The sequence below is a fragment of the Salmo salar genome, chromosome 29, assembly GCF_965601325.2.
Source record: "Salmo salar chromosome 29, fSalSal1, whole genome shotgun sequence".
Classification (NCBI taxonomy): Eukaryota; Metazoa; Chordata; class Actinopteri; order Salmoniformes; family Salmonidae; genus Salmo; species Salmo salar.
Window position 1 is genome coordinate 26,034,762 of NC_138319.1, and position 128,819 is coordinate 26,163,580.

The following is a 128,819-nucleotide window of genomic DNA, read 5'->3' on the forward strand; positions in this document are numbered from 1 at the left end:
GGGGGGGTGAGGCGGGTGGTGGAAGGGGGGGGTGAGGTGGGTGGTGGAAAGGGGGGGGGGGGGGGGGGGGTGAGGGGGGGGGTGGAAAGGGGGGGGGGGTGATGTGGGTGGTGGAAGTAGCCAAATCTGAGTAGTGTTCTACCTAGAGCACCAGGTGAGTTCTGCATATAAAATAACCCAGCAGAACCACAGGCTTTAAGAACACAGTGACAGTCGTTATGGAAGACGTCTAAATTAGCAGCAACAAAATGAGTTGCCACTAGGGAAGAGGGGAAAGTGGACACAAGCTAGACACACTGGTGGTAGTACAGACAACATGGGACCTCCAAGAGAGGTTGCTAGGAACGCTAGAGGGTGACGGTGAGAGATGGGGGAGATACACATATCAAGCCCTTTTGTTCAGGAAAAGCTCAATTTCCGCAAAAACCTTATATCCCCCCACCGACTCCTGAACGAATAACACACACAATACTCCAAATGCAACATGGTCATCGCACATGGAATTAAATGAGAATGATTCTGAAAAAAACACACGGTTCAGGCAAATATTGCCCATATTATCTCTGAAAAGATAAAGAGAGCCTATGGGAAGAGGGCATGTTAAAAACCAAAGACAAAAGCAGAGTTCTCAGATGTGGCAGGCTATCCATTGTCAAGTCTGTTTTCTTTGAGTCACCTGTCCCCTCACACCAAATCACGTCACAGTTCATTCATGTATTCTGCAAACAAAAAGCGAGACTGTAGACGTTGGTAATCAGGGATAAGGGACCGAGTGAGAAAGGGAGAGGGAGTAAATCAAGACGAAGGAGAGAGAACAACGCCAGTCTTTTTTCAGGACACCTTTATGACAGCCTGACAGCTGTCTGCTCTAGCGGTGTTTCCAGTTACATGAGTGACTATCTCCACTGACTCAGTCTCTGCATTGTTTTTAAGGTACGACTGTGGTTTAAATACACATTAACGGTTATTATTCGTCTGTCACACACTTGATCATGTCATAAATCGGTCATGGTAAATGAGATTTCATTTATTGCTTATTCAAAGGTCATCTCTATATAGACTCCAAAAACAATTATGTAATCATCATAAAAAGCTATACAAATTAGATCCTCCGTAGATAAAGATATAGCAAAAAAAATAAAAAATAGAAGTAGTAAGGCACTTAGAAACAAGGTGTTTCTTCTTGATTTCATCGACTTGCATTATTGGGGGGGGGGGGGTACTTCTATCTTATGGCACTGTGGCACATACAGCGGTCCACTGCGTAAAGAGAACCAGAGACTGGGGCTCCCTCACTCCACGCCCACCAAGGGAGCCTCGCCGGCAGGTAGGATGAACTCCCGGGAAGGCTTGGTGTGGATCTCCAGTAGGCCTTGGATGAAGCCTTCCGATGGGCCCTCTGGGTCTTTCTCTGGGGTTACAGCAGAGGGCTGTGGGGTGGGGGACTCTGTGGAGGATTCTTTGGGGGTTTCTGTTGCTGGTTCAGTGGCTGTATTACTAGCTGTTATTGAGGCTGATTCTACAGCAGCTAGTTCTACAGCTATTTCAGAGACGCTGTCCGAGGCTTGTTCTACAGATGGGCCCAGAACAGGTTCCGAGACTGGTTCCGAGGCTGGCTTAATGAGCAGCTCAGCCACGGCCTCCGTAGCTGACTCGGACTGGGCTGGTTCAGTGGTGGACAGGGACTGGTCCGGGGATGTGGAGCCTGGTAGAGGGGCCTCTTTCTCAGCTCCCTCCTCCCCGGCCACTCCGGTGCCCTCACTCTCGTTCTCTGAAGGAGGACAGGTGCTGGTTGGGGTGCACTCTCCCTCCTCACTAGCCGAGTCTCCGGCCGGGGCCTCTGCCCCGTTGGCATCAGCTACATCGCTGCCCCGCGGCTTCAGGTGGATCCGCTGGTGCCTCACCAGGCTGTGCTTCAGGGTGAAGGTGCGCTCACATGTCTGGCACTTGTAGGGCCTCTCGCCTTAATAAAAAATTAACAGGTAGATCAATATTCACACATACACCAGAGCAGGGCCAGGTATAAATATCTTTAAAGAAAGTAAAGCTACAACAATAGAATCAACTAGTACCTGTGTGCGAGCGCATGTGTCTCGTCAGATCCTGCAGTGACCAGAAGCGTTTGCTGCACACGTTACAGATCTTCTTCCTCTTGTCTGCTTTGCTTCCCGACCCTCTTCCCACCTCTCCTTCTCCGTTCTTTAGTTCTGCCAAGCCCCCCTCCTCATCGCTCCTCTCCTCCTTCTCTTTCTCCTCCTCCGAGCCGCTGTCCATCACACTTCCCGCTCCCTCGCTTTCCGGAGCTTCCTTCTCTCCCTCCTCCTCTTCCTCCTGATCCTCCTCCTCGGTGATGGCTGTAGTAGCATTGGGGAGCTCCTCTGTGCCTGGCCCGGTCCCCTCCGTTCCACAAGCCTCCTCAGGGGGTGCACTCTCACACAGGTGTGCCTTCTCATGGCGAGCCAGGGTGGCGGCGTAGCGGAAGTTCTTCTTGCAGTTCTTGCAGGTGTACTTGGAGGACTCTTGGTCCTGCTGCTGGACGTCCATCACCCTCTCCGGCTCGGCCACCACCACCCTTTCTCCGCCCAGGGAGGTCTGAGGCTGCTCGCCATCCGACGAGAACTTGAAGTCGATGAGCTTGCTGGCGAAGTTGAGGTCCAAGCTCTTGTTGCTCTGTGAATCATTGTCTTCATAGTCTTCATTTTCATAATTGTTGTTGGTTTTGTTGTTGCTAGGTTGCGGTTCCATCTCCCCTAGCAGCTGCTCAGCAATGTCTGGTGTTTGGTCTGCGTTTGGCGACTCGTATGCGTCGCCTTTCTGATCTGGGTCCATGCTGCTCAGATCCAAAACCTCTCCTGCAGCCTGCTCATTCTCGGAACTCTCTAGAAAACACACACAAAATGAACCATCAAATTACAAATTGATTATTACAGAATAGCAGTATAGTACAGTCCTACAGTATAGTGCAGTACAATACCGCATAGTACAATACCGTATACTACCCGTACAATACAATACCGTATACTACAATACAGTACAATACCATATATTATAATACCGTATACGACAATACAGTACAATACCGCATATTACAATACCGTATACTACAATACAGTACAATACCATATATTATAATACCATATACTACAATACAGTACAATACCGTATATTACAATACCGTATACTACAATACAGTACAATACCGTATATTACAATACCGTATACTACAATACAGTACAATACCGCATATTACAATACCGTATACTACAATACAGTACAATACCATATATTATAATACCGTATACTACAATACAGTACAATACCGTATATTACAATACCGTATACTACAATACAGTACAATACCGTATATTACAATACCGTATACTACAATACAGTACAATACAATACAGTACCGTATACTACAATACAGTTTCTTACCTGTGCTGTCGTGTGAACCCTCATCGCCATTCTTGGATACTTGGCCGTTGCGGCGCAGAGAGCGGTTGGTCACGCCGTGCTTGCGCAGCAGATGGCGCTCACAGTTGGACTTGGTGGAGAAGAAGGCGTCACATTTGGGACAGGGGAAGGGCTTCTGACCTGTAGCCGACAGCACATTAGAGAAGACTGAACGTCACATAAGAAGTATTAGGGACATGTTGTGAACCCACAGGAAGTTTTAAATATGCAAAATGCACACAGTTAGACCCTTTAGAAAACCTGTCAAATGAATAACTCATTAATGTCTTGGAATTGTACTATCTTGTATAACGTTTTTCTACATTACTGAACAGAATCTTCCAGGTATCATTGCGTTGTTGTGACTTGTCTATTTATGCAGTATTTCAACAACATTACTTATTATGACAGCTGTGTGTTGGGTATTTGGGGAGTTATCCAATCTGTCTCAACCAGCTGTGTGTGTGTGTGTGTGTGCGCGCTTGTGTGTTTCCCTATGGCTCACCAGTGTGTGTGAGCATGTGTCTCTGCAGGGAGCTGGCCCAGGGGAAGACCCGAGGACAGAAGGGACAGGTCATCTTCTGCACTGAGTTGGAGTAGGCATTCTTCTTCCCTCCTTTGGACTGGGGCGGCACAGACTGAGGTGGTGACTCTTTCTCTTCCTTCTCCTCTCCCGGGCTCTGTCTCCCCTCGTCCCGCCTTCCCAGCTCCGCCGCCCCCGTCTGCAGGTAGGTGCTAAACTTGTTAGCGTCGGTGGTGGCAAGCATCTTCTCCACGCTGGCGAACTCGCCGCTGGATTCCAGGTCCAAGCCGCTTCCTGTGTTCTGCTCGAGCATGGACACACAGGCAGGTGCCATAGTCTTGGCCTGGCTCACTGGCTTCTTTCTAGTGCGCTTTCTGGACGAGCCCTCTAGGGGGAGCTCTTCCATCGATGTTTCTGAGCTGTTGTCGCCCCCAGCTGGACGCTCCGGTTCTGTCTGGAGGCCATTGAGGGCGGCAGGAGCCTTATTATCTGGCTCCCTCTTGAGTAGGTCTGGAGCTCCCGAGACGGAGGAGATGATCTGGGCGATGGAAGCCAAAGGGGGAAGCTCTTTCAGAGAGCAGGATGAGGAGGTAGAGGCTGGTTTGGGCAGCAGGGGCTTGAGACGGAGCGCCCGGCCTGTGGTGGTGCCAATGGGGAGCGGGGAGGGGGTCACTGGGGGGAGCTGGTAAGAGCCAGACTGGGGGGTCGTCAGCTTCTCCTCAGTGCTCTTGTCCAGCTGAAGGGCTGAGGAGAGGTGGTCCAGTACGCTGGGGAAGGGCAGCTCCTTTTTGATCTCTCCGCGCTCCACGCTCACCGTGGAAACAGCGGTGGTGTCCATCTTCAGCCTCTTGTTGGGGTTCTTGGGGATGGACAGGTCAATAGGTTCCATGGAGCAGTCATAAGCTGCTGGGCTGACCGTCTCCAGTTTGATCCCAGGAGACCCGGTCAGACTCCCCGCAGTGCTGCTTGTCCTGCTTGCCCCCCGGCTCTTGTTGGAGAAGTCCAAGGGCTGATCCAGGTCACCAGAGGAGGAGTAGATGCTGAGATCCTCCACCTTGACCGGCTGCAGGTTGGCACTGTTGGTGGGCGTGACGCCGTTGAGAGCCAGAGGGCTGCTGGGACTGGCCCTGGAGGTGGTGGCTGTGATGGCGGGGAGAAGGGTGGCGATGTGCTCCTCGATCTCCCGCTCCTGCACCTCGGGGTGCTGCTTGAGCATGTGGTGGATGCAGTTCCTCTTGGCCAGGAAAGCCGCCCCGCACCGCCGGCACTCAAAGGGCTTGCGCTGGCAGCCGTTGTGGGTGCGCAGGTGGATCTGGAGAGCCCGGTAGCTCTTTAGATCCTCACCGCAGAAGCGGCAGGCGGTGTCGCCGGCAGCAACCAGCTCCAAAGGGTCCTGGGTGGTGGTAGACGAGACGTACTTGATGTTCTTCTCAATCTCTTTCCGTGTGTTTTTCATGTGCTTCTTGCGCAGGTGGCGCTCGCAGTTGGCCTTGACGGTGAAAGGGTAGTGGCAGACGCGGCACACATAGGGGCGCTCGCCGCTGTGCGTGCGCAGGTGGCGGATGAGCGTGGCCTTGTCGGGTGCCACGTAGTCACAGATGTTGCACTGGTGCGGTAGTATGCCCAGGTGGAAGCGCATGTGCGCCTGCAGCACCCCGGAAAAGGCAAACACCTGGTCACAGAAACGGCAGGGGTAGGATGCCTTAGCACCCCCGCGGTTGGCCCCTCCTGACCCCTTCTTTCCCCCGCCCGCCTGGCCCTCCTCTTGTTTGATCTGCAGCTCCGTCAAGTCGTTGGGCATGTGGGCGTCGCCCATGCAGTCCGCCTCCATCTGCATCTTCTCCAGGGAGGCCTGGCTGCCTGAGGAAGAGGAGGATGATGATGACGATGAAGACTCTTGGGGCATATTGAGCAGCTGGCTGGGTGGCGGGGGCAGACTCGGGCTGATGCAGCCCAGGGAAGCCTGCTGGGTGCTCTGGAGCGGCGGCGGCGTGGAGGCAGCCAGGCTGGAGCGCGGTGCCACCATAGGCTTTGGCTTCAGCGGGGGCATGGGCTTGCAGCTGGCCGCCTGGCCGGACACTCCCTGGTGTGGGGCCTTGGCCAGTGTCGGCAGGAGGCCCATCTGACCGGGGGCGGCCAAGGCCACCTTCAGTATTTTCTGGATGTCAGCCAGCTCAATCAGGCCAGCCTCGCCACAGACAGGCTTGACAGCAGTGCCACCGTCCGGCTGGAAGAGGAAGCCCGTGGGGAAGGGCTGCAGGGAGAGCAGGCTGAGGGCCTCCCTCTGGGACAGGCCCTGCAGGGACGAAGCAGCCACCAAGCCCAGGCCGCCCAGAAATCCAGAAGCTGTGGAAGCTGCCTCTTGGGGCAGGGTGGAGTCCGGAGGCTCCACCTGGATGACCCGGATACTGTCCAGCTGGGCTTGACGGACCTCATCCTCAGAAGGCTGAGGCTTGACCTGGGAAATGTGCTGCAGACCCAGGGATTCCAGGAAGCTGGCCTGCTGAGGGGGCGGGGTTGTCGGCTTCTCCTGGACCGCAGGGGTCTCTTGGCCGCCCCCTACGGGCGACGGCTGCTGCTGCTGATGAATGGTGGTCTTGTGCAGGTCTAGGGCCGAGTGTAGGGGGAAGGCCTTGTCACAGGCATCGCACACAAAGCGGTGGAACTTGCTGGTGGACCGGCGGAGATTGGTCTCACACCAGACCTGTTGGAGAGACAGACAGACAGATGAGGTTAGAGTGTGGAAGAGCAGACTGAGGCCTTGTGTGCAGTGGTGGAAAAAGTCCCTAATTGTCATACTTGAGTAAAAGTAAAGATACCTTAAAAGAAAATGACTCAAATAAAAATGAAAGTCACCCAGTAAAATACTACTTGAGTAAGAGTCTAAAAGTATTTGGTTTTAAATGTACTTAAGTATAAAAAGTAAAAGTATAAATAATTTCAAATTCCTTTTATTAAGCAAACCAGACGGCACGATTTTCTTTTTTTACGGATAGCTAGGGGCACACTTCAACATTCAGACATAATTTACAAACAAAGCATGTGTGTTTAGTGAGTCTGCCAGATCAGAGGCAGTAGGGATGACCAGGGATGTTCTCTTGATAAGTGTGTAAATTAGACAATTTTCCTGTCCTGCTAAGCATTCAAAATGTAACGAGTACTTTTGGGTGTCAGGAAAAATGCATGGAGTAAAAAGTACATTATTATGCATGGAGTAAAAGTTGTCAAATATGAATAGTAAACTAGTACTTTAAAGTATTTTTACTTAAGTACTTTACACCACTGCTTGTGTGAGAGATGACCAACATACTAGTAGTATCAGTTTCATAATCATATGAATTAGTAGTATCAGTTTCATAATCATATTAATTAGTCATATCAGTAGCATTGTGAGCATCAGCAACATTATTCTGTCCATAACTTCTCCTCTGACCTGGGCGATGTGGGAAAACTTGCGGCAGGAGAAGTCGATAAAGGCCAGGTCGTTGAAGCCAGAGGGGATGGAGGGGTTGTTCTGGATGAAGGGCCGTCCGCCGGGGTCCGTGGGCATCTTCTTGTGGATGCCGGCGTTGTGCCGCAGCAGGCCGCGGTGGGTCCGAAAGGAGAGGCAGCACAGGTCACACCTAGAGACAAGACACAGAAATATGATGATATATAATACAGGGATTTTTTTTACTATGTTGTAGTGCTGTGTTGTAGTTGGGTGTAAGAAAACACTTAAATCAAATCATGTGTAAATTAAATCATGTGTGTGGATAACTCCCAGCACGTCCTGTGGCAGTGATGGAGCGGACCTCGTTAGGCGCTGAGAGGGACAGCTGCTCAGTGTCTCCTAGGGCCGGCCCTCTTATCGGCCATCCTGTGACGAGGTGCCCGAGGAGATTACACACAGCTTTATCAAGACGTGCGCATGGAGACACACACACATCTAAGGCTGGACCCACTCATCCAGCCCCAGTGGTCTAGTGCTATTGTTTTAGGTGAGGGAGTGCAAAAAATATGTAAATGTGGTCATAATTTCCTCAATCTAAGTTTGTACCGACAGATGTAGCCTATTGGATAGCCATACAGGACTCCACATCCTGTGGCAGGAGAGCTGCCGTCCTATAGGGTTTCACTCCAACCCTAGTTGTAACTAACCTGATTCAGCTTACCAACCAGCTAATTATTACAATGAAAACCTAATAGTAGCTCTCCAGGAACAGGGTTGGGAGATAGGGGTGTCCTGACATGGCCATAATAATATTTGTAATCGTATCTGTAAATTCACAGTTGATACTCGTGATCCGTAAAAAAATGAAATGATTCATTAATATGCCTAAGTAGATGTTGACAAAATGCCTCCCTGCACATTCTCATTGCAAAAAAAGCTGCAGATTAGGAGCAGCGCACGGAGGGGTCTGTCTGTCTGTCTGTCTGCCTGCCTGTCTGTCTGCCTGCCTGCAGCGGGCAGCCAAGTTTGCGGTCACTCAGTCAGATAACGCATCAGCATTTCATCTATTTTCCCTACCCTTGCCACACTTGTTCGAAATATTATGCACATTGATAGCTTAATATTAAACGTCCTAGCCATATGATTTATCATAGTAACAGGCAGCAGCAATCTAAATGATCAGACCAAAAACATGTGAGGAAAACTGATCATGTGAAATGATGAAGCAAGTGGATGGAGTAATACAGCTTCACTCTACCCAATTAGAACAGCAGGCTCAACGGACAGCCTGCCCTTCTCTTTACAGACAGACAAACTAGCCAGTTGAGTCATTTAGACCACGTAGAACCTCACACGACTGACTGATATGAGAAAGACGCGTGTTGGCACCTGAAATTATTTTTTTTCTTCTTCCAATCACAGATAATTACAAAAAATACTCAGATCATAACCGTATCCAGAAAATTGCCCTTTTCCGTTGCGATATTCGTTTTGTCCGACTACTCGGCACAACCCTGTTATAGAATTGAAAAGCCCTGTTATAAAATTGCCAATCACAACATCTGCCTATGCCCACACATTGTCTGAAGGAATGTTTATATTTTTAATACCCTCAAACACCAAGTTAGGCATACCTAAGTTCAAAATAGGCCATCATCACTGTCAATCATGAATGATAATTCAGCTTTTACTGGTGAATGTAAGTCGCTCTGGACAAGCTTGTCTGCTAAATTACTAAAATTTGAAAATAAATTGTGAAATGTGAAACTGCATGCCAATCATTTGATTGATCTCAATCAGTTTCATGGGAATAGCCTACGCATTTCCATCTTCTTGAGTTAGAGCAGATGGTGTTAAACCTATTAACCTTTCTTGTATATTTCTTCAATCAAAGCATATATCCTGCCTAGTGGCTCTGTTGAGTTTTGGCGCATGCACATTTTTTGGGGGCTATTCAGCTTCAGCCAACCATCTTAAAATCTCATCAGAAATGAGGTGTTTTGGTCTAACAGTAACGTCATAGGCATAGTATGCTATTATATTCGGTTCTGTTATGTAAAATACGAATGAATTGTTATGTGATCTTGGAAAACATTGATTCGGCTTTGATCTAACTTTACTAAACAAGCACCATTGTGAGATGTGATATCATCATCATCATCATCACAAATAAAAGATTAACAACAATAAGTGATGAGTAGGATATTAGGCGTAGGCAACAGATCTTAATAAGTATTATAAATGATTGGAGCGCTAAATAAACTTTGATTTGATTAGCTTGAACAAATGGTTACAATATACAGTGCATTCGGAAAGTATTCAGACATCTTACCCTTTTCCAAATTTTGTTACGTCACAGCCTTATTCCAAAATGGATTAAATAAATGTTTTTCCGCATGAATCTACATACAATACCCAATAATAACAAAGCAACATTTTGTGCAAATTTATAAAAGAAGTTTGGAACCACCAAGACTCTTCCTAGAGCTGGCTGCCCGGTCAAACTGAGCAATTGGGGGAGAAGGGCCTTGGTCAGGGAGGTGACCAAGAAACCCGATGGTCACTCTGACAGAGCTCCAGAGTTCCTCTGTGGAGTTGGGAGAACCTTCCAGAAGGACAACCATCTCTGCAGCACTCCACCAATCAGGCCTTTATGGTAGAGTGGCGAGATGGAAGCCACTCAATAAAAATGCACATGACAGCCCGCTTGGAGTTTGCCAAAAGTCACCTAAAATACTCTCAGACCATGAGAAACAAGATTCTCTGGTTGAACTCTTTGGCCTGAATGCCAAGTGTCACGTCTGGAGGAAATCTTGCACCATCCCTACGGTGAAGCATGGTGGTGGCAGCATCATGCAGTGGGGATGTTTTTCAGCGGCAGGGACTGGGAGATCAGTCAGGATTGAGGGAAAGATGAACAGAGCAAAGTACAGAGAGATCCTTGATGAAAACCTGCTCCAGAGCGCTCAGGACCTCAGACTGGGGCAAAGGTTTACCTTCCAACAGGACAACGACCCTAAGCACACAGCCAAGACAACGCAGGAATGGCTTCGGGACAAGTCTCTGAATATCCTTGAGTGGCCCAGCCTGAGTCCGGACTTGAACCTGATCGAACATCTCTGGAGAGACCTGAAAATAGCTGTGCAGCGACGCTCTCCATCCAAATTGGCAGAGCTTGAGAGGATCTACAGAGAAGAATAGGAGAAACTCTCCAAATACATGTTTGACAAGCTTGTAACATCATACCCAAGAAGACTCGAGGCTGTAATCGCTGCCAAAGGTGATTCAACAAAGTACTGAGTAAAGGGTCTGAGAACTTATTTAAATGTGACATTTTATTGTATTTATCAAATTCTAAAAACCTGTTTTTGCTTTGTCATTATGGGATTATTATGTGTAGATTGACGAGGGGGAAAAAACGATTTAATCAATTTTAGAATAAGGCTGTAACGTAACCAAATGTGGAAAAAGTCAAGGGGTCTGAAAACGTTCCGAATGCGCTGTACTCTATTACAGAATAAAAAAAAACAGAGAGGTTAACTATCAATTCATTGAATTTAGTTGCATAGATTAAATGATCAAATCAATTGACTAAGTAGTGAACATAAATAATTACGACGTAGAATTGCAGGAAAGCTTTTGGTGTGATGCATTCATGTATCTAAAACTATAACCTAAAAATGCATTATTACCTCCAACTTGGCCCAATTCACATTTCCAATTTCTCACCCTGACATACCAAGCTAGAAAGGGCCCTGCGTCTCAACCAATAGCCAATATACTCTAAATATCCCAAGCAGGGCTACAGCAATCAGAGAGGGTCAGGCTTTGCGGCGGCCACTCTGGTTTGGATGTCCTTGGCAGAACGGTGTCGCAATAACCAAGTGTTCACATATCGTTCGGGGTTCCACTGCGCAAGAGAGGGTTGGTGAATTTAGATTTTATTTTCAACATTCTGATTGGCCAAAGTTGTCAAGCCTCCAGCGGGCTTTCGTAGTGCACACATGTAGCCTACAGTTCTTCATTATTCTTGCCACTACCAGAGAGAAGACCTATCTCTAGGCTGCTGTAACCTACAGTTCTTCATCATTCTTCCCACTACCAGAGAGAAGACCTACCTCTAGGCTGCTGTAACCTACAGTTCTTCATCATTCTTCCCACTACCAGAGAGAAGACCTACCTCTAGGCTGCTGTAACCTACAGTTCTTCATCATTCTTCCCACTACCAGAGAGAAGACCTACCTCTAGGCTGCTGTAACCTACAGTTCTTCATCATTCTTCCCACTACCAGAGAGAAGACCTACCTCTAGGCTGCTGTAACCTACAGTTCTTCATCATTCTTCCCACTACCAGAGAGAAGACCTACCTCTAGGCTGCTGTAACCTACAGTTCTTCATCATTCTTCCCACTACCAGAGAGAAGACCTACCTCTAGGCTGCTGTAACCTACAGTTCTTCATCATTCTTCCCACTACCAGAGAGAAGACCTACCTCTAGGCTGCTGTAGCCTACAGTTCTTCATCATTCTTCCCACTACCAGAGAGAAGACCTACCTCTAGGCTGCTGTAACCTACAGTTCTTCATCATTCTTCCCACTACCAGAGAGAAGACCTACCTCTAGGCTGCTGTAACCTACAGTTCTTCATCATTCTTCCCACTACCAGAGAGAAGACCTACCTCTAGGCTGCTGTAACCTACAGTTCTTCATCATTCTTGCCACTACCAGAGAGAAGACCTACCTCTAGGCTGCTGTAGCCTACAGTTCTTCATCATTCTTCCCACTACCAGAGAGAAGACCTACCTCTAGGCTGCTGTAACCTACAGTTCTTCATCATTCTTCCCACTACCAGAGAGAAGACCTACCTCTAGGCTGCTGTAACCTACAGTTCTTCATCATTCTTCCCACTACCAGAGTGAAGACCTACCTCTAGGCTGCTGTAACCTACAGTTCTTCATCATTCTTCCCACTACCAGAGAGAAGACCTACCTCTAGGCTGCTGTAACCTACAGTTCTTCATCATTCTTCCCACTACCAGAGAGAAGACCTACCTCTAGGCTGCTGTAACCTACAGTTCTTCATCATTCTTCCCACTACCAGAGAGAAGACCTACCTCTAGGCTGCTGTAACCTACAGTTCTTCATCATTCTTCCCACTACCAGAGAGAAGACCTACCTCTAGGCTGCTGTAACCTACAGTTCTTCATCATTCTTCCCACTACCAGAGAGAAGACCTACCTCTAGGCTGCTGTAGCCTACAGTTCTTCATCATTCTTGCCACTACCAGAGAGAAGACCTACCTCTAGGCTGCTGTAACCTACAGTTCTTCATCATTCTTCCCACTACCAGAGAGAAGACCTACCTCTAGGCTGCTGTAGCCTACAGTTCTTCATCATTCTTCCCACTACCAGAGAGAAGACCTACCTCTAGGCTGCTGTAACCTACAGTTCTTCATCATTCTTCCCACTACCAGAGAGAAGACCTACCTCTAGGCTGCTGTAGCCTACAGTTCTTCATCATTCTTCCCACTACCAGAGAGAAGACCTACCTCTAGGCTGCTGTAACCTACAGTTCTTCATCATTCTTCCCACTACCAGAGAGAAGACCTACCTCTAGGCTGCTGTAGCCTACAGTTCTTCATCATTCTTGCCACTACCAGAGAGAAGACCTACCTCTAGGCTGCTGTAACCTACAGTTCTTCATCATTCTTCCCACTACCAGAGAGAAGACCTACCTCTAGGCTGCTGTAACCTACAGTTCTTCATCATTCTTCCCACTACCAGAGAGAAGACCTACCTCTAGGCTGCTGTAACCTACGTATTTATTTGGTTTGTCATTCTATTGTTTCTCATGGAATTTTTGTGGTAATTAAATATTATTTATTTAGAACGGATCATAATTTATTTTCTGTATATTCTCAAATTGAAAATGGTCCCCCAGCACTACACACCTGCCCAGCCACCCCTCATCCCACACACCCAGCCCCCTCCTCCCTTCCCTGTGGTTTCACACCTCTGTGGGTATGTGGTGGGCACTCTGTGTACACATTCATTGCGTATGCCTGTGCGTGCTTGTGTATGCCTGTGAGAAAGACTGTGTTTTTGGTCTCTCACACAGGTCTGCGAGAGCCGTCTAATCTCACAGAGGTTGGCTCAAGCCCAGAGAATTCTGCTGCAACTACAGGGTGTGCGTTTGTGTTTCAAGTTCAAGTTTTATTAGTCGTATGTACGGGATACACACACTATATACCGTCCAACGAAATGCTTAGTTGCAGGTTCCCCCTCGACAACAATAAGAAATAAAATATTAGAATACAAAGATAAAGTAAATGGCTCAATAGAATAGAATAAAAATGTTAGCATTAGTATAATACAATATAATAGTGTGTTACTGCACGCCGAATGCGTCGTTTCTCAGCTTCTTATCGTGTACACCGAGGTACCCAAGCCAGCCAGTGCAGCCATATCCTATTAACTGTCCCTCTCAACTCTTGTGATTAACTGGGATTAGGGCTAAATTTGCAGCACTTCCTACAATAATCAGATTGCTGCCCAACTCAACTACAGAAAGGCTGCATCTGTCTTCTTTTCAGTTCAGACAAATACATTCCTATGTGAGTTATGCGCGGCTATCCATTCAACCCAAGTTGGGGTTTGAGTTTGGAATTGAGTCGCTATGGTGATCTGGAGATTTTGATTTGTCCATGGAAAACCGTTCCCCTCCCCCCTTCCGTTGTCCAGCCAACCGCATCACAACGCCTCCCCTCTGACTCATTAACCCCCCAACTCCATCCCTCCCGCCCTTTCCGGGGATAGCCTTCCTGCCGACTTTTCCCACTTTTTAGGCCTCAGGGCCTGAAGAGAGGGGGTAAAATTGGCCTTGCAGCACAGTGCTTTGAAGTTAAACTCTGTCAAGTGAAACATTTAGTCTGAAGGTGATTTGATGGGTTTATCCATGATAACAAAGCGTTTAAAACAATTTTAAATGAAAATGTCTTCCCAATGAGGAAGAGGCCACAGAGGTGGCCTTTAGCAGTGTGATGGAGAACCAGGTGTTTAGGACCTGGGTGGAGAGAGGGCAGAGGTCATTCAGCCTGTGACCCTAGCATTGACCCCTGACATTGGGGGGGGGGGGCTTTATAACCACTACTGTTACAGGATTTATCACCACACATTCTGTCATTAATTCTAACTGTTGATTTGCTTGATAGTTTGGTGACAATTTATTAAATCTGTGATGTAATGCCACTCTGTGTGCGTGTGTGTGTGTTTTAGGCTCTAGTACCTGAGAGTGGTGTCAGGGTGTGTGTCCATGTGGACTTCCAGGTCGTACTTGCAGCCAAAGGTCTTGAAGCAGATCGGGCACGGCAACACCTCATCATCCCCCCGGCCTGATCCCAGTTCCTCCAACACACTCTCCTCTTGCACCTGGACACACCACACACACACACACACACACACACAGGTAACAATAACAATGACTTAACTGGGAATGTAATGCGGTGGAGTGGACTGTGTGTGTGTATGTGTGCATTACCTTTTTGTTGGGTGGTTCGTCGCCTCGCTCTGTGTCCTCGTCCATGGCTGACCTCCTCTTGGCGGAGGGGCGGCGTCTCTTGGTGGGCGAGGGGGGGCTAATAGGAATGACGCCGGCTGGGTCTTTGTCGTGGATCTTCATGTGTCTGCAGGGAGGAGAGAAGGAGAAAAGACATCAGAACAGAACAAGTAGCCAGGTCCCAGATCTGTTTGTGCTTTAAAGCCAACTCCTATAGTCAGGTCCCATTGGCAAGCTATTTGGCATGACAATTCCATTAGGAGTTGGCAGGAGAGCAGAAAAAGACTGGCACCCAGGCTACAACTATGGTCGTTGAGGAAAGGTTTAGCTGAATATCTCCGTGATCCTGTTCATGACATACACCCCCCACCCACCCCAGGTCTACCCTGCTAGTAGTATTATACCGCTTTCACATAGGATTTATGATATTTTGCCCATATATATATATATATATATATATATGACCCCTTTACAAACAGACCCATTTTTACTACATTCTTGCCTGCATATGCCTTTTATATATGGCCCGTGCGCATGTCGGCATGCTGGGGACGAGTGGCAGTAGTGGTGTGAAGATGTGGGTGGGCGTCTATTTTAATAAATCCATTGAGAATATACACCATCAAAAATAAATCCATGGGCTCCCGACTGGCGCAGCGGTCTCAGTCGCCGCATCACAGTGCTAGAGGCGTCACTACAGATCTGGGTTCGATCCCGGGCTGTGTTGCAGCCGGCCGCGACCGGGAGACCCGTGAGACGGCGCACAATTGGCCCAGCATCATCCGGGTTAGGGGAGGGTTTGGCCTGCTGGGATGTCCTAGTCCCGTCGCGCTCTAGCGACTCCTTGTGGCGTCCGGGCGCATGTACGCTGACTTCAGGTCGCCCGTTGTTGTGTTTCCTCCAACACATTGGTGCGGCGGGCTTCCGGGTTAACTGAGTAGTGTGTCAAGAAGCACTGCGGCTTGGCGGGTCGTGTTTCGGAAGGACGCATGGCTCTCGACCTTTGCCTCTCCCGAGTCCGTACGGGAGTTGAAGCGATGGGACAAAACTGTAACTACCAATTGGATATCACGTTTAGGCAGGTCCTAAGAAACCTAAAACTAATCAAATATTTTGAGTTTAATTTGTTACTGGTCTGTACAGCCTATATGGCTGCGGCATGCACATGAAATCAATAGTTATTATGTTCATTAAACAGACAAGACACACTTACCCTGATCACAGTCAACACACATGTTATAATAGGCTAAGAATATTATGAAATATAACACAATAAAAGACAACTAAATGTTTCCCACACAACTTCATGGCAACGTGTGGAACTGCGGTCATATATATATATTAAAAAAAAGTTGTTTCATCTCTTTCCTACCCTCACTCTGCCTTGTTAGGGAGCAGGTGTAGGGTCTTACATTGAGAGTATCTTCATCATTACACCTATAGAAAATAACAGCAGTCTATATTTTCCAAATGATTTGAGTTCATATTTCACAACCTCCGCAGGCTTTTGGAGTTGCCTATACACCATCGAGTAAAATAATAGGCCTACTCTTCATTTAGGCCACATTATTGAATTTCTAAATGTTTCTGATCAGTGATAGATGTGATATACCACCTCCACTTATTTGGCCAGCCAGAGAATTAACCAAATATGCAGACGGAGATTCAGTGAAACAAAATCCCATTGGTTGATTAAGACAAGTCACAGGCTTTTGATCGGCAGTAGGCCCAGGTTACTAAGCAACTGAACAACAAAATAATCCACTTGTTAAGCCACATAACATGCAGGCAAAATGTTCTGCCCAGTGCTAATAGATGAGCCAACAGGAATCTATGAAAGGCATAACATCACAGTCCAACACAAAACATATCCCTTGAGAAGTTACAACAAATTCTGCCACCAGAATGGTTTGAAAGGTGTATTACAGTAAAGAGCCTAAAAACAAATGCTGGATTGATATACACCACTTATTTAATTCCCAGAACTTCAGATCTACTGAAGAGACAGCTTGGAGGGTTGCCAGATTGGGGAGCTGGGCTCAATAATCTCCGCACGCACGCCAGAGTATGTGAGCGGGGTTGAGCGGTCGGAAATCCCGCTTCTCGCTCACAGAAAAAAAATGCTGTTCCAAATTCCATCCATTCATTAGCATCCCCATTTAAGCAACACTATTTGTGTGACTACCTGAACCTACCATTTGATTTTGAAGTATTGAAACCAAACCATATAATGTTTATGAAAAGTATTTCTTAAAACAACAGAAAAAGGTGACTGTAAGAAGTGCTCATCATTTCAAATAGGCCACATGTCATAATAAAACAGCATATCAACACTGACATGTAGCCTGAGAAGGAACAAAAATTCATTATTTAGGCCATATTACTAGCCTATTATTTCCAGGCTATAGTCTACAAAGAAATAAATTGTGAAGCACTTGGGTGTGCTGCACACTCGGCTGGCAGGAACACTAAACGCTCAGCATTTAAATAACAGTTTGTTGTATTAAATCATTATAGTCTACTAATTGTGCATATAGTCTGACTAAGTTAGAATGAAATAAAAAGTGCCTTTGAATTCACTTTTAGAAACACAAGTTTGGTCAGAGTCTGTGGCTTCAGGCTCATGTGACAGAGTCTGGAGAGCAGGCCAACAGGGGAGAAGACCCTCTCCGCGCTTGCACAGGCACTGCGGATGCTGAACACCCTTCGGGCCACTCATGCCAGGCTGTGTAGGGATGCAGAGTTATTTTTTAAATCTATTAGGTAGGCCTAAAGGTTTTCAGGCAAAATAACCTTATCAAAACAGAAATCTCCTTGAAAGAGGTAATATGTCAGGGCTATTGGGCCAAAATCAGTGATCGCCTATTGTATAGTAAATAGAACCAAAATGAAGGAAACTTAAGAGATCTGATTTTGAGTTTATAAATACTTTGCTACAATGACACACTTAGTTAGCTACCCACCTCGTTCCTTTCTGTTCGCATGTGCACCTAGGACACCATCATGCTTTCGGGATACATGTTTTATCAGTTTCTTTATGAAAATATTCATGAATTCCAAGACAGTAGCTAAAGAAAGGGGCTATAGCAGCACACAAGTAGACTACAAATGCATGCTGGGCCGGGCATGCCCTGAGCTTGTGAAGTTAAGCACTAGTCAAATTGGGCATGCTCCGCTCTTCGCTCTGATCCAGCTCCGCTCACATACTCTGGCCCGTGAGCACACCAAATACACACACTTGGGAGGAGGGCAGGGAAGGCGGTAATAGTCTAAGTTGCTCAAATTATCCAGCAGGCTCAGCAGGCCCATGTAAGGACCTAACTCCGGGCCAGGGAAAAGGGTCGAGGGTACCATGAAGGGCAGTCATCTCCATCCCTGTAATATTATGTCTATCAAATGTGCCTTCTCTAGTAACGTTTACAGGGGTAGTTCAGCTATTTATTTCTCTATTCATGGCATTCAGATATAGTAATACAGTTGGACATAGAGTATGTTTATTAGTCCTGTGGTGGATGATTGGAACACAAAAAGAATTCTGTTGAGACAGAGTCCTCTGGAAGCATTTGTTGTTCCTGCTGCTAATCTCTCTCCCCCTTTTTCCTTCACCTCCTGTCTCTCCTCCTCCTCTCTTCCCCCCCTCCTCCTCTCTTCCCCTCCTCCTCCTCCTCTCTTCCCCTCCTCCTCCTCCTCTCTTCCCCTCCTCCTCCTCACTACACAACATTCAGCTGTCGGGCTGGAGGGGACAATGTATAGCTGGGGGAGGGGGATAGAGGCAAAGGTGTATGTGACTTGAGTGTGTCCTTCTTAAGCTGATTACATTAGTTTAAACTTTGAGAAGGGGTCACTGATAACGGCAGAGCTAGGAGAAGAGAAACGAATGGGGGGGCTAAACCATACAGGACTCCTCCCCCCTCTACTCTGTCTGGTGAAAGGTCAAATGCCATCAGTTGATTTAAGGACGTATGTGTGTCTGTGTGTGTGTGTGTGTGTGTGTGTGTGTGTGTGTGTGTGTGTGTGTGTGTGTGTGTGTGTGTGTGTGTGTGTGTGTGTGTGTGTGTGTGTGTGTGTGTGTGTGTGAAGGGAGGGGGGACAGGAGGACTAAGACCCTGGAAAACACATCAGTACATCCCTGACAGGCCTGGCCTAGCACACAGAGCCCTGCATCAGTACATCCCTGACAGGCCTGGCCTAGCACACAGAGCCCTGCATCAGTACATCCCTGACAGGCCTGGCCTAGCACACAGAGCCCTGCATCAGTACATCCCTGACAGGCCTGGCCTAGCACACAGAGCCCTGCATCAGTACATCCCTGACAGGCCTGGCCTAGCACACAGAGCCCTGCATCAGTACATCCCTGACAGGCCTGGCCTAGCACACAGAGCCCTGCATCAGTAGTCAGTCATAGGGCCTCTGTGAGTGTACTAACATTTCTGTGTGTGCGCGACTGTGCACCCATACTTCACAAGTTGTCCCTGCGCATCTGCTTGAATAAAGGTGGGTACATTATTGTGCAATTGTGTGGGTGAACTTGTTTGCGAGTAACTTTGATAGTGTGTGTATGCATGGATTTGTACTCTAGCTATATCTGTGTATAAGTGTGTTTGCGTGAGTGTGACTGCGATCGTGTGAGTTTGCGTCAATAAGTGTGTTTGTCTGTGTAAAACTGTATGTCCGTGGCGTGAGTGTGCACGCCTGTGTGTGTGTGAGCAACCGTGCGCGCATTCGCCAGCACGAAAGAGGAAAGGTCAGCCAGTGTTGGGTCGGCAGCACAGGTCTCAGCTTTCACTCTGCCGTCAGTGCCTGGTTTAGAAATAGCAGGCAGGCAGCGAGCTGGCCACCCATCTGGGGACCTGACAGACAGCAGCCGCATCCCCTGGACTCTGACCGCTGGCGTCAGCCAATCCCGAGAGAGCTAAGCTGTCATGTCAGCACAGCGTGATTGGATGAAACCAACTTGTCTTTGTGTCACCTCAGCCATCCTCCTAAATTCACCTGCCTAAAAAAACATTTCCCATCAGTCTATCTAGTTGATTGATGGTTTGACTGTCTGTAAATTGCAAAAACACTACTTTCAGGACTGAAGAGGTCATTTTACTGAGGCACTCAGACCTCAAACAACTCAAACAGTATGAGCGTTACAACAAAACTCATTATCAAGATACATAAGATGTCATTTTTAATAATTCAAAAAGTAATCTATTCTTATGGCCAGTCGAGCGAGACTGGTCTACTACTATTGCTTTAATGTATTGTTATTCTCATTAATATTTCCACTACTACTATTAATGCCTTATTGCTGTTGGTCCCACCATTTTTTGTTATATGTATACTTTGACAATGTAAGTAACTTGCCATGTCAACAAAGTCTACTGAAGAGAGAGAGAGAGAGATCAAACTGACAGCGGGGTTGATGATTCAACAGCTCCCTTCTCATCCAAACTGAAAAAAATCCACTGCACCACCACAGTGGGTGGACAGGGGGCACTGTAGCATCAAAATGATGCTGCCTGCTTTTGTGCAATGTCACACCAAGGGCACTTCTCCTTACCATCGCACCTTCTCTATCCCGCTCTTCCCCACCACCCTTTAGTGTTCTCACTGTCTTGTAAAGAGTTAAAGCAGAGTGCCCATCCACTACCCCCTGGCTCAGTCTATTCGCCAGACCCTTCATAGGGTTAGGATGCCTCTCCTTGGCAACAGGCTCACAACAGCAGGCCCCATTTCATGTGATGCTCTGGCAACAAAATGGCTGCTCCCCTGCCAGCCACATGGACAGCTCCATCACATCAGACTAGGGCTGGATCAATTCAGTACCGTGGAACATTCACAAGGAAGGTCGCAGATAGGATGAATAGAGACCACTCAATTTCTGAATGTTACAACTCGCTGATGTATACACCCCTGTGCTTTCATTTTCTTGCCCCAAAGCATTGCTTCTTTTTGGAGTGTTGAGAAAATGCTAAACAGAATGGTGAAAAAGAACGCGAATATGCAAAGAAAACAACTTTCTTTTTTTTATGCAACAATCTTAGTATCGTCTAAACAGAATTCAGTGGCATTCTTTAACAGTAGAGACCAACACATAAACACACTCTCGTATTCTCTCAGATTGACTCGGCCTACACTCATTCCTTCCTGCCCACACCTCTTCATTCCATACACATGAGGGTGAAAAGATGAACTCTCCAACGATGGAGCAGGCAGATTACTGTCCTGGTGCATCCCTCTCATGCAGATAGATTCAACAGCCAACCGTTTAGATTTCACAACACCACTTTATCAGGATAACTTCAGAAGCTTATGTTGAAGGGCTGGCCAACTCAAAAGGGATGGAGCTTCTCACATCACATCAATTAAACCTCAAGCCCCCAATTCTAACACCCACACCCACAATAAAACCCCTAAGAGCGCAGAGAGAGAGGAAGTCGGTATTTAACCCTGCCATCAGTCAAGTATGCTGGGAGCAGATGCCCTAACAGTTGTTGTTGTGTGTGTGTTGAAGTGGGGCAAAGTCATTTTCCTACTTCCTGTACTCTGCTTTGCCTAAACAGCGTCAACACACACACACACACACACACCTTACCCAGAGCATCCCAACCCCCGACAACGCCTATATATTTATCTCTGTACCACAGTCCCCCATCACCCTCCAGGCAAACGGTCTGCCCTGACCAACGTTAGCGTGTCAATTCTAAAAGATATAACAAGAGCAAGACATTTTATTTTATTTACAAACAGTATAACATTTTGTAAAAGCAGAATATTTCGGTAATCATTTTTTGTAAATGCTTTATCTCCGGGAAAAACTGAGCACTAAAAAGATTTGTTTGTTTACAGATTATTTTGTTTTATAACAACTGCTGGGCTATTCTAAAGGGCGTGTCTGCAGTTAGCGACAGGTGCTAACGCTTGGATTTTTGCTGGCTTTATGTGAGCAGTACCCCACATGTGTTTGGGTGGTGCTGCTATCACACCTGGGTAGGGAACCACTTACAGAAAGGCTTAAAGACCAAAGCTTTAGTGTTGGTAATACTCTGGGCCTTTCAACGGCATACAATCTTTAAACAGTCCACTACATTTCTTAATGTCCATTTTGTGAGGTACTGTACAGGCGCACAACATTAGCAATGAGACGTTTTCTTCTAGCCTGTGTGATGCGCAAAAGTAAAAACAACGCCAAATGCAGAAATTACATCCGCCCCTACCACAATGCCTAAACATTAGTAGGTAGCCCTTTGATACGGAGCGAGGTGGAGAATGAGTTAGTGTGTGTGTGTGCGTGCGTGCGTCTGACCTGTGCATGTTGCCATTTGTGGTGAAGGTCTGGCCGCAGAAGGAGCACTTGTAGGGCCTCTCTCCGCTGTGCACTAGCATGTGGCGGTCCAGCGAGCTGGCTGAGCTCAGGGCCTTGCCACAGATGCTGCATGAGTGGTCCGTCGCCCCGTTGTCCGAGTTGTGCTGGGAGGGGAGAGACAGCGAAAGAGATATTATTACGACACATTATACATTATTACTTCCATTACTGAATGTCAGAGGAGCGAGAGGAAGTAGTAGAAGTAGCAGTAGTAGTAGCGGTAGTAGCAGTAGTAGTAGTAGTGGTAGTAGCAGTAGTAGTAGTAGTGGTAGTAGCAGTAGTAGTAGTGGTAGCAGCAGTAGTAGCGGTAGCAGTAGTAGTAGTAGTAGCAGCAGCAGTAGTATTGGTAGCAGCGGTAGTAGCAGTAGTAGTAGTGGTAGTAGTAGTAGTAGCAGCAGCGGTAGTAGTAGCAGAAGTAGCGGTAGTAGTACTAGTAGTGGTGGCAGTAGTAGTAGCAGTAGCAGTAGTAGTACTAGTAGTGGTGGCAATAGTAGTAGCGGTAGTATCAGTAGTAGCAGTAGTATCAACAGTAGTAGTAGCAGTAGCGGTAGTGGTAGTAGCAGTAGTAGCAGTAGCGATAATAGCAGTAGTGGTAGTAGTAGCAGTGGCGGTAGTAGCAGTAGCGGTAGTAGCAGTAGTAGTAGTAGCAGTAGTAGCAGTAGTGGTGGTAGTAGCAGTAGTAGCAGCAGTAGTAGTAGCGGTAGTAGTTGTAGTAGTAGTAGTACTAGTAGTAGTAGCGGTAGTAGTAGCAGTAGTAGTAGCGGTAGTAGTAGTGGTAGTAGCAGTGGTAGTAGCAGTAGTAGTAGCGGTAGTATCAGTAGTGGTAGTAGCAGTATCAGTAGTATCAGTAGTGGTAGTGGTAGTAGCAGTAGTGGTAGCGGTAGCAGCAGTAGTAGTAGTAGCAGTAGTAGTAGCGGTAGTAGTAGCGGTAGTAGCAGTAGTAGTAGCGGTAGTGGCAGTAGTAGTAGCAGTGGTAGTAGCAGTCTTAGTGGTGGTAGTAGCAGTAGTAGTAGTAGCGGTAGTAGCAGTAGTAGTAGTAGCAGTAGTAGTAGTAGCAGTAGCAGTAGCAGTAGTGGTAGTAGCAGCAGCAGTAGTAGTGGTAGTAGCAGCAGTAGTAGTGGTAGTAGCAGCAGTAGTAGTAGTAGCAGCAGTAGTAGCAGCAGCAGCAGCAGTAGTAGCAGCAGTAGTAGCAGCAGCAGCAGCAGCAGTAGTAGCAGCAGCAGTAGTAGTAGCAGCAGCAGCAGTAGTAGCAGCAGCAGCAGTAGTAGTAGCAGCAGCGGTAGTAGTAGCAGCAGCGGTAGTAGTAGCAGCAGCAGAAGTAGCGGTAGTAGTACTAGTAGTGGTGGCAGTAGCAGTAGCAGTAGTAGTACTAGTAGTGGTGGCAATAGTAGTAGCAGTAGTAGCGGTAGGCAGTAGTAGTAGCGGTAATATTAGTAGTAGCAGTAGTATCAGCAGTAGTAGTAGCAGTAGCGCTAGTGGTAGTAGCAGTAGTAGCAGTAGCGATAATAGCAGTAGTGGTAGTGGTGGTAGTAGCAGTGGCGGTAGTAGCAGCAGTAGCGGTAGTAGCAGTAGCGGTAGTAGCAGCAGTAGTAGTAGCAGTAGTAGCAGTAGTGGTGGTAGTAGCAGTAGTAGCAGCAGTAGTAGTAGCGGTAGTAGTAGTAGTAGCAGTAGTAGTAGTAGCAGTAGCAGTAGCAGTAGTAGTAGCGGTAGTAGTAGTGGTAGTAGCAGTAGTAGTAGCGGTAGTATCAGTAGTGGTAGTGGTAGTAGCAGTAGTGGTAGCGGTAGCAGCAGTAGCAGTAGTAGTAGTAGTAGCGGTAGTAGCAGTAGTAGTAGCGGTAGTGGCAGTAGTAGTAGCAGTGGTAGTAGCAGTCTTAGTAGTGGTAGTAGCAGTAGTAGCAGTCTTAGTAGTGGTAGTAGCAGTTGTAGCAGTAGTAGTAGCAGCAGCAGTAGTAGCAGCAGCAGTAGTAGTAGCAGCAGTATTGGTAGCAGCGGTAGTAGTAGTAGTAGCAGTAGTAGTAGTAGTGGTGGTAGCAGCAGTAGTAGTAGTAGCAGCAGCAGTATTGGTAGCAGCGGTAGTAGTAGTAGTAGTAGCAGTAGAGTAGCGGTAGTAGTAGTAGCAGCAGTAGTAGTACTAGTAGTGGTGGCAGTAGTAGTAGCGGTAGTATCAGTAGTAGCAGCAGTAGTAGTAGTAGCAGCGATAATAGCAGTAGTGGTAGTAGTAGCAGTAGCGGTAGTAGCAGTAGCGGTAGTAGTAGTAGTGGTGGTAGCAGCAGTAGTAGTAGTAGCAGCAGCAGTATTGGTAGCAGCGGTAGTAGTAGTAGTAGTAGCAGTAGTAGTAGTAGCAGCAGCAGTAGTAGTACTAGTAGTGGTGGCAGTAGTAGTAGCGGTAGTATCAGTAGTAGCAGCAGCGATAATAGCAGTAGTGGTAGTAGCAGCAGTAGCGGTAGTAGTAGTAGCAGCGGTAGTAGTAGTAGCAGCAGTAGTAGTAGTAGTAGCAGTGGTAGTATCAGTGGTAGTAGTGGTAGCAGCGGTAGTACATTTTACATTACATTACATTTTAGTCATTTAGCAGACACTCTTATCCAGAGCGACTTACAGTAGTGAATGCATACATTTCATTTTTTTTTCTTGTGCTGGCCCCCCGTGGGAATCGAACCCACAACCCTGGTGTTGCAAACACCATGCTCTACCAACTGAGCTAGAGTAGTAGTAGTGGAAGTATCAGTAGTGGTAGTGGTAGTAGCAGTAGCAGCAGTAGCAGTAGTAGCGGTAGTAGTAGTGGTGGTAGCAGCGGTAGTAGTGGTAGTAGTAGTAGTGGTAGCAGCGGTAGCAGTAGTAGTAGTAGTAGTAGTGGTAGCAGCGGTAGTAGTAGTGGTAGCAGCGGTAGTAGCAGTAGTAGTAGCGGTAGTAGCAGTAGTAGCAGTAGTAGCAGTAGTAGTAGTAGTGGTAGCAGCGGTAGTACCAGTAGTAGTCGTGGTAGCAGCGGTAGTAGTAGTAGTGGTAGCAGCGGTAGTAGTAGCAGTAGTAGCAGCAGTAGTAGCGGTAGTAGCAGCAGTAGTAGTAGTAGTAGCAGCAGTGGTGGCAGTAGTAGCAGCAGCGGCAGAAGTAGCAGCAGCAGTAGTAGCAGTAGCGGTAGTAGCAGTAGTAGTAGCAGTAGCGGTAGTAGCAGCAGTAGTAGCAGCAGTAGTAGCAGCAGTAGTAGCGGTAGCAGCAGCAGTAGTAGCGGTAGTAGCAGTAGTAGTAGCGGTAGTAGCAGTAGTAGTAGCATCAGTAGTATCAGTAGTGGTAGCGGTAGTGGCAGTAGTAGTAGCGGTAGCAGCAGTAGTAGTAGTAGTAGTAGTAGCGGTAGTAGCAGTAGTGGTAGTAGCAGTAGTAGCAGTAGTAGCAGCAGTAGTGGTAGTAGCGGTAGTAGTAGCGGTAGTAGCAGCAGTAGTGGTAGTAGCAGTAGTAGTAGCAGCGGTAGTAGCAGTAGTGGTAGCAGCAGTAGTGGTAGTGGTATCAGCGGTAGTAGTAGTAGTAGCAGTGGTAGTAGCAGTAGTAGTTGAAGCAGTGGTAGTAGCAGTGGTAGTAGTAGTAGTAGCAGTAGTAGCAGCAGTAGTAGTACCAGTGGTAGCAGCGGTAGTACCAGTGGTAGCAGCGGTAGTACCAGTGGTAGCAGCGGTAGTAGCGTTAGCAGCAGTAGTAGTGGTAGTAGCAGTAGTAGTGGTAGCAGCGGTAGTAGCGGTAGTGGTAGTAGCAGTAGCAGCAGTAGTAGTGGTAGCAGCGGTAGTAGCAGTAGTAGTTGCGGTAGTAGCAGTAGCGGTAGTAGCAGTAGCGGTAGTAGCAGTAGCAGTGGTAGTAGCGGTAGTAGTAGCAGTAGTAGCAGTAGCAGTAGTAGCAGCAGTGGTAGTAGCAGTAGTAGCAGTAGTAGTAGTGGAAGCAGAAGTAGTAGTGGTGGAAGCAGAAGTAGTAGTGGTGGAAGCAGAAGTAGTAGTGGTGGTGGTGGTAGGAGTATAAGTAGCAGCAGAAGTAATAGTAGTAGTAGAAGCAGAAGTAGTAGTGGTGGGAGTAGGAGTATAAGTAGCAGCAGAAGTAGTAGTAGTAGAAGCAGAAGTAGTGGTGGTAGTAGGAGTAGAAGTATAAGCAGAAGTAGTAGTAGTGGTAGTAGGAGTAAAAGTAGCAGAAGAAGTCGTAGTGGTGGTGGTAGTAGGAGTAGAAGTAGCAGAAGCAGTAGTGGTGGTGGTTGTAGTAGGAGTAGAAGTAGGAGTAGCAGCAGAAGTAGTAGTAGAAGCAGAGGTGGTGGTGGTGGTAGTAGGAGTAGAAGTAGCAGCAGAAGTAATAGTGGTGGTAGTGGTGGTGGTTGTAGTAGAAGTAGCAGCAGAAGTAATAGTGGTGGTAGTGGTGGTGGTTGAAGTAGTAGGAGTAGGAGCAGAAGTAGTAGTAGAAGCAGAGGTAGTAGTGGTGGTGGTGGTAGTAGGAGTAGAAGTAGCAGCATTAGTAGAAGTAGTAGAGGTAGAAGTAGCAGCAGAAGTAGTAATGGTAATAGTAGTGTTACCTGTCGGATGTGCATAGTGAGCTGGTGCTGGGTCATACAGTCTTTGTCACACAGCGGACAGATGAAATCTGTATTGACGTCTTTGGCTTCCTGTAAAGCAGACACAAGAGACCACAAGTTACAACTAATAAGACAGGCAAGATGGGAGCATACTGTGTCAATGGAGGATCTGGGTTATGCACTTTGGGATTCATCCCATTGACAGGTGAGACAAGAACTAACCACTGCGGCTAAATTTGATATTGGAAAGTATAAAGATGCATGAAAATAAATAAAAATAAAAACTGCAATGTGGATCGCTATGTATGGTACAAATGGTTAAGCTTTGATCGTTGGGAGAAGTTTGAGAGGGTTGGCTATAGATGGGTTGGCTGACAAAGTCACAAAAACGATGTGCAAGCTTCAAATGGGGCAGATGTCTGTGTGTTGTAATTCTGGATGGCCAGATCGCTAGCAACGATGACAAGGAACTGCCATGTGGGGAATCATAAGTGGCTCATTTCAGCTTGTTTCATCTTGTTCTTGACACCATGTCTTATTTTGAGGCGTTTTAACTGATTTCATGTCAATGCTAATATGGCTCACATTCGCTAGTTAGCTAACCAACAACTTTAACGATGTATTTGAGAAACAATTGCTCATTGTGCAAATTTATTTATGTTTTCAGTAAACATTGGTGACGAAATAGTTAACAATCTAAGCCAACCCCATCTGTTTTGCCCCACAGTTGCGCATTCATCGGTTTTGTTGCTAAACAACCAACCAGTCTATACCATAAAAACACTTGGTCATCGTGGCTTTCATAACTATTGTATAGTTGGGCTGTGGTTGGTGCGGCCTGAAGCACTGATGGTGGCTTCATTCACCATAGGGTCTGCCATCCTATCCTTGTGCATGAGTGGAGGGATATACAGAAATGTCATCATTACTTATATTCTTTTGATAATAAAGACCAGAATGGTCAGGGAAAAATAATATAAGTGAAAAATGTACTTTGCTTTTGTGTGGCAGACCCGCCCCCCCCATTGATTATCTGTATTCTGCGGTCAAAATTACAGACAGAGTATTGCACCTGCTAGTCCCAGCGAGTTTTGGATTTGACCCTGTCACTCATTCGCCTGTAACCCGGGTGTGTGTGTGTGGTTTGATGCGTTTGTCTGCTTGCATGTATGTGTGTTGTGTTGTTTGTGGAGAATGGTGAGGGGGATGTTTCACCTTGAGCTCAGTGTAACCCTACACCCCAGGTCCCACCTTCCTCTCTCTCTCCTGTTGACACTACAGCTGATAATTAACTCCGACTGACTGAACATAGCACTGGACTGCCATGGATCGCCACATGCACGCACACACTGTATAAGTGTAAAGGTGGCAGAAACAAAATTAGATGCATGCACACAGAAAACCGACTAGCACACAAATATGCATACTTTCTTTCACACATAGACAGAGAGAATAATCTTCAAAAACAATCTTTAGGAAGCACTTCCTTTTCCTCTCTTGGAGAGGCCTAGTAAAGGAATTGTTCATTTCCTTTGTACCGCTGGCTTGGGCTCAAGTCTGTTTCACAGCCCATCGTCTCGCTGGCATCCAGTGCATTGCAGACATTTTCTCTCTACACACAGACTCAAGTGATCTGGTGCTCAACTCCACTGTATAGTGTGTGGCAACGGAGGTCAATAAACATCCTTAATCATTCATTCATTCTCCTGTGTGTGTGTGTGTGTGTGTGTGTGTGTGTGTGTGTGTGTGTGTGTGTGTGTGTGTGTGTGTGTGTGTGTGTGTGTGTGTGTGTGTGTGTCTAGACTGCAGGATGGACAGCGAGCGTGCGAGAGCTGAATTGAGTTTAGGTTTTCAGCAAAAGATGTGACCCCATATCCTTTTTTCTGCTGCTCTTTCTAAACCACAGCACAGTGTGAACTCTGCAAGCTGGCCACTGGTGCCAACCTCTTCACCTGGTAGCATGCGTTGATGCTATAGCTGTGTGTGGCCTATGTTAGAGCTGACAATCTGCTAAATGACGTAATAGGCCTTAAGCCGGTTTCCTCAAGAGGTGAGCAGCTGAGAACCTGGCTAAGGGGATGTGAAGTACACTATGCATGTCAGGGGTAGGTCGGCCTACAACTCTGGTCCTGGATGGCTCTTCCAGGCTGTGTATTTGTGTGTGTGTGTGTGTGTGTGTGTGTGTGTGTGTGTGTGTGTGTGTGTGTGTGTGTGTGTGTGTGTGTGTGTGCTCGCGTCATAAGTGACAACTGTTTGTCCTACACCCGAGCATTATGGCCCCCAATCCCACGCTTTAATAGGAGCCACGTAACGCAGGGCCGGGGGGACAAAAGGGGAATTGAGAGGCAAGGACCACTTGTAACTACTCGTTTGAAGCTGGGACACAAGAGTTGTGGAGTGAGACGGGAGGATGCTTCTCTACCTGCCCTTACAACCCACCCCCCATCCCTCGGTCCTGACACACACACACACACACACACACACACACACACACACACACACACACACACACACACACACACACACACACACACACACACACACACACACACACACACACACACACACACACACACACACACACACACACACACACACACACACACACACACACACACACCATTGTTGGAGCCTGGTGAAAAACTAGCTTTTACTTCAACCAGTTGACACGTAATTTCAAATGTGATGCCACACTGACTCAGTCTCCTCCCTGTCCTCGGTTCGTTTTTTTACGCGCGTGTGTGTGTTTGTACCGTGTTTCTCCTGGCATTGCGATTGACACTAGTGGGTCTGGGTGGGGTGGTCTTGCTAATGGGGATGGAAGGTGTTGAGGCAGGGGCTGAGGAGGGCTCCATGGCTCCGTTGAGCTGGCCTGCGTTCATCACCGTCGACATCATGGCGTTGATGGATGACAAGTCCACGCCCTCTATCATATTCTCTCCATTTTCATCTTCCTCCTCTCCTTCCTCCATAGCTCCGTTACTCCCTGGGAAGAGTGAGGAAACCGCAGTTAGTATAAGCAAACTAACACACACCAGCTCTGCAACACACACAAGAACACTCGGACACGGACACAGGCACATACACCACCCTCACCTGTGTGCTCGTCCTGTGTGTGTGTGGAGTCGGGGGTTTCCTGCCCCTCAGAGTGCTCAGTCTCTACAGCGCTCAGCTCAGCGCTCACCCCTCCCCCCGGACGCTTGTCCTCTGTGGCGCTCTCCATCACTGCAGGAACACAACATACACACAAACTTAGTGACATGGGACATACACAAAAACTAAGAAGGCGTTGGTACTTAGCAGGGTTGGGGTCAATTCCATTTAAATTCAGGAAGTTAAATTAACATTTACTAGCAACATGTTGCCAGTCCAAAAAAACGTAAGGATAATGTTGCCAACATTCCAATACAGCACAATTTTTTGTAGCTAGCTACTAGTGTTAGCTCAATGTTTCGTAGCTAGCTACTAGCGTTAGCACAATGTTCCGTAGCTAGCTACAAGCATTAGCACAATGTTCTGTAGCTAGCTACAAGCATTAGCACAATGTTCTGTAGCTAGCTACAAGCATTAGCACAATGTTCTGTAGCTAGCTACAAGCATTAGCACAATGTTCTGTAGCTAGCTACAAGCATTAGCACAATGTTCTGTAGCTAGCTACCAGTATTAGCATTTTTCACTACAACAAATGAAAAAAGGTACAAGGCATGCGCAAAGAGATACAGATGCCACATACGTACATGTTAACATGAGGAGTCAGAAGATGGTAAATGAAGTGAGTATGCAGTGCACTTCACAGTGTGCACTAGAGCATAGGTTGGCTATGGAGTGGAAGGAGGGCCTAGAGGGGTTGAGGGAGCTGAAGGTTAATGCAGAGGGGAGGAGGAGGGTGACCTTGTGATAGGGAGAGCGAAAGAATACTGGCTGAGTTGATGTCGCTAGCTAGACATGATAGCCAGTGTTTTATGGCATTAAACCTGTCTCGTATGAGACAAGAGAGGGCGGGCGGGCGGGAGGGAGAAAGAGGATGAAATATCCTCCCCTTTCTATCCTCAGCATAACAATTTAGTAAGAAACCAATCACAGCAGGCCACCAATAGTGTATATGGTCCATGGTCAGGTAAACCCATAGGCCCCCAGCCACTACCCAATCAAACACACACAGATTCAAGCCCTTGGTTTCCCTATCCTCTCTCTGCACCAGGGCCAGTCCCCGATGGGAGGGTTTGGGGGGGGGGCTAATCTCTCTAACTCCATGCTAGACGGGCGCTTTCTGTACCATCCCCCCAGGCCCATCCTGTATCCAGCACACATCCCTAACTATGCCTACTATTGTTATCTGGCCCAGCTAACGTGCTATGACACAGTATCACAGGAGTTCCAGCTAATACAGACGGTGACCGAGAAACAGACGAATGACAGACAGAGGACAAAAGAGAAGGATGCAGGAGAGGGGTAGATGGAAAAAGGAAAGAAAGAAGGGGGGAAGGAGAGAGATACAGACGCAGAATAAGCAAGAAAGAGGAGAGAAGAGGGGTGAGAGAGAGAGCCCAAACAAGAGAGCCCCCCCCCCCTGTTAATTGCAGATTCCCGTTCACAGCCCCACAGGAAGCTCCTCTCCGGTCCAGGCCACTTCCTCCTCCTCATGGAGGGAGGGTTGGAGTGTGTGTGTGTGTTTTAGTGTCTACATTCCTCTACATTGGCTTTCCAAATGACTCACCCTAACCAAAGTGAATAAAAAAAGGGAGTGAAATAAAGGGATGGAGGACATGAGTTGAGGATGATAGCGAGAAAAGGAAGGGGGGAAAGCCTTGGAAATGGAGAAGTAGAGAGAGATGAGATGGAGGAGAGGAAAAGGAGGAGATGAGAGGGGGGAGAGTGGGTGAAAGAGGTGAGCTTGAACAGACTGGTGACGGCTGGTTGTGTTTATTCTAGTGAGTGCCGGGAGGGAGTAGAGAAGTGACATTACAGACTAAGGGTGTAATGGTTCGCCAAACCCACGGATGGGGTACTTATTGTGGTTGTGGGGTCGAGGTTCGATTTTGGTACACAGGGAATTAAAATGCCAACAGTTACTGTAGTTAATTTTTTATTTATTTAAGAAAATACAAAGGGCTGGTATTCCTGATTCCATGTACAGTACCAGTCAAAAGTGTGGACACCTACTCATTCAAGGGTTTTTATTTAGTTTTACTATTTTCTACATTGTAAAATAGTGAAGACATCAAAACTATGAAATAACACATGGAATCATGTAGTAACCAAAAAAGTGTTGGTTGAGATTCTTCAAAGTAGCAACTCTTTGCCTTGATGACAGCTTTGCACACTCTTGGCATGCTCTCAACCAGCTTCACCTGGAATGCTTTTCAAACAGTCTTGAGGTTCCCACATATGCTGAGCACTTGTTGGCTGCTTTCACTTCACTTTGCAGTCCAACTCATCCCAAACCATCTCAATTGGGTTGAGGTCAGGTGATTCTGGAGGCCAGGTCATCTGATGCAGCACTCCATCACTCTACTTCTTGATCAAATAGCCCTTACACAGCCTGGGCGTGCGTTTTGGGTCATTGTCCTGTTGAAAAACAAATGATAGTCCCACTAAGCGCAAACCAGATGGGTTGGTGTATCACTGCTGAATGCTGTGGTAGCCATGATGGTTAATTGTGCCTTGAATTCTAAATAAATCACTGACAGTGTCACCAGCAAAGCGCCCCCACACCTCCTCCTCCATGCTTCACAGTGGGAACCACACACGCAGAGATCATCCGTTCACTTACTCTGCATCTCACAAAGACATGGCGGTTAAAACCAAAAATCTCAAATTTGGACTCATCAGACCAAAGAACAGATTTCCACCGGTCTAATATCCATTGCTCGTGTTTCTTGGCCTAAGCAAGTCTCATCTTCTTATTGGTATCCTTTAGTGGTGGTTTCTTTGCAGAAATTTGACCATGAAGGCCTGATTCACGCAGTCTCCTCTGAACAGTTAATGTTGAGATGTGTCTCTTACTTGAACTCTGTGAAGCAGTTATTTGAGCTGTAATTTCTGAGGATGGTAACTCGAATGAACTTATCCTCTGTGGCAGAGGTAACTCTGGTTCTTCCTTTCCTGTTGTGGCCCTCATGAGAGCCAGTTTCATCATAGCACTTGATGGTTTTTGCGACTGCACCTGAAGAAACTTTCAAAGTTCTTGAAATGTTCTGTATTGACTGACCTTCATGTCTTAAAGTAATGATGGACTGTCGTTTCGCTTTGCTTATTTGAGCTGTTCTTACCATAATATGGCTTGGTCTTTTACCAAATAGGGCTATCTTCTGTATACCACCCCTACCTTGTCACAACACAATTGATTGGCTCAAACGAATTAAGGAAAGAAATTCCACAAATTAACTTTAAACAAGGCACACCTGTTAATTGAAATACATTCCAGGTAACTATCTCATGAAGCTGGTTGAGAGAATGCCAAGAGTGTGCAAAGCTGTCATCAAGGAAAAGGGTGGCTACTTGAAGAATCTCAAATATAAAATATATTTTGATTTGTTTTACACTTTTTTGGTTACTACATGATTCCATATGTGTTATTTCATAGTTTTGATGTCTTCACTATTATTCTACAATGTAGAAAATAGTAAAAATAAAGAAAAACCCTGGAATCAGTAGGTGTGTCCAAACTTCTGACTGGTACTGTATAATAAGGAGTTATTATGATGAAGGCATACCAACACGGAATACCAACACTATGTATTTTCTTATTTGAAAACACGATTACTCATCAACACCCCATTTACAAACAGCAACATGGCCTAAGCAGGTGCAGTGTCACAAACCCTTCTGTCAGAGTGCGAGGGGGGTGTGGGCATGTCTCACTCCAAGTCTTGCTGCTACTGCATCCCATGTACAAAATATTTAGCTTTTTTTCCATTGACATAAATTACTCTACAGGCATATCAAAGTTCCAGAGTGATAGTTTAAAACAGTTATGGGCCATTTTATACAGAGAAATTGGCATAGTAGGCAATGTAACCAATAGTAGACAATGTCCTTTTACTTGCATCACTGCACATCACGTGGGCTCCCAAGTGGCGCCGCGGTCTAAGGCACTGCATCTCAGTACAAGAGGCGTCACTACAGACCCTGGTTCGACTCCAGGCTGTATCACAACTGGCCATGATTGGGAGTCCAATAGGGTGGCGCACAATTGGCCCAGCGTCATTAGGGTTTGGCTGGAGTAGGCCATCATTGTAAATAAGAATTTGTTCTTAACAGACTTGCCTAGTTAAATAAAGGTTATATAAAAAAAAAATGGAAGAGTCTTGGTTCCAAACTTCGTCCATTTAAGAATGATGAGGCTACTGTGTTCTTGGTGGACCTTAGGTGCTGCAGAATGTTTTTGGTACCCTTCCCCAGATCTGTGTCTCGACAAAATCCCACAAAAATCCCTCCGACAAAAGTCTCGGAGCTCTACGGACTGCGCTGACATGCACTGTCAACTGTGGGACCTTCATATAGAAACGCGTGTACCTTTCCAAATAATGTCCAATCAAGTTGTAGAAACATCTCAAGGATGATCAATGGAAACAGGATGCACCTGAGCTCAATTTAGAGTCTCATAGCAAATGGTCTGAATTCTTAAGTCTGTTATTTCTATTTTTTTATTTTAATACATTTACAAAAATTCGAAAAACCTGTTTTCTCTTTGTCATTATGGGGTATTGTGTGTAGATTGCTGAGGATTTGTATTTATTTAATCCATTTTGGAATAAGGCTGTAACGTAACAAAATGTGGAAAAAGTCAAGGGGTCTGAATACTTTCCGAAGCCGCTGTATATATTGTTGAACATAATATACTCTACTGGCATATCAAAGTTCCAGTGTGGGATCTTTGCTAGTTTTAGAGTTATGATCCGATTTGTAAGCACTACTAACAGAGTGAACGTGAAAATGGATTCAAAATGCTGGCCCTCTGCTGGTGATTTGCAAGATGTTTTTTTTAAATGTATTTAACCTTTATTTAACTAGGCAAGTCAGTTATGAACAAATTCTTATTTACTTCCTAGAGCTGGCCGCCCGGCCAAACTGAGCAATCAGGGGAGAAGGGCCTTGGTCAGGGAGGTGACCAAGGACCCGATGATCACTCTGACAGAGCTCCAGAGTTCCTCTGTGGAGATGGGAGAACCTTCCAGAAGGACAACAATCTCTGCAGCACTCCTCCAATAAGGCCTGCTCCAGAGCTGAAAATAGCTGTGCAGCAACTCTCCCCATCCAACCTGACAGAGCTTGAGAGGATCTGCAGAGAAGAATGGGATAAACTCCCCAAATAGAGGTGTGCCAGGCTTGTTGCGTCATACCCAAGAATACTTGAAGCTGTAATTGCTGCCAAAGGTGTTTCAACAAAGTACTGAGTAAAGGGTCTGAATACTTATGTAAATTTCATATTTACATTTTTATGTATTTATAAATTAGCAAACATTTCTAAAAACCTGCTCGTTTTGTCATTATGGGGTATTGTGTGTAGATTGCTGAGGATTTTGATGTATTTAATACATTTTAGAATAAGGCTGTAACCTAACAAAATAAGGAAAAAGTCAAGGGGTCTGAATACTTTTCGAAGGCACTGATTTTTAATAAAGTAAGGGAGACTGAATGGTGGCTTTAAATCTATGGAAACGTGTCACAAGTGATTTGTCACCAGCGTTTTGTCCTCACACCGGTGTCCCCTCTAGCCCAGCAGGAGGGTTGCGGTGTGACCACCCCTCTGACCTTGTCAGCTGACTCATGCGGTTGCCAGATTGGTGGCTGACTGACTGTGTGTGGAAGGGGATGGTGGTGGAGGTTGCTATATTTAAATCTATGTCTTTGGCTGCTGCAAGTTGATTGATTGAGAGTATTTTCACATAGGACTTGAAACCTAAAAGGACTTGAAACCTAAAAAAAATTGCTACCATTTCCAATAATCTATTAAAATAATTGATTGCACAGCCTAATACTTCCATTAATCAATCCAACTTCATGAACTTAGCTGGCTAAATAAGTAATATGAATGAGCACCTTGTAATTAATTGAACACGATTATAAAGTTTTGCAAATAAAGTGTAACAACCAATACAGATGTGTTGTTCAGATTGAGGTTAAAACGACAGGAGTTACAATGAAGAAAAGGAGGGAAACCGAGAGAGCGAGTGTGAGAGAGGATGGAGGGAAGGACCCAGCCAGGCAGTCAGACAAAACAAGATGGAGAGAGGGGGAAGAAGAGAGGGAGAGCAAATGGAGGTGGGAGGAGTCTGTGAGAGGAAGGGAGTGCGAGCTGCGAGGGGCCCAAGGATAGATGAGGGGAGGGGACAGGACAGGATAGGACAGGACAGAAGAAGAGAGGAGAGGCGTGGAGAGGCATTCTTGTTTGCTGCTCTTTGGCACAGTGTGGCGACTTTTCCATCCACACACACGCAGTGTAGTGTCTGTGTGTAGGATGGTGGGTTATGGATGGGGGGGGGGGGGGGGTCAAAGCTGTAGTGAGAGTGATGGCTGGGAACAGATGTAGTAACAGCAGCCACTGCTGCCCCTCCTCCTCCGCACCATCTACACGCATGCAAACACACTCCTCTCCTGTAACACACAGCACTTTCTCTCCATGAGCGTGTGTTGGAATCTCCAAACAAGTGCAACACTCTCCTCCAGTTGCCTGCTCTGAAACATCACAACAGAAATCTGGAAACCTAGCACGGCCCTTGTGCAATCTCTCCTCTCCCCACACCTTTTCCCCCGCTTGGCCCTCTTTCATTTCTCCAACTCCCCTCTGCATCTCTTCTCTCCTCCCCCTCCTCCTGTCTCTCCTCCCCCTCTTTCTTTCCTCCATCTATCCCTCTTTCATCCTTCCTCTCCTCTCCCCTCTCCCTCTTCTCGGTTCCCACCATCTGTTGCAGTTCATTTTAGCAGGCCATAAAAAGTGCTGCCCAAGCGTTTGATCCACCAATCAGAGTGCGGGATGGAGGGAGGGGGTGATGCTCAGCTAATGAAAGAAAACAAATCCACGGCTAATCTTGAGATCTGCGGTTAACACAACACACACACACACACACACACACACACACACACACACCACACACACACACACACACACACACACACACACACACACACACACACACACACACACACACACACACCTTGGCCAAACCCCCACTATTCAACATGACCATACTACTTAGTCTGTGCTTTGTATTGCTAGTTAGAGCTGCTACTCCATTAGCTACTTACTACTCCACAATACTTTGCTAGTTGTAAAGCAGTGGCTTTCATTAATTTTTTGCATTATTTAATAATGTGGTCAGTTTTAATGACTCGGTGGTCTGGGCATGGTGCTACTTGCAACACAAGGGAGTTTATGGTTTTTATATGAATACTTTCTGAAGGCACTGTGTTTAAACCAGGGCTACCTTTGCATCACCTCGAGCAACTTTGCTACTTGTATTAGACTCAAACTACAACCATTGTTTAAGGCGCAATATGCAGAAGTCGTTCTGCCATTTCATAATAGTTCACCTAATTTCAGTTTATGTGGCAAAACAAGCAATTTTAGTATAGAGAATCATTGTACCATCTAAACAACTGAATATATATTTTCAATAACTCAAAATATTGTATTTTTAGCTGTTTGAAGCTGGTGTACAAAACCAAAAGATGCAAAAACGAAACTTAAGAATGGGAAGAATAGAAATAGCACACAGAACAGATCTAGTGATTACCGCTTCTTAGACTTGCTTTCAATGAGAATGACAAATCTGTAACTCACATTTCTATGTAAATTCGGTCAGGTCGCCAAAAAGTTATATATTGCAGCTTTATGTTCAATGAGTAATACATTAAATAGGGAAGTTGAGTCCTCTACCAGCAAGGCAGATAGAGAGACAATGAGCCCCAAGCCAAACTGCCAAAACTGACACATGCTCTTCAAAGCAAACATTGGGAGTGGGGGGTGGGGGGGTTGCTCTCACCCAGCACTAACAGAGCAGTGTTGTTTATAACCCGTTCACCTTTGGGTCCCTCGCGACGTTAGCATGCTAACTAGCTAGCACTGTGTTAAATATGAGAGAGAGCGAGAGACGGAGGATGCAAGGACGCATTTTCAAAGCATTCCACTGGTGGCTACAGCCGGGTGTTGTGCGGAGTTGTCTTGCGTAGAAGAGTGTTTTTGCGCGTGTGTGCGTGCGAGTGTATGAGAGAGAGGGGCCGTCTTTATCAAGGCTGGCTTGTCAGTTCACAGACTGGGTTAGGTAGGGACTTGGGGGAAAAGAGAGAAGGGGAGAGATCCGATGACCACATATTGGCTATTTATTACCCCCTCCTAATGGTCTCTCTCCTGACTCCAAGAGAAGTCAACTAACCCTCCTAACGGTCTCTCTCCTGACTCCAAGAGAAGTCAACTTTCCCTCCTAACGGTCTCTCTCCTGACTCCAAGAGAAGTCAACTAACCCTCCTAACGGTCTCTCTCCTGACTCCAAGAGAAGTCAACTAACCCTCCTAACGGTCTCTCTCCTGACTCCAAGAGAAGTCAACTTTCCCTCCTAACGGTCTCTCTCCTGACTCCAAGAGAAGTCAACTTTCCCTCCTAACGGTCTCTCTCCTCCTGACTCCAAGAGAAGTCAACTAACCCTCCTAACGGTCTCTCTCCTGACTCCAAGAGAAGTCAACTTTCCCTCCTAACGGTCTCTCTCCTCCTGACTCCAAGAGAAGTCAACTAACCCTCCTAACGGTCTCTCTCCTGACTCCAAGAGAAGTCAACTTCCCATCCTTTAAAAAAATATATATATATTTTACCTTTATTTAACTAGGCAAGTCAGTTAAGAACAAATTCTTATTTACAATGACGGCCTAGGAACAGTGGGTTAACTGCCTTGTTCATGGGCAGAACGACAGATTTTTACCTTGTCAGCTCAGGGATTCGATCTTGCAACCTTCCGGTTACTAGTCCAACCTTCCGGTTACTAGTCCAACGCTCTAACCACTAGGCTACCTGCCATCCTAACGGTCTCTCTCCTGACACCAAGAGAAGTCAACTTTCCCTCCTAATGTTCTTTTCATTTATTTCTTCATTTCACCTTTATTTAACCAGGTAGGCCAGTTGAGACGAAGTTCTCATTTACAACTGCGACCTGGCCCAGATAAAGCAAAGCAGTGACAAAAACAACAGCGTTACACATGGGATAAACAAACGTACAGTCAATAATACAATAGAAAAATCTGTATACAGTGTGTGCAAAAGAAGTAAGGAGGTAAGGCAATAAATAGGCCAATAGTGGTGAAGTAATTACAATTTAGCAATTTACACTGGAGTGATATGTGCAGATGAGGATGTGCAAGTAGAAATACTGGTGTGCAAAAGAGCAGAAAAAAAAAATATATATATGGGGATGAGGTAGGTAGTTGGTTGGATGGATGGGCTATTTACGGATGGGCTGTGTACAGCTGCAGCGACCGGTAAGCTGCTCTGACAGCTGACGCTTAAAGTTAGTGAGAGAGATATAAGTCTCCAACTTCAGTGATTTTTGAAATTTGTTCCAGTCATTGGCAGCAGAGAACTAGAAGGAAAGGCGGCAAAAGTAGGTGTTGGCTTTGGAGATAACCAGTGAAATATACCTGCTGGAGCGCGTGCTACGAGTGGGTGACCAGTGAACTGAGATAAGGCGGCGCTTTACCTAGCAAAGACTTATAGATGACCTGGAGCTGTGGGCTTGGAGACGAATATGTAGTGAGGACCAGCCAACGAGAGCATACAGGTCGCAGTGGTGGGTAGTATATGGAGCTTTGGTGACAAAATGGATGGCACTGTGATAGACTACTCAGCAAATTGGAGGCAGAGTATTGGAGGCTATTTTGTAAATGACATCGCCGAAGTCAAGGATCGGTAGGATAGTCAGTTTTACGAGGGTATGTTTCGCAGCATGAGTGAAGGAGGCTTTGATGCGAAATAGGAAGCCGATTCTAGATTCAACTTGGGATTGAAGATGCTTAATGTGAGTCTGGAAGGAGAGTTTACAGTCTAGCCAGACACCTAGGTATTTATAGTTGTCCACATATTCTAAGTCAGAACCGTCCAGAGTAGTGATGCAAGTCGGGCGGGCAGGCGCGGGCAGCAATTGGTTGAAGAGCATGCATTTCGTTTTACTAGCATTTACGAGCAGGTGGAGGCCACGGAAGGAGTGTTGTATGGCGGTGAAGCTCATTTGGAGGTTTGTTAACAGTGTCTAAAGGAGGGCCAGATGTATACAGAATGGTGTCGTCTGAGTAGAGGAGGATCAAAGAATCACCCAGGGCAAGAGCGACATCATTGATTTATACAGAGAAGTGTCGGCCTGAGAATTTAACCCTGTGGCACCCCAGTAGAGACTGCCAGAGGCGAGACAGTCATTAGAGAAACCAATGCTGTTGAATCTGCCGATAAGAATACGGTGATTGACAGAGTCGAAAGCCTTGGCCAGGTCGATGAAGACGGCTGCACAGTACTGTCTTTTATCGATGGCGGTTATAATATCGTTTAGGACCTTGAGCATGGCTGAGGTGCACCCGTGACCAGCTCGGAAACCAGATTTCATAGCGAAGAAGGTGCGGTGGGATTCGAAATGGTTGGTGATCTGTTTGTTCACTTGGCTTTCGAAGACTTTAGAAAGGCAGGGCAGGATGGATATAGGTCTGTAACAGTTTGGGTTTAGAGTGTCTCCCCCTTTGAAGAGGGTATGACTGCGGCCGCTTTCCAATCTTTAGGAATCTCAGACGATACGAAACAGGTTGAACAGACTAGTAATAGGGGTTACAACAATGGCAGTGGATAATTTTAGGAAGAGAGGGTCCAGATCGTCTAGCCCAGCTGATTTGTAGGGATCCAGATTTTGCAGCTCTTGCAGAACATCAGCTGTCCGGATTTGGGTGAAGGAGAAGTGGGGGGGGCTTGGGCCAGTTGCTGCGGGGGGTGCAGAGCTGTTGGCCGGGGTTGGGGTAGCCAGGTGGAAAGCATGGCCAGCCGTAGAGAAATGCTTATTGAAATTCTAGATTATCGTGGATTTATCAGTGGTGACAGTGTTTCCTAGTCTCAGTGCAGTGGGCAGCTGGGAGGAGATACTCTTATTCTCCATGGACTTTAGTGTCTCAAAACTTTTGGGAATTAGTGCTGCAGGATGCTAATTTCTGTATGAAAAAGCTAGCCTTTGCTTTCCTGAATGTGTGTATTGGTTCCTGACTTCCCTGAAAAGTTGCATATCGCGGGAACTATTCGAAGCTAGTGCAGTACGCCAAGGGCTATATCTGTTCTTAGTTCAAATTTGTTGAGAGGGACATTATTTAAGATGGTGAGGAAAGCACTTTTAAAGAACAACCAGGCATCCTCTACTGACGGGATGAGGTCAATATCCTTCCAGGATACCCGGGCCAAGTCGATTAGAAAGGCCTGCTCGCAGAAGTGTTTTAGGAAGCGTTTGACAGTGATGAGGGATGGTCGTTTGACCGCGGACCCATAACGGACGCAGGCCATGAGGCGGTGATCGCTGAGATCCTGGTTGAAAACAGCAGAGGTGGATATAGAGGGAAAGTTGGTCAGGATGATATCTGAGGGTGCCCATGTTTACAGATTTGGGGTTGTACCTGGTAGGTTCCTTGATAATTTGTGTGAGATTGAGGGCGTCTATCTTAGATTGTAGGATGGCCGGGGTGTTAAGCATATCCCAATTTAGGTCACCTAGCAGTATGAACTCTGACAATAGATGGAGGGCAATCAATTCACATATGGTGTCCAGGGCACAGCTGGGAGCTGAGGGGGGTCTATAACAAGCGGCAACAGTGAGGGACTTATTTCTGGAGAGATGGATGAGGGATGGTCAAACTGTTTGGGCATAGACCTGGATAGTGTGACAGAACTCTGCAGGCTCTCTCTATAGTAGATTGCAATTCTGCCCCCTTTAGCAGTTCGGTCTTGACGGAAAATGTTGTAATTGGGGATGGAAATTTCAGAAGTTTTGGTAGCCTTCCTAAGCCAGGATTCAGACACGGCAAGGACATCAGGGTTAGCGGAGTGTGCTAAAGCAGTGAATAAAGCAAACTTGGGGAGGAGGCTTCTGATGTTAACATGCATGAACCCAAGGCTTTTACGGTTGCAAAAGTCAACAATTGAGAGCGCCTGGGGACACACATGGCCTGGGTTAACCTCTACATCACCAGAGGAACAGAGGAGGTGTAGGATGAGGGTATGGCTAAAGGCTATAAGAACTGGTCGTCTAGTGCGTTGGGGACAGAGAATAAAAGGAGCAGATTTCTGGGCGTGGTAGGATAGATTCAGGGCATAGTGTACAGACAAGGGTATGGTAGGGTGCGAGTACAGTGGTGGTAAACCTAGGCATTGAGTGACGATGAGAGAGGTTGCATCTCTGGAGGCGCCAGTTGAGCTAGGTGCGGTCTCCGCATGTGTGGGGGGGTGGGACAAGGGGGCTATCTGAGGCATGTTGAGCAGGACTAGGGGCTCCGCAGTAAAATAAAACAATGAGAGCTGCCCTAAACAACAGTATACAAGGCATATTGACATTAGAGAAAGGTATAAAGCGATCAAAGGTGTTGATTGGGAGAGCTAAGACAACAATGGGTGAGACAACAACGGGTAAACAGCTAGGACAACAACAACGGGTAAATGGTGATGAATGGGCAGAGAGGGTCAGTTAGCTACACACAGGGCCTGAGTTCAAGGCTGGGGCCGACAGACAAAACAAAATGAAGTACTGTGTCAATGTACAGTCCAGCAGGCATCAGCTGTGTAGCTGAGTGATCATAGGGTCCAATGAGCAGCAATAGATTAAACAGGGAGCCGTTTGGTAGTCGATGACTATGCTAGGCGAGCGGGAGACATGGCGTTCACGAAGCTAGCGGGCCGGGGCTATCAGATGAATCATCCCCTACATCCATGACGCAAAGGCCGGTTAAGAGCACATCGGCCGAATTACGTCAGCAGACCAGTTGTGATGGATCGGCGGGGCTCCGTGTCGACAAAGGGTCCAGGCCAATTGGCAAGAGAGGTATTGTTCTTGGTGTACTTCGTTTGCTAGCCGGGAGATGGGCCTAGCTTGAGGCCAGCTCGAGGCTGGTCTCGCTCTTCCTGACACCAAGAGAAGTCAACTTCCCCCTCCTAACGGTCTCTCTCCTGACACCAAGAGAAGTGTTACGGCAGTGGGACCGGCTGGCCCAGCACTAACTAGCACAGATCACACACAACACTCAACATGACTAGAGATGCAAAAGCACCAGATAAAAACTTGCTACCAACTTACCACCACTCAATACAATATTTTACATGCCAAGAGAGACAGCAGACCAAAGTTGATTATTGTGGATTGTCTTTGTGTAGCCCTTTACACTTGTACCCGTATACGGGTTGAAAATGGCAGACTTGGACACTGATAAGTATCTACAGTTGAAGTCGGAAGTTTACATACACTTAGGTTGAAGTCAGTAAAACTAGTTTTTCAACCACTCCACACATTTCTTGTTAACAAACTATAGTTTTGACAAGTCGGTTAGGACATCTATTTTGTGCATGACAAGTAATTTTTCCAACAATGGTGTTCTTCGGCTTGCAAGCCTCCCCCTTTTTCTTCCAAACATAACGATGGTCATTATGGCCAAACAGTTCTATTTTTGTTTCATCAGACAAGAGGACATTTCTCCAAAAAGTTAGATCTTTGTCCCCATGTGCAGTTGCAAACCGTAGTCTGGCTTTTTTATGGCTGTTTTGGAGCAGTGGCTTCTTCCTTGCTGAGCGGCTTTTCAGGTTATGTCGGTATAGGACTCGTTTTACTGTGGATATAGATACTTTTGTACCTGTTTCCTCCAGCATCTCACAAGTTATTTTGCTGTTGTTCTGGGATCGATTTACACTTTTCGCACCAAAGTATGTTCATCTCTAGGAGACAGAACATGTCTCCTTCCTCAGCGGTATGCCGAAGAACACCATCCCAACCGTGAAGCATGGGGGTGGCAGCATCATGTTGTGGGGGTGCTTTGCTGCAGGAGGGACTGATGAACTTCACAAAATAGATGACAACATGAGGGAGGAAAATGATGTGGATATATTGAAGTAACATCTCAAGACATCAGTCAGGAAGTTAAAGCCTGGTCGCAAATGGGTCTTCCAAATGGACAATGACCCCAAGCATACTTCCAAAGTTGTGGCAAAATGGCTTAAGGACAACAAAGTCAAGGTATTGGAGTGGCCATCACAAAGCCCGGACCTCAAACCTATAAAAAATTTGTGGGCAGAACTGAAAAAGCTTGTGCGAGCAAGCAGGCCTACAAACCTGACTCAGTTCCACCAGCTCTGTCAGGAGGAATGACAAAATTCACACAACTTATTGTGGGAAGCTTGTGGAAGGCTACCCGAAACATTTGACCCAAGTTAAACAATTACGGTAATGTTACCAAATAGTAATTGAGTGTATGTAAACTTCTGACCCACTGGGAATGTGATGAAAGAAATAAAAGCTGAAATAAATCATTCTCTCTACTATTATTCTAACGTTTCACATTCTTAAAATAAAGTGGTGATCCTAACTGACCTAAAACAGGGAATTATTACTAGGATTAAATGTCAGGAATTGTGAAAAACTGAGTTTAAATGTATTTGGCTAAGGTGTATGTAAACTTCCGACTTCCAACTGTACATTGGAACGCAGTAGCTGTACAGTAACATGCTATACATGACATCAGAGCTCAGTGTTTTGACAGACAGCCATTTTGAACTTTAGCTCCGCTCGCGACAAGACGTGCCCCTCCCTCCTGCTAATTGGGCAAGTTTTGCAATTTTTTTGTTGTCTGAGTGGGATTTGCTGTTAATTATGAGGACTCAATGTATTTGGAAAGATGAGACGTTGAGTATTATAATAAATACAGCTTTGATGGCATACAAGCATGCCAAATCAGTCCATTTAAATAAATTCATTAAATCTATGGATTTCACATGACTGGGAATATAGATATGCATCTGTTTGTCACAGATACGCCCCCCAAAAAATGGGCCTCAGGATCTCGTCACGGTATTTTTGTGCATTCAAATTGCCATCGATAAAATGCAATTGTGTTCGGTGTCCGTAGCTTATGCCTGCCCATACCATAACCCCAACGCCACCATGGGGCACTCTGTTCACTATGTTGACATCAGTAAACCGCTCACCCACACAATGCCATACACGTGGTTTGCGGTTGTGAGGCCGGTTGGACGTATTGTCAAATTCTCTAAAACCAACATTGGAGGGGGCTTATGGTAAAGAAATTCATATAAAATTATCTGGCAACAGCTCTGGTGGACATTCCTGTAGTCAGCATGCAATTGCACACTCTCAAAATATTTGACATCTGTGGCATTGTATTGTGACAAAACTGCACATTTAGTGGCCTTTTATTGTCCCCAGCACAAGGTGCACCTGTGTAATGATCATGCTGTTTAATCAGCTTCTTGATATGCCACACCTGTCAGGTGGATGGATTGTCTGGCAAAGGTCAAATGCTCACTAACTGGAATATAAACAAATTTGTGCAGAAAATTTGTGTGAAATTAGCTTTTTGTGCAAATGGGATCTTTTATTTCAGCTCGTAAAACATGGGACCAACACTTTACATGTTGCGTTTATATTTTTGTTCAGTATAGTTAAATAGTTAACCAATAGGTACCAGGACTATGTGCATTGACTCTCTTCGCACTAACTCTTTTGACTCATCACATACGCTGCTGCTGCTACTAATCCTGTTGCCTAGTCAGTTTATCCCTGCCTATATGTACATATCTACCTCAATTACCTCGTACCCCTGCACATCGACTCGGTGCTGGTACACCGTGATACCCAAGTCATTGTTACTCATTGTGTATTTATTCCTCGTGTTATTTTTCTATTCTTTCTCTTTTTTGCTTTCTGCATTGTTGGGACGGGCCCATAAGTAAGCATTTCCCTGTTCGTCTACACTTGTTGTTTATGAAGCATGTGACAAATACAATTTGATAGGATTTTTCTTCTCAGTGTAATAATGCATATGCTTTTCAGAATTCTTCTGTAAGAAACATTTCAATTTAGCCGCATCCATATAGTGCCTTCAGAAATGATTCATACCCCTTGACTCATTCCACATTTTGTTGTTACAGCCTGAATTCAAAATTGTTAAAATCAATTTTTTTGCTCACAAATCTACACAAAATACACATTAATGACAAAATGAAAACATGATTTTAGAAATGTTTGCAAATTTGTGACAGTATCAAGCTATGGGGCAGGGGCAGGGACTGGGAGACTGATAGGATCTGCTTTAGAGTGCAAACGTCCTTAGACTGGGGGCAAAGATTTACGTTCCAACAGGACAATGACCCCAAGCATACAGTCAAAGCAACGCTTGAATGGCTTCATAACAAGAATGTGAAAGTCTTCGCTAGAGTGGCCCAGCCAAACCACAGACTTGAATCCCACTGGAAATCTGTGGAAGACTTGAAGATTGCTGTTCACCACCGCTCCCCATCAAATTTAACAGAGCTTGAGAAAATCTGCAAGGAAGAAATGGGAGAAAATCCCTAAATCCAGATGTACAAAGCTGATATACATACCCAAGATGACTCAAAGCTGTAATCGCCGCCAAAGGTGCTTCTACAAAGTATTGACTCGGGTGTAAATTAAATGTTTTCGTATTTTATTTTCTATAAAATGTACAAAAAACATATTTTCACTGTCATTATTGGGGTATTGTGTGTAGATGGGTGTTTTTTTGTGAATTTAGAATTCAGGCTGTAACAACAAAATGTGGAATAAGTCAAGGAGGTATGAATACTTTCTGAAGGCACTATAAGCCAATTCCCACAAGTGTAAGGGTTAAGAAATGCAATATCCTAATCCAAGTTAATGTAGGGTCGTTGATGGAAAACGCAGAGTAGAATAGCCTTTCGGCCAATACATAGCAGCATAGTTTTGTGTGTTTGTTAGTGATAGAACAGTAAAGTACAGTTGGTCCTGTCTGGCCTGCCTGTGAAGATGTGACTGACTGGCGTTTAGACAAAGTGGCAGAGCATGACACTCTCCTCGATCACAACAGGAAGCACAGACTCGCCAGTCACAGTGTTCCACTTCCCTCTTTCTCTCTGCACGTGTGTGTGGTGGCTGTGTCTGACTGAGTGTTCTCTCTCTCCCCCTTCTCACTGGCCAGCTTCTTGTGAGTTTTTAGAGGACCACCCCTCCCCCTCTCCTGTTTCTCTCCTCCTCCGGTTCCTCCTTCAGCTCACACTCAGCTGCCATTACCCATCCTCCCTCCCTCTCCTTCCCCTCCCTCAGACTACCCTGCCCTGACATGTTGCATGCGTGCACACACACAACCTACACACACACAACCTACACACTGAAATGCAACAGGTAGGGCCAACTCAAATGCAACACAGATGCAACAGGTAGAGAAAATTCACACACACTTTTAACCACACACACACCACATCCATGCCTCTAGCTCTGTGCTCTTCCACCCCCTCTCACAGAGCAAAGGTCAGGGTGTCGGTGCAGTACGATGTTTACAGAGGCAAGGAGGGGGAGGCATACAGGAACGGACAGAGCCTCTTCTCTGTTTCCTCTTCCTCTCAATAATCCTGTTTTTCCCCTTCATCGTCTCCCTTTCTCACTCTGGCCGTCTCCCCATCCCTCTTTCAGTCGCTTCCTCCTCCTTTCATAATAGGCCAAGGCTATACCGATGGTAAATGCTTAACACGCGCTAGACTATATGGCTGTGTTCAGGGATTTGTATATATTTTTGCAGTTTTCCCCAAATGGTTTGACAGTGTGCAAGTATCTATCTTCCCATGTGTTCAGGTCAACACACACACACACACACACACACACACACACACACACACACACAGCAAAGTTCATAGACTAAAACAGGATATTTGTTTCCCTGCTAAAGTGAAAGTTCTTGGCTCAGTTTCGGCAGCAGCATGTCACAACAGAGTCAGTTGCTAGGCAGAGAGAAGTGAGTTACCACATCCCACGGTGACAAATGAGAGTTAGGATAATCTCTCCTAAACAAAGTGCTAACATAACCGGATTCAACCCTCTCCTTGGACTAATAAAGGAGACGTGTACACACACACACACCTACATCTAGACCTACATAGGGCTACCAATAGTCACGCACATACCCACAAATAGTTTAAACTTGATCTGATAAGCCATGCAGATAGCATCAGTAATGTGGAAGCTCCAGTCGCTTGCATTCCTCTCACAGATCTGGGCTCTGGTGTGAAAAAGACGGGAGGAGGGAGGAGAGGAAGAGATGGGAGGGAGGGAGGAAGAGATGGGAGGGAGGGAGGGAGGAAGAGATGGGAGGGAGGGAGGAAGAGATGGGAGGGAGGAAGAGATGGGGGGAGGGGTGTGTTTCAACCAACCACGGAACAATGTGGCCACGGAAAATGTCTGTCGAGACCCACAGCCCAGCCTATTATATATTTTCCTGCCCTCTCAGTATCTCCTCTCCCCTCTTATTTCCTCTTCTTTCTCCCTCTGTCCTCTCTCTCCCTCTGTGCTCTCTCTCGTCCTCCCCCCCTCTCTCCCCCCGTGTCTCTCTCTCGGTCGCCCTCTCTCCCCTGTCTCTCCTCCTCTCCCGTCCATCCGTCCCCTCCCTACCCCCGTCTGTCCGTCTTCTCCCCCGTCCGTCCCTCCCTCCCCCCCTCCCTCCGTGTGTCCGTCCTGTCCTCTCATCCCCAAGTCCATCCTCTCCTACCCCCATCCGTCTGTCTGACCCCCCCCCCCCCCCCCCGTCTGTCCTCTCTCCCCCCTCCCCTCTCTCCCCCAGTCTGTCTGTCTGTCCTCTCTCCCCGTCTGTCTGTCTGTCCTTTCTCCCCCGTCTGTCTCCCCTCTCTCTCACCCCGTCTGCCTGTCCTCTCTCTCCCTCCGCCTGCCTGTCTGTCCTCTCTCTCCCCCAGTCTGCCTGTCTCCCCTCCCTCCCCCCTTTCTCTCCCCTGTCTATCTCCCCTTTCTCTCCCCTCCATCTCCCGTCTGTCTGTCTTCCCTCTACCCCCGTCTGTCTATCCTCTCCCTCACTGTCCGTCTGTCTCCCCCAGTCTGTCTCTCTCCCCCAGTCTGTCTGTCCGTCTCCCCAGTCTGTCTGTCCGTCCATCTGTCTCCCCTCTCTCTCCCCCGTCTGTCCATCCTCTCTCTCTCCCCCCGTCTGTGCATCTGTCCCCCCTCTCTCACCCCGTCCGTCCTCTCTCCTCCAGTCTGTCCTCTCTCCCCCGTCTGTCCATCTGTCTGTCCTCTCACCTCCCGTCTCCCCTCTCTCCCCCCATCTGTCCATTTGTCTGTCCTTTCTCCTCCCGTCTCCCTTCTCTCCCCCTGTCTGTCTCCCATCTCTCTCTCCTCCGTCTGTCCATCTGTCTCCCCGTCTGTCCATCTGTCCACCCTCTCTCTCTCCCCCCCGTCTGTCCATCTGTCCCCCCTCTCTCCCGCTCCCCCGTCTGTCCATCTGTCCCCCCTCTCTCTCCCCCCGTCCGTCCTCTCTCCCCCGTCTGTCCATCTGTCTGTCCTCTCACCTCCCGTCTCCCTTGTCTGTCCTCCCCTCTCTCTCTCTCCCCCCCCGTCTGTCCTCCCTCCCTCTCCGCCCGTCTGTCCTCCCTCCCTCCCTCCCTCTCCGCCCGTCTGTCTGTCTCCCCAGTCTGTCTGTCTGTCTCCCCCAGTCTGTCCGTCCGTCTGTCCGTCCGTCCATCTGTCTCCTCTTTCTCTCCCCCATCTATCCATCTGTCCACCCTCTCTCCCCGTCTGTCCATCTGTCCCCCCGTCTGTCCATCTGTCCCCCCGTCTGTCCTCTCTCTCCCCGTCTGTCCATCTGTCCCCCCGTCTGTCCTCTCTCCCCGTCTGTCCATCTGTCCCCCCCGTCTGTCCTCTCTCCCCCCGTCTGTCCTCTCTCCCCCGTCTGTCCATCTGTCTGTCCTTTTTCCTCCCGCCTCCCATATCTCTCCCCCGTCTGTCCATCTCTCCCCCCCGTCTGTCTCCCCTCTCTCTCCCCCGTCTGTCTCCCCTCTCTCCCCCGTCTGTCCATCTCTCTCCCCCCCGTCTGTCTCCCCTCTCTCTCCCCCGTCTGTCTCCCCTCTCTCTCCCCCGTCTGTCTCCTCTCTCTCCCCCCGTCTGTCTCCTCTCTCTCCACCGTCTGTCCATCTGTCTGTCCTCCCGTCTCCCCTCATCTGTCCATCTGTCCCCCCTCCCTCTTCCCAGTCTGTCCATCTGTCTGTCCTTTCTCCTCCCGTCTCCCTTCTCTCCCCCTGTCTGTCTCCCATCTCTCTCTCCTCCGTCTGTCCATCTGTCTCCCCGTCTGTCCATCTGTCCACCCTCTCTCTCTCCCCCCCCGTCTGTCCATCTGTCCCCCCTCTCTCCCCCCCCCCCCCCGTCTGTCCATCTGTCCCCCTCTCTCTCCCCCCGTCCGTCCTCTCTCCCCCGTCTGTCCATCTGTCTGTCCTCTCACCTCCCGTCTCCCCTGTCTGTCCTCCCCTCTCTCTCTCACTCCCCCCCGTCTGTCCTCCCTCCCTCTCCGCCCGTCTGTCCTCCCTCCCTCTCTCGCCCGTCTGTCCTCCCTACCTCCCTCTCCGCCCGTCTGTCCTCCCTCCCTCCCTCTCCGCCCGTCTGTCTCCCCAGTCTGTCTGTCTGTCTCCCCCAGTCTGTCCGTCCGTCTGTCCGTCCGTCCATCTGTCTCCTCTTTCTCTCCCCCGTCTATCCATCTGTCCACCCTCTCTCCCCATCTGTCCACCCTCTCTCCCCGTCTGTCCTCTCTCTCCCCGTCTGTCCATCTGTCTGTCCTTTTTCCTCCCGCCTCCCATATCTCTCCCCCGTCTGTCCATCTCTCTCCCCCGTCTGTCCATCTCTCTCCCCCCCGTCTGTCTCCCCTCTCTCCCCCGTCTGTCTCCTCTCTCTCCCCCCCCCGTCTGTCTCCCCTCTCTCCCCCCGTCTGTCTCCTCTCTCTCCCCCCGTCTGTCTCCTCTCTCTCCCCCCGTCTGTCTCCTCTCTCTCCCCCCGTCTGTCTCCCCTCTCTCCCCCGTCTGTCTCCTCTCTCTCCCCCGTCTGTCTCCTCTCTCTCCCCCGTCTGTCCATCTGTCTGTCCTCTCTCCTCCCATCTCCCCCGTCCGTCCTCTCTCCCCGTCTGTCCTCTCTCCCCCGTCTGTCCATCTGTCTGTCCTTTCTCCTCCCGTCTCCCCCGTCCGTCCTCTCTCCCCGTCTGTCCTCTCTCCCCCGTCTGTCCATCTGTCTGTCCCTTTCTCCTCCCGTCTCCCCCCGTCCGTCCTCTCTCCCCGTCTGTCCTCTCTCCCCCGTCTGTCCATCTGTCTGTCCTCTCTCCTCCCATCTCCCCCGTCCGTCCTCTCTCCCCGTCTGTCCTCTCTCCCCTCGTCTGTCCATCTCTCCCCCCCGTCTGTCTCCCCTCTCTCCCCCCGTCTGTCCATCTCTCTCCCCCGTCTGTCTCCCCTCTCTCCCCCCGTCTGTCTCCCCGTCCTCTCTCCTCCCATCTCCCCCGTCCGTCCTCTCTCCCCGTCTGTCCTCTCTCCCCCGTCTGTCCATCTGTCTGTCCTTTCTCCTCCCGTCTCCCCCGTCCGTCCTCTCTCCCCGTCTGTCCTCTCTCCCCCGTCTGTCCATCTGTCTGTCCTTTCTCCTCCCGTCTCCCCCGTCTGTCCATCTCTCTCCCCCCCGTCTGTCCATCTCTCTGCCCCCGTCTGTCTCCCCTCTCTCCCCCCCGTCTGTCCATCTCTCTCCCCCCGTCTGTCCATCTCTCTGCCCCCGTCTGTCTCCCCTCTCTCCCCCCCGTCTGTCCATCTCTCTCCCCCCGTCTGTCCATCTCTCTCCCCCCGTCCGTCCTCTCTCCCCCGTCTGTCCTCTCACCTCCCGTCTCCCCTGTCTATCCTCCCCTCTCTCTCTCTCTCCCCCCCCGTCTGTCCTCCCTCCCTCTCCGCCCGTCTGTCTGTCCTCCCTCCCTCTCCGCCCGTCTGTCCTCCCTCCCTCTCCGCCCGTCTGTCCTCCCTCCCTCTCCGCCCGTCTGTCCTCCCTCCCTCCCTCCCTCCCTCTCCGCCCGTCTGTCTGTCTCCCCAGTCTGTCTGTCTGTCTCCCCCAGTCTGTCCGTCCGTCTGTCCGTCCGTCCATCTGTCTCCTCTTTCTCTCCCCCATCTATCCATCTGTCCACCCTCTCTCCCCGTCTGTCCATCTGTCCCCCCGTCTGTCCTCTCTCCCCCGTCTGTCCATCTGTCTGTCCTTTTTCCTCCCGCCTCCCATATCTCTCCCCCGTCTGTCCATCTCTCTCTCCCCCGTCTGTCTCCCCTCTCTCCCCCGTCTGTCTCCTCTCTCTCCCCCCGTCTGTCTCCCCTCTCTCCCCCCCGTCTGTCTCCCCTCTCTCCCCCCCGTCTGTCTCCTCTCTCTCCCCCGTCTGTCTCCTCTCTCTCCCCCGTCTGTCCATCTGTCTGTCCTCTCTCCTCCCATCTCCCCCGTCCGTCCTCTCTCCCCGTCTGTCCTCTCTCCCCTCGTCTGTCCATCTCTCTCCCCAGTCTGTCTCCCCTCTCTCCCCCCGTCTGTCTCCCCTCTCTCCCCCCGTCTGTCCATCTCTCTCCCCCCGTCTGTCCATCTCTCTCCCCCCGTCTGTCCATCTCTCTCCCCCCGTCTGTCCATCTCTCTCCCCCCGTCTGTCTCCCCTCCTCCCCGTCTGTCTGTCGCCACACACACAATTGTTATATTTTTTTTTTAAATCAGCCACAGTTCATGCATCAAGACACAGAATAACATTATACATACTTTCACACACACCCACACATTACTCAAGGAGGTAGTCACCGAGTTCAATGAGGTGCTCATCTTGATACCATCACTTTATACTAATAATCTCAATTGTTATTCAAAAAAAACACTTGATTGTAATACTGTGTAGATTGCTAGGACTTTGTTAATTTCTCTCTTTCGCCCCTCCTCTCCTCAGTATGAATGTGATTGGTAGTTACGGGGTAGTTGTTTCAGACAGACAGTATGCATGCTGGCACCCAAACATGTTCTTAGTGGATACATGGCCTCCTCTAGAACACACTACACAAGCTCTCAGTCTAACCAGGGACAGGCAGACTGGGAGAAGGGGAGACCACACTACACAAGCTCTCAGTCTAACTAGGGACAGGCAGACTGGGAGAAGGGGAGACAGGGGAGAACACACTACACAAGCTCTCAGCCTAACCAGGGACAGGCAGACTGGGAGAAGGGGAGACCACACTACACAAGCTCTCAGTCTAACTAGGGACAGGCAGACTGGGAGAAGGGGAGACAGGGGAGAACACACTACACAAGCTCTCAGTCTAACTAGGGACAGGCAGACTGGGAGAAGGGGAGACAGGGGAGAACACACTACACAAGCTCTCAGTCTAACTAGGGACAGGCAGACTGGGAGAAGGGGAGACAGGGGAGACCACACTACACAAGCTCTCAGTCTAACTAGGGACAGGCAGACTGGGAGAAGGTGAGACAGGGGAGACCACACTACACAAGCTCTCAGTCTAACTAGGGACAGGCAGACTGGGAGAAGGGGAGACAGGGGAGAACACACTACACAAGCTCTCAGTCTAACTAGGGACAGGCAGACTGGGAGAAGGGGAGACAGGGGAGACCACACTACACAAGCTCTCAGTCTAACTAGGGACAGGCAGACTGGGAGAAGGGGAGACAGGGGAGACCACACTACACAAGCTCTCAGTCTAACTAGGGACAGGCAGACTGGGAGAAGGGGAGACAGGGGAGACCACACTACACAAGCTCTCAGTCTAACTAGGGACAGGCAGACTGGGAGAAGGGGAGACAGGGGAGACCACACTACACAAGCTCTCAGTCTAACTAGGGACAGGCAGACTGGGAGAAGGGGAGACAGGGGAGAACACACTACACAAGCTCTCAGTCTAACTAGGGACAGGCAGACTGGGAGAAGGGGAGACCACACTACACAAGCTCTCAGTCTAACTAGGGACAGGCAGACTGGGAGACAGGGGAGACCACACTACACAAGCTCTCAGCCTAACTAGGGACAGGCAGACTGGGAGAAGGGGAGACAGGGGAGACCACACTACACAAGCTCTCAGCCTAACTAGGGACAGGCAGACTGGGAGACAGGGGAGACCACACTACACAAGCTCTCAGTCTAACTAGGGACAGGCAGACTGGGAGAAGGGGAGACAGGGGAGACCACACTACACAAGCTCTCAGTCTAACTAGGGACAGGCAGACTGGGAGAAGGGGAGACCACACTACACAAGCTCTCAGTCTAACTAGGGACAGGCAGACTGGGAGACAGGGGAGACCACACTACACAAGCTCTCAGTCTAACCAGGGACAGGCAGACTGGGAGAAGGGGAGACCACACTACACAAGCTCTCAGTCTAACTAGGGACAGGCAGACTGGGAGAAGGGGAGACAGGGGAGACCACACTACACAAGCTCTCAGTCTAACTAGGGACAGGCAGACTGGGAGAAGGGGAGAACACACTACACAAGCTCTCAGTCTAACTAGGGACAGGCAGACTGGGAGAAGGGGAGAAGGGGAGACCACACTACACAAGCTCTCAGTCTAACTAGGGACAGGCAGACTGGGAGAAGGGGAGACAGGGGAGAACACACTACACAAGCTCTCAGTCTAACTAGGGACAGGCAGACTGGGAGAAGGGGAGAACACACTACACAAGCTCTCAGTCTAACTAGGGACAGGCAGACTGGGAGAAGGGGAGAAGGGGAGACCACACTACACAAGCTCTCAGTCTAACTAGGGACAGGCAGACTGGGAGAAGGGGAGACAGGGGAGACCACACTACACAAGCTCTCAGTCTAACTAGGGACAGGCAGACTGGGAGAAGGGGAGACAGGGGAGAACACACTACACAAGCTCTCAGTCTAACTAGGGACAGGCAGACTGGGAGAAGGTGAGACAGGGGAGACCACACTACACAAGCTCTCAGTCTAACTAGGGACAGGCAGACTGGGAGAAGGGGAGACAGGGGAGACCACACTACACAAGCTCTCAGTCTAACTAGGGACAGGCAGACTGGGAGAAGGGGAGACAGGGGAGACCACACTACACAAGCTCTCAGTCTAACTAGGGACAGGCAGACTGGGAGAAGGGGAGAAGGGGAGACCACACTACACAAGCTCTCAGTCTAACTAGGGACAGGCAGACTGGGAGAAGGGGAGACAGGGGAGAACACACTACACAAGCTCTCAGTCTAACTAGGGACAGGCAGACTGGGAGAAGGGGAGACAGGGGAGACCACACTACACAAGCTCTCAGTCTAACTAGGGACAGGCAGACTGGGAGAAGGGGAGAAGGGGAGACCACACTACACAAGCTCTCAGTCTAACTAGGGACAGGCAGACTGTACAAAACAGAAGTACAATAAGTATAGGAACACCATTAATTAATCAGTGTAAAGATGGGATGGACAAACACAGGATTTTATCTAAACCCAGGATTTTGACATCAATAATTAATTTATAGGACACATTTACAATTAAATTATTTAGAAATGCTGCAGCTGCATATAATATGTAAATAAAATCATGGCAGTAGCCTATATTCAGGTCTAAATATGACACGAACTGAGAAAATGGTAGAACATGAAATAAATCAGTGCATACTCAAAATGGTTCAGTCCTGACTCCCATCATCCAAAATGGTTCAGTCCTGACTCCCATCATCCAAAATGGTTCAGTCCTGACTCCCATCATCCAAAATGGTTCAGTCCTGACTCCCATCATCCAAGGGTCGACCCAACAATCAGAGGGGTGAGGGAGGTGGGAATACCATACTGCCAACAAGGCAAAGAGCGGTGACTCAAAGTGTGTAATCTGTGTGACTTACCTACACACATGTTGGAGGTGGGGTGTGTGAGACAAAGAATTGAGGAAAAAGGACTCCTCTTCTCAACAAAAGCACAGCCAGATAAAGAGAGGGTAGAGATGACAGCATGCCATGCACATAGCGCAGAGCCTGGACAATGACTTGAGTGCTAGCCACAGTGACTATCAGTGTGCTCTACGCACACACCAAAACTACTGGAAGAAAACAAATGACACGATTTCATCCAAAATCGGTAATGAAGCAAAATGAGCCTTTAACTTTTACTGTTCTCCACCTACGTCTACAGAAAGCAACTGATGAATGTCAAAACACTCAAAAAAAGCGCAAGAATGGAAGAACATATGAAAATGTGAAAAAGGATACGGATGACGAATGGATAAAGGAGGAAAAAAAGTAGACATGCTGAGTGAAGGTTAAAGCACAGCCTTCAGTATATGGGGAGTTTACAGTATTGAGTGGTGGGATGGAGGGAAGAGAGAGCCTTATATTTACCCGTCGAGAGACCAGGGCAAAAACGCGTCTGGGCTCGGAGCTCAGGGCCTGGGTGGGAGACCACGGCCTGCCTGCCTGCCCACCTCGAGTGTCAGCACCCCACTGCTCACACTGCAGGGAGAGCACAGAGACCGCCGTCAATACACACAGTCATGTCGCCCGCATGCGCGCACACACACACACACACACACACACACACACACACACACACACACACACACACACACACACACACACACACACAATCTGTCATTGCATGCTGCTCTGGTCTAAGATGAGAAGGCTGCTGTTGTGTGTGTGTGTGTGTGTGTGTGTGTGTGTGTGTGTATGAGAGAGAGACACTCGGAGGTAGTAGACTGATTTCTTGCCTTGTTAAGCTGTAAATGAATCAAACAACATGTACTCTTATCACATAAACGTGTCTCTGAGCACCAACACACACACACTGCCGACAGCGAAACCAGGAAACTGTGGCCCTTTGCAGGATGGCGAGTTGAAACGAAGACAGTCATTCTCATTATGGCATTTATTTCCAACATGTCAGACTAGCACTAAAAGCTGTTGACAGCTGATTATTATGGTAATAGGTGAGGCAAACAAGGATAGATGGACACAAGAAGGAATTAGAGTGCAGAGCCACCGACAGCTTATCTACTTTGTGAAAGAGGTTTGGGGGGGAAAAACTAAGATGAGGGGGGAAGGGAGGGAGAACACATTCTAAATGGTGGCTGTAGCAGGGTGTTGTGGGGAGTTGTCTCGCGAGAGGAGTGTGTCTGTGCACGCATCTGTGTATGAGAGAGAGTAAAGGATGGATAAGAAAAAGAGGCAGGATGAAGATGGCTAGCTAAAACAGGACAGATGAGATGAGTGAGTATGGATGAGAGAGACGGAGAAAAGGAGAGGGGTCGAGAGATACGGGAGAGGACAGGGATGAGCAAGAGGGAGGAGGGGTCGAGAGATACGGGAGAGGACAGGGATGAGCAAGAGGGAGGAGGGGTCGAGAGATACGGGAGAGGACAGGGATGAGCAAGAGGGAGGAGGGGTCGAGAGAGAGGAAAGGAGGGACAGAACAGAGATTATCAGATTAGTGGCTGGTAAGAGGGCCTAATTAAGAGGCAGTTATAATGGGGCTGGGCGGAGGAGACATTTTCGGTTCAAATGCCTGTTTAGCCACGATCAGTGGACTATGTCCCCAAGCATCTCAAGTCCTGTTCACATGAAATGCTACATGCGCGTCCTGGCCTGTGTACACGTCAGAGGAGACCAACTGTGGCCCAGGGTAAGTCCAGCAGGATCACCGTGCGTGCTGCGTGCTGCGTACGCGACTTAGCTGTCTGACAGATGAAAGGCCATGCTACTGTGGAGCAGACAATAACTTAACCTACATATAAAACCCATCACAGAAGCTTGGTTTGAACTAGGCTATACAAGTGGTGCAAAAAGTGATCGATACAGATGATTAGATACTGATCACTGCACGTCAAAAAACTCTCAATTCTACTTTATTAGGCCTACACACTTGCAGGTGTGTAAAAAAAAAAAAGTGTTATGGCTACCTGTTACAAACTGAAAAAAAAATGCATACATACATACATACATACATACATACATACGCTGACACACCTACTCTAGGGTTTTTCTTTATTTGTACTATTTTCTACATTGTAGAATAATAGTGAAGACATCAAAACTATGAAATGACACATGGAATCATGTAGAAACCAAAAAAGTGTTAAACAAATCCAAATATAAATAGCCACCCTTTGCCTTGATGACAGCTTTGCACACTCTTGGCATTCTCTCAACCAGCTTCACCTGGAATGCTTTTCCAACAGTCTTGAAGGAGTTCCCACATATGCTGAGCACTTGTCGGCTGCTTTTCCTTCACTCTGCAGTCCAACTCATCCCAATTGGGTTGAGGTCGGGTGATTGTGGAGGCCAGGTCATCAGATGCAGCACTCCATCACTCTCCTTCTTGGTCAAATAGTCCTTACACAGCCTGGAGGTGTGTTGGGTCATTGTCCTGTTGAAAAACAAATGATAGTGGAACTAAGTGCAAACCAGATGGGTTGGTGTATCACTGCAGAATGCTGTGGTATCCATGCTGGTTAATTGCCGTGAATTCTAAATAAAACCTCACAGTGTCACCAGCAAAGCACCCCCACACTGCCTCCTCCATGCTTCACGGTGGGAACCACACATGCGGAGATCATCCGTTCACCTACTCTGCGTCTCACAAAGACATGGCGGTTAAAACCAAAAATCTCAAATTTGGACTCATCAGACCAAAGGACAGATTTCCACCGGTCTAATGTCCTTTGCTTGTGTTTCTTGGCCCAAGCAAGTCTCTTCTTCTTATTGGTGTCCTTTAGTAGTGGTTTCTTTGTAGCAATTCAACCATGAAGGCCTGATTCACACAGTCTCCTCTGAACAGTTGATGTTGAGATGTGTCTGTTACTTGAACTCTGTGAAGCATTTATTTGGGCTGCAATTTCTGAGGCTGGTAATTAATGAACTTGTTTTCTGCAGCAGAGGTAACTCTGGGTATTTCATTCCTGTGGTGTTTCTCATGAGAGCCAGTTTCATCATAGGGCTTGATGGTTTCTGCGACTGCACTTGAAGAAACTTTGAAAGTTCTTGAAATTTTCCGCATTGACTGACCATGTCTTAAAGTAATGATGGACTGTTGTTTTGCTTTGCTTATTTGAGCTGTTCTTGCCATAATATGGACTTGGTCTGTTAGCAAATAGAGCTATCTTCTGTATACCCCCTACCTTGTCACAACACAACTGATTGGCTCAAACGCATTAAGAAGGAAAGAAATACCACAGATTAACTTTAAACAAGACACACCTTTTAATTGAAATGCATTCCAGGTGACTACCTCATGAATCTGGTTGAGAGAGATACAAGCACGTAAACTGAGCTGTCCAGTTATCAGCTTGTTACTGGTTGGAGGTTTATCACTTTGTTTCATCAGCAGGCAGAACAAAGCCCTCACTAAACTGGTAGCCTCTTGCTTATGGCTAGCCTAATTAGCACACTAAGACACTTTAAACCCATGGAGGGACCTATGGGCACATAGAACTTCTGCTAGTAAGTAAGTAGCCTAAAATAGCTTTATTTTATGCAAGATAGGCAATTATTCTAAACTGCATACTGGTATATTTTTATTATGTAGAGAACAGTCTTGTGAAGAAAATATAAACTTTACAGGATGAGGATGGGGAGTAGAACTAGAGCCAGTGACAATGGTGTGTGTGTGGTGTGTGTGTGTGTGGTGTGTGTGTGTGTGTGTGTGTGTGTGTGTGTGTGTGTGTGTGTGTGTGTGTGTGTGTGTGTGTGTGGTGTGTGGTGTGTGGTGTGTGTGTGTGTGTGTGTGTGTGTAAGAATGCTGCTGTGCTGCTCTCATAGCCGGTTGACAGGCACAGACAAGTGCTAAAGCCTGGAGGTTTGAGAGCAGAGCAGTTGGCACGGGGAGATATCACTTTTTGCCTGCTCTACACGACAGCATCCCCGCTATATCAGTTACAGCAGGGAAAGGTTAAGATAAAAGCAGAGAGAGGGGGCGAAGAGGGGGGGGGGTGGATAGAGCTAGAGAGAGAGCTAGAGAGAAAGAGGAGGAAGAGAGAGAGAGTGAAAGAAAGGAGAAAGAGAGAGAAAGAGGGTGTGGGGGGGAACAGACAGATGCAAAAAGGAAGATGGAGGCCGAGAAAAGGGAAGTGAGAGAGAAAGGGAGGTGAAAGAGATGAATGGCTTTACAGTGCACAGCCCACTAAGAGAAGAGGTGGAGGCAGGGAGGGAGGATCATCTGGACAAACTAGACGAGCCGGTTTCCTCCATTATGGTTTAGAGAGGAAGAGAGCCCCCATGTCTGTTTCCACCAGCTCTCTGCTGCCACCAGAGCGGAGAAGCTAGCTGCTCATTGGCTCTCCAGGCAAGTCTAACCCAAACTACAGGATAAGCCATGCCTCGCTCTGGTCTAAGCATCCTTGTAGAGACAAACAGTGCACCCAACCACCATCATGTTGACTACTTTGGAGAGATTGCTTTCTCCAATGAGCAAGACAGTTCTAATGATTGTTTTATTTTTTTCAGAACAAAAACTTTGACATCAAAATATCAAAAGGTTTTGTATACGTTGCTTATTTGTGACTTGCCCTCAGCTAAATAAGCTACGTAAATCAAACTAGTCGATCAGCGTCATGAGGAATTGAGTAGGGAATGTTTTTCCAGTGTTTTTTTTATCACTCAGTTCCAATAAGTCTAAGTCATTTGAATACTTTTTCAGAGCAAAAATGACAGCAATGCAAAAAATTGAAGTCATCTGACCAACCAGCACACGTGTCAAACGTGTGACAATTCCTAATGTGGTCTTGACTTCCTTGTGTGCGCGTTTTTTTTTTATAATCAGAGAAAAAGTTGACGGCAGCTGAGCTCTTTAAACTTCCTTCTATACAACACCAGCGAGAAACAACTTGATCGCTGTGATTTCAGGTTCCCCTTTTCTCCTCAAAGCTGAGAACGCACAGGGATGCAACTTTACAAAGTCTCATGAACTGTGAGAAGCCCGATCAATTTGACTCCTGAAAAGAGAGTTGTGAAACCCACTGAGAAACTGATGGGTAGAGATCGCAGTTCTCCTGAGGTAAAAAAAGTCTCTCTCAGGATGTCTCACATTTCAACCTAAAGCCCATTATGAAAGCGTGACAGACTGCATGTTCATCTGCTACCATTCTGCCTCCAGCCCAGATTGTAAGATAATTTTATAACTTCCCATATATAAATATTCACTTAGCCAATGGTGTAATGCTAAAATGATGGATAAAAGTATGGTTGATAAAAGCATGGGAAAACGTACCATACAGTATATTCTTGGCTTTGTATCAAAAGCTATGAGAGTTGGGCCTCCCGAGTGGCAAAGTGGTCAAAAAGCAGTGCTAGAGGCATTACCACAGACCCGGGTTCATTCCCGGGCTGTGCCACAACCGGCCGTGGCCAGGGATCCCATAGGTTTGCCATAAGAAAGGGGTTGAATGCTTATCGACTCAAGACATTATCATTTTTTAATTTGTATAATAATAAAAAAATATTCTAAAAACATAATTCCACTTTGACATTATGGGTTACTGTGTGTAGCCCAGTGGCACAATCTCAATTTAATCAATTTTAAATTCAGGCTGTAACACAACATAATGTGGAAAAACTCAAGGGGTGTGAATACTTTCTGAAGGCAATGTAGACCATTTCACTAACACAAAAACAGACGATAAGCCACTGGATGCTTCAGAGGAAAGCTGTCAAGCTGCCCAGCAGCACAAACACACTTCACAGATCAAGGGTGGCATAGTAGGGTTTGGAAACAAGGGTCCTTGGCAACACAGGGGCTCAGCTGTCAGCCAGCCACAGGTGCCTGCGACAGCCAGGGACTTTTGGGGGCCTTCCTCTCCTCCAGGAGAAAAGACAGGGCTTTATTCAAGCCCTAAATGGGACATATGCTGCCTTGGCTGGGACTGGAGGTCTGCTGCAAGGCCACTCTGGGGAGTGAGTGTTGACTCTCCAGAGTGGAGTATAGTTTGACAGGCTCACATGAGCCTGGTTTTTATATAACTAGGCAAGTCAGTTAAGAACCAATTCTTATTTACAATGACGGCTTACCCCGGCCAAACCCTAACGACGTTGGGCCAATTGTGCACCGCCCTATGGGACTCCCAATCACGGCCAGATGTGATACAGCCTGGATTCGAACCAGGGACTGTAGTGACACCTCTTGCACTGAGATGCAGTGCCTTAGACCGCTGCGCCACTCGGGAGCCCAGGGTGGGGGTGGGGTTGGGGTGGTTGTGTTGGGGGGCATGATAGGCTCATATTTCAGCCACATCTTCAGTAGTGGAAAATATGTAGGGAGAGATAACGTCAACCAGATTATCCTACATTATTCTACTACTCTATTGACAAAGCAGTAGGCTACCACTGCTAGTTTAACACACTCATACACCAAAATACTTTTAGGCCTATATAAAATAAGTGAACGTAAGTTAGGCTATATTGACATCACACACACAGATACCCCCCCCACACAAACACAGAGACATTGTGGTGGGTGCCAGTTACATAGAGTGAGAGTGCAGATGTAGATTGTGTCCTGACAGATCCCATGCAGCCCCACTGACAGCTGCATGGCACCAACCAACCGCACCGACCAGATAGCTAGCTGGCTGCACGGTATGTGCCCTTAATGCCACATACACATAACAGCTACACTACAGTTACACACTAATGCTCATTTAAACATTCCTACAAATAAAAGTGATGGAGAAAAAAAGGGACTGATTACTTCCCAAAGAGATAACTTTTGAGTTCCTTTGCTGTGTATGTGTGTATGTGTATGTGTATGTGTATGTGTATGTGTATGTGTATGTGTATGTGTATGTGTATGTGTATGTGTGTGTGTGTGTGTGTGTGTGTGTGTGTGTGTGTGTGTGTGTGTGTGTATATGTGTATGTGTGTGTGTGTGTGTGTGTGTGTGTGTGTGTGTGTGTAGCCTATACCTTTATCAAAGGGGACATGAAGCAAGGTCTTCTCTGAAGGCCAGATAGATGTAGGGGAGAGTTGGCTTGACATCCCCAACAGGCTGAGAATAAATAGCCCCTGCTAGCAAGCTACTTATTTGGCACGTCTCTCCGCCATGAGTAAATCACAGCGGTGAGCAGAAAGGGTTCGCTTTTAACCCCCCCTCCTTTGTTGTTATGTTCATCCCCCAGTCCTTTATTTACCAGACCCTTTTATGTAGGGAAACAGAGACCCATCCATCTTTCTCTGTCTGTATACTACCTATCCTGTTCTGCTCATTTTTCCTCTCTGGCAACCGTTCCCCTTCCCCCAAACACACACGCACCTTTACAGTACACTCTGGGGCCGGTGAGAAACTGTAGGTCTGTGGTAAAGATGAGTCTAGCTCTTACTTGTACTTCAAGTTCCACAACTTTATTTGTTTCATCAATACAAAAAGTGTACGTCCCCGTTATCAGTCACATGGGTCTCTCTCTCTCCACACAGAGGACACAGTGGACCTGGACTGCTCTCCACTGACAGTTGTCTATCTGTGCAACAAATGGCACATTCATTCAGGGGCGGCAGTGACAGCACCACTCCATAAATTCTGGGGCGTGCGCGCGCACACACACACGCACACACACACACACACACACACACACACACACCACCTCCAACAACAGAGCCTGCTGTGTTGATGCTGCTCGGCTCCATCCACTTTATGTGCAGCTCTTAAAAAGGCCTGTTAAGTTCAAGTCAGTTAATAGTCTAGTTTACCAACAGGCATTGACTACCGTATCAGTATTCCAAGCCAATGAACAGCAGAACAGCCTTTAAAAGCACTTTGTTTACTAAGGCTGTATGGGATGGTCTGCTCCTATTTGCATATGGGGCATCCTCCAGTTGGAATTTCGATTCACCCGAATTAGGCCATGATACCCAACTCGACGCCAACCCACAACATTTGTTGCTGAGGTTTACACATACGGTCCAGGACACCTTGTATCCACATGAAGCCAAGCACCAATAACTAGAAGCCTACTAGTTAGATTCTTTATAAAATGGTGGCATGCCAGCAGTTGAGGAACATTAACATCTTGGGGGAGAATGAAGTGAAAAGAGATGGGCTCAGTTCAACAACATCCCCAGTGTTACAACAATGCACTTGGGTGTGTCGCTGTCTTTCGCAAACCCTCACAGTCTTTCAGCACTTGTGTGTGTGTGTGTGTGTGTGTGTGTGTGTGTGTGTGTGTATGTATATATATATATATATATATATATATATATATATATATATATATATATATATATGTGTGTGAGTGTAGGTTGTGGGGGGGGCTGCCTTCAGGCCTACAAGCTCATACACGCCCTACCTGCCTAAGCCTGGACTTACCCAACACACCAAGTCCCTCAGACAAGACTTACACCCTCGTCACACGGATTAGCCCATCCTACATGAAAACTTGTGTGCAAAGGCATACCACAAAAAAGCAAAAAGCCCACCCAAAGCATCTCCCAACCCATGTAGTCATCTGAACTGCTTGTATCAGATCTTAAAAAGCAGACAATTATTTCAGCCATTCAGTCAGTCATTACAGACAGTAGTGTTCATGTTACTATAGAGCAGTGTACACAGTGAACATACACATCTGGGATGAGTTTGGTCTACTTGTTTGTCAGATGTAAAAAGTATGCCACTTCAGACATTCGCAGTAAGTCATTTCGCACAATAACTGCTTGAAATGCAGCGAGTGACATGTGAGTGAAATGTTTTTACGCTACTTGGTCTTTGTGTTTAAAATGCTGTATCCCTATGAGTCTGCGATGCTCTTTTAACTAGAGCATGAAGCATCATCAGCTTGTCTGTCGGTCTGTCGGTCTGTGTTCCACCATGTCTGATGAGGAGACAGAGCAGGACAAACCACTGGACGGGGGTGGGGGTTCTCCCAGCAGAGGAACCACAGCCCAGGTCGGGAGGATAGGCCTCTTCACCACTCTCACCATAATGGAGCTCTTTGTACAGCCAAGAAGAATACACCCTTCATCTGGGCTGGGGACTAAGGCGCACGCGCACACACACACACACACACACAATTTGTGGCTGTCAAGACCATTTCTTCCCTCCTCTTTGTAGAGGACTGCCTCTGTGTGTGTGTGTGTGTGTGTGTGTGTGTGTGTGTGTGTGTGTGTGTGTGTGTGTGTGTGTGTGTGTGTGTGTGTGTCTGCCAACATTTAGCGAAGTGTAAAACTAGATGGATCAGTTCAGCAGAGGCACCACCAGGTATTGTCTGTATCTGTCCTTCTACACCTCCCCCCCAACCCCTCCCCCCTAACCCCCATCCTCCAACCCCTCCCCCCTAACCCCCATCCTCCTCCCCCTTATTTGGCTTCTTGATTTTAGATGACCTAACACTAAAGTGAGGATGCAGGCCAAAGTACAAGGCCAGACAACATCGGCCAACTATTTGCCGTCACCAGCTCGCACTCACCCACTGAGCCGCCCAGTGCCTAAGCCCCTCCTACCCACATGGGCACCGGCCCCCTTGCTCTCTGCCTCGGGCCAATCAGGTACTCCGCGGCCAGCTGTTTGCCTGAGCCGCACGTGTGAATGACAGCGAGCGGGGGTAGGAGGGGGCTCTCACAACTTCTAGCAACGGGGGTGGGGGGTATCCATGGCGCCCCCGGGGGTATATGACCGGCCGTGCAGCACCGCTCGGCTACACTGAAACGACTCCCACAGCAGCAGCATCACATCATGTCTTGCCTGTCTTTCTTCCTCCCCTTCTCCTCCACTACACTACTCCTACCCCTCCACCACTCATATCCCTTCACTACTCCCCCCCTCCTCCACCCCCCCTCTCCTCCACTACACTACTCCTACCCCTCCACCACTCATATCCCTTCACTACTCCCCCCCTCCTCCACCCCCCCTCTCCTCCACTACACTACTCCTACCCCTCCACCACTCATATCCCTTCACTACTCCCCCCTCCTCCACTACACTACTCCTACCCCTCCACCACTCATATCCCTTCACTACTCCCCCCCTCCTCCACCCCCCCTCTCCTCCACTACACTACTCCTACCCCTCCACCACTCATATCCCTCCACTACTCCCCCCTCCTCCACTACACTACTCCTACCCCTCCACCACTCATATCCCTTCACTACTCCCCCCCTCCTCCACCCCCCCTCCACTACACTACTCCTACCCCTCCACCACTCATATCCCTTCACTACTCCCCCCCTCCTCCACCCCCCCTCTCCTCCACTACACTACTCCTACCCCTCCACCACTCATATCCCTCCACTACTCCCCCCCTCCTCCACCCCCCCTCTCCTCCACTACACTACTCCTACCCCTCCACCAATCATATCCCTTCACTACTCCCCCCCTCCTCCACCCCCCCTCTCCTCCACTACACTACTCCTACCCCTCCACCACTCATATCCCTCCACTACTCCCCCCCTCCTCCACCCCCCCTCTCCTCCACTACACTACTCCTACCCCTCCACCACTCATATCCCTCCACTACTCCCCTCTGAAATAAGAGTCACATTGTGTTTTTTCCCCCTCTTCCTGCAGTGCTGGGATTTCACTACATGGATTCTCTGCCTGCCTTACTGCCTGAGGAAATGGGCTCCTACAAGGGAGTGATTCATCTGGAGGGTGGGGTGGGAGGTGGAGATGCTGGAACTTCACATAGAGCAGTTTTTTTTTGGGGGGGGGGGCATAGAAATAAACTGCCATCTTATGGTAAAGTACACCCATCCAATAATTGTCATAAAAAAATATGTTTTTGAAAAGTACTTGTGATCATCTACAGTCTAGAATTGTGATTCTTAAGATGGAGTCAGCCTTGACAAGAAAGAAAGCAAGAAAAACAGACAAGCGATGAATAATTTTCTGAAAGCATGACAAATACACCCACCAGCACACAATGCATAGAACTATTAGAGCCTGTGGCCCAAACAGAGGGACCCCTACAGCCCAGAGGGGTCAGAGCATCAGAGGCTGGTCACAATGAGCCCTGGTCTTCTACCCAGTGTTGTGTGGGGAAATAAAAGACATGTAACATTTCAGCTGACTGAGTGTAAAGACCTCATTTACATCCTCATTGTCCAGCTCGATGTTTGCCCAAGTTAGGCAGTGATGGAGCCTGTTGCATGTCAGACATTATTGAGTGGTAGAGCAGGATGGGTGACCGAGCAGAGCAAAATATGGGAGTTTGAAAGATGGGCTACTTTCAGGGCTTGAAAGTGTTCAAAGTCAACCCCCCCAACACACTATGGGAGGAGGAGAATGGAGCGGTAAGGAACAGTTACAAAGACAGCAAGCTTGTTTCTGCTTTCCATGTTTAATAGTAATGCTAGACATGTTAGCATCTAGGAGGCTCCTGCTCTGATACCTGCCTCAAGGCTCCGAGCAAAGTGTCTCCTCGTAGAGCACAAGGCCTGATAAAGAAAAAGTGATTGTTTACTGGGATAGAAGTGCTGGCTTAGGGAGTGCCCGAAGGATAAGCTTTGACTAGATTTGGATTATTCTCTTTGTTAACTACTTCTTTCTGAACCAGTTTATTTCCCCTCGCCTTCTGACAACAATTCCCCTAATGATGCACACAAGTGCTAATCATATTATGAAAACCTGAAAACATCCACTAGCCACCATTTCCTGTTCAGATAGTCCAAAAGATTTTGCAGTCTTGTGGGATGACCCATTTCCTCATCAAAGAATGACATGAGGACGAAGAAGTCTTCTTTTCCCCCTCAGAGGTCTATTTATCCCTGACATTGTCCCACCATCTCAAAATGTCTCTGGTGGCATGCTATTCTGACTAGTCAGGCCTAGGCTAAAAACATCACAACCAGCATACACTTATAAACTCACCAAAAAAAAGAAACGTCTTCTCACTGTCAACTGCGTTTATTTTCAGCAAACTTAACATGTGTAAATATTTGTATGAACATAAGATTCAACAACTGAGACATAAACTGAACAAGTTCCACAGACATGTGACTAACAGAAATGGAATAATGTGTCCCTGAACAAAGGGGGGAAATCAAAAACAAAAGTAACAGTCAGTATCTGGTGTGGCAACCAGCTGCATTAAGTACTGCAGTGCATCTCCTCCTCATGGACTGCACCAGATTTGCCAGTTCTTGCTGTGAGATGTTACCCCACTCTTCCACCAAGGCACCTGCAAGTTCCCGGACATTTCTAGGGGGAACGGCCCTAGCCCTCACCCTCCGATCCAACAGGTCCCAGACGTGCTCAATGGGATTGAGATCTGGCCTCTTCGCTGGCCATGGCAAAACACTGACATTCCTGTCTTGCAGAAAATCACGCACAGATTTGCTGGTGGCATTGTCATGCTGGAGGGTCATATGTCAGGATGAGCCAAGCTCAGTCCGATGATGCTGTGACACACCGCCCCAGACCATGACGGACCCTCCACCTCCAAATCGATCCCGCTCCAAAGTACAGGCCTCGGTGTAACGCTCAATCCTTCAACGATAAACGCAAATCGACCATCACCCCTGGTGAGACAAAACCGTGACTTGTCAACGTAGAGCACTTTTTGCCAGTCCTGTCTGGTCCAGCGACAGTGGGTTTGTGCCCATAGGCGCCGTTGTTGCCTGGTGAGGACCTGCCTTATAACAGGCCTACAAGCCCTCAGTCCAGCCTCTCTCAGCCAATTGAAGACAGTCTGAGCACAAATGGAGGGATTGTGCATTCCTGGTGTAACTCGGGCAGTTGTTGTTGCCATCCTGTATCTGTCCTGCAGGTGTGATGTTCGGATGTACCGATCCTATGCAGGTGGTGTTGTTAGACGTGGTCTGCCGCTGCGAGGACGATCAGCTGTCCGTCCTGTCTCCCCGTCTTAGGCGTCTCATAGTACGGACATTGCAATTTATTGCCCTGGTCACATCTGCAGTCCTCATGCCTCCTTGCAGCATGCCTAAGGCACATTCACGCAGATGAGCAGGGACCCTGGGCATCTTTCTTTTGGTGTTTTTCAGAGTCAGTAGAAAGGCCTCTTTAGTGTCCTAAGTTTTCATAATTGTGAACTTAATTGCCTACCGTCTGTAAGCTGTTAGTGTCTTAACAACCGTTCCACAGGTGCATGTTCATTAATTGTTTATGGTTCATTGAACAAGCATGGGAAATAGTGTTTAAACCCTTTACAATGAAGATCTGTGAAGTTATTTGGATTTTTACTAAGTATCTTTGAAAGACATGGTCCTGAAAAAGGGACGTTTCTTTTTTTGCTGAGTTTAGAATATGAAAACGTTGCACTGACAGAATTAAGTAGTCTTAATCTTGACAAATGACACACCAATGCTAAGTCCCAGCAACTACAACAACAAAACATATCAATGACTGAACAAACCAAATGGCGGTACAGACGTATTCCAACACAATTCCTTAGAGCCTTTAAATTGTCAGCATGCGAGTCTCTCTTTACTCAGACAATCTCCATTAGGATCATTAGAGGGCTCAATGAGCATAACACTCCCGTCTCCGGGGCCATAACACTCCCGTCTCCGGGGCCATAACACTCCCGTCTCCGGGGCCATAACACTCCCGTCTCCGGGGCCATAACACTCCCGTCCCCGGGGCCATAACACTCCCGTCCCCGGGGCCATAACACTCCCGTCTCCGGGGCCATAACACTCCCGTCTCCGGGGCCATAACACTCCCGTCTCCGGGGCCATAACACTCCCGTCCCCGGGGCCATAACACTCCCGTCTCCGGGGCCATAACACTCCCATCTCCGGGGCCATAACACTCCCGTCCCCGGGGCCATAACACTCCCGTCTCCGGGGCCATAACACTCCCGTCTCCGGGGCCTTGCTACACTGTTACAGTCTTCAACACTGAGGGGGCTGACTGAGTCATTGCATCACAAGCTTGGTGACCTTGCTCTGAAAAGATAAGAAAGTGGAGACATATCTGGACATAACGGACCTGAAATGGCATCATCTTCCAGAGACGGTGTTGATTGAGACCGCCTTGATGACTCAGAGGACTGAGGAAGTTTGGTGGTTTCACAGTTCACATTTCTGCAGTATTTGGCGACAAACAACAAGCAAAGCGTTTGTCAGTAGACATGGAGGGATGAATGATGGACAAAGACGAAACTGGCCAACTACTGTTAAATACCTAGTGAAGGAGCAAGAGCTAGGAGGGAGTGCACTCATCTCACTGGAAAGTAGTTAGCTACATAAAGGGGTCAAAGTCTCCTCTTTTGTCCCGATGCAGCTGCTCTTTCGAAGGAAAGCCTTAACCTGGTTTTCAACTGGGCACCAATGCCTGCGGGAAAGCTGTGAAAGATGTTTAATGTTCTCCTTGGACGGGGTTTATGATTCCACTTTGGTGAACTTTGGTACCTGGGGGGAGGGGGAAGAGTGCAGAGAGGAGGAGAGCTGGCTGACAAGCTGGTCTGACTGGCTGGTTAATTATAATTCCTCTTTGAAGGAGGTGCCGCAACCTCGCACCAAGCCGAGGATGCTGGGAAGAGCACAGCTCAGGAGAGTGATGGGGGGGTGGGGGAGGATGATATAGGGTCTTTGCTGGTGATACTTGGATTGGAAGGGGGGGCTAAAAAAGTTGCACTAGGCCTACGTCATTATACAGGTATCCCAGAGCTGTTCAGTTCGGAGAGAAAACATTTCCCTGGATGGTTGAAACAGCAAACGTGGTCCTGTGTTTCTGTGTGTGTGTGTGTACACCTTCCGCGAGATGGGTGGCAGCTGTGCGGCCTATATATCACCAGTGTTGTCTGGGCAGGGTTTAAGTTTTTAAGGTAGGTCCCTCCATTGTGTGGGAGCGAGCTGCTCCTGTTGTGGGGGGTGGAGGGAGAAGAGGCCAGGTTTCAACCCAGAGAAAGGACCGCGTTTCTGCCTTTGTGTGCCCTGCCTCCAGGGCATGTCAGAAGAGAGCCTATCCCATCAACTCTACTCCCAGTGTGTGGTGGTGGTGGTGGTGGGGTGTAGTGTTAACTTCAGATCAACGGAGTGAACACACCTATCCCACCCCCCACACCTCTCTTATCCATCCCCCCCACTAAGCACCCCTCTCCCCCTCTTTGCATTCCTCCTCTCCAGCTCTGCTCAGGACGGAGGAAGTATTTTGGAAACAGTGCGCATCTTTATCCATTGTCCAATCATAATCAAAAGCTGTCTCGAAACAAATAGTTTAATCTCATTAGCAAATGTTTGTTTTTGCGACACCGTTTTCCTTCTGTGATGTGAGACAAAAGCAGGCAGGGAGGGGTTGAGTTATAACCAGTGTCATCCTCAATCCTTGGGCGTGGAACGACATGATACAGAGTTACGTGTGTAGCCGACGTCACAGAGATTACCCCATCTTGTCTGTGTGGTTTGTCTGTCTCACGGCTGATGATGAGAGCATGTCTAATAACCAGAGAGAACTTTTAAGAGAAAACTGAAACTCAAAACAGAGTTCCTCCTGTCAATAAGAATGAAAGTTCTTGTGTTTTCCTCTAAATTTGTTTCTCTCCTGAAAATGTTTGAAAAAAAAATAGTCCATTTATGTAGAACTAGGCTAGTTCAAAACTACTTGCTGTAAGCGCTGAATCATTTCAAAACAGGAAGAAAAAAACAGTAACACCAAGCAGTCATACTCCACCCCCCCCCCCAGTCTCCTCCTACACAAAAGCCTCTCCCATCACATAATCCCTGTCCCCTCCCCCACCCAGCAGTGCAAAGGGATGCTCTCAGGTGTGTGATGTGAGTGAAGGTGTGTGTGTGTGTGGGGGGGTGTGAGTGAAGGTGTGTGTGTGGGGGGGTGTGAGTGAAGGTGTGTGTGTGGGGGGGTGTGAGTGAAGGTGTGTGTGTGGGGGGGTGTGAGTAAAGGTGTGTGTGTGGGGGAGATGTGAGTGAAGGTGTGTGTGTGGGGGGGATGTGGGTGAAGGTGTGTGTGTGGGGGAGATGTGAGTGAAGGTGTGTGTGTGGGGGGGATGTGGGTGAAGGTGTGTGTGTGGGGGAGATGTGAGTAAAGGTGTGTGTGTGGGGGGGAGATGTGAGTGAAGGTGTGTGTGTGGGGGGGATGTGGGTGAAGGTGTGTGTGTGGGGGAGATGTGAGTGAAGGTGTGTGTGTGGGGGGGATGTGGGTGAAGGTGTGTGTGTGGGGGAGATGTGAGTGAAGGTGTGTGTGTGTGTGTGTGTGTGTGGGATGTGAGTGAAGGTGTGTGTGTGTGGGGGGGATGTGAGTGAAGGTGTGTGGCGCTAACTTCCTTTCAAGACCAAGGAGGAGCAACAAGCAACAAGTCTGGGGGCATGTGCTCCGGTCTCGATGGAGACGAGGTGTGCCGTCTGTTTGTAGAACAAACAAATGGTACCTTTTCAACTGATGAAGGGGAAGACGGCTAGTGTGTGTGTGTGGTGTGTGTGTGGTGTGTGTGTGTGTGTGTGTGTGTGTGTGTGTGTGTGTGTGTGTGTGTGTGTGTGTGTGAGAGAGAGAATGGGACAAGGAAGTGGCAGCTCAGTGTTTCTTCCAAGGATGCCGTTTTGAAGAGGCATTACGCAGAGCTAGCCTAGCAGGATTAATAGGGATTACCAAGGTGGAGTTGGGTTTAACAATTACAATGCAAAGGAAATGTGAATATTGCCCTGGATTTCAATTGTTTATCCTTTATTCCAGAAACTAGGGTATACAGAAAAACATAACAAAGTTAGCCTAAACCTCCAAACCTTGAGTTAAAAGTAACACGAATCAGATTCATGTCGAAATGCTCCACCATAGTTATGCACAAGGAAGGAAAATATAGAACTGCAGGAAATAGATTGGGTGTACATTCAGTCAGAAGCCTCTGAAAGCTATATTAGCACGTCTGCACCATATTAGCAGTCACCTCTGACCCCACTGGCATCTTTTCCCAGCATGCAGCGCTCAGGTGGGCTGTCGTTAGGGCAGCTCTTCCTTCAATATTTATCGTCTCTGTGCAGCTGACTGACTGTCTGAGACACACAGACTAACAGAGCCTTCTCTCGATTACAACTAGCAGATACAGCCTATAATCATCCATTCATTTGACTACATTTCTCAAGACATTTATTTACGTTCTAAAGACACCACACAATGTTAGGTAGTATAAAAAACTATTTGCCTGAAACATTATGTCCAAATTCAAAAACTTTGATTGCAGTAATCTGGCTGTGTTGATGATAAAGTATGTTATATTTGCATGTTCTCTCATCTCTTCCCGTCTCTCACACACACACAAAACTGGTTGGACGATACGGTTGCCGTACGCACTTTTTCCCCCTCTCCCTCTGTCTCTGTCTCTCACTCTGTTCCTCCCAATGACGTATATAAACCCTGGATTGCTGATGCAATCTATTGGCCATTGAGGCTTTGAAGCCACCGGTCGGCCATATTGGCACTCCCCAGTAGGAGCAATCGTCCATAGGAATGAAAGGAATTCTACAGTATTTAAGTATTTTGTTGTTGTAGTGGGGACAGTAACATTAGTACTCTCTAAAAAAATACTTTAAGGAATATATTGTTTCATTTTTTTTTTTTATGTTTAGCTCACATAATATCATTTATAAGTATGCATTAAAGATGTCTGTAATAGAATAAACTTGTCAAAAACAAATGTAAACATTTATAAAATGCATTTATATAGCTTCCAAAATCTTTTTTTACAATGGAGTAGGAGTACCAAGATGGCTGCGCAGTGGCTTCAATACAGCGCCCCCTGTCAGTCATCCAGGGTTTACACACATCATTGGTTCCTCCTTCCCTCCCCTGCCTAGCTCCAGTGAGCAACAAGTGCTGCCTGTGAGTACCACCCCTCCCCCCTCCCCCTCTAACCTCCAGAAGCTATCGCAAATCCTCAGCCTGCGAGCAACTGCCAGCTGACAAAACTGTTTAGTCAGCAAGAAAGATGGAGGGAGGGAGCGGTGGGGCTGGAGGAGAGAGAAAGGTAAAGACAGAGCGAGGAGGCAGAAAGGGAGAGAGAGGGAGGGACAGCGCAAGAGCTGGAGACATTCTTACTGCGCACTCTCCATTTAGCCTCCCTTTTCCTCTCCATCACTCTCTCTACAGTGTTAACCCTTTCCTCTCCGAGACAGCCGACACAGAGAGATGGCTATTCGTGGAGGGGGAAAGACAATCCACTTTGTGGTAAGAGTATTTTTAGGGTTATTTTGCAGGTAAATAGGAGTCAATGGACTAGAACTCAAATAAAGAATTGTAAACAAAACAACAAGACTTTAAACTTTTTTTCTCACCCGTAAGACAGAGCTAGCTGCTTGGAAACGGGCTGACTTAGGAGAAGAGGACAACTCTGGAGAGCAGACCCATTGTTGTTCCACTTCCTCCATCTCTTCCCCCACCACTTTGAAAAGGAGGCAGTTTAACTTCCTGTCTCCCCCATGCTTCACCCCAGGTCCTGCTGCAGCCTCCATTTTCATTTTTTCTACCCCTTTCCTCCTCCTCCACCCTCCTCCTTGTGGCATTCTTTCACATCAGTGACACAGCCGTCGAGCTAGACTTTGAACCCACAGTAAATACCTGCTTTATTTGCAGCCTGTGCTGGAGGTTGAAGACTAGGTGGTGGCCGGTGGTTGGGAAGGGTGTGTGTATGTTTGTGGTGTATACGTGTGTGTGTGTGTGTGTGTGTGTGTGTGTGTGTGTGGGGGGGGGGGGGTAGTGACAGCTCGGAGCTGGGCAGAGGGATAAAGAACACGTAGGGCTCTGCACTGAGACAGGGCAGACATCACCCCAATGCAGGGCTCCCTCCCTCTCTCCCTCCCTCCCTCCCTCCCTGCAGCTTATCAGTTAGACCCTGGACACACCCTGTGAGATGGATGACTTGGCCAATATTAACAACACACTTTTGTGGATCGACGAGAGAGAGGAGAACTATTGGACAACCAAGGTGCTACTTGGTTGTAAAGGCAAGGGTTGCTAGTAAAATAGGTCACCTAGTACCCGTAACAACAAATAAAGGCATCCATCCATTCGTCAACAACAAAAATGGTAATGTTCACCAACGGAGGATGGATGGTATGGATTTTCTAGTAGTGGCTTGGAGTAGTCAGCAATGAATTCATCCAAATGTTTACAGAATCCAGCGATGTGATGCAATAGTACCTCGAGAGACGGGCCCCATAAACATTAGGACCTACTTTGCACATTATCTGTACAGCCAAGTATCGCCTATAAAAAAAGACTGATATTAATCTAGATTTGGGACTTCTACCACAAATGTGTAACTGTGCCTACAAATATCACCAAGCCTCACCACTAGGCCTATATTTACACTGGGGCCTAGACCACAGGCAGAGTATAGCAGGGCTAACTAAGGACTCACCCCAGGGACATGTTGTAATGTCTACTGTAAGGTCCCTCCGTGAGTGTTTGTTAGTTGCAGCTTACATTCACACACCTGTGAAAGAAGTCCATTCCCTACTCAGTCACAATGAAAACATCCCTTTAAAGCGGCCTATGTGCACACAATGGAAGCACCGACACCGTCCTACTTAGCTGTTTTGTCCAGTTCTCAAATTTCTGTCATCTCACTTGGCTGTGTTACCGCATCCCCACAAACCTGGAGCCTCCCCAACGTTCCCTAATTCCATCAATAATGTTGGGTATGTAACATATGAGGTGCAATACAGTGCATTGTCATATTTAAACAAGTTGTCAATGATTAGTAACAACTGCATCAAGGCGTAAAATGTATGAACTTAGCCATTTCCCAAAATCGCAAAGTAAACACGTTATGAATTACTTCAATTTGCAATGTAGCAGTTACGAGTACCCTACATTTGAGAAATTCCTGAGCAAAGAAGGTTTAAGAGGAGGAGGGGCGTTGTGGCACAGTGAGGCCCAACCCCAGATTCCATTTTGGAAACCATCTTCCTCAGGTTCCCTCTTTCCTTCCTCCTCCTGCACCTACAAGTAAGTCCCTGTGTCCCCTCCATGCCCCACTGGCCAGCCAGGAGATGGAACTTAATCTTATCTAAAAAAGGCGGGTTAAAAATAGCTCTAGGAGCCAAAGGGCCAACCCATTTGTACCCTTGGGGAAACCACGACCCATCTCCACCAGGAAGAGAGAGAAAAAGTGTCTTAATACCACAACTTTTCTCATTTTGACCGTGTCTTCCGGGTGGTTCGACCCATACATCCCTCTCCTATTCCATTGATTTAGCCTCAGAGAACAACAGGTTAACAGCTAAATGAGAGAAGAGAAAGAATGAGGGGGGGGGGGGGGGGGGGACCTAATACCAATGCCCTGCATTGTTGAAGGGACTTGACTGTCGGCTTGCCATCAGGGGACATTGTGTTTAAGTAGGTGTCTTTGGGGGTATGGGTGGGTTATTATTAGGTTAAATGGTGGGCTAATGAGAGCATAAGGGACCCGATTGGAGGGGAGGGGGTTGAAGGCTCTTAAATACCTCTCTTAGAGGGAGCTCACAGCATCCTCGTCTGGCCCGAACCTCATTGGGAGGAATGTTGACCAGCGGACTTGGTTTTTTGTCAAAGAATATATAAATGATTGTCCTTTTAGCTTATCCAAACTCCTAATTACTTGTGTTATCGTTTCAGTGATGCTACAAAATCCATGGTTCACATCTGGATATTATCGAGTGTTTAGTTGGACTAATCATTCCCTTGAGTGGCCTATTTATTTAAATTCTTTAACCAGCCCATATTCACTAAGTGTACAAAACACTAAGGATACGTTCCTAATTTTGACTTGCATCCCACTTTTACCCTTAGAAGAGCCTCAATTCATCAGGGTGTGGACTTCGCAATGGGTCAAAAACGTTCCACAGGGATGCTGGCCCTTGTTGACTCCAATGCTTCCCACAGTTGTGTCAAATTGGCTGGATGTCCTTTGGGTGGTGGACCATTCATAATACACACAGGAAACTGTTCAGTGTAAAAAAAAAAAAAAACAGCAGCGTTGCAGTTCTTGACACAAACCTGTGGGCCTGGCACCAACTACCATAGAGCCTCACAGCGGAGGTGCCATAATACCCATAAAACCTAGCGGTCAAAACAGGGAAATGGTTCCAATAGTTTTTTCACCATTCATTTATCCAATAGGGAATTTTAGAAACTCTTAAAATAAGGGCGGTGTTTTGTGCAGGCTTACCCTGGCGTGACATTTTGATAACCATGTAAATCTCTCTCAGACAAGGTGACGTTTATCAATATAATCGGCTCAATTTACTCTCAGATCCGAAAATGCTAATAAGCGTCAAAGTAGACATCAAGAAAAACTACAAATCCCTGCATGTCATTTCTAGCTGACATCTTTACTAAAAAGGTATTGTGTCAATTTAAAACATGCACAAGGCAGTTCATAGTATTGTCAATTTAAAATAAATGTAGCCAATTTACTCATTACTAAATTTAGCTAACATTAGACAGTTAATCCAGAGATTCTTACCTTTTGCTTCGGTCTCATGCAGATCATCATAGCATTTGTAGTTCGTTATGATCGCCACATTAGCAGCTAATTAGCATTTCATTTTTGGGGGGTAAATAGAGGTGAATATATTGATAAAAGTCACCTTGTCCTAGAGAGATTTACACAGTTAATCAAAACGTCACGCCAGGGTAAACCTACGCGAAACACAGCCCTTATTTTAAGTGTTTCTAAAATCCCCTATGGAAAAAAATGAATGGTGGAAAAACTATTGGAACCATTTCCTTGTTTGACAGCTAGGTTTTATGCGCATTATGACCTCATGTGGATCCCAGGAAGAGTAGCTAATGGGGATCCTAATAAATGCCATACCACACTGTGGTACTCTATACCCTGTTCAAAGGCACTTAAATCTGTTGTCTTGCCCATTCACCCTCTGAATGGCACACATACACAATCCATGTCTCAATTTAACCTGTCTCCTTCCCTTCATCAACACTGATTGGATATAACAAGTGACATCAATAAGGGATCATAGCTTCCACCTGAATTCACCTGGTCAGTCTATCTCACGGAAAGAGCAGGTGTCCATGTTTTGTACACTCTGTGTATAATGACATTGTTATTATTAGGACCATCTAGGCCGAAGACAAAACAAACATTTCTACATTAAAGCCTATCACATCAAATATGCCTTTAGCCTTCTGGCATGTGTAACTACCTACAACTGGTCAACATCACATAAAATCAAACATTATTGAGCTCTATGCATCCCACATCAAGGATTTTTATTTTTTTTTTTAACTGTTCAAACTGAATTGCCTCCAGACTCCTTGGCTAAACTGAGACCCATAGCTAGTCTATTTTGTCAACAGGCAAGGGTCATGAGTACCAATAATGCAGTGGATTTGGAGACCTTGTGGAGGGTGGAGAGCTGAGGACATACAAAGGGACCTCCTCTTTTAAAGTGTGATTCCACATCGATCATTCATCAACTACAGTTTTAGTCGGAAGTTTACATACACCTTAGCCAAATACATTTAAACTCAGTTAATAATTCCAGACATTTAATCCTAGTAAAAATGCCCTGTCGTTGGTCAGTTAGGATCACCACTTTATTTTAAGAATATGAAATGTCTGAATAATAGTAGAGAGAATTATTTCTTTCAGCTTTTATTTCTTTCATCACATTCTCAGTGGGTCAGAAGTTTACATACAATCAATTAGTATTTGGTAGCATTGCCTTTAAATTGTTTAACTTGGGTCAAATGTTTTGGGTAGCCTTCCACAAGTTCCCACAATAAGTTGGGTGAATTTTGTCCCATTACTCCTGAGAGAGCTGGTGTAACTGAGTCAGGTTTGTAGGCCTCCTTGCTCACACACGCTTTCTCAGTTCTGCCCACAGATTTTCTATGGGATTGAGGTCAGGGCTTTGTGATGGCCACTCCAATACCTTGACTTTGTTGTCCTTAAGCCATTTTGCCACAACTTTGGAAGTATGCTTGGGGTCATTGTCCATTTCGAAGACCCATTTGCGACCAAGCTTTAAATTCATATCTGATGTCTTGAGATGTTGCTTCAATATATCCACATAATTTTCCTCTCTCAAGATGCCATCTATTTTGTGTCTGGCTTTTTTATGGCAGTTTTGGAGCAGTGGCTTCTTCCTTGCTGAGCGGCCTTTCAGGTTATGTCGATATAGGTCTCATTTTACTGTGGATATAGGTACTTTTGTACCTGTTTCCTCCAGCATCTTCACAAGGTCCTTTGCTGTTGTTCTGGGATTGATTAGCACTTTTTGCACAAAGTACGTTCATCTCTAGGAGATAGAACGCATCTCCTTCCTGAGCGGTATGACGGCTGCGTGGTCCCATGGTGTTTATACTTGCATACTATTGTTTGTACAGATGAACGTGGTACCTTCAGGCGTCTGGGAATTGCTCCCAAGGATGAACCAGACTTGTGGAGGTCAACAATTTTTTATCTGAGGTCTTGGCTGATTTCTTTTGATTTTCCCATGATGTCAAGCAAAGAGGCACTGAGTTTGAAGGTAGGCCTTGAAATACATCCACAGGTACACCTCCAATTGACTCAAATTATGTCAATTAGCCTATCAGAAGCTTCTAAAGCCATGACATCATTTTCTGGAATTTTCCAAGCTGTTTAAAGGCACAGTAAACTTCTGACCCACTGGAATTGTGATACAGTGAATTATAAGTGAAATAATCTGTCTGTAAACAATTGTTGGAAAAATTACTTGTGTCATGCACAAAGTAGATGTCCTAACCGACTTGCCAAAACTATAGTTTGTTAGCAAGAAAATTGTGGAGTGTTTGAAAAACGAGTTTTAATGACTCCAACCTAAGTGTATGTAAACTTCCCACTTCAACTGTATCTCCAGGCTCAGAATTCAATAGAAAATAGTTAGTATAGAATAAATGTATTGATCATTTATTCAAATCACACCATCTATATAACTTCCTCCAAAAAGAACATGATAATTTATGAGGGATGATTACATTATTTATTTTTAAACCAACTGTCTTCTTGACAGTGCAAAAGCATTCTCCTCTGATCTAGTCTGCCATTTTATTTACATGGCCTTGCTTGAGTATGACTGCAGGGCCTAAACCAGGACAGACTCATCTTTCTCTACCACAGAAAAACTACTTTTAAAAACCAAAGTTATGTCTCTAGCCTATATCAGGCTTTCCTCAATTCACTTCAAGCAATTAAGTCAACTGAGCATCCTGCTTACTACCCCCACCCCCACCATTATCACCATCGTCCCCTCGTGTTGCCTTGAGGTGTTAGTTTCATCACACATTCAACTAAACTATTCACACTTCAGTATTTCTTCAACTGAAATAAACCCACCATCTTTGATAGAGAGTCTAGATTTGGATGGCGAGTTTCCCTACAGCAAAATGAGTGCGTTTGATCCCGCTGTCGTCGTAGGCCTACTCGACTACAGTGTAGAATTTCGTAATGGAATGCGAACTGCTCATCCGGATCAGCACTCTCCTCCCTGTCTTCTTCCAAGTGGTCAGAGAGCTCAAGAGAAGAGGAACATCGACCACTGAGCGCTCCAAAACCGTGTTGCTTCTATTTTCAACCACCAACAAAACAGTATGCAATGCAAATATCAACAGGTAATTTCTCTATCACCAGAGAACTTTTTGCAAACAGAGAAACACAGTAGAGACAAAGTTACACTTTTACCCAATGCGGTTATATGCGCACAGTAGTCGACGAGAGCAAAGGGACGAATGACAAAAATGCCTAGCAACCATTATCTAACCAGCCCTCGCTACTTTGCAGTTCCACAAGAGACAAAAACGCATCAGTTCATCACTTCACTTGAGTAACTTTTGAGCGTCTAAGAGTAACAAAAATTAAAACAAACCATAAATGATCACCAAGAAACACTTTACACATCAACCTCGTAGATGATCCCAAATTAATTAGCATATATCACTGAATGATAATTTTATTATGTGAAAAGACAAATAATGACGATCTTAATTCTAGTGATGTAATAATTAGGACAAATATAGACTAGGATAACAAGCGGCGTGATGAGTACGGATAACTTATGTTTACTTCCTGAACAATTAAGAAATAATGATATCGAACCATTGAACAAATCGAATTAACACACAGGCTACTCTTGAAAAACAAATAAGCTTCGAAAACGACTTGACAAGGTCAAAATGTAACTAGCTATACCGACACATGGCCACTAAGCTGTAGCTAGGCTTCGATCAAAGTGCACTGAAGATATGGATGCTCGAGCGGAGCAACAGGCGGTTAGTTAGCAAGCTAGCAGACTTTGAACCTCCACCTCGAGCCCCCATAAATAAAACAAACTTTACCGATGGTGGAAGTTAGAACTCCAACAATTGCTGTTAATTTTAAGTGGCGATGAGTAACTAAACCTCGTCGGTTACGAATAATCATACAAGGAAGAGAAATTCCATCGCTCAAGCGTTTTAATCATGGATGAGCATCAGGTCCTCAGCGAAACTAGGAAGCGAATGGGAGTCGAGAAAACTATCCTATCCACGTCGCTTTTCGAAGTTTTACAACTTTGTCACAACAACTGTAAACTTCGCCAAACACGCAATTAACATCACATATCGACTAAACCAGACAAATAAGGCAGAATTTAGAGAATAAGCCGAGAAGCTAGCTAGGTACTTACGTTTGACTTTGTTGGGGTTGGGCTGCTTACGCCGAGACATACTGATGATGGTGAATGGTGATGATGGGCTAAGAAAAAAAAAAGAAGCTGCAAAGTTGTTCCGGAGAGGAATCAAAATGGCGTTTCTGAGGATGTGCAAAGTTCGACAACTTTGTTCCCCCCTCTTTCTTCCAAATTCCTAAAAAGGAAGATAGAAGAAAGAGTTCAGAGACGAGAGGAAAACACTTATTTCGCTATCCTCTCTGACCGTCCCCAAAGCGCAGCTCTCTCCTCTCCCCTAACCTGATAAGTAAGACGCATCACGTGTTGCTCCTGCTAGTCTCCAAGGGGACGTGTTACTGAGGCTGCTTCCACAAGACTTAAGCCAGTAAGCATCTCTACAGGAGGGGTCTCAAAAGAGCAAAAAGTTTTATCGATCGGCCTGGTACCCTCAACATGAAAACTTGTCGAGAGAGGAAGTGCACGCCGAGGAAACTCGAGCCCTTTAAAGTTCTAGAACTTTGTTGTTGATCAACATTTCTTTATGGGGCAACTTTGAACGATGAACAGATGCGTTTTATAAAATAAAAGCCGACCAAGAATAGACACCTATCATTTTTTAAGTAAGTGTAATGATTAAATAATGTTTAAGTAGGTACAGGACCCAGTGATGGATGCATAAGCAAACTATATTTAACTAGTTTCAATTGTTAAATTTAGTTTCAACTGGTGCTGGCATACTCCCACATTCCTCCAAGCCCTCCTCTCTGGATACAGACCCCTCCCTGTGCCTTTACTCATCAACCACTGGCCGACAGAACATTCCCTCCCCTCTATGCAGCTGAACTGGTAGGAGCCTGCACAGCCCTCACTCACACTGTCTGGGCCCCATTGAGATGAAGTCAGATACATTAGGCTACTAATTAATATAAATCTAGACGAACAACTTTCATTTAGGCCTAATGAACTGAATAGTAAATGTGAGAGGATAGGCCTAGCCTAGAGAGAGTTTGGTCATTGTGGCTTCTGTTGATTATACCTAACCTAAACATCCATAGCCATTGCCAAGCATATAGGCCTAGTGATGCTTCAGGAATGATAGATAATAAGGATGCTAATTTGGGATGTTTTTAGTGCTAGATTTCAACAACAACAAAAATATGATGAACAGATTGTAATTTTGTTTGCATCACATCATTCGTATGACACTTATGGAGACACTTATTGGAAATTGATCTGACCATTGATCACTAAACATTCTAAGTTCAACTCTAGGCTCTATCCAGCTGTATGCTCAATCAACCCCAACTGAATGGAAAAGATCTGCACCAAATAAAATAAAGAAATTAGATGGTGCTTAGCTTTCCTATTAATATGGGGTTGAGGCATGGGACATGGACTCATCTCGATAGACCACTTCAGAAGGTTTTAAAACATCTGGCAAACATATGATTTTGGGAGTGAGATCTTAGATCTTATTTGTATAGCTAATCTAAGAAGATACCTAGCATACAGTGCCTTCAGAAAGTATTAATACCCCTTGATTTATTCCACATTTTGTTGTTACAGCCTGAATTCAAAATGTATTTAAAAAAAATCTCGCCCATATACACACAATACCCCATAATGACAAAGTGAAAACATGTTTTTAGATTTTTTAGCAAATTTATTGAAAATGAAATACAGAAAATAATCTTTTACATAAATATTCACACCCCTAAGAGCTTAAAATTCTTCAAGCTCTGTCAACCATTTTCAGGTCTTGTCATAGATTTTCAAGCAGATTTAAGTCAAAATTTTAACTCAGACACTCAGGAATATTCCTTTTCTTCTTGGTAAGCAACTCCAGTGTAGACTTGGCCTTGTGTTTTAGGTTATTGTCCTGCTGAAAGGTTCAGTAATCTCCCAGTGTCTGGTGGAAAGCAGACTGAACCAGGTTTTCTTCTAGGCTTTTTCCTGTGATTAGCTCCATTCTGTTTCTTTTTTATCATGAAAAACTTCCAATCCTTAACAATTACAAGCATACTCATAACATGTTGCAGTCACCGCTATGCTTCAAAATATGGAGAGTGGTACTCAGTAATGTGTTGTATTAGATTTTCTGCAAACATAACACTTTGTATTCAGGACAGAAAGTTAAGTGCTTTACCACATTTTTTGCAGTATTACTTTAGTGCCTTGTTGTAAACAGGATGCATGCTTTGGAATATTCTTATTCAGTACAGGCTTCATTCTTTTCACTCTGTCAATTAGGTTAGTATTTTGAAGTAACTACAATGTTGTTGATCCATCCTCAGTTTTCTCCTATCACAGCCATTAAACTCTATAAGTGTTTTAAAGTCACCTTTGGCCTCATGGTGAAATCCCAGAGTGGTTTCCTTCCTATCCAGCAACTGAGTTAGGAAGGACGCCTGTATCTTTGTAGTGACTGGGTGTATTGATACACCATCCAAAGTGTAATTAATAAGTTCACCATGCTCAAAGGGATATTCAATGTCTGCTTTTTTTAAAAACCCATCTAGCAATAGGTGCCCTTCTTTGTGAGCCATTGGAAAACCTCCCTTGTCTTGGTGGTTGAATCTGTGTTTGGAATCCACTGCTCAACTGAGGAACCTTATAGATAATTGTATGTGTGGGATACAGAGACAAGGCAGTCATTCAAAAATCATGTTAAACACTATTATTGCACACAGAGTCCATGCAACTTATTGTAAGTTGTTAAGCACATGTTTACTCCTGAACATATTAGGCTTCCGTAACAAAGGGGTTGAATACTTATTGACTCAAGACATTTGAGCTTCTAATCTTTAATTCATTTGTAAAAACTTTGAATAACATCATTTCACTCTGACATTATGGGGTATCGTGTGTAGGCTAGTGACAAAAAAAATCTCTATTTAATCTAATTTAATTTTAGGCTGTAACACAATAAAATGTGCAAAAAGTCAAGGGGTGTGAATATTTTCTGAAGGTACTGTATTTCCCAATGCAGAGTTAAAGAATGATTGGTGAGCTATTCAATTAAAGGCAAATATGGACCTTCTTACACATTCATAATGTGCATCAATTTAGTTTTAAAAACAGTGCTTGACTTGGACAGGAGCTCACCAGAGCTGAGTACCGACATCTCAAATGTTCTACTGCTTGAGCTCCTGTTACTTTTATAGAATATTACCTCAAAACTATTGTGGAGCTCCTGCACCTAAATATAAACACTACCGGCACCTATTTCTGTCCAAGTCAAGTAGTTTATAAATATACTTTTTTTTAAACTTGAATGTTTAACATAAATACACACACATTCTGCAGTGCCTAGCCTATATAAAGGAAATACTCACAGTATCAGCCTCATGAGCCTGTGATGAAAAGTAATTACATTATATCACTAATCTAATAGTGTTTACTTTCAAATTCCAATGAACAATATTGACAAACAATTAGCCATAGCAAAATAATGATTTATATTTTAGTGCAATTAGCACATTTAGTTTCAAGCTGCTGTGCATGCTTGCCTTGAGCTGATTTACAAACATGTTGCCTTTCCCCTGATGGTATCAGTCTTTGTCTTCAAGGGCTTTCATGCTAAATAACAATTCAACATTTAGGTTGTTCAAACTTGATGATCTTCCATCAAAACTCTCAAATAGGCATTTTAAAAAGCTGTATGTGATTTTATGATAATAAAAGACAATTTCATCAATTTGACTTGAGTTTCAAGTAAGACCTGTAGCATGCCTATACATGATGGTGGTCAACAGTTGAGATTGCGTGCGCGCGCACGTGCGTATTTTAATTGCTAGAAATGGCAGTGTGCCTTTCTTCAGTCACAAAACCCACGAAAATGAGAGTGATGTTATTTATTGAACGTAATCATGGCTTCAACCCCGTTGCTGGGAACAACTATCCCAATTCGACAGCAACAAAAGGGTGGATTCATCCATCGTGGGCGAGGCGACCACAGCATCTCACATTCTGTAAAACAAGTTCCAGACTGGTCTGAACCGCGCGCGAGCGCATTTTTCTAAATGAGTCGAAAAAGTTGATAGCACTCGACGCATATGGGTCACTATGTTTTAACTTTAAAAACCATTTGACGCTGTCTTCCTGTTCAAACAGTAATTACACTGTATTTGACTCTACCCTCGCACCATCGACAGTCACATGAGATAAACACCTGTTGGTTGTGTGGGGGATGACAAGCACATGCTGCACTTACTCAACTGGCTGTGGACTGACTGTCTACTTTTCTTTCCTATGGAGTCTATTTAACTGCTTAAAACTTTTATTGCATTTTTTACACATATATGTGTTGCAGAAATTGACTTTATGCTTAAAGAAAGTAGTTATGTGAAGTACAGTAAACAGGTTGTTAAAGATGTTGCCCTGGCTGGCTCCAGCATGTGCTTGTAAGTAAATGCAAAGAGGACAGGGGGAGTGGTGAAAAACCGGTTTCCATTGGTGACGGATGATTTGTAGGTAACAGTTGTTTGCCTTGCAGGCTGCACTGCACTATAGCTGCCCAGAGACTCTTCGTGCATGAGGGCAACTTGTAAATTCTCTCTTTATAACTTGCTGATTCATTCTTTATTACTGGGCGCAATATGCACGAAAACATAGTGTGCACCCACTTCTTAGTCGCAGTTTGCCCTTAATTAAGTCCATTTTAAAGTGTATGGTCTCTTTGGCTAAAAAAATAACTTGGAATATGAGGATGAGTGAAGTTGTGATATCTCAAATGTTTTGCAAACAACCTCATCCATCTGTCATCCATTTATGTTTTAATTTGTATTACATTAATTACAAATAAATCACAATTTGGTTATTATGTCTATAACACCCTTGACCCCAAGAGAAAGGTTACTGATTGAAGTGCATTTAATCTACCTTTGTGCCAATTCATAAAATAGTTTGTATGGAATACATGGAAATGGAGAGGTGAAGAGAATAGCAACAATTACATTGGGCAACTACAGTATATATTAGCCACAAGAAGAATGTCCTCTCTCCCTTTAGTAACGGCTCTTTCTTTTGGGCACAAACTGGTTAAATCAACGTTGTTTCAAATGAATTTGTCAATGTATTGTGACGTGGAGTCTACGTGGAAAATACATTGGATTTGCAAAAAGTCATCACCCTCAACTAAAATTTCAACCACAGGATTATGTCATCATGGTAACCAATATTCAACCTTTGAAACATCATCAGATCTTCAACGTAATATCTACAATAAGAAAAAACAATAAGCTGGACAGCACCTCCTAGTGATGAGTTGATCTATCTACAGGTATCCTTTTGGTTTTAATCAAGCCCTGCTGAACTTTGATATTTGTCACTGACTACTACCAATGTGCTATCATGAGAGGGATTATTGAGAAATCTCCACTAAATAGATTCACTGTTGCTATCGAAGTCATTCCAAAGGGTATGTTTAACAGAGCAAATGAAATGTAACCATCAATCATATCAATGATGCTATTTAGGCCTATATAGCATTTGCGAAGTCATCAACAGCTATTGTTTAAATTCAGCCCAGGAGTGAAGAATAGAAAATACCTATAGACCTAGGGTTTCAAGCTTTGGTTGATTACCAATGGAATCTACAAGTTAATAATAAATATGTTGGATTCACATCTCCATCTCAACCAAAAATCTAAGTTAAAGAATAGGACTAAATGATATCAAACTGTATTTAAAGTGCATTTAAAGTTTGATTTGATTTAGTCCTGTTCTTTAACTTTCATTTTTGGTTGAAATGGAGACGTGAATCCAACATATCAATTATTAATTTGTAGACAAACTGGAATTAATGCCAGACTCAGTGGCACAGATAAAACTATGCAAGCAGAAAAAACATCTCCTTCAAATGTTGATATTTGGTTGAGATGACAACCAAACACAATTCAATGTCACTTTTGTAATACAGTAAATAGCCTAAAGTTAAAGCTATCTTACAAACTAATGTAACCATATTTATTCAACTTTAAAATGAGTAACACAACCATGTCTGCATTTTGAGGTTACTGTAACAACAAATGTAATCATAGAAAGATTGTATGTTCAAGATAGCATGCAAAGGTCACATGTCTGTGGAGAGCTTTACAATTGCTATACTAATCTGTGCAGAATCTCAAATGGCATTGATCACTTGCACCATGTACTTTAATGTAATCTCAACTGCAATACTGGTCATTTGGTTCTGCGATTAGATAAAGCACAGTGATAACACATTAAATTGTATAAATTAACAAAATATCTGATATTGTATTCCTATTTGAATTCCTATTTGAATTCCTTGTATTCCTTTGTTGTGCTTTTAAATGGTTGAAAGCAAGTGATAACACATTTAGGTGACAACTAAACCAAAAATCAGAAATGTATTTGCCATTGGAATTTAGTTGTGCTTTTGCATGGTTGAGGAACATTGGGAATTCAACAAACTTTTTTCTGTCTTTTTGAGTGGGTGAAAATAGGTTTTAATTTCACTGATCAACATTGAAATGACGTGGTGTGCCCAGTGTGTTATTGGGATTTTGGAGAGATGACAGGTCAGTGCAATAGAGCCTGACTCATTCCTCCATTGAACTCTCTTAGGCAACAGGCGTTTTTTCCACAACATTTCTCAAAGACAGTCTAGCAACATTTCAAGAACTCTAATTTAATTCCATCCCTGAATAGGAATATTCAAATAACGTTAGAAGGTTATTATCTAACCAACCAGGAACTAGGTGTAAATGTTCTTTATGTTCTAGGAAGGTTTCTTGTCAGCTTGGTTCCTACTGGTTGGAGAGGTTTCCCCAACCCCAAATCACAACTATACCCTTTTGAAGGACCTATCACATGGGCTGTGTTCATTGGGCACCGAACGGAAGAAAACAGACTGAAACAGGGAGGGACCACCTGGGCTTGTCCAATAAGAAACACTTATTTTAAATTGTTTTCTCTGGATAAATGTGAAACCTTTATTGCCTATGCTGACACTATCCTGATATTAGGGGGAAGAAAAGGTGACAAACGAGATGTTTGCAAGTTTGAACAGTAGTAGGATAGAAGAGTGAGGGGGAAGGGGAGAGAGAGAGGGAGGGGAGGACGAGAGAGAGAGAGAGAGAGAGTGTGTGTGGGAGGGGAGGACAAGAGAGAGAGAGAGAGAGAGAGAGAGAGAGAGAGAGAGAGAGAGTAAGCAGTAACATGAAGCCTCATTCAACCCTGTCAAGGGATTCAAATAGTTTGGAGTGCTCGAGTGCTTTGAGATCTGACCTGCTCTGCAGCGTGGCTGTCTGTCCTACTAAAGTCTATGCCCAGAGGCCATCACACAATCTGTGATGAAACAACCTTGGGATTTGTTACAGCAGTAGCAGTACATGAACATCATGTAAACAACTTTTTTAGGAATACAGCCCTTCTCTTACCATGCTTCATGTGGAAAGTGATAGTGGTGTGAGTGAGGTGCATGTGTTCCTGGCTTGAGGAGTTAATCATTGACCTGTTTGCTAGTCTCAGTGTGTGTGTGTGTGTGTGTGTGTGTGTGTGTGTGTGTGTGTGTGTGTGTGTGTGTGTGTGTGTGTGTGTGTGTGTGTGTGTGTGTGTGTGTGGTTCGGTCATGACATGAGTCACCAAAATGGCGGTCACTTCGGCTGGGGTGAGACAGTTCAACCTTGTGCAGAACTGTAGGGACGATTGCTATGGCTCCACACCTGTTATTGAGGATGCTTTCCAGTTGCCACCTTTCAGACAAACATGAGAGCAAAGGCCAGCACAAAGTGCATCAGACACAGGCAATCCAACATAAGACCAACTTGAGTTTTGAAAGCCAGCCTCAATGCATTTATTTTTTAATCATTTTGAAACTGATCTACTGGTCTACTGAAGACCTTACATTTTGGCGTGAACCTCTTGAATCTATGGCAACAGGAAATACTTTTAGCAGTATCAATATCAGTGACTGGTGCTGAAAACAGACTCAATCCTTCTGCAAAAGTGACCCTTAAGCCAAAAATAAGCATATTCTGCTTGGAATGTCCACACATTGAAGTGTTTGACAAAGACAAAATTTGTCTGTAAAGACAATAAAAAGTGAAATATATGGAAACAATAATAATATATAGCCTATAACATTGTATCCAAATTCACATATGCAATCAACAAAAGCGACAATGTATCAACATCCAGCTAAAATAGTATCAGTGTTCAATTCGACCACAGGGCACCTTTACTGATGACTAATAAAACAGTGACATGGATTTAAACAGGATACAGTAACGGGTTCACACATTGTTGAGAAACACTTTTTTCACACCACGTTGTACAGCTATGACTGGAAGTTACTTTTTCATGGCAGGTTAGGAGGAGTAACGTAGCAAGTTAGAATCATTAATTTAGCAGGTTAGGAGAATTAGGTTTTATTTTATTTTTCTTTAACCTTTATTTAACTAGGCAAGTCAGTTAAGAACAAATTCTTATTTACAATGACGGCCTAACCCGGTTAAGGTTAGGAAAAGGGTTAGGGAAAATCACTTCCGGTCATAGATGTATCGAAGTGGCGTGAAAAGAGTGTGTCCCCACATTATTATGTCAACAATAAAACCAAGGAACTTCTCACATTTGGCATGGAACGTTGTGTATTTCTCTACTGTCACATTGGAAAGAGTAGGACATCTAGTGGGCGAAATGGGAAACTGCTGATGTATGCTTACTACCCTTCTGTAGGGGATTGCATAATCAGAGAGTATATTTCGGACAGAGGTCATTTTTGCCTTTGAAGCTTTTATTTTAAGAACGAGTTGTCATTTTGAAATCACCAGTAGTCAGAACTTTTATAAACATAACTTGTTCTACTGTATGTTGAACTCTGTATCAATGAACAGAATCGGAGAACCTGAAATTCAGAGCAAATGGCAAAGAACTCATTTAATACAGAATTTATACATTAACAAATTGTAATTGGACAGATATTATGCACCTTCACAAATCATGGATCTAATGCATGCTATTTGAATTATGGTGCAGGTCTATTTGAATCAAGCATTTCATCTTGTGTTCACTATGGGCCAGTTTGCCGGACACAGATTAAGCCTAGTCCTAGACTAAGAAGAAGTATTTTTATGGGAGATTCTTAATTCAAAGGGGTTGTAAATCCAGGACAAGGCTTAAAACTGCAATATGTAATTTTTGAGGTGACGACCAAATTCACATAGAAATGTTAGTTATAGATCTGTCATTCTCATTGAAAGCAAGTCTATATGCATTATTTCTATGCTTTCTGTTGTTAAATTTCCTTTGCATTTTTTACTTTCGGTTTTGTACACCAGCTTCAAACAGCTGAAAGTACAATATTTTTGGAAATTGAAATGATATTTCAGTGGTTTAGATGGTACAATGATTCTCTACATTGCTTGTTTTGTCACAAACTGAAATTATAAAATATATACAATTATGAAATTACTAATCTTTAGTGTTGCAAACAGCTAATATCTAAGTACATCATGAGTTACAGTATGTCAGTAACATTTACACACACTATCCAAAAACGGTACATAATTGTGTGGTCACAATGTATTTATTCCTTTCCCCCCTACGTAATCTAATTCACATTAAACCTTCTCCTTGGCCTATTTTTTTTATTAAAGTGAGATTGAAGCAGGCAATGTGGTAGCCATTTTGGTTCACCACAACAGCATGCACATCAAGTCATCTCTGAAGAGGGGAGCAGAGGAAGAATGAGGTTATAACATGCACTTCACAGGAATGTGTCCAAATAGGTACTTCACAATATAAGAGCAACATTTTCACCCATGGTAGGTAGTCCAGATTCAACTTAAATGGTTTTTCATAAACAATCAGTTCTGCAAATAAATACACCCTATTTTAAAGTTTAAGAAACACATCCAAGTGAACCAAACCTTTATATTAATCATGAATCTATAAAATGTATAATTCCCTTCTGCACACCATTGTGCTACGGTGCATCCTGCTAATGCACCTGTCTATCTATCCTATCAATGCATTTAACAGCATAGCAAACACTTTCCCACCCTGTAACGTGAAGTGCATTTAATGCAAGAGAAATACTTAATATGTACTTTTTAAGGGTGCTTTTTTAAATTTTTTACATGGGGCTCAATGCAAACAAACTAGCATTTCTGTATTTACGCCATTGTTTTTTTTTTGGTAGCTACTGGGTTTGATTGAATCCCAGCCCTGATCTGCTGTCTTTCTTTCGGGAGCAGAAGGTTATGCAGGGTATATCGGGCAGGCCCAGGGGCTCATCATAGTGAAACATGGCACCCCTCTCCAGGAACACATTAGCAGACCGGTATATCTCCTCAATGGACTGCCCTGTGGGAGAGGGATATACACTGAGCATACCAAACATTAAGAACACCTTCCTAATATTGAGTCCCCTCCTGTCCTTTGGGTGGTGGACCATTGTTGATACATACTGGAAACTGTTGAGCATGAAAAACGCAGCAGTGTTGCAGTTCTTGACATATACCAGTATGCCTGGCACCTACTACCATAACCTGTTCAAATGCACTTAAATATTGCCCATTCACCCTCTGAACGATACACAATCCATGTCTTAATTGTCTCAAGGCTGAAAAATCCTTCTTTAACTCTCCTCCCCTTCATCAACACTGATTGGATTTAACAAGTGACATCAATAAGGGATCTTAGCTTTCATCTGGATTCACCTGGTCAGTCTATGTCATGGAAAGAGCAGGTTTTCTTAATGTTTTGTAAACTCAGTATACAGAGATCAAACACTCACTAACTGCTGGGAATTTTTTGTATGACTCAACCTAGTTTCTATTAAGGATCTATGTATCCTGCTAGCTTTCACATAGCTGGTGGGCTGAATTTGCCAAAAGTAATACATGTATCTTTATTTCCGCCATCAATCAACAATAGGGTTTCAAGGGTTGGCTTATTCCAAGTGTATTTGATGACAACGCAACATACTATTTACCAACTTAAATTGAATAGTGATGATCTGGCGTCTTCGAGCTATGGGTGAATGCAGTTGCTTTGATTTATTTTAATATTCTTCAGGGAAATGTTCAAAAATGTACACTCATACCAGTTAGCACTGTTTATTTCATATTGATGTGTAACATTAAGTCAGGGTTTGGGTCGGAACTATAACACCAGTGGCTTTGTTTTGAACGGAAGTGCAAACAAAGGTAAATATTGAACTCACTGAACAGATGTGACACTCAAATTGCCCTCATACAATGATGGTACGGGAGGGAAGGGGTTAATTAAGACTGACTCCAATGTCAGGGTCCGGAAAAACCAAACAGCAACTTCAGACAATGTTTACTTTTTCTGACATAAGAAAATATTTATCGATAACAACAATTTGTGAAAACATAAACTGTAACCGACATGACAGTGCTATCCCATGGGCACAGACGTCATTTCAACGTCTAGTTTCGATTTACATTTGGTTGAGCTGTCAACTAACTTGAATTCCATGTCATTGGATTTAGGTTATAAATTGGGTGTACCAAATTGGAAATTCCCTTACGCACATCTCAGGACCAGGCTGGTTGACTGAGCTCCGTACAGCAAGAGGAAGTGACCAGAGCGGACCAGACTTCCCCCATTTCAGTATGTGAGTGCAGGTATACGATGTTGACTTTTCCAGGCATCTTCAATGGATGTGTATTCTATTTCCACTGGCGCACACATGAAGGTAAACAATGGGGGTCGCTGTTTCACCAGGCCTAAATGAAGGAACACTGGATTACAAGCTGTTTGAGTTGTTGGACTACAACTATGGGGCCAAAAAAGCAACATTTTGATGGCATGACATTAGTGCTGCAGTCCTCAGACATTTCTATCTGCTAATGTCTTTTTGAAAGTAGGTCAACCATATACGCAATTGTCTCCACTACAATTTGCAGGTCCAAGTTTAAAAAATACGTATACAATTTAGTATAGGAGTACATCACATATACTGTATATTTGTGAACCTGATTTTGAGAAATGTAGGAAATTAAACGTTTTTGGACCTGCAGAAAAGCCATGTTGTGCAGTACATGGCTACAACGTGTGGGGGCGCAAATGATTGGCACTGGCAGCACGAGAGAGCCAGCCAAACAAACAGTGACACAGAGTGCGCACTTCCTGGTAGCTGGTCGTTCATCGGTTCTGTTGTTGTGAGCTTGGTAAATGGAGGGACTACGATGAAACTGCAAATTTTATTGGAATACTAATAGCAATCGTTGCTGGCAATATTGGCGTGGTGGTAAACACACCGGGAACGGTGTCTTGACGTCTCCAAACACTGCATGAGGCTGTTGGTGGAATGTCGCTGAGCTCAGGCGGGTGGACTACTCACACCCCACCGCCGGACCCGTCCTCATCTATCCCTGGCTATGGGGCCTCACAAACTGGCTGCCATACCGTCTTGATGTCGGTACGGGTATCAGTTTGCCATTCTGGTATTCGGCCGCTGTGTCTTCCTGGGGCAGGTGATGAGTCACTCCGTCTACAGCTCAGTATGGACCCCGGGAAGTCCGGGGAATTCCGTCTCACGCTACGGGACACCAGCGGAACAACGGGTCGGAGTGTGGTAAGAGAGAAGGGTTAAAGGCGGATTTCAATTCATTTCATTTGTCAGCCATGTTGACAAATAATGTTTATTGCTTTTGACAAATTACAAAATGGTGTTCATTAAAAATAGTTTTTTAAATTGTCAGCTAAAACTCGATGGAGTAAAGTTACATGTCACGTGATGTTTTATTATTACCAGCGTTACCAAGGCAGGCAGGCAGACATGTGTACAGAGGGTCACCGCTGGTTTCATGCTAACCTTTGGCTGTCATGCATTGAACTGTCAGTTATTTGAAACAATTTTATAGTTCAACAAAATACACCGAACAAAAATATAAACGCAAGAGATTTGACTGAGTTACAGTTCATATAAGGAAATTTGTCAATTGAAATAAATAAATTAAGCCATAATCTACCGATTTCACATGACTGAGAATACAGATATACATCTGTTAGTCACTTTTTTTTAAAGCTCGTGGCATGGATCAGAAAACCAGACAGTATCTTGTGACCACCATTTGCCTTATGCAGCGTGACACATCTCCTTAGCATAGAGTTGATCAGGCTGTTGATTGTGGCCTGTGGAATGTTGTCCCACTCCTCTTCAATAGCTGTGCAAAGTTGCTGGATATTGTCGGGAAATGGAACACGCTGTTGTACACGTCGATCCAGAGCATCCCAAACATGCTCAATGGGTGACATGTCTGGTGAGTATGCTGGCCATTTTCAGCTTCCAGGAATTGTGTACAGATCCTTGCAACAGGATTGTGCATTATCATGCTGAAACATGAGGTGATGGCAGAGAATGAAGGGCACAATAATGGGCCTCAGGATCTCGTCACGGTATCTCATTCAAATTACCATCGATAAAATGCTATTTGTTTACGTTGTTCTTAGCTTATGTCTGCCCATATCATAACCCCACTATGGGGCACTCTGTTCAATGTTGACATCAGCAAACCGCTCGCCCACACAACGCCATACACGCTGTCTGCCATCTGCCCGGTACAGTTGAAACCTGGATTCATCTGTGAAGAGCACACTTCTCCAGCGTGCCAGTACTCATCAAAGGTGAGCATTTGCCCACTGAAGTCGGTTACGACACCGAACTGCAGTCAGGTCAAGACTCTGGGGAGGATGACAAGCATGCAGATGAACTTCCCTGAGACTGTCTCAGACAGTTTGTGCAAAAATTCTTCAGTTGTGCAAACCCAAAGTTTCATCAGCTGTCCGGGTGGCTCAGACCATCCCGCTGGTGAAGAAGCCAGATGTGGAGGTCCTGGGCTGCCGTGGTTACACGTGGTCTGCTGTTGTAATGCCGGTTGGACGTACTGCCAAATTCTCTAAAATGACGTTGGAGGCGGCTTATGGTAGGGAAATTAACATTCAATTATCTGGCAACAGCTCTGGTGGACATGCCTACAGTCAGCATGTCGAATGCATGCACCCTCAAATCTTGAGACATCTGTGGCATTGTATTGTGTGACAAAACTGCACATTTTAGAGTGGCCTTTTATTGTCCCCAGCACAAGGTGCACCTGTGTAACAATCATGCTGTTTAATCAGCTTCTTGATATGCCACAGCTGTCAGGTGGATGGATTATCTTAGCAAAGGACAAAATGCTCTAACAGGGATGTAAACAAATTTGTGCACAAAATCTGAGAGAAATAAGCTTTTGTGCGTATAGAACATTTCTGGGATATTTTATTTCAGCTCATGAAATATAGGACCAACACTTTGTATTTTTGTCCAGTATAAACTACTGGTCAAAAGTTTTAGAACACCTACTCATTCAAGGGGTTTTCTGTCTACATTAGAGAATAATAGTAAAGACATCAAAACTATGAAATAACACACATGTAATCATGTTGTAACCAAAAAAGTGTTAAACAAATCACAGTATATTTAATATTTGAGATTCTTCAAATATCCACCCTTTAACCTTGATGACAGCTTTGCACACTCTTGGCATTATCTCAACCAGCTTCATGAGGTAGTCACCTGGAATGCATTTCAATTAACAGGTGTGCCTTGTTTAAAGTTAATTTCTGGAATTTCTTTCCTTAATGCGTTTGAGTCAATCAGTTGTGTTGTGACAAGGTAGGGGTGGTATACAGAAGATGGCCCTATTTGTTAAAAGACCAAGTCCATATTATGGCAAGAACGGCTCAAATAACAAAGAGAAACAACAGTCCACCATTACTTTAAGACATGAAGGTCAGTCAATACAGAACATTTGAAGAACTTTGAAAGTTTCTTCAAGTGCAGTTGCAAAAACCATCAAGCGCTATGATGAAACTGGCTCTCATGAGGACCGCCACAGGAATGGAAGACCCAGAGCTGCTGCAGAGGATGAACTCATTAGAGTTACCAACCTCAGAAATTGCAGCCCAAATAAATGCTTCACATGGTTCAAGTAACAGACACAACTCAACATTAACTGTTCAGAGGAGGTTGTGTGAATCAGGCCTTCATAGTCAAATTGCTACAGAGAAACCACTACTAAAGAACACCAATAATAAGAAGAGACTTGCTTAGGCCAAGAAACACGAGCAAAGGACATTAGACGGGTGGAAATTTGTCCAAATTTGAGATTTTTTTGTTCCAACCGCTGTCTTTGTGAGACGCGGTGTGGGTGAACGGATGATCTCCGCATGTGTATTTCCCACCATAAAGCATGGAGGAGGTGTTATGGTGTGGGTTGCTTTGCTGGTGACACTGTCTGTGATTTATTTAGAATTCAAGGCACACTTAACCAGCATGGCTACCACAGCATTCTGCAGTGATACGCCATCCCATCTGGTTTGCGCTTATTGGGACAATCATTTGTTTTTCCCACAGGACAATGACCCAAAACACACGCCCAGGCTGTGTAAGGGCGATTTTACAAAGGAGGAGAGTGATGGAGTGCTGCATCAGATGACCTGGCCAACACAATCCCCCGACCTCAACCAAATTTAGATGGTTTGGGATGTGTCGGACCGCAGAGTGAAGGAAAAGTGCTCAGCATATGTGGGAACTCCTTCAAGACTGTTGGAAAAGCATTCCAGGTGAAGCTGGCTGAGAGAATTCCAAGAGTGTGCAAAGCTGTCAAAGGAAAAGGGTGGCTATTTTGAAGAATCTCAAATAAAATATTTGTATTTGTTTAACACTTTTTTTTGGTTACTACATGATTCCATATGTTTTATTTCATAGTTTTGATGTTTTCACTATTATTCTACAATGTAGGAAATAGTAAGAATAAAGACCCTTGAATGAGTAGGTTTTTGTAAAACTTGACCGGTACAGTGCATTCGGAAAGTATTCAGACCCCTTGTCTCTCTGTTAGGTTACAGCCTTATTCTAATGACAAAACACAAACAGGTTTTTAGAAAATGTTGCTAATTTATATTTAAAAAAAAACAACTGATCACATTTACATAAGTATTTCTGACCCTTTACTCAGTACTTTGTTGAAACACTTTTGGCAGTGATTACAGCCTTGAGTATTCTTGTATGATGCTATAAGCTTGGCACATGTATTTGCGGAGTTTCTACCATTCTTCTCTGCAGATCCTCTCAAGCTCTGTCAGGTTGGATGGGGAGCGTTGCTGCACAGCAATTTTCAGGGATGTTCGATCGGGTTCAAGTCCAGGCTCTGGCTGGGCCACTCAAGGACATTCAGAGACCTAAAGCCACTCCTGCGTTGTCTTGGCTGTGTGCTTGTCCTGTTGGAAGGTGAACGATCGCCCCAGTCTGAGGTCCTGAGCGCTCTGGAGCAGGTTTTCATCAAGGATCTCTCTCTGTACTTTGCTCCATTCATCTTTGCCTCGATCTTGACTAGTCTTCCAGTCCCTGCCGCTGAAAAACATCCCCACAGCATGATGCCACCACCATGCTTCACCGTAGGGATGGTGTCTGGTTTCCTCCAGACGTGACTCTTGGCATTCAGGCCAAAGAGTTCAATCTTGGTTTCATCAGACCTTTTGGCAAACTCCAAGCGGGCTGTCATGTGCCTTTTTACTGATGAGTGGCTTCCGTCTGGCCACTCTACCATGAAGGCCTGATTGGTGGAGTGCTGCAGAGATGGTTGTCCTTTTGGAAGGGTCTCCCATCTCTATAGAGCAACTCTAGAGCTCTGTCAGAGTGACCATTGGGTTCTTGGTCACCTCCCTGACCAAGGCCCTTCTCCCCCGATTGCTCAGTTTGGACGGGCAGCCAGCTCTAGGAAGAGTCTTGGTAGTTCCAAACTTCTTCCATTTAAGAATTATGGAGGCCACTGTGTTTTTGGTGCCCTTCCCCAGATCTGTGCCTTGACACAATCCTGTCTCGGAGCGCAACGGACAATTCCTTTGACCTCATGGCTTAGTTTTTGCTCTGACATGCACTGTCAACTGTGGGACCTTATATAGACAGGTCTGTGCCTTTCCAAATCATGTCCAATCAATTGAATATACCACAGGTGGACTCCAATCAAGTTGTAGAAACATCTCAAGGATGATCAATGGAAACAGGATGCACCTGAGCTCAATTTTGTGTCTTATTGCAAAGGGTCTGAATAATTATGTAAATAAGGTATTTCTGTTTTTTAAAAACCTGTTTACGCTTTGTCATTATTGGATATTGTGTGTAGATTGAAGATTTCTATTTATTTAATCCATTTTAGAAATGTGGAAAAGTCAAGGGGTCTGAATACTTTCCAAAGGCATTCCCACTGACTAGGTCTATAGGCTGCAGTGCTGTCCAATCATTCTCCCAAAAACAGAGCTCAAAGGTCATTCCAACATGACATCAATGCAATACCTAAAGTCAACATACTACCATGAAACAAAGAGTGGTAGGCAGCCAATTTCAGTGTGATAAAATGAGCATCACTCTTCTTCTCTCTTCCAGTCCATTGCAGAGTTTGACCTGAGGTCGGTGCACTATGAGGTGAAATCGCCAAAATGCCACGAGCTGAGTTTGTTCATGCCCCCTCACGACCGCATCAGCTTCAACTTCCGCTGCGAGCAGGAGGCTCAGGAGTGGGCCACCGTGGTGATGTCATCACTCAGAGAGGCACACAGGGGTTAGTCTACTTTCTTCCTGCCTCTGTTCCCTTTGATCAGATGTTCCACTGTCTTCTCCTCCAATCTTTGCTGTGCTCTAATAACCTGAGTCCCCCGTCTTCTCCTCTCCTGACCCCTCAGTGTCCGACAGCCCTCCCACCGATGACCGACAACTTCCTCTGGAGGCCTTGGAGACACCCAGCTCCGCTTCCTTACCACGCACAGGTAGCCCTCAGTGGGTGTGTGTGTGTGTGTGTGTGTGTGTGTGTGTGTGTGTGTACAGTAGTGTATTGGCCAAGTTTCTACTCTTTTTTTCAATTGCTCACTGTCCCGGACTCTGTGTTTCAACCTTGTGTCCATTCATCTGTAGAGGAGATGTGTGCTGAGCTGACCAGGGCCATCGAGGCTGGTGACATCCAGGCGGCCTCCATCTACGCTGCCACCCTGGCTCGTCAGCAGGCAGAGCTGAAGATCCGGCCCTCTGAGAGGAGCTACGGAGACACGGAGCTTAGGTGAGAGAGTTAAAAGCAAACGAGTTACTGGGTAATAGAACAGGAAGTTATTGAAGAAGTCTGAATATTGTGTGAACTGGTGCGATGACAGGAAATGCATATTTAGTAGTTCATGACGATTGTATCTTTCTGTGAAAGCTTGGCTGTAGTGGTCGAAGATTCTTCATCTTCCTGTTGTGTCACAGTGAAAGTCCCCCCCCACGCGACCATCGCCATACTCAAGCAGCAGGTCAGTCTGAACAGCTTAAATAAAATATTCTTTTTTTAAAAGTTTGAATTCAGATCTCTAACAGTATCTAGCTCTACAATAGTTTCATCATAATGTAAACCTACTTTCTGCCTGTGTTTTTAGTTTTTGTACCTTTTCTGTCTGTCCCTCTGTCCCCTAGGTATTCCTGGAGTATGGCTTCCATCCGCGGGTGCAGCGCTGGGTGATTGGCCAGTGTCTGTGTGCCGACCAGCGCTCTCTCGCGTCCTACGGGGTGCGTAGGGATGGAGACACGGCCTTCCTGTACCTCCTCTCTGCCCGCCACGCCCGTCTCACACGGCAGCTGCTCCAGCAGGACCAGGAAAGAGCCCTCCTCACCCCCGCTACCCCTCCTCTTGAGACCCCAAGCAACGGCCCCACATCCCAGGACTGGAGGGGTTACAGCACCCTGCCCCCCAGACTGAGCCACAGCAGCATGGGTGACACTGTTAAACACTCACACAAATGCACGCACATACACACCATTGACAGAAGGACCCATTGTGTTGGCTTCCTCCTGACCGAGCTTTGTTCCAATAGGTTCAAATGGAGCGGGGCCAAATGGAGCCGGGGCAGAGAGGCTGAACATCAGTGAAATCAAAGACCTCATCAACCTGGAGATGCCGCAACTCAACAAAGCACTTACCCCTAAGAAATCAGGGCCTCAGGTACACACAAGCTCTGTACAGTACCCCTTGGTATTAATTGACTAACTATTTCACTCTGCTACATGGATTTCATCTAGGTATGCATGCATACCTAGATGCGGTAAGTTGACATACAGTAGGTTTCCAGCAACACACCTGTAAAGACAGTCTCGCTGTGTGTCTCAGGGTTGGGCCTGCCCCTCTTGCACGTACATAAACAAGCCCACACGGCCTGGCTGTGAGATCTGCAGTACAGACCGTCCAGAGAGCTATACTGTTCCTGGGAGCTACAAACCAGACCCTCTGGAGCTTCACCGCATACAGCAGGAGAAAGAAGCTGTCCGACAGTACCAGCAGGTAGGATGTTTTATGCTCATGAACACATACACAAACTCATGCACTCGTGCACGTAAACACAGTCAAATGGTGCATACAGCAGGAAATGCAAGCTGTCAGACAGTGTCAACAGGACATGTAGAAACCTAGACAAACACATACAGTCTTGCACATGCACACTGTTTACAGTTAATTACAGTGCATAGTTTATTAGGGAAAAGGTTTATTAGGGGAAAGGTTTATTAGGGGAAAAGATAGGCTCCGTAGGGGTAGCAGAGTTGAGACGACCAGGGATGGTAGGATGGGCTCTAAGGCTGACTCTCTTCTCTTCTGTCTCTTTGTTTTTTGAAGGAGAAAGGGAGAAGAGAGGCGCTGAGGGGCGCGGGTGCTCAAAATGACTCACTACTGGAAAACTTGGCCCAGGACTACAGGCACACACACACTCCGTAACATCGCAGAAAGACACTGACTGACTGACGCGCACACACACTTTCTATATTTTGCCACTGTAAACATTCTCTTCAACCCATACACTCACGCTACTGAGCAATACTCATTCATGTTGTGACAGAATCTCAGTGACTGTGCATTACATAGCATTGTGGCTACCTACCCTCTGACATTGTTTGATACAAATACACTATATATAAAGAAGTATATGGACACCCCTTCAAATGAATGGATTTGGCTACTTCAGCTACACCCGTTGCTGACAGGTGTATAAAATCAAGCACAAAGCCATGCAATCTCCATTGACAAATATTGGCAGTAGAATGGCCTTACTGAAGAGCTCAGTGACTTTCAACGTGGCACCGTCATAGAATGCCACCTTTCCAACAAGTCAGGTTGTAAAATTTCTGCCCTGCTAGAGCTGCCCCGGTCAACTGTAAGTGCTGTTATTGTGAAGTGGAAACGTCTAGGAGCGACAACGGCTCAGCCACGAAGTGGTAGGCCACACAAGTTCACAGAACTGGACCGCCTAGTGGTGAAGTGCTTAGCGCATAAAAATGGTCTATCCTTGGTTGCAACACTCACTACCAAGTTCCAAACTGCCTCTGGAACGTCAGCACAATAAATGTTTCGTCGGGAGCTTCATGAAATGGGTTTCCGTGGCCGAGCACAAGCCTAAGATCACCATGCGCAAGGCCAAGCGTGGGCTGGAGTGGTGTAAAGCTGGCATAGAGCCAACTAAAGTTTTGTGGAGGAGAAATAATGGTCTGGGGCTGTTTTTCATGGTTCGGGCTAGGCCCCTTAGTTCCAGTGAAGGGAAATCCTAACACTACAGCATACAATTACATTCTAGACGATTCTGTGCTTCCATCTTTGTGGCAACAGTTTGGGAAAGGCCCGTTCCTGTTTCAGCATAACAATGCCCCTGTGCACTAAGCGAGGTCCATACAGAAATGGTTTGTAGAGATCGGTGTGGAAGAACTTGACTGGCCGTCACAAATCCCTGACCTTAACCCCATTGAACACCATTTGGATGAATTGGAACGCCGACTGCCAGCCAGGCCTAATCGCTTAACATCAGTGCCCGACCTCACTAATGCTCTTGTGGCTGAATGGAAGCAAGTCCCCGCAGCAATGTTCCAACATCTAGTGGAAAGCCTTCCCAGAAGAGAGGAGGCTGTTATAGCAGCAAAGGGGGGGACCAACTCCATATTAATGCCCATGATTTTGGAATGAGATGTTTGAGCAGGTGTCCACATACGTTTGGTCATGTAGTGTATGTTTATCTGCACAGAAGTGTGTTTGTATGACTTTTAAGCAAATGAAAGAATCATGGCTCTTCTATGTCGAAGACTTTGTATATAGGACAGCAGGTAGCCTAGCGTTTAAGAGCATTGGGCCAGTAACCGAAAGGTCGCTGGTTCGATTCCCGAGCCGACTAGGTGAAAAAAAATCTGCCGATGTGCCCCTGAGCAAGGCACTTAATTATAATTGCTACTGTAAATTGCTCTGGATAAGAGCGTCTGCTAAATTACTGAAATGTAAATGTAACTTTGCATGTTTGTAATGAATTATGTAATTATACTGCAAATCCATGTAGGCCTAGTTTGCTTCGTGTGTGCCAACCAGTTGAAACCTACTATTTCAGAGAAGACAAAGAACTGCTGTGTTGCCCACTCTGTGCCTGTTTGTTACAGTCAGGGTCATCAAGTGGACAACTTCAATGGCTGTTTGTTTTTAATGTATTAACTTTCAAAATGCACAATTTAATAAATAATGAAGGCCTTTTGACTGAATGTAGAACAAAAAAACATCCATGTTGCAATTTAAAATGTGTATTTAACTGTAATAAAGCAAGAAAATAAAATGCTGTTTTGAACAAAATGAACGTCTGTCTGTGTGTTTGAACGATGTGTGTGTACAAACGTGCGTGTTCAACGTGTGTGTTGTTGTATATTGTGGATCCCCACCACCCCAGGCGAGGGAAGCAGAGCGGAGGGAGAACTTTGCCCGGCTGGTGATGTTGGATGGAAAGGACCTGGTGCCCAACCCAGATGCTGTGGACTGTAGGATCTGTTACCTGGACCTGCAGCCTGGGGAGGGAGTCCTGCTCAGAGAGTGTCTCCACTGTTTCTGCAGGTACCACTCAGAGACACAGGAGACCGTATCCCAGTCCGCAATTCTCTTGACCCTCCACCTAGTGACCCCCCCCCCCCATGACCCTCCACCTAGACACTAGCTGATCTGAAAGCATTGGAGTGGTATTAGCAATGTGATGGACACTCCACTTAGCCTGCCAGAGAGCTGCTAAGTGGAGCTATAACATCGTATTGCTTACACCCCTCGGATTCTTCCTTTCTACAAGAATTGTGTTGTGGGGGATTTCGAACTGTGCAAGAAGGGCGTGGGTGAGATGAGATGCTTATGCAGAGATGGAGCCAGTGTGTTGTGTTCACAGAGATTGCCTGCGCTCAGTAGTCCTGATGTGTGAGGACCCGGAGGTGGCCTGTCCGTACCGTGATGACACGTACGCCTGTGACTGCACCCTGCAGGGGAGAGAGATCAGAGCCGTGAGTGGTGACATCACTGGCTTCTTTCTAATGTATTTAATAGTAGCTGCACGATGGCCCATTGGATATCAGAGACATACTGTTATAACGCACTGCCTAATGCCTGGCTAATGCAAACCAGAAAACCCACGATACATCAGTCATCTAATCATCTCTCTCCCCTCTGCTCTTTCCTTCCTTCCTGCCTACCAGTTGGTGTCGGAAGAGGAGTACGAGCGCTGGCTGCAGAGAGGTTTGTCTGTGGCAGAGTCTCGCTGTGAGGGCAGTTACCACTGTGCCAGCCCAGACTGTGCCGGGTGGTGTGTGTACGAGGACACCGTCAATGTGTTCCACTGCCCCGTCTGCAACAAGCACAACTGCCTGCTCTGCAAGGTACACACACATCACCTTTACATTCACCAATGATTGCATACACCATGGATTTGAACAGACCTCTTTCTCTACTCTGTCTGTCTCTCTCAGGCGATTCATGAAGGGATGGACTGTAAGCAGTACCAGGATGACCTTACGACCCGTGCTGAGAACGACTCGGCAGCCCGCAGAACTAGAGATCTGCTCAAGGTGACGCACAGACACTTTCACACACATCATTTATACCTGTAGATCGATTTCAGCAAAGCATTGAGGACAATGAGATTTTAGGGGAAGGATTGTTAGTTCTCAGGTTTGTAAGACTTTGCTCATATCATATTAACATATAACTGTTATATTAACATGTAATACCTGTGTCTCTCTCAGACCCTGGTCCTCTCCGGGGAGGCCATGCACTGCCCTCAGTGCGGCATCATCGTGCAGAAAAAGGAGGGCTGTGATTGGCTGCGTTGCACTGTCTGTCACAGTGAGATCTGCTGGGTCACCAGAGGGCCTCGCTGGGGGCCAGGGGTAAGAGCCCGCCCCTCCTGTCTCTGTCAAATTCAGTTTAGCTCTGCATGGTTGTGCTCCTCCGGTCACCTGTAATGCAGACATTTCACATCTGTCTGCTACCTGTCCTACGTAGCATGTAGCCTAGCAGTTAGAGCGTTGGGCCAGTAACTGAAAGGTCGCTGGTTCGAATACCCACACCGACAAGGTGAAAAACCTGTCGATGAGCCCTTGAGCAAGGCACTTAACCCTAATTTGCTCCATGGGCGGCGTTTTACTATGACTGACCCTGTAAAACAACACATTTCACTGCACCTATTCGGTGTGACAATAAAATATCTAATGTGCTTCTGTTTCCTCCCAGGGTCCAGGAGACACCAGCGGAGGCTGCCGCTGCAACATCAACAACCAAAAATGTCACCCAAAGTGTCAGAACTGCCACTGAGAAAGACAATGAGGGATGTGTGTTTGAGAGTGAGATAGGACAAATTGTGTGTCACTCAAAGGATTGATGATTGCACTGCACATTTAGCTATGCACGTTTTCTGTTAGTTTCTGTTCTCCCTTTAGGCTGCGTTTAGACAGTCAGCCCAATTCTGATATTTTTTTCACTCATTTGTCTAATGACCAATCAGATCAGCTCTGAAAAAAAACCTGATGTGATTGGCCAAAATACCAATTAGTGGAAAAAAATATCAGAATTGGGCTGCTTGTCTAAATGCAGCAAGAGTCATGCAATACTGTTCAGGGACACATTAAACTAAGTGTACTTAACTTTTTCAGCCCTCAAAGCCAAAGTCTAATGCTAATGACCGCATTCTGGGGTTGTAACAGAGAGCGTACTGTGTTCTGACTGGATATAATGCCATTTTTTCTGCATAGAAACAGAACAAACAATCTCTGTTTCAAACTGCATTGCGATGTGTGCCAATTAATAGCCATTTTGAAAGTACATGAGAATTCATGTGAAATTAATACTTCTGCATGTTTTTCTATGTTTTAGCACCTCTGAATGAATACCAGGCTCTGTCACGTAGATCTGTTTCCAAGACTAAGTGTTCTATTTTGTTCTATTTATTACTCACAGGCTCTGGTTACAGACAGACAAATGTATGAACGCCAAGAAAACACTTTCTATCTGCCAGTTTTCATGGAATAATCAGATTTGCTCAGTAACTGCTGTGTGCCATAGTGCGTTTTTAAAACAGTGTGTCAATAAAGCCACTCTAAACACAAGATTTAGTCTCTAATTAAATCTAATATGATAAAGCATTAACACAAACAACCACCACGGTTTGAATGCCTCCTGTTTTGCCCAAGCTCATGAGGATGGCACACTCATTCTGCATTTCTTTAGCCTATTCAAGTTGCTTAAGGTAATTACAATGTATTACCCAGTCTGGCAAATACACTATTTTCATGGTTTACATTATTAGCCTCTACGGGATTGGTGTCACCCCCGTTGGACGGTTGAGCTAACGTAGGCTAATGTGATTAGCATGAGGTTGTAAGTAACAAAACAAATTCCCAGGACAGACATATCGGATATGGGCAGAAAGCTTCAATTATTGTTAATCTAACTGCACTGTCCAATTTACAGTAGCTATTACAGTGAAAGAATGCCATGCTATTGTTTGAGGAGAGTGCATAGTTATGAACTTAAATGTATTAATAAACCAATTAGGCACATTTGGGCAGTCTTGATACAACATTTTGAACAGAAATGCAGTGGTTCATTGGATCAGTCTAAAATCTAGTGGCCAAAATCTTAATTGTGCCTGGGCTGGAATAATACATTATGGCCTTTTTCTTGCATTTCAAAGATGGTACAAAAAAATGTAAAACGTTTCTTTCTTTGTATTATCTTTAACCAGATCGGCTCCTTTAATGTAACAAATTATTATTATGTAACCTACGGAGGAATAGAATGCCAGAATTCCTGCAGCTTTTCATTATAGGTAGCTTTCTGTCAGTCAGTGGCAATGTAGGCCTGAATGCAAAACTGATGCATTGCATTGCTACATGTTTGGAATAAACTCATGATCGCACTACTATGGCAAATCCTAAACCTTGTCATATGATGGCAATCTGTTGCAGTAGTCTGACAACTCATGCCAAATTCTTACTATGCTCTGTCGTTCGCTACATACTTCATTAACTTTTCCCCTTTATTCCCTTTTTTCATTGCGGAGAAGAAACTAACGTCCGTGGGCGTGGCATGGCAGGAGCAAGGAGTCTGGGTAGCCAGGCAACTGTTGCAGCTAGCTGGTACTAAAAAGCTGTAAATCTGGTTTCAGAAAGGTGACAACACTGGAAGAGAGACGAGGCTTGCCTCAAGCACGTCAATGAAGACTCTGAGATACACTGCACAATAGGGGAGCTCGCTCACATAGCCACGTGGAAGGAGGGATTCTGAGGGTGCTGCAGCATCTCCTGATAAATCGAGATTAACCCCTAGTTAAAAAATGATGACCATCATATGACAAGGTTTAGGATTTGCCATAGGCTATGCTAGTGAGTGATCATGAGTTTATTGCAAACATTTCGCAATGCATTAGTTTTGCAATCAGGCCTACATTGCCAATTTAGCCACAGAATTTGTAAACTAGGCCTGTATTACTCCTGTATGAGCAGAGAAGAATACCCCCTTTTGCCCTCAGAACAACCTCAATTCGTCAGGGCATCGACTCTACATGGTGTTTCGATTGCGTTCCACAGGTATGCTGGCCCATGTCGACTCCAATGCTTCCCACAGTTGTGTCAAGTTGGCTTGATGTCCTTTGAGTGGTGGACCATTCTTGATACACATGGGAAACTGTTGAGCATGAAAAGCCCAGCAGCGTTGCAGTTCTTTACACAAACCGGTGCGTCTGGCACCTACTACCATACCCGTTCAAAGGTACTTACATTTTTTGTCTTGCCCATTCACCCTCTGAATGGCACACATACACAATCCATGTCTCAATTGTCTCAAGGCTTCAAAATCCTTATTTAACTTGTCTCCTCCCCTTCATCTACACTAATTGAAGTGGACTTGACAAGTGACATCAATAAGGAATTATAGCGTTCGCCTGGATTCACCTGGTCAGTCTATGTTATGGAAAGAGCAGGTGTTCTTAATGTTTTGTACACTCAGTGTACATCATAAGGATGTAGTAGCCTAACGACTCGATCACACCTACAGCATCATCTGGATATGTTTGCAACAAAAGTTCAGCATTCACCTTCTGCTACTATTTCTGTCAAGCCATTTACACATGCAGAAAGCACTGCAACTGCTACTGCAAGACAATGCTGTAAGGCAAACACAGCGTTCCGTTAGAAATGAATGGACTTCTGGTGTACCAAAACGTAATGGTGCTGTTGGTGTAATCGAGGTGTTAGGCCATGTAATAGGCCTATTGTCAACCAATCATATTTCTCAAATCACTTCCGGAAGACGGCAGTTAGGTCTAATGTGCTTTTGGTGAAGACCTACAAAAGTAAGTAAATAGCTGTATTAGACTGAAATATATAAGGTAATTTCATCAAACTTGTGAGGCTCTCCTTGCTTATTCAATATATTTGCTGTTACTTCACTGAATCACGTTTTAAAAGTCTCCTTTAACTGTTTTACATTCCCTGAGACCAACCAGAAATGTTTCCTTGGTCAAATATTCCCAGATTTTTATAAAACAGCCACATATGTGGTCTCTCGTTTCTGCATCACCAAGGCAATAGAGGTGGCAAGGGGTGCTTCAATTGCATGTTCAGTTCAGCGGACTGCAGGGGTGTAGCAAGATTATGGATATATTGACAACACTATACAGTGAACTTCAAAATTACTGGCACCCCTGACTGGCAATGCACAAATAATACTTTCAAAAATATAAACAATATAATTATAGAGAAAAACTCAAAATACTAATGTGAGAAATACCGTACTTTATTAATGTTTCAATGGAACCCATCAAAATAATATAATGATTTAATTAAAAATCTATGTCCTCCAAATCAAGGTTTCGCAGTTAATGGCACCCTTAAAGATTTTTGTAAATAACATCTACCAAAATTAAACCAGGAATTAAATTCCACTTATTTAAGTGTATCTAAGTCTTAAGGAACTATATTGAGCCATTACATCACTTCCTGTTTCACTAGGGTATAAAAATGAGGTAACACGCATGCAATATCCCTTTGTCATCCAACACCATGAAGAAAACAAAAGAACTGGCAGTTCAAAAGAGACAGACGGTCGTAGACCTTCATAAATCTGGTAATGGCTACAAGAAGATCTACAAACGATTGAATATACCACTGAGCACTGTCAGGGCAATTATAAAAAAATTCTAAAGATATGGAACAGTTGAAAACCTCACGGGGAGAGGACGCAAATACATTTTGCCCCCCCTGATAGGGAGGAGGATGGTGAGAGAAGCAACAAAATCCCCAAGAATCACTGTGAAAGAATTGCAGGCCTTGGTGGCGTCTTGGGGTCACCAGGTTTCAAAAGGCACCATCAGATGCCACCTCCACAACCACAGGCTCTTTGGAAGGGTTGCCAGTAAAAGCCCTTTCTGACCCCAAGACACAGACGCAAGCGCTTGGAGTTTGCCAAACATAATTTAAATTATGACTGGAAGAAGGTGCTCTGGTCAGTTGAGACCAAAATTGAACGTTTTGGTCAGATACAGCAATGGCATGTTTGGCGTCGAAACAGAGATGCATACAAGGAGAGGCACCTCATACCCACAGTGAAATATGGTGGTGGGTCAGTGGTGTTTTGGGGCTGTTTTAATTCCAGAGGTCCAGGGACACTGGTTAAGATTGATGGCATAATGAATTCCACCAAGTATCAGGCAATTTGGCTGACAATCTGGTTGCCTCTGCCAGAAGGCTGGGACTTGGCCGTAGGTGGACTTTCCAACAAGACAATGACTCAAAACATACCTCAAGATCCACACAGAAATGGTTCTATGACAACAAAAGCGATGTTCTGCCATGGCCATCTCAGTCGCTGGACCTCAATCCAATCGAAAACCTGTGGGCTGAGTTGAAGAGGGCAGTTGATAAGCGCAAACTCAAGAATGTGAAGGATCTTGAAAGGATCTGCATAAAGGAATGGTCCAAAATCCCTCCAAATGTGTTCCTTAACCTTGTCAAACATTACAGGAAAAGACTCCATGCTGTTATCCTTGCCAGAGGTGGTTGCACTAAGTACTAAATGAGGAGTGCCAATAATTATGAAACCTTGATTTTGGTCAAATGTATTTTGTATTGAATAATTGTATGATTTTGGTGGGTTCCATTGAAACATTAAATAAGTACAGTATTTCTCACATGTTGGTATTTTGAGTTTATCTCTATAATTGTTTGTGCATTGCTAGTCAGGGGTGCCAGTAATTTTGGAGCCCACTGTATATAGAAAAGTATGTGGACACCCCTTCAAATTAGTGTATTCGGCTATTTCAGCCACACCCATTGGTGACATTTGTATAAAATCAAGCACACAGCCATGCAATCTCCATAGACAAACATTGGCAGTAGAATGGCCTTACTAAAGAGATCAGTGCATTTCAATGTGGCACCATCATAGGATGCCACCTTTCGAACAAGTCAGTTCGTCAAATTTCCGCCCTTCTAGAGCTTCCCCGGTCAACTGTTAGTGCTGTTATTGTGAAGTGGAAACATCTAGGAGCAACAACGGCTCAGCCGCGTGGTGGTAGGCCACACAAGCTCACAGAACGGGACAGCTGAGTGCTGTAGCATGTAAAAATAGTCTGTCCTCGGTTGCAACACTCACTACCGAGTTCCAAACTGCCTATGGAAGCAACATCAGCACAACAACTGTTTGCTGGAAGCTTCATGAAATGGGTTTCCATGGCCGAGCAGCCGCATACAAGCCTAAGATCACCATGCGCAATGCCAAGCGTTGGCTGGAGTGGTGTAAACCTTTCTGCCATTAGACTCTGGAGCAGTCAAAACGTCTTCTCTGGAGCGATGAATCACGCTTCATCATCTGGCAGTCCGACGGACAAATCTCGTTTTGGCGGATGCCAGGAGGAGGCTACCTGCCCCAATGCATAGTGCTGACTGTAACGTTTGGTGGAGGAGGAATAATGGTCTGGGGCTGTTTTTCATGGTTCGGGCTAGGCCCCTTAGTTCCAGTGAAGGGAAATCTTAATGCTACAGCACACAATTACATTCTAGATGATTCTGTGCTTCCAAATTAGTGACAACAGTTTGGGGAAGGCACTTTCCTGTTTCAGCATGACAATGCCCCCGTGCACAAAGCGAGGTCCATACAGAAATGGTTTGTCGAGATCGGTGTGAAAGAACTTGACTGGCTGGCACAAAGCCTTGACCTCAACCCCAATCGAACACCATTGTGATGAATTGGAACGCTGACTGCGAGCCAGGCCTAATCGCCCAACATCAGTGCCTGACCTCTCTAATGCTCTTGTGGCTGAATGGAAGCAAGTCCCGGCAGCAATGTTTTATTTAGTAGAAAGCCTTCCCAGAAGAGAGGAGGCTGTAATAGCAGTAAAGGGGGGTCCAACTCCATATTAATGCCCATGATTTTGGAATGAGATGTTCAACGAGCAGGTGCCCACATACTTTTGGTAATATAGTGTACCTCTCCAGGGTTGCCAGGTCTAGCAAAAATGTACAGAATAACGACTATTCAAAACCTGACCACAAGGCCCGATACCATGAAACATTTTTGCAGCAAGAGGGGAATTGCTACATTTAGCCAATAAACCTTTTTTTCCATAACGTTATCGAGCGTAAGTAATCTCGACCGAAGAAGCAAAATTCGGTTTTCCATCAAAATAATAATTATTGCTTGCTAATGTGATTAATAAAGGAATTTGAATATGTCGCAAAAGAAAACATATTAAACTTTAAAAAACTAATGTTAAGCTATTTTCTGGCAACTGTGTCATTACGGTATTATGTACCAGATGTTGACTGCAAACCGTTATAAATTGCCAATCTGTAAGATTGACTTGTAATTTCAATAAGAATAGGCTGGGCTATGAAGACCTGGGCCTGGCTCTAGGAAGGGGGTGATTTCATCCCTGCGCGACCGAAATGAAGCGCCCCGCACGCTAACCGTGAACATTTTGCAGGAACATAACGCAATGTTGCATATGTCACAGCTTTTTGTCCATGCGCTGTGCTATCCTGACGCCAAATAATCAATACTTCTTAATATTAATTCAATGGATTGTGGTCAGTAAATCCATTGAATATGGTGTTAGTTAATTGCGTAGCGACTGTTAATATTTATAAGCATCTATTAGCACGTACAAATAACAAGTGCATAACTATATCGCGATTGGCAACAACAACAAAAAGCCTCATGTTGATGTTGGTCACATTACTGCCATGTGGTCGGAGGCGCAGTATGGATGGTGTGACGCAAATTGCGGAGACTCTGTAGGCACGCAGAGACCAATTTGAATCCCGAAGGACATCGCTGTGCGACTCAAAGTTTTTAACAATGCGGAGGGCTCCGTGAAGCACCACATTGACATGATTGGTTGACGGTAGGTGAGGGCGGGAGGTCTTGTATAAACACAAACTCACTTCCTTGATAACTTCCTTCAAAATGCTGCACCGCCAATGCAAGATGCCTGATTTACAATGTAGCGGCTATAACTAATGTGAGTTTGTGCTGCGCGCACTGTGCAGTTCCAACATAATCCAAAGGGTGGCAGCCTAGACCACAAATGAATGTTTTGCATGAAATAATGTTGTAGTTGCAGTATAGCAGGATTGGGATTTTAGACTGCCATCCGTTGGATATTGTTGGAACTGTGTAAAGCTATTTTCCTGTTGAGGGTAGCATCAAACTATATCGCCTATTTGTCAGCTGTGCAAACCTGTCTCTTTCACAAGCTGTTAGTATATCTTTATCAATTGTCATGATGCATTTTATCTTGGGTTATTAGGCTCCTAAACCAGGTACTGTATGTAGATGTCTTAATGCATTGAAAAATCTCTCACAGCTGCAGCTGCTAACTGGGATGGATGGTCAGAGAGACCTGTATGGTGTCCTTCAGGGATGGGAGCATATCAGGGTCTAACAGTTTATACACAGGACTTGGCAGAAGTGCCATTTTTATTTTTTTGAGAGGTAATGTTTAGCAACCACTACTTCCTTTGGCTTGAGAGGAATATAATACATGTTTGTCTTGTGTGGGCTTCCCCCCTCTCTATATATATATTATCCTGTCTGCTCCTCTCTCTGTCCTGTCTGCTCCTCTCTCTGTCCTGTCTGCTCCTTTCTCTGTCCTGTCTGCTCCTCTCACTGTCCTGTCTGCTCCTCTCTCTGTCCTGTCTGCTCCTTTCTCTGTCCTGTCTGCTCCTTTCTCTGTCCTGTCTGCTCCTTTCTCTGTCCTGTCTGCTCTTCTCTCTGTCCTGTCTGCTCCTCTCTCTGTCCTGTCTGCTCCTTTCTCTGTCCTGTCTGCTCCTTTCTCTGTCCTGTCTGCTCCTTTCTCTGTCCTGTCTGCTCCTCTCTCTGTCCTGTCTGCTCCTCTCTCTGTCCTGTCTGCTCCTCTCTCTGTCCTGTCTGCTCCTCTCTCTGTCCTGTCTGCTCCTTTCTCTGTCCTGTCTGCTCCTTTCTCTGTCCTGTCTGCTCTTCTCTCTGTCCTGTCTGCTCCTCTCTCTGTCCTGTCTGCTCCTTTCTCTGTCCTGTCTGCTCCTTTCTCTGTCCTGTCTGCTCCTTTCTCTGTCCTGTCTGCTCCTCTCTCTGTCCTGTCTGCTCCTTTCTCTGTCCTGTCTGCTCCTCTCTCTGTCCTGTCTGCTCCTCTCTCTGTTCTGTCTGCTCCTCTCTCTGTCCTGTCTGCTCCTCTCTCTGTCCTGTCTGCTCCTCTCTCTGTCCTGTGTTCTCTTCTCTCTGTCCTGTCTGCTCTTCTCTCTGTTCTGTCTGCTCTTCTCTCTGTCCTGTCTGCTCTTCTCTCTGTCCTGTCTGCTCCTCTCTCTGTCCTGTCTGCTCCTCTCTCTGTTCTGTCTGCTCTTCTCTCTGTCCTGTCTGCTCTTCTCTCTGTCCTGTCTGCTCCTCTCTCTGTCATGTGTTCTCTTCTCTCTGTCCTGTCTGCTCCTCTCTCTGTCATGTGTTCTCTTCTCTCTGTTCTGTCTGCTCCTCTCTCTTGCTCCCCTCTCTCCCTTGCTCTCTGAAATTCTGCTTTCCTGGATCTCCTATATTATTTCCGAGATGGAATAGTATCAGTGGCATTACAATATGGAATACTCTGAACACACACACACACGCACACAGAAGCAATATGAACAGGCAAATAATATGTTTACCTGAATTGAGCTAAAGGTCAAATCTGGGATCATTTCTGTTCCATAATGATAATAGGAGTTCACTCAATCTTAAGCCTGATTAACATTCAACTGTCTTAACCTATCACTAACCACAATACCTGTGTTCTCTCTCTCTCTCTCTCTTGCTCTCTCTATGTCCTCCTGTACGCTCATCTATGTCTCTATAGACAGGTTGGTTGTTTAGCAACATGGGGCAAAACAGATGAGGTTGGTTTATACATCGTTACAGTTGTTGGTTAGCTAGATAGCGAATTTTAGCCATATTAGCATTGACGTGAAAGCAGTCAAAACATCTCAAAACAAACATGGTATCAATAGCAAGATGAAACAAGCTGAAATGAGCCACTTATGATTCCCCACATAGCAGTTTCTTAAGGGTTAGAGTTTAGGGTGTGTGTGTGTGTGTGTGTGTGTGTGTGTGTGTGTGTGTGTGTGTGTGTGTGTGTGTGTGTGTGTGTGTGTGTGTGTGTGTGTGTGTGTGTGTGTGTGTGTGTGTGTGTGTGTGTGTGTGTGTGTGTGTGTGTGTGTGTGTGTGTGTGTGTGTGTGTCTAGGGCGTAGTGTCAGATTGCCTGTTTTCTTGGTTTTGGATCACTGTGGTCTGTGTGGAAGGTAGAGTTGGGCAGTATCCAGGTTTTCATACCATCATCCCGTTTCTGGGTACCGGGGTCTATGGTATTACCGGAAGTGCATACAAGGGCCACTTCCGCTAATGCACAAAACAATTTAGGCAACAGGGATCTTGATCCAGGAGGGGATTGAATGTCTCTGCTGTAACCAAGAAGCTTGATCTTGACGTCTAGCCACTTAGCTAGCAAGTTAGCAAACCAAATGCTGGAGCCCTGAGCTGGATATCATTTATTTGACACATCTTACATTTCTTATGGATATACTTAACTTAGTTATAAGCAGAAACTAAGCGTCTTATCCTTCTCTTTCACTCCCTTTTCTCCTGCCGTCTAGATACTTGAGTTTCACTCCCCTTTCTTATATCTACTTTGTTAACTTACAGGGTTCTTTCTACTCCTAGTTTCAATCTGTAAAGTAATTGAAGTCACTGGATGTAAGTATATTGAAAAGGCACCTTCAGGACTTACCATTTCGAAAAGGCACCTTCGGGACAATACCATTTCCGATAACCACAGAACACACATTTCAATAGAAGCGATCACTGAGGAATGCTGTGGTAGCCATGCTGGTTAAGTGTGTATTGAATTCTAAATAAATCACAGACAGTGTCACCAGCAAAGCACCCCCGCACCATCACACCTCCTCCTCCATGCTTCACTGTGGGAACCACACATGTGGAGATCATCCGTTCACCTACTCTGTGTCTCACAAAGACACAGCGGTTGGAACCAAAAATCTAAAATTTGGACTCATCAGACCAAGGACAGATTTCCACCAGTCTAATGTCCTTTGCTCGTGTTTCTTGGCCCAAGCAAGTCTCTTCTTCTTATTGGTGTTCTTTAGTAGTGGTTTCTTTGCAGTAATTCAACCATGAAGGCCTGATTCACACAGTCTCCTCTGAACAGTTGATGTTGAGATGTGTCTGTTACTTGAACTCTGTGAAGCATTTATTTGGGCTGCAGTTTCTAAGGCTGGTAACTTTAATGAGCAGAGGTAACTCTGGGCCTTCCTTTCCTGTGGCGGTCCTCATGAGAGCCAGTTTCATCATAGCGCTTGATGGTTTTTGCTACTGCACTTGAACAAACTTGAAAAGTTCTTGAAATTTTCCACATTGACTGACCTTCATGTCTTAAAGTAATGATGGACTATTGTTTCTCTTTGCTTATTTGAGCTGTTCTTGCCATAATATGGACTTGGTCTTTTACCAAATAGTGCTATCTTCTGTATTTATTACATTTTTATTTAACCTTTATTTAACTAGGCAAGTCAGTTAAGAATGACGGCCTATCCCGGCCAATCCCAGATGACGCTAGGCCAATTGTGCTCCGCCCTATGGGACTCCCAATCACAGCCGGATGTGATACAGCCTGGATTCGAACCAGGGACTGTAGTGACACCTCTGGCACTGAGATGCAGTGCCTTAGACCGCTGCGCCACTCAGGAGCCCGTAAAAGTGTGTTCCCTGACCGGGAATTGAACCTGGGCTGCAGGGGTGAGAGCGCCAAATCCTAACCACTAGACCACCCCTATCATGTCACAACACAACTGATTGGCTCAAACGCATTAAGAAGGAAAGAAATTCCACAAATTCACTTTTACGAAGGCACACCTGTTATTTAAATGCATTCCAGGTGACTACCTCATGAAGCTGGTTGAGAGAATGCCAAGCGTGTGCAAAGCTGTCATCAAGGCAATGGGTGCTACTACTACTAAGAATCTCAAATATAACATTTATTTGTATTTGTTGAACAATTTTTTGGCTACTACATGATTCCATATGTGTTATTTCATAGTTTGGATGTCTTCACTATTATTCTACAATGTAGAAAAAAATGTTTTTTTTTAAACTTGGAATGAGAAGGTGTGTCCAAACTATTGACTGTTACTGTATGTTTACATAGACTGTACACAGTCTGTTGCTTGAAGGTCTTGGAAGTACAATGATTAAAATATATTTTCTTTCCTTTTGTAATTTATGCTCAGACTGTTCTTCCGTCGCTAAACCATTAAGCCACCGTTACTACCTATGACTCTAGTAGATAAACATTAGATGGCAATACATAACTTCCCCGGGCATGACTGTCTATGTGGTGGAAGTCACTCTAGTCGAGTCCGTCTACAGGGAGATGTAACATTATAGTCGTGACCCCACATACCTCCCCTCTCCGATCCCAGGTCAGGGATGTTTGTAGTGGGGTCAGAGTCTGCTGGTACCCATCCAGGACCAGCCTGCTACAGAAATGGTAGAAATACTACCCACCACCTCTCCTCTTTCTCTCTCTCTCTCATGCTCCCCTTCTTTCCACTCCTTTTCTCTGTGGAATAGAGCTGTTAGATAATTTACCCCAATCCCTTTCTTCTGCTCTCCTTCCCACTTCCTCACACACTCTTCCCCTTTAAATCCAGTGTTTTGTTTTCCGTTTATCATACACCCCATCACCGCCAGCTTTTACCCTTTGACTCTATCTACCCCTTTGTCAGAAATACAGATTTCTGTCTTTAATCCGTTCCACTCAGTTAAATAAAAATGTACGGACATTTAACATCTATACGGAAAAAGTTTTTCCCCTACCCCATCTTTAGGTTGCTTGGGTGGCCGAGGGGGAACTTTACATACTGCTCTAGTGGAGTAGTAACCTATAAAACAATTTTATGTTTTCCTGTTACGGTTGGTATGGTATGACTCCTGTTACGGTTGGTATGGTATGACTCCTGTTACGGTTGGTATGGTATGACTCCTGTTACGGTTGGTATGGTATGACTCCTGTTACGGTTGGTATGGTATGACTCCTGTTACGGTTGGTATGGTATGACTCCTGTTACGGTTGGTATGGTATGACTCCTGCTACGGTTGGTATGGTATGACTCCTGCTACGGTTGGTATGGTATGACTCCTGCTACGGTTGGTATGGTATGACTCCTGTTACGGTTGGTATGGTATGACTCCTGCTACGGTTGGTATGGTATGACTCCTGCTACGGTTGGTATGGTATGACTCCTGTTACGGTTGGTATGGTATGACTCCTGCTACGGTTGGTATGGTATGACTCCTGCTACGGTTGGTATGGTATGACTCCTGCTACGGTTGGTATGGTACGACTCCTGCTACGGTTGGTATGGTACGACTCCTGCTACGGTTGGTATGGTATGACTCCTGTTACGGTTGGTATGGTATGACTCCAGTTACGGTTGGTATGGTATGACTCCTGCTACGGTTGGTATGGTATGACTCCTGCTACGGTTGGTATGGTATGACTCCTGTTACAGTTGGTATGGTACGACTCCTGCTACGGTTGGTATGGTATGACTCCTGTTACGGTTGGTATGATTCCTGCTACGGTTGGTATGGTATGATTCCTGCTACGGTTGGTATGGTATGACTCCTGCTATGGTTGGTATGGTATGATTCCTGCTACGGTTGTATGGAAGTGTGTTCTTTATAGTGTTGCCTATATTATGAACCAGCCCTACACTTTTGGTTTGGTAGTACCGCACAGAAGACAGAAATATGTGAGTTGTAGACTGTGGTCTAAGGCCTGGTCTAATGTACAGGTATTCGTGTCTGATCTCCATAGGTTGTTCTCTGACGCGACGGATGGAAACCTGCCTCTGGGCTGCCTGCTCCCTTCCTTCTTCCCCAGGATCTTTGGTCCGGGACAGGACGAGCCTCTGTCCAGCGATGACACCATGAAGCACTTTCACCAGTTCACCCGCAAGATCAACCTTTTCTTTTCCACCAATCAATCCCAGAGCAGTGCCAACGGGAGCGCCTATTCACACAACAGCAGGGTCATGGGTGGCAAATCAGAGATGAGCGTTGAGGAAGTTGCCATGGGTTTTGTCAGAGTGGCCAACGAGGCCATGTCATCCAATCAGAGCACTGACACAGGTATTGAGAGGAGGGATTATTTGATGTATCTTTTTTCACTAGAGACATTCTTAGCAGCAGGTAGCCTAGTGGTTAGAGCATTGTACTTGTAACTGAAAGGTTGCAAGATTGAATCCCCGAGCTGACAAGGGAAAAGAAATCTGTTGTTCTGCCCCGAACAATCCACTGTTCCTAGGCCATCATTGAAAATAAGAATTTGTTCTTAACTGACTTGCCTAGCTAAATGAAGGTAAAATAAAAATGTGTTGAAATACATGAATTAGTCCCATTTCAACATGAGCAATAGTCATTAGACTAACGGTATATGAAATAGTGTTGCTAGTAATAAACCATTCCATGTTGAACAGTAGCCCATATTCATGACTCCAATTATCGTGACACAAGACGAGATTTAGGAGGCAGATGGTTGGAGTTTAAGATGTTTAATAATCCAAAAAGGAGTAGGCAAGAGAGTGGTCGTGGACAGGAAAAATGTCAAAACCAGTTCAGACTCCAACCAGTCCAGGAGGTACAGAGTGGCAGACAGGCTCGAGGTCAAGGCAGGCAGAATGGTCAGGCAGGCAGGCAGGTACAGAGTCCAGAAACAGGCGGGAGTCAAAACCGGGAGGACTAGAAAAAGGAGAATAGCAAAGGCAGTAGAATGGGAAAAACCGCTGGTTGACTTGGAACATACAAGATGAACTGGCACAGAGAGACAGGAAACACAGGGATAAATACACTGGGGATAACAAGCGACACCTGGAGGGGGTGGAGTCAATAACAAGGACAGGTGAAACAGATCAGGGTGTGACACCAATTTCATTAGACTTTTGAGGAAAATTCCCAGACGCTGCCCAAATGCTCTGTCTAAACGCAAATACGCCTCACATGCCTTACATTTTTTGAAGTATTTGGAACGTAACATTTATATAAGCAATAATTTAAAAAATAAAATAATTTAAAGCATGTGTTGGCATGTTTTGGCAGACCAGGTGGGCAACACGCATGTGCCATCGCACAAGCTTTAGGAATGGGGACTGTCTTCATACACATGTGAGTCCTGTTGCCTGTGCGTACATTTGTATGTCTGAGTACATGTGTGAGTTGAGTGCACATGTGTTTGCAGGGCTGCAACTTCGGTTTTAGAAGTGGGGGGGACATAACATATAAATGTTTTCATCCGGTTGGATAAACACTCCAAACATCCGACCCGACCGCTCGGAGTGGTCCACGTGGTCCTAAAGCACACCGTTGCCTCGTTTTGTATCACATTCCAATGATACAACTGGGGGGGACAAAAATGCAATTTCAGAATGTGGGGGGGACACAGTGAAAGTTGCGCCCCTGTGTGTTTGTGTATTCCAGAGAGGGACAGGTGGAGAAGGAGAAAGTAGGGGTGAGTGAAAGAGGGGCAAGGAGCGTGCGAGGCTGGCATGAAAATAGTAGGCTTATTTGAACGCTGGTGACATTTGATTTGAGTCCAACCATTCGTTGCTCATGTCCCATGATTCATACCAGTGGCCGCTGGCCAGGTAAAAAAGGTGCCTAGGATGGTGCTGCCGCCTTTCACTATATCATTTATGACAGTATCGTCCATTACTTTGTTCAGAAACACTAGTGCCTTAGTTTCATGTCGTGTGTCCATGTATGTTGTGTTTAAGGGTTCTGAGTTGTGTGTGTAAGGGTCCGGTATGTTGTGTGTAAGGGTTCTATGTTGTGTGTCTAAGGGTTCTGGGTAACACTTTAATTGACATACTTGACATCCAGTGTCATAACACATAATTATTTACACCTGTTGTGACATATATTGCATTATCTTATGGCTGGTTATGACACCTACATAAGAGTGTCAAAACCCACATTTATTCAAATGTATTTTTTCCTTGCCAAGAAGCTTCCTTTCGTTTCAAAGTTTGTTTCTTAAGTCCTGTTTTAATAAATTCTTAACAGACATCTTTTAAATAACTTGTAGAAAATGCACTTCATGACACTTTCATGAAGCATTATGACCATCCTGTGTCAATTTACTTGGACTAAGAAAATACACTTTATAACACTGTCAAGAAGCATTATGACCATCATCATCACATAAGCCAGATAGGCCTGTCATGTACATGCCCTTATGTCAGTCACAAAGAGGGTGTCTTGTCCTGCTCCTGAAATCTACTCCTACATTCATCCCAGTCATCAGACACAGAGCATTGAGGTAGGTGCATGTCTGACATCAATGTGTGCACAATTACAATGATCATTTAATATGGTACATTTCAGAACATGTTATATAACATGAACATACTGTTGACACATAGGCCATGGTGTAATAGAAGGTTTTGTCTTGTGTGGTAGGTTTTGTGGCTTTTGACACTATTATGTAGGTGTCATAACCAGCCATAAAATAACGCAATAACGCAATATATGTCACAACAAGTCTAAATATATGTGTCATGACAATGTTATGACCATATTATGACAAGTTATGTCAACTGTTATGACATGTGTTATGACAATGGGTGCCAAGTAAAGTGTTACCGGGTTAGGTATGTTGTGTGTAAGGGTATGATTTTTACTAGTATTCAAGTAGAATTTTTACTAGTATTCAAGTATGATTATGTTAACTTTAACATTCAAATAAATTTCCCTTTTTATTTAATTTTTTACTTTTAACAGAAACTTGGCCTTTCTGCTTGTCTGCAGATTTTCTCATGTTTTCTCTTTCAATACACTTTTGTCTCTCCCAATTTAACTGTATCCCCCTCTCTCTCTCCCTGTCCCTCCCTCCAATTTAACTGTATCCTTCTCTCTCTCTCCCTGTCCCTCCCTCCAATTTAACTGTATCCTTCTCTCTCTCCCTGTCCCTCTCTCCAATGTAACTGTATCCTTCTCTCTCTCCCTGTCCCTCCCTCCAATTTAACTGTATCCCTCTCTCTCTCTCTCTCCCTGTCCCTCCCTCCAATTTAACTGTATCCTTCTCTCTCTCTCCCTGTCCCTCCCTCCAATTTAACTGTATCCCTCTCTCTCTCTCTCCCTGTCCCTCCCTCCAATTTAACTGTATCCCTCTCTCTCTCTCTCCCTGTCCCTCTCTCCAATGTAACTGTATCCCTCTCTCTCCCTGTCCCTTCCTCCAATTTAACTGTATCTCTCTCTCTCTCTCTCCCTGTCCCTCCCTCCAATTTAACTGTATCCCTCTCTCTCTCCCTGTCCCTCCCTCCAATTTAACTGTATCCCCCTCTCTCTCCCTCTCTCTCTCTCTCTCTCTCTCTCTCTCTCTCTCTCTCTCTCCCTGTCCCTCCCTCCAATTTAAATATATCCCACTCTCTCTCCCTGTCCCTCCCTCCAATTTAGCTGTATCCCTCTCTCTCTCTCTCTCCCTGTCCCTCCCTCTAATTTAGCTGTATCCCTCTCTCTCTCTCTCCCTGTCCCTCCCTCCAATTTAGCTGTATCCCTCTCTCTCTTCCTGTCCCTCCCTCCAATTTAACTGTATCCCCCTCTCTCTCCCTGTCCCTCCCTCCAATTTAACTGTATCCCTCTCTCTCTCTTCCTGTCCCTCCCTCCAATTTAGCTGTATCCCTCTCTCTCTCTCTCTCCCTGTCTCTCCCTCCAATGTAACTGTATCCCTCTCTCTCCCTGTCCCTCCCTCCAATTTAACTGTATCCCCCTCTCTCTCACTGTCCCTCCCTCCAATTTAGCTGTATCCCTCTCTCTCTCCCTGTCCCTCCCTCCAATGTAACTGTATCCCTCTCTCTCCCTGTCCCTCCCTCCAATTTAACTGTATCCCCCTCTCTCTCACTGTCCCTCCCTCCAATTTAACTGTATCCCTCTCTCTCTCTCTTCCTGTCCCTCCCTCCAATTTAACTGTATCCCTCTCTCTCTCTCTTCCTGTCCCTCCCTCCAATTTAGCTGTATCCCTCTCTCTCTCTCCCTGTCCCTCCCTTCAATTTAACTCTATCCCTCTCCCTGTCCCTCCCTCTCCCTCCCAGGTGCAGTGGTGTGTTGTCGGCCCATGACCTGGCCCTGGCTGACGTGGTGGAGGAGGTCCAGGAGCCCTGCTTTCTGCAGTACGACCCTCACTCCTAACCCAGAGCTGCACAGAGACCCTGAGAGAGCAATGTTTTGTCATACCAGTGGTATACGATCTGATATACCATGACTTTCAGCCAATCAGCATTCAGGGCTCGAACCACCCAGTTTATAATTAAGAATGAAGCAATGCTTTCTTATCTTTCTTTCTATTTCAGGGCCCAGATAACCACTGAAGTTTTCCTCCACCTCCATTATGAGAAAACAGACTGTGCTTTCATGGGGATGGCCACAGGTTACTCCAGCAACTCCCAGTCCTGTAGGTCTGGGGAATTCCATAGTCTACCTACATATCAAATCCATAAGGAGCACCATTAGAAAGGGTCATGTGATTCTGAGTAACCATCCACGTGCAGGAGGCAGTCACCTCTCTGACCTCAGTCATCCCTCCAGGGAGTTTCACTCATAATCAGTGGCGTTTATTCAGCCAGGCTTCCCCCAAAACTGTACCAAGGAAAAAAAAAAAACATTAAAATAATTTATATTTTGTCTCTCTGTGTTTTAAAATGTGTATTCAGTTCGCAAGAGGCTGAATGTACTGTATCTCACTGAAGAAAGCATCCGAGCGAGTGAAACAGCGCCCCTCTGTGTCTGTATGTGTAGGCCATCTATCTGATGCTGTCTGGTCAGAAAGAGAATGCAAGGGAAGCCAGCTCAGCATTTGCCCTCCCTTGATAAAAAACGTATAAAATAATAGCCTTTCAGCATTGAGCTAAACTGAGTGAGCTCAACTGTCAATGGTTCTGGGGCACCATATGAAAGTCTCAAGCGAAGCCAGTTTGGATTTGGCTTCACTCCTATCACAGAGAAATACGTCAACGACAGAAACAATTTGAATTGTTGCATCTTGTTGTGTTGTTGTCCTCCGGTGGCTAGCTAGCTAGCCAATATTGCCCCTTTCCTAAATTAGCCATGGATGGAGATAGGGATTTGGACTTATTTAATTCTCTGTACTGATCAATGATTATAACGGCGATTGTGATTCAATCATAAAATACATTGTGCCCCTGGACTGAGAGGATGGAAGTTCAATATGTATTTAGATGTAGAAGGCTAATGTTAACTATTTAATGTTGCCCATGAAAGAAAGTTAGGCTAGCAAGCAAGCATTTTAGTCAGCTAGCCTAGGACAACAAAAACTAAAAGTGTGTACTCTATGACAGAGTGATAGACCGTTTCTCAACATTAAAGAGAGGAGGATGGCATTGGCATTTCTCTTCAAGTAGGGTGAGTCAACATGTTTTTTCTACTTGCAGGAACGCACACACAAATCAGAACCATGAACAGCCACATATTTTTTTCACCTTTATTTAACCAGGTAGGCTAGTTGAGAACAAGTTCTCATTTACAACTGCAACCTGGCCAAGATGAAGCACAGCAGTTCGACACAAACAACAACACAGAGTTACACATGGAATAAACAAACATACAGTCAATAATACAGTACAAAAAAGACAAATCGATATACAGTGAGTGCAAATGAGGTAAGATAAGGAAGGTAAGGCAATAAATAGGCTATGGTGGCGAAATAATTACAATATAGCAATTAGACACTGGAATGGTAGATGTGCAGAAGATTAATGTGCAAGTAGATAAACTGGAGTGCAAAGGAGCAAGATAAATAAATAAATACAGTATGGGGATGAGGTAGTTGGATGGGCTGTTTACAGATGGGCTGTTTACAGATGGGCTATGTACAGGTGCAGTGATCTGTGAGCTGCTCTGACAGCTGGTGCTTAAAGCTAGTGAGGGAGATATGGGTCTCCAGCTTCAGTGATTTTTGTAGTTCGTTCCAGTCATTGGCAGCAGAGAACTGGAAGGAAAGGCGGCCAAAGGAGGAATTGGCTTTGGGGGTGACTAAATTGTTTTTGGTACAGTGCCTTGCAAAAGTATTCATCCCCCTTGGCGTTTTTCCTATTTTGTTGCATTACAACCTGTAATTTAAATAGATTTTTATTTGGATTTCATGTAATGGACATACAGAAAATAGTCAAAATTGGTGAAGTAAAGTGAAAAAAATTGAATGTTTCCAAAAATGGAAAAAAATGAAAAACGGAAAGTGGTGCGTGCATATGTATTCACCCCCTTTACTATGAGGCCCCTAAATAAGATCTGGTGCAACTAATTACCTTCAGAAGTCACATAATTAGTTAAATAAAGTCCACCTGTGTGCAATCTAAGTGTCACATGATCTGTCACATGATCTCAGTATATATACACCTGTTCTGAAAGGCCTCAGAGTTTGCACCACCACTAAGCAAGGGGCACCACCAAGCAAGCGACACCATGAAGACCAAGGAGCTCTCCAAACAGGTCAGGGACAAAGTTGTGGAGAAGTACAGATCAGAGTTGGGTTATAAAAAAATATCTGAAACTTTGAACATCCCATGGAGCACCATTAAATCCACTATTAAAAAATGGAAAGAATATGGCACCACAACAAAACTAACAAGAGAGGGCCGCCCACCAAAACTCACAGACCAGGCAAGGAGGGAATTAATCAGAGAGGCAACAAAGAGACCAAAGATAATCCTGAAAGAGCTGCAAAGCTCCACAGCAAAGATTGGAGTATCTGTCCGTAGGACCACTTTAAGCCATACACTCCACAGAGCTGGGCTTTACGGAAGAGTGGCCAGAAAAAAAGCCATTGCTTAAAGAAAAAAATAAAGGAATGATGGATGGCGCTAAATACAGGGAAATTCTTGAGGGAAACCTGTGTCAGTCTTCCAGAGATTTGAGACTGGGACGGAGGTTCACCTTCCAGCAGGACAATGACCCTAAGCATACTGCTAAAGCAACATTCAAGTGGTTTAAGGGGAAACATTTAAATGTCTTGGAATAGCCTAGTCAAAGCCCAGACCTCAATCCAATTGAGAATCTGTGGTGTGACTTAAAGATTGCTGTACACCAGTAGAACCCATCCTACTTGAAATGGCTGGAGCAGATTTGCCTTGAAGAATGGGCAAAAATCCCAGTGGCTAGATGTACCAAGCTTATAGAGACATACCCAAAGAGACTTGCAGCTGTAATTGCTGCAAAAGGTGGCTCTACAAAGTATTGACTTTGGGAGGGTGAATAGTTATGCATGCTCAAGTTTCACAATAAAAAATATTTTGTGTAAAATATTGGTAGGCCTGTTGTGTAAATCAAATGATAGACCCCCCCCCCAAAAAAAAACTATTTTAATTCCAGGTTGTAAGGCAACAAAATAGGAAAAATGCCAAGGGGGGTGAATACTTTCGCAAGCCACTGTATATTTTAGTTTTCACTGTATTAGACTAAGCAAAGGTGATTTGCTGATTTTGAAATGGTGCTGGAATAGTGGAGGCAGCTCCTGTTTTCTTTGTGACTTACATGAACTCTCTGTGGTTCTAAATCAATAGTTGTTTAGTAGTCCAAAAATGTAGGAAACATTAACTTGCTTGACCATGCTGTAAGTCATGTAGGATCACCTCGAGAATGGTGTAATTGCAGACCGCAATTAGGGAGGCGTTTTCTGATATAGGCGTTTCTTGATATCAAGTTACACCTATTGATGCTCGGCATTGGTCTTTGGCTGTTTCGTTCGCATTGGGGACAACAGTAGTGTTGTAGCTAAGCCTAACCCTAACCCTTTTCCTAACCTTAACCTCAGTCTCCTAACCTGCCACGCTAATTCACCTAACCTGCCATGCTAATTCACATAACCTGCCATGCTAATTCACTTAACCTGCCACGCTAATTCACATAACGTGCCATGCTAATTCACATAACCTGCTACGCTAATTTACCTAACCTGCCATGCTAATTCACCTAACCTGCCATGCTAATTCACCTAACCTGCCATGCTAATTCACATAACCTGCCATGCTAATTCACCTAACCTGCCACGCTAATTCACATAACCTGCCATGCTAATTCACATAACCTGCCACGCTAATTCACATAACCTGCCATGCTAATTCACATAACCTGCCACGCTAATTCACATAACCTGCCATGCTAATTTACCTAACCTGCCATGCTAATTCACATAACCTGCCATGCAAATTTACCTAACCTGCCATGCTAATTCACATAACCTGCCATGCTAATTTACCTAACCTGCCACGCTAATTCACATAACCTGCCATGCTAATTTACCTAACCTGCCATGCTGATTCACCTAACCTGCCACGCTAATTCACATAACCTGCCATGCTAATTTACCTAACCTGCCATGCTGATTCACCTAACCTGCCATGCTAATTCATCTAACCTGCTGCATTAATTATCCTAACCTGCCTCGCTATTTATCCTAACCGGCTTTGTAAACAAATCATCTGTGTCGAAGTACCATCAGTCTCATAACACCGGAACTGACCAATAACAGGTATCAATGGGCGTTTCCTGAAATCAGGGAACACCCACATCAAGTAACGCCCTGAATTGAGGGCTGCAAGTACACCATATTCATCACTCTGTGTTCTCATCAGTTGGCTGTATAATGTGTTGTAGTCAGGAGATTTTGGAAGCTGAGTGACTCAGTATAAGGATATGGTTTTACAAGAGAAACTCTGTGGAGCTCTACTTTACAAACCATGAGACTTGTGTGACTGGCTTAAACCCTAGGAATTCAGAGCACTCCAGGAATCTGTTTGTAATAATGTTTCCATGGCATTGTACTGATCTCTCTCTCTCTCTCTCTCTCTCTCTCTCTCTCTCTGCTATTCTCTCTCTCTCTCTCTGCTATTCTCTCTTTTGTTCTTTATCAACTGTAACCGAAGCCCTCATGGCTCTGGCTCAATACCCAGACTTCTCTGAGACTTGCAATCTCCATGACAATCTGTCAGACCTTCAAGCTCAAGTGGCAGCCAATCAGCAAGAGAGCACGTTGGTGGGGGAGTTGATTGACGGCTTTGGGCTGACTGTGGTGCAGGTCTACATGGGATACATCCAGGTGAGGAGGACATCACTGTGAGATGTTTGTTTCGGTTGGGCTGTATTGTGTTGTGTTGTATTGTGCTGTGTTGTCTTGTGTTGTGTGTATTGTGTTGGGCTGTATTGTGCTGTGTTGTCTTGTGTTGTGTGTATTGTGTTATATTGTGTTGTGTTGTATTAGCTCCATGTGTATTCTTAGGTCATATCACATTACAAATGGAGTGGTCAGCATTCATGTTGATAGGTGCTAATGTGTTTGTCTTTATGTAATCTGACCTGTGTGTGTGTGTGTGTGTGTGTGTGTGTGTGTGTGTGTGTGTGTGTGTGTGTGTGTGTGTGTGTGTGTGTGTGTGTGTGTGTGTGTGTGGTGTGTGTGTGTGTGTGTGTGTGTGTGTGTGTCTTCGTGCATGTGCATGTGTGAGTAATGCAGAGCTGGCGGTGAGAGACATGCTGAAAGATTTTGCCCGTCGCCGGAGGGCAACAGACAGGTTCCCTGAAGGTGGAGGCAGAGGACTTCATGGACGATGGAACACTAATCAGACTGCGGGTCCAGATTAACGAGAATGAGGCATGTGGAGATGTAATACTATCCATGTAGTAATATATCCGGCAGATCTGTTTGCACTGGAGTCAACTACTTTTTCATGTTTGGCGTGCCTACTAACACCAGAGTAGTGTTGCTTAAAACACAGACAGACCTGGCAACCGGGTCACAACCCATCCATCAGGACTGTGAAGGAATTGCTAATCTCAGTTAACACAAAACTAAAGTCTTGTGTAATTGGTCAGATGTTCGATTAAGTTCTGGGTCCATACGTGTTAAGAGAAGGGATGAAGAGACGCTAGAATGATGAGCGGAACTGGAACGAGGAGCTCCACCCTCTCTCTTTGCAAATTAGGGGCCTAATGTCCCCTCCCCTCACAAAATTTGAAAGATGCTAACACCTCTGAAATCATGATGTGTCCAAATAACCAGTGGAACTAGCTACTGCTGCTCGCTTTCCCACGCATCTCCTTCCTCCCCATGGGACCGGTGTGAAATGGCTAGCTGGGTAGTGCTGCTCGCTTTCCCACGCATCTCCTTCCTCCCCATGGGACCGGTGTGAAATGGCTAGCTGGGTAGTGCTGCTCGCTTTCCCACGCATCTCCTTCCTCCCCATGGGACCGGTGTGAAATGGCTAGCTGGGTAGTGCTGCTCGCTTTCCCACGCATCTCCTTCCTTCCCATGGGACCGGTGTGAAATGGCTAGCTGGGTAGTGCTGCTCGCTTTCCCACGCATCTCCTTCCTCCCCATGGGACCGGTGTGAAATGGCTAGCTGGGTAGTGCTGCTCGCTTTCCCACGCATCTCATTCCTCCCCATGGGACCGGTGTGAAATGGCTAGCTGGGTAGTGCTGCTCGCTTTCCCACGCATCTCATTCCTCCCCATGGGACCGGTGT

The 128,819-nt window shown here is 45.6% G+C and overlaps 2 protein-coding genes across 10 annotated transcripts; one reads left to right on the top strand and one right to left on the bottom strand.

Annotated features, from left to right (window-relative positions):
* Positions 1 to 1,006: 1,006 nt before the first annotated feature.
* On the bottom strand, positions 1,007 to 81,850 carry LOC106590416 (ras-responsive element-binding protein 1). Of its 7 annotated transcripts, XM_082970755.1 has the most exons (15): positions 81,406 to 81,848; positions 58,048 to 58,255; positions 56,233 to 56,343; positions 55,518 to 55,687; positions 29,944 to 30,072; positions 29,601 to 29,833; positions 26,848 to 26,937; positions 22,254 to 22,417; positions 14,942 to 15,086; positions 14,690 to 14,832; positions 7,410 to 7,599; positions 3,959 to 6,680; positions 3,436 to 3,621; positions 2,073 to 2,879; positions 1,007 to 1,963 (listed from the first exon to the last, which is right to left on the bottom strand). In XM_082970755.1, coding segments are annotated over exons 4-15 (5,481 nt in total). In that variant the 5' UTR covers positions 55,519 to 55,687; positions 56,233 to 56,343; positions 58,048 to 58,255; positions 81,406 to 81,848; the 3' UTR covers positions 1,007 to 1,292. The 7 variants fall into 7 exon arrangements, with proteins under 7 accessions (XP_082826881.1, XP_014036895.1, XP_082826882.1 ...); XM_014181420.3 differs by lacking the exon at positions 58,048 to 58,255; XM_082970756.1 differs by lacking the exon at positions 55,518 to 55,687 and having other exon boundaries at positions 81,406 to 81,847.
* A 10,997-nt stretch (positions 81,851 to 92,847) lies between these two features.
* Positions 92,848 to 105,828, top strand: shrprbck1r (sharpin and rbck1 related). Of its 3 annotated transcripts, XM_082970757.1 has the most exons (15): positions 93,694 to 93,958; positions 96,782 to 96,990; positions 98,813 to 98,987; positions 99,109 to 99,192; positions 99,338 to 99,479; positions 99,618 to 99,708; positions 99,869 to 100,166; positions 100,267 to 100,394; positions 100,560 to 100,730; positions 103,138 to 103,298; positions 103,618 to 103,729; positions 103,922 to 104,101; positions 104,192 to 104,290; positions 104,468 to 104,611; positions 104,955 to 105,828. In XM_082970757.1, the coding sequence occupies exons 3-15, from the start codon at positions 98,888 to 98,890 to the stop codon at positions 105,033 to 105,035; spliced, it is 1,791 nt and encodes a 596-aa protein (XP_082826883.1). In that variant the 5' UTR covers positions 93,694 to 93,958; positions 96,782 to 96,990; positions 98,813 to 98,887; the 3' UTR covers positions 105,036 to 105,828. The 3 variants fall into 3 exon arrangements, with proteins under 3 accessions (XP_014036901.1, XP_014036900.2, XP_082826883.1); XM_014181426.3 differs by lacking the exons at positions 93,694 to 93,958; positions 96,782 to 96,990 and adding an exon at positions 92,848 to 92,995; XM_014181425.3 differs by lacking the exon at positions 96,782 to 96,990 and having other exon boundaries at positions 93,441 to 93,958.
* The last annotated feature ends 22,991 nt before the right edge of the window (positions 105,829 to 128,819 follow it).

Excerpts from the sequence above, each read along its gene's own strand:
- shrprbck1r (XM_014181425.3), top strand. The coding sequence starts at position 93,692 with ATGTCGCTGAGCTCAGGCGGGTGGACTACTCACACCCCACCGCCGGAC. Across the intron at positions 99,480-99,617 it reads TACGGAGACACGGAGCTTAG|CTTGGCTGTAGTGGTCGAAG; the intron begins GTGAGAGAGTTA and ends TTTCTGTGAAAG. Across the intron at positions 103,730-103,921 it reads AGGGGAGAGAGATCAGAGCC|TTGGTGTCGGAAGAGGAGTA; the intron begins GTGAGTGGTGAC and ends CCTGCCTACCAG.
- LOC106590416 (XM_082970754.1), bottom strand. The coding sequence starts at position 58,087 with ATGTGGGAACTCCTTCAAGACTGTTGGAAAAGCATTCCAG. Across the intron at positions 30,073-58,047 it reads CTGTTGGAAAAGCATTCCAG|TGATGGAGAGCGCCACAGAG; the intron begins GTGAAGCTGGTT and ends GTGTTCCTGCAG. Across the intron at positions 14,833-14,941 it reads ACGAACCACCCAACAAAAAG|GTGCAAGAGGAGAGTGTGTT; the intron begins GTAATGCACACA and ends TGGTGTGTCCAG.